Source organism: Tursiops truncatus, chromosome 15, assembly GCF_011762595.2.
Source record: "Tursiops truncatus isolate mTurTru1 chromosome 15, mTurTru1.mat.Y, whole genome shotgun sequence".
Classification (NCBI taxonomy): domain Eukaryota; kingdom Metazoa; phylum Chordata; class Mammalia; order Artiodactyla; family Delphinidae; genus Tursiops; species Tursiops truncatus.
Window position 1 is genome coordinate 2,053,897 of NC_047048.1, and position 136,104 is coordinate 2,190,000.

A 136,104-nucleotide genomic window follows, 5' to 3' on the forward strand; every position below is an offset into this window, starting at 1 on the left:
ACAGCTGGGCCTCTGGAATCATGGCTTCTCCAGACCCAGCACATCCAGCTTGTTTCTGGGGGCCGTTTTGGAGAAAGCATCATCGCTTACTGGCTCTTGGAGGAATTTTTTTTTTATAAATTTATTTATTTTATTATTTTTGGCTGCGTTGGGTCTTCATTGCTACTCCACGTTGCGCTGCATGGGCTTCTCACTGCAGTGCCTTCTCTTGTTGCAGAGCATGGGCTCTAGGCACACGGGCTTCAGTAGTTGTGGCACATGGGCTCAGTAGTTGTGGAGCCCAGGCTTAGATGCTCTGCGGCATGTGGGATCTCGCCGGACCACGGCTCGAACCCGTGTCCCCTGCATTGGCAGGCGGATTCTTAACCACTGCGCCACCAGGGAAGCCCTGGAGGAATTTTTTACTTTTTTAAGGCATCATACTCCCAGGCAGACTCAGACCCTGTGCTGTAGAGATGGATCGTCACAGGGAGGAGAGAACCCGGCCCCCTCCTAGGACCCCCCACCCCCAACTCATACCCCCCAGGGCTCTGTGGTGCTGATCCAATTTCTAAGAGTTGAAATGCTAGAAACTGCTACAGGACACACACTATTGTTTTAGGATGAGGTATTTGTTAAGAGTTCTTTTATTAATAATTCATATCTTCAAGAAAACCTACCAGAGGGTCATCAACTCATGTCCATGGTATCTGAAACCATAAAGCAATTCAAAACTATGTCTGTTAAGAATTGCTCGAGGCTGCAAGTAACTGAGAACCAAAATAACAACCATTTAATACAAGATAAAAATTTATTTCAGTCTCATGTAAAAGAAACCCCAGCGCCAGTCCCGGGCTGCAAAGTGTCATCAGTGACTCTGGCTTTCTGTTCCACCATCCTCCGTGCAGGGTTTCCCTCTTCAAGGGCACCTCAAGATCCAAAATGACTGCAGGAGATCCAGCCATCACGTCTGTATTTTAGGCAGGAAACGGGAGGAAGGGCTGTTTGCTTTGTCTCTACCCTGGACCTTGCCTTCCATTTCTTTGATCACTCTTGCTGCCAGGGAGGCTGGGGACTATGGTCTTTTAGCTGTGCACGTGGTTTCCCAGGAGAAAACCAGGATTCGGTTGGTGAGAAAGGCAGTGTAGACGTGGATTACCAACGAGCAGTTGCTCCCACAACTCCCATGAACACACAGACCTAGGTCTGAACCCCAGCCTGCCACCTACCGGCTGCTGAATGAGTACTCGCCATGGTGCCAGGCTGGAGCTGGCCCGGTTTGGCTGTGCCTGTTGGGTCTGTACTCAGGAAGTTTGCATTGAGAGGGTCAAGAGGAAGAATGGTTCCGGAGCCCATAAAGCCTTTGCTGTCTGCTGTGGAGGCAGTGTGGCTCCTGGGCCGTGGGCAGTAAGCCCACCGGAGGGCCTTGGGCCACGTGCTGCTCCCTGAACTGAAAGATGGAGCGAGGCTGCATCACGTAGGGCGCTACCTGCACAGAGCGCCGGAGCACACGCGCGGCAGCTGGGTCAGGAGGGCCTAGCCTGCGGCTGCGGCCAGGGGATGCAGGGGTGTGGACAGTGAGACCTTCCCGGCAGCCTGTGAAAGGTGGGGGGGGCCCTTCCCAGGGTGACGATACAATTTATCGTCCAAAGCAGGAAGCATCTTAGAGCGGGTGCTGTAAATCAGCTGTAAATCAGGCCTGTCCTGGGAAAACTGGGGTGCACGGTCACCCTACCTTCACCCTGCGTATGACACGGGGCCTGAACTGAGCTCGCTGGGAGGGGTTTGTAGGTGAGGAGGGGTGCAAGAGCTGAGAGCCTCTGCAAACTATTAAACAATTGGTTGAAAACAAGGAATTGGAGAAATTTTAATGCACGAGAAACAACAGCAGGGCACCCCTCCCCCTCTGCCTGGGAATGCGCATATCCTGTGTCCCGAGGGCTGCGGGATGCCTGGCTTTCAGGTCCCCTCCCTACGGGCAGCACACCTATTCCACGCGTGACATTCAACTGCTGTTCCGGCTTCCAGGGACCGCTGGCCTCCGACCTGGCTCTGTGTCCTCCGTGGGGTCCTGTCTCCCGACTCACGCCTGCAGGGCTGGCCGACTCAGCAGGTCAGCCCTCGGTGGAGTGGACAGCTCCCTGCTCCCTCCCGACCAGCATCTGCCCCCGGGGGGCTCCCTGGAGGGTCTCCCTTCTTCCTCCACGGGAGGACTGAGCCCCCAGGCCGTCTAGGCAGCAGGACGCCCCTCGCCCCTCGGCGTGGCCCCGCGGGATTCGGACCCCCCTCCCGAGCCCCGTTGGGACTCAGCGGTGCCCCCGCCTCACAGCTGGTCCTCGTCCACCCAGACGGTCTTGCGCTGCTCGTCCCCGATCTTGTCCTTGATGACGCGGAGCAGCTCCTCCACGCTGCCCCACATGTCCGCCTCCACGCTGGCGTAGAGGCACGGCAGGGCCTCCAGCTCCTTCTCCTTCAGCCGGCACAGGCGCAGGAACTCCTCCTCCGTCTCCGGCCGGGACAGCATCTTCCTGCGGGCGAGGAAGGGCGAGGGAGACGCACAGGGGCGTGGCTTGGCTGGGCGGACCCGTGCTGTGGGGCCACCCCGTGCTGCCGCCCCCGCCCCCACCCGGGCATCCTACCGACGCTGCCTTCCCCGCTTTGTTTCTCCATAGCCTCTACCACTTAGCACCTTACGCACTGTCCCCTTTTATTCTGTTCTTTAGGGAATCCTAAGAGGTGGGGACTTCAGTCTTTTTAATTGTGGTAAAGTACACGTAAAATAAAATTTCCCATCCTGACCACTTGTAAGTGTACATCTCAGCAGTGGTAAGTTATTCGCAGCGAAGTGCATCCATCTATCTCCTTAACTTTCTCGTCTTGCAAAACTGAAACTCGACCCATTAAACGATCACTTCCCCCTGCCTCTCAACCCCTGGCACCCACCCCTCTACTGTCTGTCTCTGTGCATCTGACCCCCCCCCGGGGACCTCGTAGAAGTGGAAGTGCACAGTGTCTGTCCTTCTGTGTCTGGCTTGTTTCACTGAGCATCATGTCCTCAAGGTCCAGCCATGTTTCACCATGTGTCAGTCTCCTTCCTTTTTAAGGCAGAATCATATTCTCCCGTAGGGATGGACCACATTTTGTTTATCCATTTATCTGTCAGTGGACACTTGGGTTGCTTCTGCCTTTCGGCTACTGTGAATGATGCCGCTGTGAACATGGCTGCGCAAACACCTCTTGGAGACCCTGCTTTGAATTCTTTTGAGTAGAGACTGAGAAGTGTGACTTCCGGATCACGTGGTAGTTCTACTTTAATTTTTGAGGAAACTCCTTACAGTTTTCCGCAGCAGCTGCACCCTTTTACGTTCCCAACCAGCAGTGCGCAAGGGCTCCAATTTCTCTCCATCTGGGCCAACAGGTGTGAGTTTCTGCGTTTTGGACAGCAGCCGTCCTAACGTGTGGGAGGTGGTGAGGTGGGGACTCTGCGCTCCTTTGCTCACTCATGGGGTCCCGGGCCTGGCCCTCAATAGGCACTCGGTAAATATTTGCGGAGAGAGTGGAGTGGCCTGACCTCCCTCAGTGTCAGCTGCAGTTGTGTTGCAAGGAAGGGTGGGGATCAGAGATGGTGTCACGTGACAGGCGGGCCACGCCCCTCCCCCACCTCAGCATCACCCTGCTTTCCTCTTCCTAGCAAACCTTACTGCTAACCCTTCAACAATCACACAGGCCCGACCTTGAACACGGATCCAGAATCGGACCTTTCCTCATCGCCCGCCAGACAGGATGTGGTCCCGGCATCACTACCCCTCGTGTGGGTCGTCACGACGCCTGCGTCTCAACGCAGCAGCCAGTGGGGCCTTTACATCTCTTATTAGATTAAGTCACTCCTCAAAACCGTCAGTAGCTCCCGTCTTACTCAGAAGGAGACGTCACATCCTTCCGTGGCCGACACGGCCCGGCGTGGTCTGGACCCCCTTCGGCGCCAGTCACCTCTCACCGCTCTGCCCAGCACACTGGCCTCCTCTGGGCCATCCCCGCCTGGGGGTCTGGGCGCCAGCTGTGCCCTCTGCACCTGCCCGGCCTGGCCTCGCCGTGGTGGGTCCTGCTCCAATGCTGGCTTCCCGGACCACCTGGGTCCCAGGGCGCCCCCATCCCTCCCGGCACCCATCCTCCTGGACGCGTTTTGCGCGCGCGCGTGTGCGTGTGCGTGTTACCGTTTCCATTGCCGGAGGGGTCAGGGCCATGTCCCCCTGGACCGGGGACTGACCTTCGATAAGGGTTCACTAAAGGGATGCTCGGGGGAGGGGTGGGCCCAACACAGCCAGCTGTTCTTGGCGGGAGCCGCAGAGGCTTGGTGAGGTCGGGGAGCGCAGGGGTGCTTTAGGGCCCCTGCGGGGGTCCCGGAGCCCTACCTGAACTTCTTGATGTTCTTCTCCGACACCCGGATGAAGAGCACGATGGGGTAGATGCGGGACTTGATCAGGTCCCTGGCGCAGCTGATCCCGGCCTCCAGCAGACAGTGCTTGTTCTGCAGACACAGTGGCCGGCGGTCGGCGGGGGCCCATTGCCTCCTCGGCCTGTGTGGGTGCCTGGGGCGGGTCTACCGGGCAGGGTGGGCTCCACGGGACAGAGCCGGGGGCGAGGCAGCCCCGCGTGCCCCCCGCTGAACCAGAGAACGAGCCAGGCAGAACCCAACCTCTGAGAGACAAGGCCCCCCGTCCGGACACCTGGCTCTCCCTGCACAGGGATGGGTGCTGGCAGAGCCCCGGCACCCAGCCCGGGGTGAATCAGGCAGTGTGCGTGAGTCTTAATAAAAACCCAAGTCAGTGTGGAGAACACCTGCTCCTCTATTCTGCCTGCGAGGCGCTCTGGGTACTAGGACGGGGTGGGTGGAAAACACAGGGAAGGTGAGGCGGCCGGATGGTCCGGGGAGGACGTAAGGGCTCTCAAGCACGACTCCCCGGGGCCTGAGAACGCGTCGTTTCTGAAGAAGGATGATCCCTGTTTTGCCACTTAAACCTCTGCACTGAACTTGAATATAGAAAAGCACACATGCTCCTAAGCCTGCGGCTCAGTGGGTTTTCACAAAGTGAACGTGCCGGTGGGACCAGCACCCAGGTCCAGCGGCAGAGATGGCCAGCCCAGGCCCCTGCGCCCCCGGTCACCGCTCCTCTGTCTCGCCAGCAGAGCCACTGCTGGATTTCTAACAGCACGGATTCCTGGATGGGAAGCCCTTCGCAGCCGGAATGTTCTCAGCTCCAGCCCTGCCCACTCACTGTCCATCGGCTCCAGCTGTCACGACTCCCTAAGCTTTAACACCCAACAAACGCTTCACGGCGGGCCGACAGCTCTGCCCGTGCTTCGATCCGTGTGACGATGCGGGAGGGGGCGGGAGTGACCATCGGCTGGGCGGCAGGTTCGGAATCTCTGGCTGGACTCCTGCTCTTGCCGTCCCCCAGGTCACCGTCCCAGACTCCGGGGCCGTGACCATCCTCGTGGGCCGAGAGCCCCACCTTCATCCAGCCCTGGAGCGAGGAAGAACTCCACGCTCAGGGCCGCCCAGGGTCTCAAAGCCTGGCTCCAGCAGACTCCAAACTGCGCGCAGATGCCTTTTCTGCGTCACCGCCAAGAAGCCTTCTGATGGTCCACTTCCCCCACCTGGCGAACACGGTGCCTGTCGCCCTCCTGCTCGCTATCTCTGGTCCCTGTCATCACCGCCAGGCGCACACACATCCCTGAATGACGCGGACCAGAGGACCACCACCAGGAAGCCATCAGAAACAGAGGAGGTTCCTCCAACCCCGCAGGACAGGGCTTGGAGACGTGAGCACATGGTCGAGGGAGAGAGGAAGGAGGTTCACCCGCGGCGAGGCGAGAGCATCGCCCTCCCCATGGCGCTGGTGGCTCACAAGCCCCGTCCGCCTCCAGCTGGCCTCACCTTGGCCGCCACAGCCTCGATGTGGGCGGGAACGACACATTCAAAGGAGTTGGGGTTCTTCTCTCGGGAGTAGATGATGGTCTCTGTCTTCTGCTTTCTGAGGAACTCGTCTCTCGTGACAACATCTGCGGGGAGAGGGGCCAGTCCTGAGGACGGCACAGGCGGTCTTGGGCCGACTGTCCCGTCCAGGCCCCGCCCTGCTTCCTGGGCTCGACAGCGCTGCGTGTCTGATCCCTTTCTGGCCACGTGGAAGTGAACCTCGTCTCCTCCACTAGACCCCGTGGCTTCTCAACTGCGGGCAAGGTCAGGGTCCCACTTTACAGTCCCCACGGCAGCCAGCCATCCGCACCCTTCCGTCGGCCCCTGAGGCCCTGATGCAGGCGGCGGGGGAGGGGAAAGGAGGGCGGCCTGCAGCGGGGGGCTCACCCGGCTTGCACATGGTGAACTCCATCGCGCCCCCCGAGTTGAGCAGCTTCTGCACCAGCGCCTTGGCCAGCATGGTGGGCGTGAAGAGGACGGGCCGGCGGCGCTCGCAGTAGAAGGCGCGCACCAGGCTGTAGGGGATCAGGCTGAGGTTCTTGCCCAGCTCGCTCTCGGGGTCCAGCTCTGGGAGGGGACAGGGAAGGGCTGGTACCGCCTGGGGCAGGGGCAGCCCAGGTGCCCTCTCGGCTCCATGGAGCCTTGAAAACCATTTGGGAGTGGGGATGGGACACCAGGGGCTAGTTCTCAAGGCCCACCGCACAAATGGACACCAGCCGGCGGCCTGGACGCCCTTCCGCCGTCCAGGCGAGTTTACGGAGTGACCCGTGGGCCGGGCTCTGTTCTGGCAGCTGGGCCAACAGTGCCGGGCCAGGGAGAGGGCCCTGCTCACAGGCCAGGAGGCGCCGGCAAGAAGCGCGTAACACACTCCAGGTGCTAAGCTGTCCAGGGAGGGCCCGGGCTGGGGCTGGAGTGGAGAGGCGCCCCTGGCCCTCGTCACCATCAGCGCCGGGGCCAGTGTGGCCCTGGGAGGGCTTGCTCGCCGCCGGCAGGGCCTTCCACAGGGGACCGCGCACCGGGAGGCCCCTTGCTGGCTTCACGATAAGTGACGGTCGGTGCCCAGCGGGGAGAGAATCAATAGGTAAACGTTTCCCAGCAAACAGCTCCAAATAACACGGGCGTCTGGGCTCAAACCAAGTACGGCGGGCGTCGGTCGGGGGAACTTGGCAGGATGCGCCCGGCGGCCATCGGTCCCCCCGGCCAGGGCCGGGCAGCTCCTCCCCAGGCGCTACCCTTGCTTTGGAGGAAGCAGACGCCCCAGCCCCACTCTCGGGGCCCCCGCGGCCCGCCCAGACCCGAGGCTGCCGCGCGTGCGTGGGGCGGGGGGGAGGGGCTGGGTGGTCGGCACCACACCTTCCTGCTTCTCGGTCAGGAGCTTCGTGGCGTCCAGCGAGGACCGGGCCAGGCTCCCCCGCGGGCTCCCCGCGACGATGCGCACGCGCTCGTGGCTGTTCATCCTTTTGTACTTGTTCTCCGACCTGCTGACGAACTGCGGACAGAGGGGAGGGGGTGGAGGAAGGCGTAACCCGGGCTCGGGAGACCTCCGTTCAGATCCGGGCTCCGCCCCGGGCGCCTGGGTCAGTCACGCCCCCCCTCAACACAGGGGACACCTAGCAGGTGGCGCAAGTTCTTCAGCTGTCAGGGCGCCGTCAGTAGACGAGTAAGCGAACAAATGCTCACACTCTCTTCCCCGGCTGGGCGTAAGCTGCCAGAGGGCTGGTCCCAAGCAGGCCCTCAACGGAGCCCCCCTGCAATCCCACCCACATCTAGGGGATCCACGGGCACTGTGAGGCCCGGAGCGCTCTGGCTGTGGAAGACCCCTGGCCGCCCCCAAAACGGCCCACCCGGCGGGGGGTGCAGGTGACTTCACCCCCTGCCTCGGCAACCCCGAGTCTTCCGGGGGAGTGCCTGCGCCCTTCTACCATTCAGAGTTGAGCCCTGGAGGGCGGAAGGGGATGCCCAGCGGTGGACACCATACTCCCTGGGCTACTGTGAGACTCTCCACGCCCTCCCTCTGCAGGGAGGAAAGTCCAGGGAGCTGGGATGTCAGCCCTGCTCTGTTGTTAACCGGCCTTCGAGTAAGTCACCCAAAAACTCAGGGTTTTGGGCTCATGCGTGACGTGTGGGCACAAAAAAGTGTGGTCTCACGTGGTCCTGCTGTCAGGGGTGCCTCGGACTTCACCAGGGTTCCCTTCCACCTCCGTAAGTGTCTTTCTGCTACCTGCTTGCCTCTACCTGGGTTTTAGGGTCACACTGTGAACCATTTCTCTGGGTTTCCCATGTTCCAACGTTAGGATGGAGCAGTGGAGTGACACACTAGCTCTGCTGGGGCCTAATTAGCACAGAGCCAACACGGGAACATCCTTGCGGGGCGACATCTTAATAGTACTCTCAGCTTTTGTGAACTGGTGATAGAGAAAAAGGCCGCACGGAATGCTTCTGCGTTTATGTGAAATCACTTCTGAACACGTCACCCACGAGGCTGTTCAATGTTCCTCGTGTAACGATCCGTGCCAAAGAGAAAAAGAAAAAACCCTCTTAGAATCAAGTACAAGGGAAACATTTTTCCTGCTTCCAAAGAGCTAAAACGTTTTGGCACCAGGTAAGATATAAAGACTCTGCTGGGTTTCCCTTTCTTCCCTGGCTGCTAGGATGCTCAGAGAGAAATTTAATGCTCAGTCTGAGGACCTGGATATCTGGAATGTTTGTTTTCCTCTCCTCACTTTTCCATTAATATTTGAGCAACTAAGATGTTTAAGTTTCTTTTAGCCCTAAGTTTGCTCAAATCTTTTATGAAAGTGAGGTTTGCTTCCAACAGGTGCAGACTGTCTAGCGACCTGTCACTGTGAGGATAAAATGGGACGGAAGACGTAAGGTGCCGTGAAAAGCTGCAAGTGGGGGACAAACACAGAGCACTGCCGTTCTGATACAGCCTCCTCTTCTCGGTGGGGAGAGGGCAGGCCTGCGGCAAAACGTGGCTGCAGGTCAGCAGGCGCTCCGAGAGCTTTACCTGAAGGAGCTGGCCGAAAAGGAAGCTCGCTCGTGAGAGGCGGGGGCTGACCCGGGGGTCCGCAGCGGGAAGTGGTTCTTCGGGCTGCAGGGTGTTCTGAAATCAGTTTATCAACCGGTCAGACCCGCCGGCATACTGATGCCGCTGGGCACGGGGGACGGCTCCCAGCCCCGCCCTGTGCTCACGGGGATCCCGTCGTGGATCAGAGCACTCCTGACAGGGGAGCAAGCTCAGGGGGTGAGACGGGCCTCGGGACTTGTTCCAACAACGACCGGAGCCGGCCGAGGGGAGCGTGCACCGCAGCTGGGGAGGGTGCAGAGGTGGGGCTCCTTCTGGAGGGGGAGGCCCTAAGGAGCCCGGTTCCCTGCAATCCACCATCCCACGGAGATGGATGGCTCCCACTCGGGATCCCCTCCAAAAGGGGCTCGGGTGGTGTGAAGCCGGCGGGGTGCTGGGTGACCTACCCGGAGGGCCCGCAGGGTGTGGTGCGCCGTGTCCACCTCCTCCCGGCTGCCCCGGTGCATCAGGCGCTGCAGCTTGACCAGGAGGAGCTGCTGGGCTCTGGGGAGGTGAGAGGGGAAGGCGGAGCCTCAGGGGTTGGAGAGACCCCAGCGCCGAGCCTGGGGAAGCCGGCGGGGGGCCTGGCCCGGGCAGGGGGCTCTACGCAGGGTGTGAGCTCTGAGCCCCAGGGGTACACCAGGGAGGGACTGGGCACTGAGCATCTGGGCTTGAATCCTGCCTCTGGCACTGACTCATCTTGGTACTGGGGCAAAGTCGCTTAACTTCTCTGAGCCTCGGTTTCCTCATCTGTAAATTGGGTCTACTGAGGCTGGCCTTGCAGGGCTGGCCTGGGCAGCAGAGCCAGAGTCTGTGGATGCTTTATAGATGCCCGGGGCGTCTAACCAGGGGCAGGCGGATGCTCAGGCCTCAGCGGCTACTGCTGTATAATTACAGAACGACGCTGGGGAGATGGGCTACGGAAAAGATGACCGTTGAACACAGGAAGCATAAACTCAGGCTCTAAGCTGTCCAGTAATGATGGAAAGATGGCGCTCTGGGATTTAGTGAAGCAACGGGATTTAAGAGAGCAACACTCCTGGGGGGCTTCAAAGAGGAGGAGGGAATGGGGGGAGGTCACTGGTCGGCAGGCAAAGGCTCCCCGCCGTGAGCCCCTCTGCCGAGCTGCACGGCCCCGTCGGCCTCACCGGCTGTAGCTGGGGATGGTGCCCATGTCCAGGTCGTGGTCCGTGAAGGGGTCGACCCGCGCACACAGCCACTCGTGCTTGTCCTGGTACATGGTGTCACGGACGTGCACGACATCATCGCACTTCAGGGACATGGAGCAGGCGTCCAGCTGGCTGGAGATGTTCAGGTTGAGCCGGATGTAAAAGGAGTCCCCCGACGTGATCAGGCCCTCCTCCATGTCCTTCAGCAGCTTCCGGTACCCTGTGGAAGGAGAAGACGCAAAACCCATCGGTGAAGGGCCTCCCACTCCTGGGCTCCCCGCGGATGACACCCCTGTGATGTGGTCCTCCCAGCACGGGGGCGTGGTTAGGGAAACGTCTGTCCTCCCCGATGAGTGAGCAGCTGAGTTACTGATGGCTTTCTCTCTTTGTCTTGGCTGCCAAGAAGCTCAGAGTGAAATTTTGTGCCAAGTTGCAGCAAATCTAGGACCTCTGCTGCGATCTCCATGTCCCTCCCTACCGATACACGGTGCTTGTGTTTTATCATTTTTGTCTTTGATTGATAGGTAACTTACATGCAGTAAACCCCATCACCCTTAAGCATTCCGCACGATGGATGTTCACAAATGTCTAGACCTGGGTAACCTCCACTCAGAACCTTCCCTCATGCCCATGTCAGAACCCTGCAGGGGTAACCTCTGTGCTGACTGCCAGCAGCCCAGGTGAGCGCTGCCTCGCTTCATATGTGTGGAAGCAGACGGTACGTGCTCTTCCGCCAGAACGTGTCTGACATTCACTGCACGTCACGCCTGTGCGCTTCAACCGCGATGCTGCAACGTAGCATCGTGTGTTCTTTTTTTTTTTTGGCGTGGACCGTTTTCAAAGTCCCCATTGTATATTGCCTCTGTTTCATGTTTCCGCTCCTTGGCCACGAGGCATGTGGGATCCTAGCTCCCCAACCAGGGATCGAACCCACACCCCGCCACACTGGAAGGAGAAGTCCCAACCACCGGAAAGTCCGGCGTGTTCTTTTTCCTTGCTGTAGAGTATTCCTTCCACGTGGTGCTGATTTATCCTTTCTCTGGTGTGCACATTTGTCCTGTTTCCAGCTACTATGGACACCTCTGCTACGAACACTCTTACACCTTTGTGGACGTACGTACTCATTTCTCTTGGATGTATTCACAGAAGTGGAATTACTAAGTCACTGTGTATACGGTCAGTTTTAGGAGATACCGCCAAACGGTTTTCCAAGGTGGTAGGACCACGGCACACGTTTTAACCTTAGTTAACACCATTGCCCTTTAGTGTGAGATTTTATGACTCCTTTTGGAAGGAAGCAGGGCATAAAACTATGAACACAATAAACGCAGTAACTTTCAGCAAACGTCTAAGACATAAATCCATAATATAAATCCTGAAATCAGCCCCACGTGCAGACAGCCGTAACACAGTGGAAGCTAAAACAGTCCTCATCGCCAGGCCCAGAAACAGTTCCTCAAATGCTATGTCTCACAGGCGACACCTCGCACACCAGGGAGACTTGAGCCAGCGGGCCTGTCTAAACACGGAGAGACGGGATTCCCGGTTGGGCCCTTCCCACCCACCTGGGCGGGGTTAACACTCATCACCATCTGAGGGCTCCACCACCCGGGAGGAAAGGCCCTACAGACAGGATCCTGCCAGAGGGAACCCTTCTTCCGCTGAATTCCAGACGCAGGGCTGCTGCTACACAAAGCCAGGGGGCTCTGCTCGTACTGGGTTCTACGGCACCGGGGCTGGTGGGCAGGGCAGCACCCGGAGACTTCTTGCTGGGCTGGGATGCCGGCCTGGCAGAGGGGAGGAGCCCTCCTGCAGGAGGAGAAGGCTGGGCCCCGTGTCTGGGGACAGAGCATCCTTACTTCCGCACTGACCGGGCACTGCCGGGAAGGAGCACGGACAAGCAGGCGGCAGCGGGGAACCGCTAGAGAGAGCGGCTATTTATGCTGTGTTGAAACATTCATGAGCCCCTGGTGGTTAAAAATAAGATCCAGCTGCAGAGATAATCATGCAAAAAAAACCCAGAGGTGAGAACGAGAACTCAGAGTTGGGGAGAAGGAAGACACTGCCTAGGAGTCTGGGTCGGGAAAGAGGGGACACCCTGAAAAAGCTGCTGGGAGGCCAGATGAGAAGGGGGTGAGGCCCGGCTGTCCTGCAGCAGATGGCCTGGCCGCGGTGTGGCTCAGTGGGCCCGCGGGTGCAGGGGCGGTCACCCCAGACTCACTGCCTACGTCAGGGCCGGGAAGCCTGAGAGAGAAAAAACTAACCTCAGCCTCGCAGAGAGAGCGGGGAGCTGGCCGGGCAGTCTGCTCGCGGCTGGACATGCTGCCTCCGCCGTGAGTGGGGCAGAGGCCCGAGGCGCGCCAGGGCAGGTGTGTGCCCACGTGTGTCAGCGCGCCTGCCCTTCCCGCCCCACAGCTGCCCCCTCAGTCCTTCTGAAGAGCAGATGAGCAAGGGGAGGGACCGCCCGCCCCGCCTGGGGTCTTCACCTTCCTGGTTGACCTTGTAGTGCAGTGTGACGGGCCCACTGCACCTCTGGACGGTCCAGTGCACCTCCTCCTTCGTGCACGTCTCCAAGGGGACGCTCTGCTTCTCGCCTTTGACGCAGCCTTCTAGCTAGATATCAAAGACACATTGTCCTGCTCGGGCTCCACGGCGAGGCGAGCGGAGCTGCGGGGGTGAGACTGCCCCGCCGGGGAACAAAAGCACCTCTCCTCAACAAAGACCAGCTCAGCGCTGCTGAGGGAAGAAAGCATCCCCTTAAACGGGGTTCACGTGCCTCCCGCCCACCGCCCGGAGCACGTGTGCGCGCGTGTGCGCGTGCACAGGCTCTAGGAACACGAGCGAAGAGTCGTGGAGAGGAGGGCCCGGGGAGGGGCTTCCAGAGAGGAGCTGACAGGCCCGCCCCCTGGCAACCCCTCCTCCTGGCCGGGAATCCGCAGCTTAATGCAGGCTTGGGGGGGGGGTCCCTGCGCCGTCAGCAGCAGATGTGCGGAGGAACCAGAACCGCTGCCTCCCCCAGCCCCCAGCCCCTCACCAGCAGCAGCTGGTGGCCCTCGCGGAGGCCGGCCTTCTCGGCCAGGGAGCCCGGCTTGACCGCGTGGACGAAGCTCCCGCGCGCGTTGCCCCCAAGCAGCGTGAGCTGGGAGATGAGGCTGTCGCCGCTCAGCGTGGTGTGCTGCACCGCGGGCCCGGGGCCCCGCACGTGCCCCAGGGACGTGACAGACGGCCGGAAGGGTCTGCGTCGGGAGATAAGACGGGGGTTAGGCAGCTGTAGCTAGGACTCCCGGCCGGGACGCCCAGAGAGCGGGGCCTGGGCTGCAGCGTCCCCGGGGAGTCACGGCAGCGGCCACCTTAGGAGAGAGCTGGCGACCGGCTCCTGCTGTCACATCACACGCCAGAAGCAGGGGCCCCGGGAGACACTGCCACCGGGAGACGGAGGTCACACACGCCCCGGCTGCTTGCATCGGGTGCAAGGGCTGCCGGCCCCTCCTCGCACCCCGGGAAGGCTGCGTGGACACAGCCCACCGCGCTTCGGGGAGTCACAGGTGGGGTCCGGGGCCGGTCTGACATGAGAGTCCCGTTCCTTGCCTCTGCCGGGCTGTGTGGCCCCGGGCAGGCCCCGTCCTACGTGGGCTTGGCTGGGGGTCAGGGGTAGTGATTTCTGACTTTGGGACACTATGATTCCCAGACTCTGATTCTAGAATACGGGTGCTGTGGACGATCCCCTTTGCAGGGGATCGAGGGGAGAGCAGCCTTCACCTCATCCCTGCCCCTCAGCCCAGCCTCCCCTCTCCCGTGACCTCGGTACCTTTCTAGAGAGAACTTCCTAAACATGAGGTTGACCTGCTCCAGGTCGTAGGCGTCCAGGCCCTCAGACTGGTGCGAGGAAGAGGAGGAATGGGTGGAGGGGGGTCCGAAGGGGAACCGCTCGTGGCTGTCATCTGCGAAGGCAAGGCGTAACGGACGCTTCAGGCCCCCGAGCAGGAGGGAGGGCGGCCCGCGGCCTTCCTGACGTGGCCGAGGCGGCTCCTCCCTTTCTGCCTCCTGGCAACTCCTCCGCCCTCCCCGATGAGGGAGCAGCGTCAGTCAGCGGGTCCCGGAGGCCCTGGGGGTATAGGGCCCAGTCCCGGCATCCTCTCCTTCAGAGCCACTCCCCCGCCTCCACGGGGAACCTGGAAAGGCGCCGCCATTAGCGGGCACTGGCTCTGCTTTGGAATCGGGGTCCAAAGTTTCATCTGGGGACCTCAGGTCTAGCCACCATCTACCGGCCTCTGTGGGTCTGGGGCAGGGCTGCAGGACCAGCGTGTGGACGGAGTAAGGAAGCCCCCACTCCTCCCAACTCGGCGGAACCCTGAGCCCCCCAGGGAAACACGCCCACCCTGCACAGCTCAGGCCGCTGGGATGGGAGATCTGCAAGCCCTGCTCTGGGCTGATAACAAAGGCTTCTCTGCAGAGAGAATTTGTCCCGACACTGCAAAACGCTCTGGACGGCTGCCCAGAATTCTCTTCCCAGCTCTCCCCTTTCCAAACTCCTGGAGCTCTTCCCATCACCCAGCCTCGATTAGGTGCCGACCTCTCTTTAACACTTGAAAGCTGCTGGTGGTCACCAATTAAGGAGAGCCACTAATCTTTCATTTTATCTGCTGGCAGCCTGAGCCGGCGAGGGGTGGAGGCAGGCTGGTGGGAGCCCTGGAACCGAGGGGGCTGGCGGGCCACACCCAGAGGATTCTGAGCCCGGCTCCACGCTGCCAGCTCCTCGGGGCCCGAGGACGCTGCCACCATCCCAAGGCGCCGGGCCATCTCCCGAGAAGCTGGAACCCTTCCTGTTCTTCTCCCCCCTGTCCATCCAGTCAGAAGCTCAGGTCTGGGGACTTCCCTGGTGGACCAGTGGGTATGACCCTACTCTCCCAATGCAGGGGGCCCAGGTTTGATCCCTGGTCTGGGAACTGCATCCCACATGCTGCAACTAAGAGTCTGCGTGCTGCAACTAAAAGATCCCGCATGCCGCAACTAAGGCCCAGCGCGGCCAAAATAAATACATGATAAATAAATAAACAGGGGCTTCCCGGGTGGCGCAGCGGTTGGGAGTCCGCCTGCCGAGGCAGGGGACGCGGGTTCGTGCCCCGGTCCGGGAAGATCCCACGTGCCGCGGAGCGGCTGGGCCCGTGAGCCATGGCCGCTGAGCCTGCGCGTCCGGAGCCTGTGCTCCGCAACGGGAGAGGCCACAGCAGTGAGAGGCCCGCATACCGCCAAACAAACAAAAAGCAGCTCAGGTCTGCAAACCTGCATGGGTCTCCCCACTGGTCCTCAACTATGCCACCACAGTCTCTGCCACAGCAAGAACTCAGGGACACAGGTTCTGTGTCCCACGCAGCTGTGACAGGGCCTGGGAGGTGCAGGAACTCAACGTGTGCTGGGCCTCGCGGCTGCAAGGGGTGGTGGCTGGCGGGTGCTGCGTGCACGCTTACTCCCTGGAGACGCAGCCCTCGTTTCTGGCTCCGCGTGGCAACATGCTGGGCCGAGGGAATACCCCCTCCATCATACCAGCTCTGCCTGTGGGTCGGGTTCAGGGCTACCACAGCCCCTCCAGTCTCCCCAGTGCCTGCCTGCCCCACACCTACAGTTTCAGGGGATGAAAACCGACCTTAATGGCCGCCCCATCTCCATCCCAGGGCCCCAGCCCCATGCCTGCCACTCGTCTCGCCGAGGCTGGTTAACAGCTCAGTTAACACCTGGCTTCCTAAGGGGTCCCCCTGCTTCCAGCCCCTCCTCCACCACACTCCTCCTTAGTCTCCCTAAGACTCTGTTTCTTCATCTGCAAAACAAGGACGACAACAGCATCTCTGAAAACAGCCGCTGAGTCACTGGAACTGGATCACGGCGCTTGGCTACCATCACGAGAGCTATGCTTTCTTAAAAACCCAGACCTGACTGATTCTACACTCAGCATCGGGATGGTTCCTACTGTCTGCGGAACAAAGGACAGGCCCCTCGGGCGCTTCCCGGCCTGAGCCGCTCAACCGGCGAAGGCCTGTCTTCCTTGTGCACAGACAGCCCTCTCGGAATCCACTCTGCACACGTCTCCTGAGGACCTACTGTGTGCCAGGCTTGCCCCAGGCAGGCTCTGCTGGAAGGTCAGGATGGGGCCGACGTGGCTGCCACCCCTGTAATGTCTCTCAGACCTGCTGGGTACCCACCGTCAAGATCTAAGGCATCGAAGCCACCGCTGTCATTGTCGTCTTCAACTGTGCTGCAAGACATAAGGGGGGACAGGAGAGCTCTCCTGACTGTGTGTGCAGGTGGGCAAGGGAGAGCGAGGCTTCCGGAACGTTCTGGCTGTCCGAGAGGCTGTGGCTCTGAGAGGGCAGGATGGGTGGGAGAGGAAGGTCAGCAGGTGGGTGGAGGGCTGTGGGCCACGGGAGGGCTGCACGAGGCTGGGTGCTTTGCTGGGAGGGCAGGGCGGCCCCAGAGCCTGCAGAGGCCGCATTAGCTGGCGTGAGGACGGACAGGAAGAGCTGCTGAGCAGAGTCCCCGACAGCCCCACCTGCTGCTTCCCACTCATTCCTCTCCCCGGACGCAGAGTGCTTAACAGCGTTTATACTCGGACGGGCTGCATTGTGTGACGGGCCCAAACAGACAGGACAGGACGGGAGTGAGGCGCGTGTTCCAAGAGCTGTAAGCTGTCCCTGTGTGGTTCCTGTGATGCAGTAATGAGGCCCAAGCCAGGTGGCTGGCAGGACCCAAGGTGGAGATCCAGCCCCGCCGGCCACTCCTTGGTCTGGCCCTTCTAGGAACCACCACCAATCTCTGACTCTGAACGTACGGTGCTAAATATCTGATGACTGGAAACATCTGGATGCCCAGGCAGATCTCTACTGTGGTCTCCACAATGCGGACACTGATGGCCTCCACGAGGTGAGGAAAGGGGAGAGGCAGTAGCAATGAGGGGGACATTCACAGGGTCTCTCACTCTTTGGCAGAAAAAGCCAAGCTCTGGAACCATGGGATGGAGAAACCTGATTTCTCGGTAGCAGGGGGCAAAGCGACGTCGGTTTCGTCATTTGCTAGCTAGCTGGGGGGCCCTGGGAAAGCCATGTCCCTTCTCTGAGCCTCAGCTTGCTCATCTGTAAAATGGGCACCATCCTGCCTGTATTTCAAGCTTCCCTTAAGGACTGCCGCGTTAGTTAAGTGTCGAGCGGCACAACAAGCACCAGGAAAATGTCCCGCCCCCTCCCTCCCCCTGTCACCCACCTCCGATGAGGCGCATCCTCCTTACAGCGTCTGACGATGGAGTCGTTCCCTGGGGGCTCGGCCGTGATTGACATGATGCTGGAACGGCTTCGATGGGGCTGCTTCAAACACACACACACGTTACGGGGAGCTGCACCTCCGCGGGCACAAATATCATACACACACGGACTAAACTTAAATCAGATGCGGCCCCGCCGGCTACACAGGCAGTGTGCGCCCGCAAGCTGGTTCTCAGCGGCGACCTTGGCCGAGGAAGGCTCGTGCTCAGCCTGGGGCGGCCGAAGCCACCAACCCTGGTGCACGTCTGCTCGCCCCGGGGACAGGAAGCGGGGAGGCGGCTGGCAGCCCGAGAGACGGTCCTCGTTTGTGCCCAGCACAGGCAGAGCTCTCTGTCCCCAGAACTGCCCAGCCTTGGGCACCTGCTCTGCACGAGAGGAAGACCTTTGGGGCTGGTGGATGCCCACGCAGACAGCTCGGCTGCTGGAGGGTGGCCCTCTGAGACAAGGCCCGCTGGCTCCTGGCAAGGGCTGCCTGCACTGAGCGCCTGGGATTTCCCCCCCCAGAGCTGGGCTCAGACAGGGGCCATTCCTTATCGCGTCTCTCTCCTCCAGGGCCTGACGCTGGAGCAGCTGACCAGCTTCCCAGGGCTTCCCCTCGGGCTTAGAATTTCTAATCCCACGCCTCCTGCTGCCTGGCTAGGGGGAGTGACACCGCTCCGCCCAGGTGGGCTGGAGGGAGGCGCGCGGGTGCCGGGCAGGCCTTGCTCTGCCGCTCTGGCCCCCGCCGGCTGCCCCCCTCCAGCTGCCGGAGTCGCCAGAGGCCGAGACGCGGCAGCGTCAGCCGCCTGTGCAACTCGCCGCAGCCCTGCGGAGGCCCGTCTCTTCCGCCCACCGAGGGTTAAATTGGGAAAGGAGGTGGCAAGAAGGTGTAAACACATCGTGAGGCCAGGAGACGTCGAGCAGGGCCTGGGCTGCAGCCCTGGGCGAGGAACGCACGCGGGCTGGGCCCGCGGGGCGGGCGAGGCCGGGGTGGGGGGCCCGGCCCGAGCTCCAAGCCGCAACGGGGAGCGGCGGTGAGGGCCCTGCTCACCATCTTGGAGAAGGAGGTGGTGATGGGCAGCGACCCGGAGGAGCTGGGGCTGGCGTCCGTCACGTCTTCTTCGTGTCCCCTCCCTGTCCTCGGCGAATCGGGCAGGAGGCGCAGACGGAAGGGGCGGGGGAGAACGGGGAGGGCAGGGTCAGTGAGAGCCCCTGGGGCACTGCGCCCCTGCGGCCGTCCTGTGGGGGGGGGGGCCTCCTCTCCCCTCCGCTTGAGGAAGAGCCGGGTCTTTTCCCCACCATGTCCCTCCCCCCACACAGGCCCAGGGCGGCCTCGTCAAGGCTGGACGATGCCCTCCGTCCTGAGGGCCAAGGTGGGCATCCCGGCTGGCACTCTGTGTGTAACAGCGGGAACTGGGGCCGGAACGTCCCCACTAAACAGGCTGACTGGGGACCGGGGCCAATGGGCTGGGTGTGCTGCGTCCCGCGCAGACCCTGGCGCCCCTGTGCTCCTTCGAGGCTGCCTGGGGGCTTCTGCACACTCCTTTCGGCCCTCGTCTTGCTGCAGGGGAGCGGTCAGCTTCCCCATCCACAGCCCCACGCGCTGGTGCGTGTGCGTGCGTGCGTGTACGTGCACAGCCAGCCGCACACGTGCACCCCGGTCCGTGGCGCCCTTGAGGTCCCTGGCCCAGCGCCCCACGTCAGGCAGCCGGCGAGGCTCCGTCTCCGCTGCACCCCTTTCCCTCTGCTGGGCACAAACGCCCTCTCCACTTCTGCTGGCCGCAGGCCCTTTACACCTCCCTTCTGTACAAGGTCCCTGAAACACCTGGTCTGGCCACCAGGGAAGTGGCTCGGCCCCCACCTTAGGGCTCCCCTTCCCCCGGTGTCCCCACCAGGTGCAGCCCAGATCTGGACCCCTGGCTGCCCTGCTCTCCTTGGCAGGATGGAGCCCGTGAACTCGGGCCTGGCTGTCAACCTCTGCGGGCTCGTTCCTGGCGCCGTCCTGCTCTGACCCTAGGAGGCAGCACAGCTTTCTGTATCACACGCTTCCCAGGCTGCACATCCATGTCTCTGCTTCCTGCTCCATCCCGGGGGGCCCTTCCGGAGGCCGTGCCCAGTGGCCTCAATCCTCCCTTTTCTAGACCCCGTCTGCACGTGCCCTTCTTGACAGATCCTTCTCCAGCCTTCTTCCAACTGCTCTCTTAGGTGTCCAGAGCCACATTCCACCTCCTCACCGATGGCCCTGCCCGAGTACCTGGGCTCTGGAAGCATCTACGTGGACCTGCCAGCACCTGGCACACAGTGGGTGCCCGGTGCACCCAGGCAAACCCTCGCTAGCCAGCTGTCGCTCCAGAGTGGCGCTGAGGAGGAGTGAGAGGAATTCTGGGGACAGTGTGTCTCGGAGAACCCGGGGTTGAGGGGTGAACTGGTGGCCTCCCACGCCGGGGACTGCCTGCCCGGAAGTCCGGGAGGGAGGCCAAGTATCGGGGCTCCGGACGGACCCACGGGGAGAGGACCTCAGATGTGACGTTTCCGTGGTCGGGGCTCCCGCCCTCTCTGATGACAGCGAATAGTAATCACCATCTGGACACCCTGCCGCCCCGGGGCCCCAGGGCTCCCGAGACCCCTCCCGGGTTAACCTTGCAGGATCGACGCCTATGATGGGAGAAACAGATGGACCGAGAGTCAGAGTGACAGACAGGAGAGGGATCCGGGCGTCTCACTAACCTTGAAAATCTGACGTTCGCTTCAGGCTGATGGGGGATTTGGCTCTCTGCAGCTGAAAGAGGGGAGGGGAAGCAAGGAGACAGAGGACACAAATCAAACAAGGCCTGAGACACACGTCACCGGCGCTAAGGCAAGAAAGAAACTGAGGCGAGCCCACGCCGCCCTCGTCACGTGGCCGCAGGAACCACGGAGGGCACAGGATACCCCACGGCCGTGGCCCCCCGGCCCAGCGCAGGCAGCCGCTGGTACAGACACGCTCGCCCCACGGGAGGCGCTGCCACGTGGCTCGGATGGTACAAGGGCCGAGAGTGGAGGTGGGGTGGTGCTGTGCCGCTGAGCAGAACTGGCTACACGGCACGGGGGAGCCTTCAGGAACAGACGAGGCTTTGGGGCAGCTGCCCCGGCCACCCCGGCATTAGGTGCTGGCGGGTCCAGGCCGGCCTCCGAGGTGCTGCCCTAGGCCTTCCCGCCCCCTGTGTGCGAGGGCGGGGAGAGCAGAGGCCCCGCCAGGCCCCGCGCGTGAGCCCGTCTCATTCACTCAGTCACATTCATTCTTTCCTCAGCTGATGGAGCGCGCTAGAGACAGAGCAAAGCAGATAGGATGAGTGCTGCAACTCCAGCTCCATCACGAGCCACCGACGTCGGGAAACACGCGACAGGCGCTCAATACCTATTCGCTGATAAACAAGTGAATTTGGAGATCGTGCTTATATCATTCTCTCTCCTCTCTCTTAACTTGTACTCCATTCGTAGGAGATGAAAGAATTCGCCGGAACAAACAAGCGAGAAGCACAAAGCTGGCACGGTTTCCCTTCACAGGGCTGACGGCGGTCAAGTCGCATCCGGGGTCTGAGACCCGCCCCAGGACCACGTGAGGCCCTGCTGCCTCCTCCCCCGCGTGCAGGGGGCCCCCAGCGCCCCGGTCCCCACCCCCGGCGCCTCCCGGGCTGCGTGCGAGCACCTGGATGCCCTTCAGGTTCATCCTGCGCTTGGGCGGGTGGTAGGGCAGGAAGTAGCGGCTGTCCTCTGGCGAATCCTCTGAGGTTGAAGAATCGTCAGCCTCCTGACCGTTGGTCCTGGGGCTGGTGTCCCCAAAGTTCTGAGAGATGATGGTCACTGGCAGGTTCCTGGGCAAACTCTGGAGACAAGGGGAGGCCGTGTCCGTGACGGGGCACGGAGGAGCTGCCGCCACGCGCAGGAACAAGCTCTAATGGAGCTATCGCTCCCTCGGGCCCCAGGCTTGAAGCTCGGACGGCCTCCTCCTCTTTCCTGACCCCCGCGTCCACCCCGATGCCAAGACCTACCACGCTAGCTCCACTCTCCTCCTCACAAGACCCCCGCCCCCACCTCCCTCCCGCCGGGGCCCTGGCGCAGACCCTCGCACTGTGCTCTTTACAGTAGAGGGACTGCCTCTCAGATGGCCTTGGCCCCTTATCTGATACACCACCATCAGATCCACAATTTCAGGCCCTAGGCCTAAGCTACAAATGTAAGAAATGTTGCCGAATGACTGGATAATGATAACAACAGTGCCAGGTACTGTCCTAAGTAATTTATAGCCATTATCTGAAGCTGAGGTGCAAGGATATTACGTAACTTCCGGTTGGTCCCCTCAAAGCCACGTAACACCCTCATGCTACGTTGCCTCCAAACCCAAAGCTTTTGGCCTTACTTCCCGCACAAAATCCTTCACGTCCAAGAATAACTCACGACCGAGCTCCTTAGACGACGGGCCCACTCGGCTCCCTCCTGCTACCCGCTCCAGCCCACCTCCTGCCTGTCCCCGCCTCCCGCTCCATGGATGCCAGACCTGCCAAGCGCGGCCTGCCGACGGCATGCCATGGGTGTCACGCCTCCAGGCCTTTGCTCGTGGTGTCCCTGTGGGCTGGAATACAGCCCCATCTTTCCTCACCTAGCCAGGCGCCGTCACAGCTTTCGTTCATAAATTCAGCAGATGCTCCCCGAGGGTCCACCCTGTGCCTGGCCCTATGCTACATGCTGGACAAACAGAGGGGCCTACACGGAGCTGCTGCGTCATTACAAACTGTGGGGAATGCGCAAAAGTTGAGGGCATAACACAGAGGCTCCTGGTTTCCATCAGGAACCGGTGAAGGCCTAGCTGAGGAAGCTGACACTTCAGCCAACCCCAGAAGGGGGTCAGAACTTGGCCAGGTGAAGTCCGGGGACAGCATTCCAAATGGAGGTCCCGAGGCTGGCTTCTCCTGTAGGGAGTCTTTCCCGGAACCCTGACAGAATGGAGGCCTCCTCCCCTGGGCGCCTACAGCGCCCCTCCAACGCGTAATTTGCAACACTTGGTTGAAATGTCACGCTCCTGGATCTGCGTCCAGCACTAGATCTGAGTCCTCTGGGCGAGGGGCTGGGAGGGTGGGTCCAATCCTGGTTTCCCTGGGTGACTGACTAGCGATGCCCTCGGGGAAGTTACGCAGCTGCTTGTGTCTGGATTCTACCCTTGGCCAAGGAAGACAGCGATCTTACTGTCCTGGCGGGCAGTCCTGCGGCACAGAGGGCACTTAGCACGGTACCTGCAGACACAGGCACCCAAGCCCACAGCTACGAGAGTGATAGTATCATCTACCTGCCTGCATCACGGCATCGCTCACTTCGGAGCGCCTGGGGCCCCGCGGTGACACGTGCCTGAACTTCAGATCGAGATAAACGACGGTTTCCTTACAGGCCCTACTGACTTTAACGGGAGCAGGGCGTCTTACACCCGATGACCATCCAGAGGGGTTTAAGGACACCTAGTGGCAGGCTAACGGCCGACAGAGGTCCCCTGAGGAGGAGCTGCGGTTCTAACGCGGGAGTGACTTGCCCGAGATCACCCGGCCAGCAAGCGGCCCGGCCAGGCTTTCGTCCTGCCTCTTCTAGCTTCAAAATGAGCGGCTTCTACTCATGACGACCCAGACACACGGCGGCTCAGGGGCACGGCTGCTCTGGGCGTGGGAGGGAAGGGTGTGCTTCCTCGCGGGAGCGCGCGCGCCCGGCAGCCCCACCTGCTCGAGGCCGCCACTGTCCCTGGAGAGGCGCCGGAGTTTGCTCTCCAGGTTCACGATGCAGGCTTCCCGCCGGACCATCTCAATCCTCATCTCGTCGTTCTTCTCCTCCAGCTCGCGGATCTGTTTCCTGTACTTGTCCTTTTCGATTAAGCACTGGGAGTACTGGGTCTGCGCCTCGTCCCGGGAATGGAAGGCCTGCCCGGAGGAGGAGAGGGACGAGGCTGATTGGCCTTTGCCCCGACGCTCCCAAGTCAGACCCAGACGCCCGCTCCCCAGCCCACGTGTCAGTCCCACGGCCTCTGGCCCTTTTCTGGACCCTGACCCCTGGGCGTTTCAGTCGATACCATCCTGAACAACACGTCACAGCCCCCGTCTATCCAGCCCCGGCTGTGTCTCTTGGAGCCCACCCTCCGCCCTAGCGAGCGGCACCATTATTATTATTCCCACTTCACAGACGAGGCCTCCAGGGAGTGGCAGCTCGCCTGCAGCCACGCGTCTGAAGAGTGACGGGGTCTGGACCTGGCCATCTTACTCTAAAGCCCGGGCCGCCGGGCTCCAGCTCAGGCCCCCATGCTATTCAAACGAACTGGGATAGAATTCATTTTGGGAACGGAAGCAGGAAAGATGGATTCACGAGTGATTCCGGCGGAGTTAATGACACTGCCCCGGACAAAACCTCCTGCTGGACCCCACGGCCCGGAGCCCGCAGGCCTGCTGCGCAGCCGCCCCGGGCAGCCCGTACCTGGTCGCGCTCCCGCTCCACCTCCTCCAGCTGCAGCATGAGGGTGTTCATGCGGTGCTTGTACATCTCGCAGTCCTTCCCCAGGGTCGAGCACTTCAGCTGCAGGTCCTCCTTCTCCTCCAGGTACTGCGAGCACAGGGGGAGATCAACACACGCGTCAAGCGGTCATCAATCGGGGCCGAGAGCCGTTTTCTGGCTGCGTCTTCCCAGAGCCGGCCTGCCCCTCCCCACGGGCCTGACCTCGTGAGAGTCAGCTCTCTGACCAGAGGGGACCAAGGTAAAAGGCCAGTCCACCAACGGAGATTTGCTGTGGACCTACTACGTGCCAGGGAATGAGCGGGAGACAGGGTGGACGCCACGTGCGCCCTCCCGTGGCCTTCAGCCAGGGGGGAGACAGGTGCCGTGCTAACGCTCAGTAATTCACGAGCAACTGACGCACAGGGAATTGACACCAGGGGCCAGACCCGGTCCCTGGAAGAGAGTGTGGGCTCTGGAGGTTCCACTAACACACATCCGTGCTGTACAGGGGCTCCCGGCCCGAGGGTGCCAGCTGGGTGGGTGCTGCCCCGACCGCCCATGGGGCCCACCTTGTCCCTCAGCTCCTCCGCCTGGCGGACCTCCTCCTGCAGGTTGTAGATCTTGTTGACGAGCTCCTGCCGGTCCTCCAGGGCCTCCTTGCGGTCATGCTCCAGGATGTCCAGGATGGCCTTGTCCGAGTCCGGCAGGCTGCGCTTCCCGGCCTGGGCGGGCGGGGAGTGCGGAAGGGGGGGACGTTTAACGGGGCTGGGGGCAGGGGCCCGGGAAGGCGGCAGACAAAAGTGCCGGCGACACACTGGGCAAGCAGAAGGTTTTGTGCCAGGGAAGCAGAGAGAGGCAAGGGTCGCTGTCTCTCGGGGTCCCTAAGCAGCTTATCATTTACGAATTTTATCACCTGGAAAGCAGCATAAAGCCCACTTCCGCGCAGAAACATCCCGATGCCTGTCGTTCTGCCCCGGCTCTTATCAGAGCTCAGAGGAGCACTCGCTGCTGCTCCACACACTTCACAGGTGACAACAAAGAGAGGGCTGATCTGCCTTCCAGATGCCTCCCCCGAAATACCAATTAATCTCTCCGACTAAACCGGGACGCATCCTCTGCTCTGAACGAGAGCCTTCCACGCCAGGCAGCCAGTCCTGGGGGGCGGGGGGAATCATTCCGGAGGAAGGGGCGGGTGCCTTTTTTCTTCCCTGCGTATGTATTTGGGGCTATTATTCCTCCGTACCTACAGATGACTCTGTGATGGCGGGGGGGGAGGCTCTTGAAGTTTTAACAAATCACACAGAGCTGAGAGTTGAGTTTCTTGGAATCTTTAAGGCAAGAAGATTTCTCGGATGTACTTTTCTCACAGCGCCCAGGGCAGTGATTTTGTGTGAATGGCGATTTTCACGGAGTGGTTCAGCCAGGGGAACATCGCCACAAGTTTTATCTCACATAATGTCGTGCCTCTGAGAAGTGGGTGGTGTGGTCACCCCCGCTGACAGAGGAGGGACTAAGGTGCCCGAGGATGACATGAACTCTCTGTGGTCCTGCGGTCAGCAGGTGGTGGCTTTGGGACTCACACCCAGGCAGGCATGTCCGTCCCCGACCCTCCTCCTCCCTTGCGCCCACTGTGCCCGCACTGGCCCTCACCTGGATGATGGACTGCAGCTCCTGGATTTTGGTCTTCAGCATTTCATTCTCCCGCTCCAGCTCCAGAACTTGCTCCTTCTTGGGCCGGTTCTCGATGTCGTTCTTTAGTTTCAGCGACTGATTCCTCTCCAGCTTGCATTCCTCCTCCATCTTATTCAATCGATGCTTGAGCTGGTCGATCTGAAACACCCACCGGGTGCCGAGGGGAGAACGCAGTTGACAGGAGACATTCAGAAAAGGCAGTGCCTCCCAGATCCTACTGGACTTCCAGCACGAGCTGTGCTCTGCCCCCCTCTCTCCTTCCTCCAGCTGGTGACAGAGAAGGCCTCAAAGAAACCTCTTCCAGTGAAACAAACCACCCCCTCCTTGTTGAGGAAGAGGGTCCTGATCCATTAATTTAGAACAGTTCTAAAGCAGTTACGTCCCCTGGAAGACTTCCTCAGGCAACTTTTGTGGAGCAGAACAGATTACAGACTAGGATAAAAGGCACCCAACCTGGCGTTTCCCTGAGGTATGTTATCCATTTTAAAGGTCTTTTAGGATGGGTTTCAAACTCTGATCCTCAGAAGTCAAGATTCCCTCAAGAACCCTCGTGTTATCGCAGGGAGCAAAGAGATGGGGAGGGGGGGGATCCGGGCCCCACCCTGACTTCACACCCCACAGTAGTTCTGCATATGCACAGGTTTTGGCCTCTTGTGTTTCACACAAGATTTTAGTTGAACAAATGGCATTGCTGCCACTGACAGGATCTCTGGCCTAAAGGACCTGCCCAGACCTAGTGTGTAAGAAAGAGTGGCTTCCTGGAGGAGGAGGCAGTTACTACCCCTGGAAATGGGACAACTTCTCCAGCTGTGCTGAGCTTCACCCAGGAGGCGAGTGTGAGGAACTGAGACCGGGAGGAAGCTTCTTAAACCTCTGTGACTTAGCCTGGCTGCTTCCCCAAACTGATCCGCCTTGGCCAAACACCTAGAAGAGGAAGATTGTTTTCAAGGTCTGCAAGGAGGAGGGTACCAAATGGGTGAGCGTCCTTTTTCAATTCTAGGCTTATGGGGGGAACATCTCAAGACATCTGGCAGGTGGAGGGTGACGGCTTCAGCAAGGAAGGACCTCGGCTGTACGTCCGTGGTCTGAGGGAAGGAACAAAGAGGCATGCAGGGAAGCAGCCTGGGCCTGAGAAATGGCCTAGGACTCAGCTGGCCAGATGTTCTTTCAAGTTCTAGATATGGTTTCTCACTGTTACTATATGGCCAGAAAAACATAAAACAGGAGAAAGTTCTAGGAGAGAAAGTTTTAAACCTCCGCCACAGGTTAACACCTCCAAATCCTAGATGAGACAGCACAGAAACCTTGCTTCCTGGTCACACACACACACACACACACACACACACACGCACACAGTCCTCCTTAGAGTCTTGGAAGATGAACCCAAGTGACCTGTTCTGGGTCTAGATCCCCAGTCCCAACCAAGTGGACACAAAGTGTGTGCTTACTAGGTCAGCCATCTTGCCAAAGACATATTTCAGCATCTCAGCCATCCTAGGGCGTAGGTATCATTTTCATTTCCATGTAACTGGCATTTACGAATGAGGAAACGGAGGCCAAGAACCCACTAAGTGGTAAAGCCAGAAGTCAGATTTGAAGTCAAAGCCAAAGGGTTTCAAAGCTCTTGCGTTTTGCCTGCTATGCCACCGACTCAATCCACCTGAATTCTAGTGGACTGTTTACTGATCTGTCTGGTTCAACTAAATTGTAAGTGACCTGGGCACAAATCAGGTTATTTATGCCTATGTCCCCCGCAGTGCTTAGCACCGTGCCTTCCACATGGCAGGGGCTTCCTAAATGTTCTGAGGGTCTATTTTCCACCCAGCAGCCAGAGTGATCTTTCTAGATATAAATCATTTGTCGCTCGCAGCTCTCAATCCCTCAGTGGCTTCCGTCACTACTGGAATAAATTCCAAGGTTCTTACCAAGCCCCCAGGATCTGGACCCTGGCCGGCTCCCATTTGCTCATTTGCCTCCAGCCCCACTGGCTCTCCTGCTGTTTGTCGAAAACACCAAGCATGGCCGCTACCTGGGGCCTTTGCACTTGCTCCTTGCTCTTCCCCTGAGGCTTGCAGGGCTGGCTCCTCCCTCTCCTCAGATCTCTGCTCCTGTGTCTCCTTGTCAGGAACGCTTCCTGACCATCCTATTTAAAACAGCACCCCTCACTCACTATCCCTAAACTCTTTTCTCCCTCTTCTTAATAGCACTTATTACTACCAGCGATTGATGCATTTCTTTTCTGATTAGAATGTGAGCTCCATGACAGCAGGGCTTTGGTTTTGAGTTATGTATCCCTGGAAAAGAGGCTGGTGCAAGGCGGTGCACAATAAAAGGAATGAATGAGTTAAGCAATTCCCTTCTCCATCTCCCTTTTGGAAGTAAACTCATTAATGACATCTACCATTTGGCTGCTGGACTGTTCACTGATAAGTGACTCTTCCACTGTGTCATGCTGCGCTTTGTGGATACAGCTGTGAAGGGCAGAGTCCTGGCCTCAAGGATCTCATGAATCCACGGGACAGGTGCTGTGCCCATCTCCTTGGGATTTTCCCGAGGGCCATAGAGCTGGGCAGGCCCCTGAATCCTCCATCTTCCCCCTCACCCAGCACGGGTGCAGTGCCCACGAGCTGGGCCCATGTGCGCATCTCTGGTTCACGTGCCTAGTGGGTCCTCACTCCGGAGCAAGTGGGAAGCTCCACCGGGCCCAGGTGCGCAAGTCTGCACGTCCTGAGCAGGACGTCAAGCTCACTGGGTCTGTGCGCATGTGCACACATGCGCAGTGGATCTGGGCGCTAAACCGGCACCGAGCCTCGCTGGGTTGGCGTGCGCGTGCGCACAGTTGATCTAGGCTGCCGGAACTCCCGCGTCTTCCTTTCTCCCTCACCTGGCCAGGTGTTAAACCCTGCCCCTGCCTGCCCGGTGGCCTTCGCTTCCCGCTCACTCACTTTGGCCCAGCAGCTCCCGCCACGTGCCCCTCACCTCGAGCTGGAGGTCCCGGCTCCGCATGACCGCCATGTTTTTCTCTTCGCTGAGCTGGGCGTAGCGCATGGCCAAGTTGTAGTTGTCATCCTTCACCTTGACCAGCTCGTCGTTGTAGCTGTCCCGCTCCTCCTTCATCTTGTAGTACCGGTCCCGGAAGGTCAGCAGCTCCACCTGTGTCAGCGTCAGCTGCTTCCTGTCGTCCTCCAGCTGTCGTGACTTGGCCAGCAGCTCACACCGCTGCAGGTCCTTGGCCTTCATCTGCTGCTGCAACTTGATGACCTCGTTCATCAGGAAGTGCGTGAGGCCCTCGTGGCCCTCCTCCACTGTGGAGAGGGGGGCACCCAGTCAGGCCTGAGGACTGGGGAGGGGAAGAAGGGGGTTCCAGACGTGGGGCAGGTGTCATTCGTTCACTCATTCACTCACCAACATTTTACTGAGCTCTTACTACCCATCAGGCACCGGGGATTCAGGGTGCGCAAGACAGCCTTGGTCCCGGTAGAGCTTATGTCTGGTAAGGGAGACAGACATCAAAAAAGCAAGTGATCACATGCAAATATAACTACAGAGTGAGAGGACTGTACAAAGTAAAGGTATGGGGGACTGTGAGAGTGTGTAACGGGGTGGGGGGGACCAGATCCAGCTGAGTGGACAGAGGCATTAGAGAAGGCTCCTGATGGATGGGCTCAGGTATTGAGGAGAGAAAACACATTCTAGGAAGGTGGAACAACATTGCCAAGGTCCTATGGGAAGGGAAGAGGAACCTGGCACATTTCAGAAACTGAAGGAAGACCAAAGTGGCTGGAGCTCAGAGAGAGGGAGAGGCAGAAAGGTGAGGCTGGGAGTATGATCAGGGGCTGGACCATGTAGGGTCCTTGTGGGCTGCACTAGGGTCTTCAGATGGCAACAATGGAAAGCCACTGAAAGGTTTTAAGTAGGGGAGGGTGACATGAGGAGTGGAGAACTCATTGGATCAGAGCAGGAATGGATATAAAGAGCTGATAGGGTTGCATGGGTCTTGACTAGGATAGGGGTGTATATGGAGAAAAGACAGATTTAAGAATATTTAGGAAGGAAAATTAAGATGTCAAGATGACCACGGGCTCTGGTTCATGGGATACTGGCAGGAGGGTAGGCAAAGGAAAGGACAAGATGAAGAGGGTAGGGGGAGTTCCACCCCCCCAACACTCATGGGGGATGTTCAGTAAACACCCACTTCTCTTGATTCAGTTTGTTCCTCTGTGACCTACATTTCATCATCAGGCAGAAATAAGTGGTTGACAGTTCCTAAGTGCCACCGGGGCACTGTCCTGACGTCACAGATCCATAAGCTTAGAGCTGTCCCACCACTGGACACACACACACACACACACACACACCCCTCCCATCACAGTCCGAATGCTGCTGGTAAAGCCACTTACCCACAATGGTGGAGAATCTACGAGTGGGTTCCTTTCCTGTCACCAGTTTGTACAGTTCTGGGTAGTAAAATTCCAGACTCTCCAAGAAGGCCACGTAGCCCCTCTGCCCCTTCGTATGTAGGATGTCCAGCAGTCGGCCTAGAGGAAAGGCCAAATCACTCGGTGGGCAGCAGCGTCCATGTCTCCAAATCCAGTCTTACGCTGGGCTCACATCCAGACAGTACACTCTTAAGAAGAGAGTCTCACCACATCCTGTCACTCCTGAGTTTTATCTTACAGTCCAGCTAATGTAAATCGAAGTGCTAGGCCCTCGGCAGGGACTGTGAGTGTTAGTTTCCTTTCTCCCAAAGACTGGTGGAACCAGAAGCAGCCATAGGAAACCAACAGTCTTAAAGAGCTTCCCAACTGGCCAGGGCTAAAATTAACCACACAGGGTCTGTGATTGAAGGAGGACGGATGTACAGCAGTGGTTACGGAATAATACATGGTTCTCTGGGATTCAGACCAGGAAGATAAGTATTTGGGTGGGGAGCTAGGAAAAGTCCTAGGAAGCAGGAATAGCTCCATGTTCTTCAGTGGGATTAACACATAGTCTGGGAACGTTTTTACTCTAAGTGTAATTTCCTTGGCAGTTTTCAGTTTTTATCCTACCAGTTCCACTTATTGTCTACATTTCTCGCCCCTTCCTTAAACATTTTGTTTTCAGCTGTTTCTTCCCTTGAGGTCCTAAAACTCAATCCTTCCCCTAGGGTAGACATAATAAATAAATTTCATCCTGTGTCACCTGCCTGTTTGTCACAGCCGCCCGAATTCTAAAGTTACATCCAGGCTCAGTAGGAAAACATGCTGGGATTAGTGATGTTGGTCAGGTATGCAAAAGAGAGTCATAGCATATGAGCTACCTATCACCAGTCATACTGTGGGCAAGTGAGTTTCAGCCCTCTTCAACTGTGAACCACAGAAAGAGATGCATTTTACATTGTGACCGCATGCTTACACACAAAACATATTTTGCTACAAACATATATGTGAATACACACACAGATGTATATAAAACCAAAACAGTTCACAAAGCACACTTACTACCTACCTTTAATGCATGTGGTAAAGTGTCATGGACCCCTAGGCGGTCTGCAAAAGCCTATGGACCCTTTACCAGAATAACATTTTCACACAGATAAAATGCATTGGATGACAAAGGGAATCAATCATAATAAGATACGTGAACAAATATTAAATTTGCGACTCAGTAATAAATGGGCTTCTTTATCAATGCATCAAATAAGCCAATCTCTTGGCAGGTCTAATAACTACTATCATTTCAAGGGAAAGATGAGTATAAATGATATTTTGAAATCTGTAATAGCTGTAACGTGATAAGAAGATATCTGTAATGTTTACTGTTGACAAGGACACAAGTGTTGCTAATCACTGTGATTTGTTGCCTACCTGCGTCCATAATTGAAGGGAACGCTAAGCCTTAGGTGGGTAAAATAAGGATGTAATTTCCCCCCGGCCGAGTTAATAGACCCTCTCTACCCATGGACAGTTTGGTGGGGGACCAGGGGTGGGGAGAGGTCTGTGGACTCTAGTGAAACATCCCTGACTGAGAGAAACGTCCTTTTGCTACAGCTAACTGTAAGTTATCTCCTGAGGTTACCTGCCCGGTTGATCTTGGACGGCAGCATGGGAGCATTAAGCACTTCATCTTCATCTTGTTCATCAATGACCTTGCACTGGCGCAGGTAGGGGGTGAGCTTGGCCGGGTTGATGTAGCGACTCAGCATGTGCCGGTTGCACTCCACATTCTCCCACAGGGCATCCTCTTCATCCTTCAGTGTCTGCATATAGTCATCCATCTCTGGCGCCCCTCCTTTTAGACATAAACCCCAACAAGGTTAATAAAAGAGCCTCACTGGAATAGCTCTATAAACTTTGGAGAGCTCTCCAGTATCCACTGTTAGGTGAAAAAACAGTAGAGAAAAGCATATATATTCTACCTTTTTTTTTTTTTTTTTTGCGGTACGCGGGCCTCTCACTGCTGTGGCCTCTCCCGTTGTGGAGCACAGGCTCCGGACGCGCAGGCTCAGCGGCCATGGCATCATACTATATGCTTTCCTGTTTCCTTTTTCAACTTGCTTTTTTCCCTCTGCATTTACTGAGATTTATCTAGGTTGATACATACAGACCTAATTCATTCATTTTTAAAAACAGCTTTGTTGAGATATAATTCACGTACCATACAATTCACCTTTTAAAAGTGTACAATTCAATGCTTCTTAGTATAGTCACAGAGTTGTACAACCATCAGCACAATTAACTTTAGAACATTTTCATCACTCCCCAAAGAAACTTCATACCCTTCAGTAGTCACTCCCCTCCAATACCTGCTCCTCCAGCCTTAGGCAACCACTAATCTATCTTCTGTCTCTGTAGACTTGCCTGTTCTGGACGTTTCACTTAAATGGGATCGTACAACATGTGGTCTTCGGTGCCTGGCTTCTTTCCAGGTTCATCCATGTTGTATGCAGCATGTTTCAGTACTTTTTACTGAGGAATACTTTCTCATTGTATGGGTACATCACACCTTGTTTATTCACCCATTGATGACTTTGGGTTGTTTGCTAATTACAAATTATGCTACTATGAAGATTCATGTACACGTTTTTTTGTCAATGCATGTTTTCATTTCCTTTGAGCAGATATGCAGAAATGGAACTGATGAGCCATAAGGTAACTCTATGTTTAACATTTTGAGGAACAGCTAAACTGTTTCCCAAAGTGGCTGCACCATTTTACATTCCTGCTAGCAATGTATGAGGTCCTAATCTATCCCTGCTAGCAATGTATGAGGTCCTAATCTATTCCTGCTAGCGATGTATGAGGTCCTCATCTATTCCTGCTAGCGATGTATGAGGTCCTAATCTATTCCTGCTAGCGATGTGTGAGGTCCTAATCTAGTCCTGCTAGCGATGTGTGAGGTCCTAATCTATCCCTGCTAGCGATGTATGAGGTCCTAATCTATTCCTGCTAGCGATGTATGAGGTCCTCATCTATCCCTGCTAGCGATGTATGAGGTCCTAATCTATTCCTGCTAGCGATGTATGAGGTCCTAATCTAGTCCTGCTAGCGATGTATGAGGTCCTCATCTATTCCTGCTAGCGATGTATGAGGTCCTCATCTATTCCTGCTAGCGATGTGTGAGGTCCTAATCTAGTCCTGCTAGCGATGTGTGAGGTCCTAATCTATCCCTGCTAGCGATGTATGAGGTCCTAATCTATTCCTGCTAGCGATGTATGAGGTCCTCATCTATCCCTGCTAGCGATGTATGAGGTCCTAATCTATTCCTGCTAGCGATGTATGAGGTCCTAATCTAGTCCTGCTAGCAATGTATGAGGTTCTCATTGTCAACAATTATTCTTGTCCATCGTGTTTAGTACAGCCATCTGAATGGCTGGGAAGTGGTATTTCACTGTGGTTTCGATTTGTATTTCCCTATGAACTAATGACATTGAGCATCTTTTCATGTGCACATTGGCCATCTGTGCATGAGAAATGCCTCTTCAGATCCTCTGCCCATTTTTAAATTGGACCTTTGTCTTTAATATGGAATTTTTATGTGTTCTGGATACAAGTCAGATGTATGATTGGCACATATTTTCTCCTATTCCGTTGGTTACCTTTTCACTTTCTTAAAGGTATTATTTGTAGCACAAAAGTTTTTAATTTTGATGTAGTCCAATTTCTTTTTTCACTTGTGCATTTGGTGTGTATCTAAGAAACCATTACTTAATTCAAGGTTATAAAAATTTACTTCTATTTATTTTTCTAAGAGTTTTATACTTTTAACTCTCACAATTAGGCCTATGATGCATTTTGAATGAATTTTTGTGTATGGTGTGAGGTAAGGGTCCAGCTGTTTTTTACATGTGGAGATTGAGTTGTTCCAGCACAATTTGTTGAAAAGATTCTTCTTTCCCTATTGAACGGTCTTGGCACCTTTGTCAAAACTCAATTTACCATAAACGTGAGTGTTCATTTCTGGACTCTCAATTCTATTCCATTGACCTATATGTCTATCCTTATGCCAGTACCACACTGTCTTCATTACTGTCAATGTGCAGTCAGTTTTGAAATTGGGAAGTATGAGTCTTCCAACCTTGCTCTTCCCATTTCAGATTGTTTTGGCTATTCCGGTCCCCTTGCAATTCCATATGAATTTTAGGGATCAACTAGTCAATACTTGCAAAAAAGAGTAGTTGGGATTTTGATAGTGAATCTGCTGCATATGTAGATCAATTTGAACGTATTACTATCTAGCAATTAAGTGTCATACTCCAAGAATATGGGATGTGTTTCTATTAATTTAGATCTTCTTTAATTTCTTTCAGCAATGTGTTGTAGTTTTCAGTGTACACTTCTTTTGCTAAATTTATTCCTAAGTATTTAAATTCTTTTTGATGGCATTGTAAATGTGAACTGTATTCTTAATTTTATTTGTTGAATAAAATTCATTGTTAACATATGGCTATGCAATAAATGACTTCTGTATATTGCTCTTCCATCCAGCAGATTTACTGAAATCATTTACTAGTTCTAACAGTTTGTTAGTGGATTCCTTATGATAGGATGTTTTCTATATGACTTTCCTATGTATAAGATAATGTCATCTGCAATTACACTGTTTTACTTCTGTCTTTTCAATCTGGATGGCTTTTCTTTTCTTTTCTTCTCTTTTTTTTCCCCTCTAATTTCCCAGGCTAGAACTTCTAACACAATGTTACACAGAAGAGGCAAGAATGCACATCCTTTTCTTGTTCTTTTTTTTTTTTTTTGCGGTACGCGGGCCTCTAACTGTTGTGGCCTCTCCCGTTGCGGAGCACAGGCTCCGGACGCGCAGGCTCAGCGGCCATGGCTCACGGGCCCAGCCGCTCCGCGGCACGTGGGATCTTCATGGACCGGGGCACGAACCCGTGTCCCCTGCATCGGCAGGCGGACTCTCAACCACTGCGCCACCAGGGAAGCCCCCTTTTCTTGTTCTTGATCACAGGGGAAAAGCATTCAGTTTTCACTGTTAAGTGTGATGTTACCTGGTTAAGTGTGTGTGTGTTTCAGACGTTCTTTATCAGGCTGAGGAAATTCCCTGAGTATTTTTGTCACAAAAGGATGTTTGATTTTGTCAAATGCTTTTCTGCATCCAACTACCATATAGTTTTTAGTTTTGATTCTATTAATATATTACATTGATTTTCAGGTATTAAACAAACGTTGCATTCTTGCTGTGAATCCCAGCTAGTTATGGACGTGTTGGATTTGGTTTGCTAGTATATTTTTGAGCATTTTGGCATCCATACCTTATGGGAGATGTTAGTCAGTAGTTTTCTTTCCTCGTGATGTCTGACTGGTTTTGACATCAGGGTAAAATTTGCCTCATAGAATAAATTGGGAAATGTTTCTTCCTCTTCTACTTTTTTGGAGAGTTTACGAAGAATTGGCATACTTTTGTCTTTTGTTTGGTAGAGGTCACCAAGGAAGGCTTTTCTTGGTAGGTAGGTTTTTTTTTTGGTACGCGGGCCTCTCACTGTTGTGGCCTCTCCCGTCGCGGAGCACAGGCTCCGGACGCGCAGGCTCAGCGGCCATGACTCACGGGCCCAGCCGCTCCGCGGCATGTGGGATCCTCCCGGACCGGGGCACGAAACCATGTCCCCTGCATCGGCAGGCGGACTCTCAACCAATGCACCACCAGGGAAGCCCCAGTAGGTAGGTTTTTGATTACTAATTCTTTACTTGTTGTAGGTTCCTGTTTTTCTTGAGTAAGTTTCAGTAATTTGTGTCTTTCTAGGAATTTGTCCATTTCATGTAAGTAACCGAATTTATTAGAAACAACTGTTCATATTATTCCTTTATCTTTATTTTGCCTCTTATTTCTGTAAGGTTGGTAGTAATGCCCCTTCTTTTATTTCTGATTCTAGTAATTTGGATCATCTCTCTTTTTCTCTTGGTCAGTCTAGCTAAGGGTTTGTCAATTTTGTTGAAATTTCAAAGAAACAACTTTTGGTTTCATTCATTTTCTCGATTGCTCTTCTCTCCTCTAACTCGTTTATTTTCGTCCTAATAGTATTACTTCCTTTCTTATCCTTGCTTCAGTTTTCGTTTGCTCTTCTTTTTCTAGTTTCATAAAGTGGAAGGTTAGGTTACCGATTTGAGATCTTCTAAAAGTATTAACACTGATAGCTATAAATTCCCTTCTGAGCACTGGTTTAGTGACACCACTGAAGTTTCAGTATGTTGCATTTTCATTTCCGTTTGTCTCAAAGTAAATACTCTATTTTCTTGTGTGATTTCCTTGACCTATTGGTTATTTAGAAGTGTGATGTTTAATTTCCCATATTTGTTAACTTCCCAAATTACTCTCTGTTATTGATTTTTAATTTCATTCCATTGTGATTGGTAAACATACTTTGGATCACTTCAATCCTTTTAAACTTACTGAAGATTGTTGTATGGACCAGCATATGAAGAACATTCCAGGTGGGGGCTTGAGAAGAGTACGTATTCTGCTGTTAGGTGGCACGTACTATAGACAAGTCCAAGTTCAAGTCTCCTAGTTCCTTGTTGATCTTCTGTCTATTGTTCTATCCATTATTGAAAGTAGAGTATTAAAAATCTCCATCCAGCTATTATTGTTGAATTTTACATTTCTCCCTTCAATTCTGTCAGGTTTTTTTTTTTTTTTTTTTTTGCAGCATGCGGGCCTCTCACTGTTGTGGCCTCTCCGGTTGCGGAGCATAGGTTCCGGACGTGCAGCCCAGCGGCCATGGCTCACGGGCCCAGCCGCTCCATGGCATGTGGGATCCTCCTGGACCGGGGCACGAACCCGTGTCCCCTGCGTCGGCAGGTGGACTCTCAACCACTGCACCACCAGGGAAGCCCCAATTCTGTCAGTTTTTGCTTCATGTATTTTGAGGCTCTGTTGTTTGGGTTAGGTTATATTTATAACTGTTATAACTTCCTGGTGGTTGACACTTTTATCATTATGAAATCCCTTCTTTATTTCTAGTAACACTTTTGTTTTAACGTCTATTTTGTCTGATATAAGCCACTCTAGCTCTTTTATGATTCTTTTTAGCATAGTCTATATTTCTATCCTTTTACTTTCAACCTCCTTGTACCTTTGGATGCAAGGTTTTTCTCCTGTAGATAGTACACACGTGATCTCGTTGTTTCAATCTAATCTGGCAGTCCCTTAATTTTTATTGGTTTATTCATTTTTAACTGTTGGATGTATTATTCCATTGCAAGAATATACCATAATTTATTTCTTCATTTTCCTATAACGGAGATTTAATTTCCCCCCCGTTTTTTACTTGAAAATTTAGCACTATTTATAATAGGAAAAAAACGTAGACAATCCAAATTCTTCAGCAGATACTCCATGACCCTCTTGCATATAGAATAACATTTTGAAAGTATGTGGTGACATAAAAAGATCCCAAGACATCGTTTATTTAAAAAACTAAAGGGAGGGAGGGAGACGCAAGAGGGAAGAGATACGGGGACATATGTATATGGATAGCTGATTCACTCTGTTATAAAGCAGAAACGAACACAACATTGAAAACCAATTATACTCCAATAAAGATGTTAAAAAAATGAAAGTAAATACGTACACACATACATGTGGTATAATTAAAAAATATATTTGGTCTTTGCCCCTGGTTCCCAGCACAGAGTGACAAGAGTGTGAATGCTTTTTGTATGGTAACAAGATAACTCTTGGGTAAGGGGCCCCTAGTAGCTTTAGGATGGGAGCTGAATGCCAGAAGAACCAGGCAAGTGATTAGAAGGTTGTAACTTTCAGCCCCACATTCCTGCCTCAGGGGAGGTGAGAGAGGCTAGAGATTGAACTCAGTCACCAACAGAGAATGATTTAATCCATCACACACGTAACAGCACCTTGATGAAAATCCCTCAGTGATGGGGGGCAAAGAGCTTCCAAGTTTCTGAATTCAAGCACACGCTGGGCGAGTGGCTCATCTCAGCTCCATGGGAACAGAGGCTCCTGTGCTCGGGACCCTTCCGGACCTCTTCATGTGTGTTTTCATTTGTATCCTTTAAAATCAACTGTTATAATAAGTATAGTGTTTTCCTGAGTTCTGTGAGCCATTCCAGCAAATTATTGCACCTGGCGAGGAGGCTGTGGGAGACCCTGATTTAGAGCTGCTCAGGCAGAGGGCAGGTGGCCCTGGGTTTGGGGCCACCATCCTGGGGGGGCCAGGCTTGTGGGATTGAGCCCTTAGCCTGTGGCATCTTTGCTGCCTCTGGACAGTTAGTGTCAGAACTGAACTGGATTGCTGGACACCCAGGTGGTGTCAGAGAACTGGTGGATGTGAAACAATGACACGTATTTGGTGTCAAGAAAACACTGTACATTTGGGGTCAGAAAAAATATCACAACACAGTAGAAACTCATTCATGTAATGCAATACCTATAATTATATAGGTAGGGGTGTGTGTGTGTAGGGGTGTGTGTGTGTGTGTGTGTGTGTGAAAGAGAAGGGGAGAGAGAAATAGGGAGAGGGGAGGGGAGGGGAAGAAGGAGGGAGGGGAAAAGTTTGAGAGGATCTGATTATACTGATTCTATCTAAGAAGAGGGAGGAATTCGGAGGTTACTGGCCAGGAGGACTTGGACGTTACCTATACTGTTTTAGCGTTTACAACACACACACCTATCAGTGTATTATGTGTATAGTTTGAAAAAGGAGAAAAAGAAAAATGAACAAAGATGACAGCCAAGTCTAGGGAAACAGATACGCCGGTATGTAACATCTGCCTTCCTGCCCACGCCCTCAGGTGGCCACAGCCCTGACATCCTGTTTGTACCAAGTAAACCCTCCAGCCACAGCCGACCGACCTGCTCCAAGAGGACCAGCCCTGAGGCTGGGTGCACTCGTCCAATCCCTTGACCTGGGAATTTCCTATGGGCCAAAGAGGCAGCGGGGCGGGTGAATGTGCTGTGGGGAGTTAGCTAGAAGGTGGCATCAGGGCGGCCACAGTGGAGGCTAGAACTTGGCCACAGTAAAGCAGCTCCCCAGGCAGGTCGAGGCTACGGAGGCGGAGGGAGCTGGTCTGCCAGGTGGAGCTGCAGCGAGAGACCCCGAGGGCCCCTGAGAAGTGGCCAGAGTCCTCTCTCTGGGTGTGTGCCTCTACTTCCCAGCCCGGTAAGCCTTGGCCACATGTGATGTCTGGTCCTTGCTACAGACCTTCAGGAATCTCCCCATTAATTTCAGCTGGAGACTCGTGCATGAATATTCAACAGAGGCATCGTGTATCCAAAAAACCTGGACACCCTACAGACGTCCCGACACAAGTAGAGGGCGTCAATAATGTGCGTATTCAACGACGGCATACCCTACAGCAGGGCAGGGGAAAAGAACTCCGGCTTACGCGTCAACACGGACGGACCTCGGGGAGGTGACGCTGAGTGTAAAGGCAAGTCGCGAAAGATTACGTGCGATAGGGGAGCGCCCACGAAATTTCCCAAACATACGCAACTCAGCTATGTGGTTGAGGACATACTGCAAAACTATACCGAAGAGCAGGGGTCTGATAAACGTCAGAAGGGTGAGGGCAGCAGGACGGCTGTGACGTGGTGGGACACATAGGTGACACGGCTGATCCTGGGAAATACTGCTTCAGCTGGGACACGCGTGTCCATTTTACTGTTCTTTGTTTCACTGATACACGTACACATTTTTATGTGTGCGTGTGTGTGTGTATAAAAACGTATGAAATATTTCATGGGCAGAAACTTTGGAGAGTGTAGCTAGGCTCAAAAGAAAAAAACCCCACCTTGACCACAATTTCAAAGGTATTTCTCTTCTCAAACGCTTCCCTGTAACTCAGCCTGACTCGGCCCCGTCACCTGGAGGAACCTGGATGAAGCATCTGCTCGGAAACACACTCTTAGACACCGAGGCCCTGAGCTTTAACAGCCTATCGGGCTGGACGGTCCTCCCTCCCCTCAACTGTGGCCAGAGTTGATGGCAACTCGGACAGTACCCTCAGCAGGGTCTGGCTTGGTCTTGAGTCAAACCCTAGACCACATCTGTCTTTCTACACACAGCCAGAAAAAGCAGGTTCAAGCCTCCTGGGCCACATTCTGCAGGAAGGGCTATTTTGCTCAAGTTCTTACAGGCTCGAGGAGACTACCTGCCGGTGGACAAACTCCACGGCAGCCGCTGGTCTCACGTCCCTCCGCCATTCATTGGAAACATGGACCGTGTGGCCCCAGCTGCTGCTATGATACAATTCAGCATCTCTGTCTTGACCTTCGAGCTGAGGGTGGCCCCCCAGCAGCCCCCACGGTCGCACCTCGCCTGACGGTCTCTGATTCTCCACCAGGTGCCCGCTCGCTCAGAACCTGCTTCCTGCACCTCCCTCGGCCTGGAACCCTCCCCTCCCTGCTCCCCTGGCAAGTCTCAGGTAACCTCGCTTTCTATTTATTTTACATAAAGGAGACACACGTGAAGTACCTGGCATAGAGTCGGCGCCCAAAGGACAGGAGGTGACTTTTACTCCTTTTACTCCTTCTGGCTGGGGCTGGTCCTTCCCTGAGCCAGTTTCCTTCCGGATGTGGAGGTCTGATGGGCAGGATCTGTAAGAGGAAAGATAATATGACTTGAAACAAGGCCACAGGTTGGAGACAGAACCATTCAAGCAGCAAAGGGGCCCGCTGCTTTGGAAGCAAAGGCCACACAATCCCAGGGCCTGCATCTCTTCAGGTGACAGGGACGCGGTGGACTGTGGCCTGGAGCTGCTGGGGGAGAAGAGCTTTTGTTCCCACCGATGGACAGCCGGGAAAGGCCACTGGCCCCAGGTCCCAAGACTCTGGGAGTGGAGAGAAGGCCACCTGTGGGGCTGCTCATGGCCGGGTGGAAGCTCGTTAGAAGCCTTTGACAGAAGCATTTGCAGAGTGTAGAGGTTCTAATCAGCTAGTAATTCATCAGGTCAGAAGCAGCAAACCACACTCCTGAGTCCAGAAACGTTCCCTTCACTGTGAGTGACGTCTCAGCTCTGCTCGCCGTGGTTTTGGGCAGGAACACGCCGTCACTTCCCCAGGGCGGCGTTCCTTACGGTGACTGGCAAGGCCGTCATGCCCAGCCAGTCCCTCCAGAAGCCCAGCTGGGACTGTGGGTTTTGAGGGAAAGGGCCGGCTCTCCTTCTGGAGAAAGGGCGGTAGAGGAGGGGGCGGTGAGGGGGGGCGGTGGGGGGGAGGTGCAGACCCTGAGAAGGTCAGGAGGAGCTGACGCCGGTCTTCTTTTTTTTTTTTTAACTTTTATTTTTTTAGTGGTTTGACAGATGGCAATTTTATTTAATTATTTATTATTTTTGGCTGTGTTGGGTCTTCGTTGCTGTGCGGGGCTTTCTGTAGTTGCGGCGAGCGGGGGCTACTCTTCGTTGCGGTGCGCGGGCTTCTCATCGTGGCGGCTTCTCTTGTTGCGGAGCACGGGTTCCAGGCGCGCGGGCTTCAGTAGTCATGGCTCGGGGGCTCAGTAGTTGCAGCTCACGGGCTCTGGAGCACAGGCTCGGTAGTTGTGGCGCACGGGCTTAGTTGCTCTGTGGCATGTGGGATCTTCCCGGACCAGGGCTTGAACCCATGTGCCCTGCGTTGGCAGGCGGATTCTTAACCACTGTGCCACCAGGGAAGCCCCCGACACCTGTCTTGACAGCTGCCAGGGTACCCTTGGCAGGAGCTCCAGACGGCTGCTCCAAACCCACAGCTCCACTCAGGGGGTGACAGGGACCCTGGGATGCCATCGTTTAATCAGAAACTGGTTGGGTTTTGGCTTTGAGGCTTAATCATAGATGACACAAGCTCTCCCAGGGCTGACAGCAGCTCTTCCCGTTGGGTGTCAGCTTGGATCGGAGTCAGCTGCTGTCTCAGCCCCTCAGCCCCGGGGAGGTGGCGGCGACATGCTTCTATGGAGGGCACTGTCTCCTTGGTCTCCTCGGCTGGGGGGCCCCGGGCGAGGGCTGGGGGAGCAGGAGATCTATGGGCAGGGCCGTCCTCAGCCCAACAAACCAAGGCCCAGGGAGGCCCAGGGAAATGATACTTCTCTGTATTTGCATTAAACAAAGAGGTTTGCTTTTTTCCTCTTTTGTAATCAGAAGAAAAACCTTTAAGAAAATTCATAGTAGGAGAGGTTTTAATTGCAGGAAAGGGAAAGCAGGTTTGTACTATCCGATGATGTGTCAATGTAGTTTGGGGAAACTGAGGCACAAGACACCCAGTAATGAGGCTGAACTTTCCATTTCTGCCCTTTGAATTTTGAGTTCACCCTCGAAGACTTGGTCCTGAGGTCGGGGAAAATGTATCGGCTACATCTCCTGAGCGATTAACTCATAGGTATGACATTTAACTGCTGGAAACATCATCCCTGTGTTTATAGACGACTTAGTCTGCCAGGCACTCGGCTAAGCCTAACTGCTCAAGAACTCTTTGAGACAGGTGGCTTTATCACCACCACCACCACCACCATCATCACCGTTATCACCGTCATCACCACAGTATAGCCAAGAAAGTCAAACCTGGGAGAGGTTCCAAGTCATATGATTAGCATGGAAGGCTGGATGTGGACTTAATCACTACCATACAGCCCCTAGAATTGCCTTTTTTAAAAAAGTTTACCTTTTAAATGACTCAAACCAGAAAGTGTATGTACAAAATCTCCCTGAAATATCACTTTAACACACAAACTTAAGACAGAACTAAAACCAAGTTGTAAGATGCCAGATATTGGCTCAGGGTTCAAAAGAATAATGCCTGCTTCTCAAAAGAGGAGTCAATTGCTTGGTGAGGTATGAGCTCCCCGTCATTGGTGTTATTCAAGCACAGTCAGCCAGTGATTATTCACGCTCCAGGGAAGCCCATTGTGCAAGCAGAACTTGCATGCACAGTTTTTGTTCCCTCCCACATAAGGATAAACAGAGAGGCAAGGGGCACTTAAGGCTTAAGCAAAGTCCCCACATGAAAGGAAGAGATCGAAACAGACAAACTGATACAGGGAACCGGCAGAAGGCAGACAGTGCGTTAAGAGAAAACGGAAAAAACACAATCCAATAATTAAAATCCATTAAGAGAGTAGATAAGATATTGCAGTCATAAAACAATAGGGTGCTTTGACAAGGGAGCAAAGGACAAGAAAGAGTTCTTCATGATTAAAATAAAGTAGCGGAAGTTTATAATCGATAGAAAGTTTGGAAGATAAAGTTGAGGAAATCGCCCCAAAAGTTAACAAAAAGTTAAGAGAAGGAAAATAAGAAAGGAGGAAAATGAAGTCAATTTAGAAGGTCTAATATCCAATAAATAGAAATCATGCAGAAATTATGCTTCCTTTCCTGTATATCTTGTGGGGATACAATATCAATTACAGGATGAAATTATCAGAGGAAATAGTATTAGAGGATTCTCCAAATGTAAAAACATGGGTCTTCAGTTTTATTTATTTTTTATTTATTATTATTATTTTTAAAAATATTTATTTAGTTGCACCAGGTCTTAGTTGCAGCAGGCGGGCTCCTAAGTTGCAGCACGTGGGCTCCTTAGTTGTGGCATGTGAACTTTTAGTTGTGGCATGCATGTGGGATCTAGTTCCCTGACCAGGGATCGAAACCAGGCCCCCTGCACTGGGAGTGCGGAGTCTTATCCACTGCGTCACCAGGCAAAGTCCTGAGTCTTCAGTTTTAAAGGGTCCTTTAAGTGCTCAGTACACTCAGTGGAAAATAGCCTTCTCAGAATATCATTCTGAAATTTCGGGGCACCAGGGAATAAGAGAAGACCCTAAAATCCTCCTGGGAGAAAGCATTAGGTCATGTGCAAAGGACTAGAAGTTAGTTTGGCATCAGATCTTTCGACAGTAATGCTGGAAGCTGGGTGATGCCTTCACATTTCCAATGGAATATACTTCTAAACCTAGGATCCTATACCTACCCAAACTATTACGTGTGAAAAGAGAATGATGCTATTTTCAGAAAGGTGAGGACTCTAAACATTTCTATCCCATGCACCCTTTCTTAGGAAGCTACTGCAGGCTATGCTCCAGTAAAACGAGGGAATAAAACGATAAAGAAGAAGAAGGTATGAAGGCCAGGAAACAGAGCAGCAAGGAAAGTTGCAGGATGAGAGGGATGCAGTAAAAAGTAGCTGGCCAAGATCCTGGCAGGATCATGGAGGGCCCACTAGATGCAGACTGCCAAGGGGAAAATAATGAACCATGATCTGATATATTTCATAATTTAGGAAATATTATTATTAGGCAAATGACAGGTCTGAGAGTCAGAAAGAAAAAATTGAGGATAGGTACATTAAAAAAACCTCAGCAAGTGAAAAAAAAAAGAGAGGCGATATTAACTTTGGAAAAAACAAAAAGATAGGAAAGGAAACATAGTCTCAGCATACAACTTGCTTCAACACGAACAATATTTACCTGGTCACGATAATGTAACACGTAAAACTGATCTAAATGTACCGAGATGATGGCGGGGGTGGGGGGAGGCAGAGTGCATGGAGTGGGGAACTACTCCATGTGGGGAGCTAAATTATCATCCACCTACAGGCGTGTCAATAAATAATGTCTTAAAACCGACATATCGATAAATAGCAACATAAGCATGTTATTTAGAAATAAGGAGGTGGGTAACAGAAGAAAACGACATGGAGAAAAAGAGAAGTAGCTGCCTCTGGGGATCAGGGCTGGGGATGGACGTTTTTCATGACAAGCCTACTTTACTTTTTATCTCTGCATGACGTATGTATTACCATGGTAAAAAAAAAATTACCTATGTCAATAGTTGGAACCATTTAAGGCATTTCAGTATAAAGAATCAGTCAGTTACCTCCATTCTCTGAACACGTACTCTATTCTACTTTTTGTAAAACTTGTCAGACAGCTCACCCCTTCCCAAACCAGAAGCGCTGACTGTGTGCTGGGCACGTCACAGATGCCGCCTCGCTTAACACTCACGGGAGCCTGATAAGGTCGGTGTTAGGATTCCCACTTTATGACGAGGAGGTCAGATCAGAGCGTTAAATAACAGGGTGAGATCCCACAGCCACTAAGTGGCAGAGCAGAGATTCCAACTCAACCCTCACCAACTCAGCATCACCTGGTCTAAAACTCACCATCATCACAGCTAACACTGACGAGGCACAGCATCTAACCTAACTAATCAGATTCCCTGCTTCCTGGGCTCCATAGCTTTCTCTTTTTTTGCTTTATTCCCTCATTTTGCAGGAGCATATCCTCTAATAGCTGTCTAGGAAAAGGGACATGGTAGTTGCTACAAGCAGACACTGGGCTAAATGTTCCATGTGGATTATCTCGTTTACCACAACAACCCTATGAGGTAGATACCACTACAATCCCCAACGTATGGAAGAGGAAATGGGTTCAGAGGGGCTCAGCTACCTGTCACATGTCTGCTTCATCTTTCCATCCCCCCTTCACTTCCGCCTTCCCGGTAAAATTCAGCACGGGGCCTGACTCTTGGGAGGTGCTCATTATATATTTGTTGGGTGAATAAATAAAAAGTCAGAACCTGAATGAAATAAACAAGGAGGCTGCAATGACTTCAGATCCAGGGAGTGCCAAGCCCTTTGGAAATGAGCTGTCTCCGTGGGACAGACATCTCTCCTCTCCGCGGGCTGCCCCAGCACAAAAGCTCCGGAATGAGAAGGGGGTCAACCATCAGTTAGATAAATGCGTCTCTGGTTCATTGATCTGCCTGGATGATTGGAGCGAGAGGCTTGAGATGGAGGGTTTAATTATTCCAGTGAAACCTCCGCTTAATTGAAAGGACTTCTGGCATAAAAACGGGTGAAAGATTATTAATAGAGAAGGATGTGGAGACACCGGTAAACACCAGCAATGTTTACTGTGTTTACAGCTCTGAAACGAAAGCTTAGTGGGAAAGAACCAGATGCAGCCCTTCCTGTGTGTCTCCTGCCTTACAACCTGTTTCATTCCTACAAAAAGGGCACTTAGAGAAGCAGCTAGAAAATTCCTCCTGCAAAATTCTTCTCTGGCATCCCAGTTAACTTTTTAACCTCTGTCTATCTCAGCTCATTCAACTGAAATATTGAGATGATAATATTTTCCATGAATTAACATGTGTATAGCAATCAGGAGAGCTTCGCTGATACATATTTTGAAAGCAGCAATTATCACTTTAAATTCACAGTGTAGTGGCAGACACTGCCAGCTGCCGACCCAATATCCTTTCTCTCTTACTTATCAACAGAGCCCCAATTCTGTTTGGAGCATTACTATATCCACCTTAAAAAAAAAAAAAACAACAACTGTATTTCTAGCCTCCCTTGCAGCTAGAATTGTGGGTGTGTGACACAATTCTGGCCAGTGAGATGTAAGTGGAAGTTTCTGGGTGAGACATCTAGGAAGGGTCTGTAGAGGAGGAGGAATCGGGTGAGAAGCACCTTTAGTTTGTCCCTGTCTTCCTACGTGGAATGTGGATGCAATGCCTGGAAGAAGAGCAGCACTCTTGTGAGCATGAAGACAAAGTCCGCACTCTAAGAACGGCTGCATAGGATGCTTCACGGACTTTGGGTCCAAGCTAGCCTTTGAGTTCTTGGTTCATGAGAAGAATAAAAACCCTAGTGCGTATAAAACTGTGATTCTGTTTCTATAACTTGCAGCCAAAAATCATCCCAGCAGATACACATTACAAACAAGATCTAAGCCTTCTGAGAAAATCACACTGGTCCCAGCCACACATTCTTAAGCCCTGCAATCTGAGAAACTTCCTTATCTATTTGTTCCTGTTCCTTTTTTTCTAGATACAAAACCAGAGTAAGCAATCAATAAGGACTAAGTACTGCCCATGTACAGAGGCCTGCAGGGGATAGAAACAAACAGCATGACCCCGAGGGAGATGGGGCGCTGCCCAGGAAGTGCTAACTAACACCACGCCGTTGTCCAACGCATATGCCGCATGATTTATCCCGCCCGCTGGGTCCGGCCTCAAATCCGGAGCCGTGCCCCTCACTTTTCAGCCAATCTCTGGTCACGTCTCCGGCCTCCATCACATCCACTGGAATCCATCTCTTCTCTTCACTTCTCTTTATTCCACACGCAACCCTCCCCCCAACTCGAGTTACAGCCAAACTTCTCAGCCGTCATCCGAGGCATGTCCTGCCCTTCAGCCTAGGGCACTGCCCACCACCCCCGGGGCATCTCCTTGGGCACCAAGCCACCTGACACTCCTCAAGGTGCTCCCCCCATCCACTTCCAGGTGACCCGGGCAAAGGGCCAATGGCTTCTGTGGCATGAAAATGTCTCAACTTGATAGCTTTTGGGAAAAGAGGAAGCATCTATGGGTAGTCAGGATTTGGGGGTGGTTGGGGGACATGGCAAACACCGGCCCTCCCCCTCCCCAGGCCCTGCCGCATATCCGGACATCTCCTGTAGTGGCTTCCGACTTGCACCCATCAGGGCAGAGGTTGGGAAGGGCGTACACCTATTGCATGACCCAAGGTTATTGCTCTGCCGTCTACCCCCTCCAGCTCTCATTTTCCTACCACTACTGCAGAGCAGCTTTTGTGAAAAGCAGAATTAGGAATGACAGACTTAAATTGTCCTGAAATGTGTATCAATTTATCACATTGGCTCTTTAAAGCATTCGCTCCATCTAGATTCCAGAGCTGCGCACACAGCAGACCGACAGCTCCGATGGTCTCCGTGAGCCGTGGCTGGACACCCCTTGGCCAAACCCAAAGCCCAGCGTGAGGTCACCCGCTCTCACTCCTGAAGGGCAGCCTTGCTCCGGGCCAGCCCTGATGGGAATGAAACACTGTTTTCTCCGGCAGGTGCCTTCCAGGCCTGGTCAGCAAGCCCGCCTGGGCCACGGGGGCTGAGTCACCGAGACCACCAGCTGGTTCCAATTCTGGAGCCTCTGTGCTTTCAGAGAGAGACGTTGGCTTCATCTAAGCAAAATTCTAGCACAGGAGAGGTGCGTGGAAACCAGGAGTTGCTTTCTGGGTTGGGGTCTGGGTGAGGCGGTTTGGAAGGGACAAAACTGGACACGGGGCAGGCACAGCCCTAAACGTGAGCGCTGACAAGCAAAGTCCTGCTCCTGGGAGGCTGGGGGCTGGCACGTGAGTGTGGGCTGAGCCCAGCGGCCCCGAGCATCTGCTAAGTGAAAAGGCTGGGTCCTTGCATTTTGTAGGAAAGGTCACCAGCGTTATCAAATAAGAAGCCCACTCTTAGAGCAGCCAAGAATGAGAGCTGGAAGTTTCTGTGGGAGCCATGTGCAGACTTAAACCTCCCCCTTTATCTCCTGCTTGTCTTGCCTGGCTGCACAGGAACCCCACGGGAGCCTGGGACAAGGTTAAAAAAGGAAACCAGGCGGGGGCCCAAGGCCTTTGGACGTCTATGGGGGCATGTCTGCAGAGTCTGGTAACGAGGACACGTCAGAGTAAACTTGAAGCAGGAGAGTGGGAGCCTCACTCATTCGGCCATCCATCCACTCATCCATCCATCCATCCATCCACCCATCCATCCATCCATCCACCCATCCATCCACACACCCACCAATCCACCCATCCACCCATCCACACACCCACCCATCCACCCATCCACCCATCCACACACCCACCCATCCACCCATCCATCCACCCACCCACCCATCCACCCATCCATCCACCCACCCACCCATCCATCCATCCATCCATCCACACATCCATCCATCCACCCATCCACCCACCCATCCATCCACACACCCATCCATCCATCCATCCACCCATCCATCCACCCATCCATCCACCCATCCATCCACCCACCCATCCATCCACCCACCCATCCATCCATCCACCCATCCACCCACCCACCCACCCATCCATCCATCCACCCACCCATCCATCCACACACCCATCCACCCATCCACGCATCCACCCATCCATCCACTGAATTCAACAAGCATTACTAGCAGAGAATGACAGAAGTGTAAGAAAAAGAAAGAGACTATGAGAAGGTTCAGGAGAAAAAAAAAGAAAAGGACAAGTGAGGATAAGACACAAGTGACACATTTAGGGATGTTCAGAGCAGAGCAAAGGAGGCAGAGAAAGAAACTTGAAGGAACAAAGGTAAGAGAGCCTCGCAGATTCATCGGAAGAAGAGGTGAGAGAAAGGTGGGAGCAGTGACTGGTGGAGAAGGGAAAAAAGGATGAGGGGCCTGGACCACAGCCGGGCGTGGCGCTTATTTTAAAGGTGAGCGTTAGCTCTGAGAATGCAAATGAGAGGCACAGTGCAGCGCGTTGGGGGAGGGCTGGGGAACGCAGGTCAGTCGAGTTACCCCCCGCAGCTCAGACGGAGTTATCTCCAGGGCCCAGAGCTGCGTCCTTTGAGGCCTCGGGGCGAGCAGGCTGAACACAGAACAAGCACAGCTCTCTCCCTTCTGCGTTTATAAGACACACTGAAAATCTACTTAGGACCGATATGGCGATCAATTTAAAATGCATTTCTAGTCGTGGGGCCGTCTATTTTTTGAAATGTCATGAGGACAGGTAAACGCAGTAATACTCCTAAACACATTTCCATGTGTTTGAACACAATGCTGCCAATGACTTCAATCAACTAGGCTAATATCTAGAAAAAGGCACATTCCAGGTCTTCTTATATGGGCACAGGGTGGTCGTTGGAGGGTGGGGTGTTTCTGATTCTCCCATCACCATCCGGGCACAGTACCAACTGCTGAAATCAGGGAGGTCACCCCGGCCGCAGCAGGGAAGCCAAGGAGGAGGCCTGAGGCTCTGGCTTTCCCGGGCTGCACGGGGGCTGCCAGGGCCTCTTTCTAGAAAGGCCTTTGGGGCCAGTCAAAACGCCAGCGCAGGAAGCAGCAGACCAGGCTTTTATGTAGATCTCAGACTTCCGTGAACACCTAGAGGTGTGCAAGGCTTGAGGTCAGAACTGTACTTTCTCAGACCACAGTCCCCGGGGCAGATTTCCAGGCAGCAGAAGAAAAGAAAGCAGGAGGTGGTGAAGGCTGGGGGAGAGTGATTCTAGAAAGACCCCTGCCGCTGTCGGCTTAGAGAGCTGGGGGACTGGGGTTCCAAGTGAAGCAACCCCCCGCCCCCCCTCCAACAAGATGTAACTCCTGCCCTCCAGAGGTTAAAATACATTGTGTTTGTGGGTGGGAAGTGACATGGATTTCCCCACTTCCCCGTGAAAAAAAAAAGATGGGGGCCGTGGGAGAATGACTGTAGGAATTCTACTCTAATCAAACAAAAAGAATCACACCAAAAAATCTTTGCCTCAAGAGAGAAAACCAGCAGCTTCTGCCTCCCTGTGTTCTAGAGGAAAGGATATGGTCCTGGACTCTGCCCTTTTTCAGCTGTGTGGCCTCGAGCACGTTGCTTAACCTCTCTGAGCCCCCACTTATCGTTCTGTAAAGTTGGATACGGAGCACCTACATCTTAGGGTTGCTGCAGCGCACACAGGGAGGCACTTAATCAATTATCACTTGGTCCACCCTCTCGGAAGCCCGTGGCAAACTCAAGATGGAGAGAAGTCTCTGTATAATTATCTCCACACCAAACAGATTTTAGAGAAAAACTTTATAAAGGTCTGTCCTCAACCCTTCTGTCTGGGCTTCTGATTTGCGACTCTCCCACCTGGTGCTGTGAGCATCTGTCTACCATGTTGCTTGCGATACTGTGGGCAGCACCATCTCCTGCTTCCCTGTACACCCTGTGGTCTAGCAAGTATCTTGCACAAATAGGCGCTTCATATCCATAAAGTGATTGATTTCCAGTGGATAAGTGCTGGCTCTCTTGTTATAGTTTCCTCTCTTCAGTGGATGAGACCTTTCTCTCGGCGGCCGTGGGGAGGGTTTTCACACGACAGCTGGCCGACAGGATCGTATGACCTTCAGTCGTACCGAACTGGTTTTGCTGTGCCTGCAATTCAGATCTAAGTGCCAATCTATCTTGTAGTGTCAGTCAGTGGTGGACTTGGAAAGTCTAGAAGACCCATCCCTCAGACAGAGAAAGACAAATACCATATGATATCGCTTACACGGGGAATCTAAAAAAAAGGGTACAAATGAACTTACTTACAAAACAGAAATAGAGTTACAGATGTAGAAAACAAACTCATGGTTACCAGGGGTTGGGAGGGGAGGGATAAACTGGGAGACTGGGATTGACAGGTACACACTACTATACACAAAACAGATAACTAATAAGGACCTACTGTACAGCACAGGGAACTCTACTCAATACCCTATAACGGCCTGTACAGGAAAAGAACCTAAAAAAGAGTGGATACACGTATGTGTATGACTGATTCACTCTGCTGTACGCCTGAAATTAACACAACATTGTAAAGCAACTACACTCCAGTAAAATAATAAGTAAATAAAATAGAATACCCATCCCTCCAGCTTCTGACCTACAGGGACAGAGCCATCTTGTCACGAACCATCTCCACCGGGTGAATCGCAGAAACGCCCGCGCAGATCCTCCATTCTGTTGGGGAGAACCCTCCACCTGCCTTCACTCTCCCCAACACGTCGCGTCAGCGTTATGGCAACCACCGGTTTTTGCAACGTGCTCCTTCCGTGGGCCACTCCTGGGGTCTGAAGCACCTGCCGCATTTTCAAGGAGACCCAGTTCTAGCCACTGGGGCGCTGGGGTTCCGTTTGTGGAACCCTAATTCTTTGAAAACGGATAACCCGACACCAGCCGGCATTTCGGGGCGTAGGCCTCACGCGTCACCCCTCACTGTGGGAGGTGACAGGAAGTACAGAAACTGTGTCCCCAGCGGACCTTCAGAAGAAACACTGCTGGACCTCAGGCACAAGGCCTGCTCTGCCACGGGTGCCTGACCCCCAGTGGGCGCCGGCTCCAGGTCTGAGGAGGGTACAGAGGCTCAGCAACAAAACCCCCGGCGGACGGAGCCGGCGGATCTAAGATGAGGCTGCTGTAGGGTGAAGAGCTGGCGGGCCTGCCCTCCGGGAGATCGCGGGGTGCGCTGGCACCTGACCTAGGACGACTCCAGACGGCGGGGGCCTGCTTCCCGGCAGGAAAGGGACAATCAAGACGCCGGTGATGGAAAACTGCAGGACACAGCGGCGAGTTCTAGTTTGTAACTGGGCAGGAAAACAAGAGAGGCGCCTCACTACCCAGCACGTCCGCTGGTTCGGAAAAGGACTCAGAGGCAAGCTCCGAATAGCGACAACGACCGTCTCCCGATCCTTCCGGGGCCGATGGCCAGCCTGGGGCGGCTCCGGACGCCCGAGTTTTTCTATTTCCCCTTCGTCTCTGCGTCCTGCGGCGGCATCCTCACTTACTGGAGGCATTTTTAGAAGAGTAACAGCGCTCTCTCTGCCACTTCTATTACAACAGTAAGCGTTTCCCTGCGAGGGAAGTGAAATCCAAACCAGATTTTCTGTCCTGAGATGCTCTGCTAAAGAGATGGCAAGGGAGTAGGCTAGTTCAGACGCATTCGTGGAGCATCCTCTACACTGGGAGAGAAACAGGCTTGCGTATTGGAAAAAGCGTCGGCGGGGGGGGGAGGGGGAGGGGCAGGGGAGGGGGAGGGAGGAGGTGGAAGAGAGACTCAGAAAGGGTCTCCTTACTCAAAATTAACTCTGAAATACACGGCTCTCTCACGGAACGGGGCCCCCTTCCTTGCTTCCACCCGTGCGGCCCCACATTTTAATGAGCTACCCCTTCGGACAATCAAGGGCTGGCTGTAATTAACCGTTACATGGCCTCAGGAGCAGAGCAGAACCGCAGCTCGGGAAGGCTGGCCAGAGCTGCACCTTCCTGCCCCGTGCCCCTCAAAAGGGGTGGCTCGGAGCTGTCACGGCCACAGGATGCAACCGCCCTGGGGGTGGGCGGGGGCCACGGGCCAAGTTCCCGCTTCTCCCACCTACCTCTGCCCAGCACCCCTTCCAGTCCTGCCAGCCGCGAACCCAGCACCAGAGACCCTAAGCACAAAGCCATCTTCCACACACACAGTGGAAGACTATTAGGCCGCAAAAAAGGAACGAAGTACTGACCCACGCTGCAACGCGGACGAAAACATCGAAAGCATTATGCTGGGCCAGAGAAGCCGGACTCCAAAGGCCATGTACTGTAGGATTCCGCCGACATGAAATGTGCCGAACAGGGAACCGCACGCAGACACAACTCCACCGACTGGCGGTGGCCAGGGGCTGCGGTGGAGGAACGGAGGGGGTGACCGCTGACGGGTATGGGGTTTTATTTGGGGGTGACGAGAATGGTCTGGAGCTAGACAGAAGTCGCGGTTGCACGACACTGTGAACGTGCTAAATACCAAGGAACTGTTCACTTTAAAACGGTGTATTTTGTTATGCAAATGTCACCTCAAATCAAATCACATCGCGTCAATAAAAACAGCTACGATGGGTCGCCAACCAAGACTAACCCGAACCCTTCAAACCATCAGTTCTGATGAACAAGTCAGGAAATCGCGGCCGGGGGAGGGGACACCCCGGGGGGGGGAGGGGAGGGGAGTCACGTGCTCGTCGAGTCTTTCTCCCTCCGGTTCCGGAAGACTGGGAATCCTGCGAGGGGCTCCTGAGGGCCTCGGTGTCCAGGAAACGGCGAGAGAGAAGAGGGGGCAGCAGAGGGAGGCTTAGAGGTTGGGGCCAGAGAAAAGGGAACCGGAACTCAGACCTTTATTTAGTACCCGCAGGTGCGGGGCCGAGAAGAGGGCAGAGAAACATAGCAAGACGCCGCAGTGAACGGAGGAGTGTTGGGGGCCGGGCGCCGGGAGGGCTGCGGAAAGGGGGAGCCAGGAAGGACTGCCCCTGTCTCTGCATCCGTGTCAGTCACATCCCTCCTCTGGAAGCTGCCCGGCGCCGCGCACGTGAAGAGCAATTTCCTGTAATCGGCTCACCTGTTATGAAGCCACACGCGAGCTCGAAACATACAAATACCGAGACTCACATTTTCCACGTAGCTGTGCGCGATCAGGGGAGTCAGGAAGAGAAGGCAACGTCGCAAAACGTCTCCAAACACGCTGACTTTCCTTCCGAGGAGGGCTGGTGTCGCCCGCCTCTCTCTGAATGGTCTGCTGTGACAAGGTGTCTTTGATTGAACTTGGTCGGGGTTGGAGGCTGGTGGGCGTTTCTCTGTCACTTTCTCTGCCACCAGGCACCAGCAAACATGAACCGTGTTTTTCTGACGTTGCATCCTTCCCACACAGTGGGGGTGCAAATAACTTGACCAGTCTCTGAAAGTAACAGTGATGGGAATGCGGGAACCTTTACGCTCAGACGTCACCTCTGGCTTCTTGCCATGTGAGCGAAAGCTGATGGATCAAGGTGCAAACTGGAAAGACTTTTTTTTGGCATGTGGCAAATGACACAATCACCAGGAACTAAGGCACCCATCAAAGCGGCACCCATACGCTGTAGACGGTTACTGACTTGAGGCCGTTAGAGATGCTGCGTAGCAAGGGGGTCGGGGGACCCCGCTGCTTTTGTGATCGTTGAACGAGTCCACGCAGGAAGCCAGGCTTGTGAGCCGGCCCCGGTTTCACCCGGCAGGCGGTGACACGTCTGCACAGGACGCTTCCACGACCCAGCTGACTTCTTCAAACCAGTGACGTCAGTTTGATCCCCCCCCCCCAAAAAACTAGACTCCGGTCTCTGATAAGCAAAAGACCCCCAGGGGCTGCTGCGAAAGTTTCTTCAGCCTCCCAGGACTCACTGGATTCCTGAAGCATGTCGTTAGGAAATGAGGAACCTTCTCAGACGCCTCCAAGAGGTACTGCGGGGGCGACGTCCCCCTGGGGGCCTGGTCCTTCTGCCTGCTTGGTAAGCCGCTCGCCCCGCACTGCGCCCTTCCTCCCCGGATTCTGGATCAAACGTCTCCTGCCTGGCCTGGCTCTGCAGTCTCTCTCTCACGCCATTCGGCTTGTGGGCAGGGCCTGGGCCTGCGTTAGCTGTTGGACAACGCTTAGCAACAGGCTCGTTTCTCTGCGTACGGAACCTCAATAAACCTCGGAGGAACTGATTGAAAGGTGCTCCCCGGGGAGGGCAGGAACCCCAGCGAGGGCAAAGCTGTGAGGCTGCGAGCTGCCGATAAAGGCAAGGGCCCCAGCTTCTGGGAACAGATGCACACACACTTCCCCTCCACCCAGCTGGGCTGCGGGCATCTCACTCCTTCAACAGGAACACACGCCGGGCACCCGCCCCCACTCCTTGGCCCTCTGCACCGTCCTCCCTCAGAAGAAAGTTAAAAAAAAACCCAGCACGTAAAAATGAGAGCGTTCTGGTCCAAATCGGTCATCAGGCATTGACTGAAAGGCTTCTCTGGGCTCAAGTCCACGCTCTGTGCAGTCAAAGCTACAGCATAAAGTAACTGCCCCAGCGCCCACTGTCGAGCCTCCCGTGTTGTTGAGGAAATTAAGATGGAAAAAGAACACGCGGGAGCCACGAGAGCTCATGCTTCGGAGAGCACGACCGATCGGCGAGGGGGCTGGCGGGCTCCACGGCAGCCCCCAGACCTGCCACAGAAGACGCTCCCTGACCGAGGATGTGGATTTGCCAGCTGGGCACACAGGTGTCAGAGTAGAGGACCGGCCGGTTGGAAAGTATACTCACGTGCTTGCAAACTAGCTCGGCCCCAGGTCTGGCTACGGGGGTCTCTCCGTGGTCCTCTCAAATTCCCTCTCCTCCAGCACAGTGGCTGCCAGGCCCCCAGAAAGCGCTGATGCTGCAGGGAGCAGTGCCCCCCCCGGAAGCTGGCGCAACACCCCACTCACAGGCTGCCTCTGTTTTTAGCAGGGGCCGAGGTGTGGGCTGGGGTGGGCTGCCATACTTCCCTTTTTATTTTTGTTCTGAGCAGAGGCTGTGGGTGACTTTCTGCAGAGGGGGAGGCTGGGAGAAGAGGAGGAGACTGTGTTCTCTCCGGCAGGGGGCGCGCTGCGGAGAGCGGGAGCCGTGGCTGCCCTGCGGGAAGGTGAGGATGGGAGGGCAGCTCAGCCCCGCCCTTCCTGCTGCCCCCGCGGCTGTGCAGGCCCTCACCCCGGAGACCACGCTCCTGGCTTTGAACTGCACCGAGGAGGAAGGCCAGCTGATGGGAAGTGCGGGGCCTAGAACATTCCAGGGAGGATGCTCCTGTGGGCCTCACGCGGGGCTTCCCAGAGCCAAATACACCATCACCCTCTTTTCTCCTCCAACATCTCGTCCTCCCCTGCCCGCATCCGCCTTGGCCACTGACCCAGCTCCTCTGACAACCGTGTCTTCTCTCTGCCCAATCCAGCTGGACCTCCACCGCGGGCTACAGCAGGGCTGGGACCCCCACCCCCCCGCCAACCCCGGGCAGGCCCTGCAGTATAGATGCCTGGAGGAGCACGGGTTGGCAAACTCTCAGCGAGAGTGCAAGTTAGATTGCGGTGACGGGTGACAGTCGCCCGCCTGCCTGGCCTGTCCGAGCATCCTGCACAAGTAGGTGATTAAAGGTTGGCCCTCCCCCTTTCCTAGAAGCCTGCGGGGCCCCGCTGGTCCCACAGCTAGACAGGAGCCTCTCACCCTGTTCTCCGCGGCCCTACACAACAGAGCCCAGACCTACCAGTTCTGCCTAATTCCTCTTATTTTCCAGTCTGTAGCCTTTCTGTTCCTAAAAATTGCAATATGGCCAGTAAGCTGCATGCATCTTAAATTTAATGAGTTTTGCAAAGAAGACACCCGTCACCAAGACCCCGATCAAGAAACAGGGCACGGCCACCACCTGATCAAGTGCCTTCACGGCCCTTCATCCTATTCCCCACGCCCACCCCAGAGGCAGCCACGACTGTGCTTTCCGTTTTACCTTTTTCTGGAACTCAGGAAAATGGATCAGCACGGCCAGCTCTCTCTAGGGTCTGGCTTGTCCCTTTCTGTCCACTGATGTGTGGATCACGGTTTATCCATTTATCTGCTGACGGACATTTAGGCTGTTGGCCCGATTTGTCTATTGGGACATTCCTGTTTGCATCTTCGCGGGGGCACATGTTGTCATGTCTTCTGACGGGTCGTCTGGGAGGTGCACGCTGAACTCTGTAAGAAGTCCCCACTCTGTTTCCCGAAAAAGTGGCCCTGTCACCCTGCCTTCCCACCAGCGGTCGCTGGCAGGTGGGTGTCTGGTGAGAGACCCCTTCCTGGTTCACAGGCGGCCGCCTTCTCGCTCTGTCCTCACGTTTCCTGAGATCGTGGAGGGCAGGGGAGCTCTGCTGTCTCTTCTGCTTCTAAGATCACTAATCCCATCACGAGAGTCCCCCCCAGACCTCATCTAACCCTCATCCCTCCCGAAGGCCCCGCCCCCAAGTACCATCCCGTTGTGGGTTTGGGCTTCGACATGTGAACTCGGGGGCCCAGCGTGCAGCCCACAGCCCGTGAGAAGCGGCGGGAAGTGCTGCCGGTTTGGCTCCGCACGGGACGAGGGGGGACTCGCTGTACCTCCCGTGGGCTCAGGGCCCCCTCGTTACCTGCTGTGCTGTGAGCATCATTGGGTCTTCGTCAACGGAGTGACGACTCCCTGAGCCAATCAGGGGGAGGTAAGCACAGCGTGAAGATTCAGTCTTACATGGTCAGAGCCCACGCTAACGGAGTTTCAGAGCTGGCAGGGTTCTCGGGGGCCGTTTCAGGCACCAGCACGGCCTCGCACGCTCCAGGGGCCGAAGGAGCCAAGGTGAGCTGAAGGACCGTCTGAGTTACAGCCCTGCGAGAACGGCTCCGTGCCTGGTGGGCCCTCCGTCCGTGTTCTCTCCTGCCGCCCACCCCAGTGGGACAGGGCCCTCTGCCCTCCGTGTTGCAGAAGACGGTCCGCAGGTGGAGGCGTCGAACGCCGGGCCTGGGACCCCCAAAGGGGTGAAGGGAGGAGCAGGGACTGACGGTGGTCTTCCACTGACCTTCCATCACCCCCCCGCCCCCCCTTCTCCCCTTGGAAAGGGTGATCCTTCCAAGCTCGGGCAGGACAGGCAGCAAGGATGACGTCGCCAAAGGCAAGCGGAGAGAAGCTGCCCCGTCTTGGGGGAGATTTCAGGGGAAAGGACGTTCACCCATGTTCCCGGGGGGGGACCAGATGCCCTCGAAGTCCCTTCCAACTCTAGGATTCTGAAACATGCCCCGTCGGAGAGACCAAACGTAGATGGCAGAATTTTTCCACGACTGGGTGAGGAGATTCTCGCTGGGCTCTTCAAAGGCCCACAAAAGGGATGTAGCCAACATCCAAGGGCCCAAGGAGCTGAATTCTTCCAGGAAGAGGGGTTACTCAAGGCCACGGTGGACAGGGTGCCCAGAGACCCCTCAGAGAAGCAGCAGTAACCAAGTGACCCATGAAAGGAAGTGGCACTGAGAGTTTCCTGCACACACACCTGGGGAGGTTCGAGTCTGAGCTTGTGGGTGATGATTTTTCTAGTATGGCGAGAACAGAAAAGAACAAAAAACAGCTGGCTCTGCAATAGAAAACCGCCTCATGGGAGCTCGGTGACCCCGGAGACGAAACAGCCGACGTGGACTGGCGGCTTCGGTGTAGGAACCTCGTCCCATCTTTCCCACCGGCGGTCCCGCTGAGGCCCAGTTCTGCCCAAGGACTTGGGTTCAGCCTCCTCCCCGCGCTGTTTGCTTATTTATCTCCGCCTTGAAACCGTGGTCCTGAACAGCACAGGCCCTTCACTGCTGACTCAGTTGCTGGAGCCCAAACTCATAAAATCCTATTTCGGAAAGGTCCAATGATTTTATTTTCCGATCATAAATATGAACTTTAATTAGCAGCTTGCTAATTAGCAGTTGCCGTGGAAACAGAGAGGGGAAGAGAGCATATCCTCGAAAAACAGAGCCGGCCTCCCGTTAACTCTCGCCTCTCCCTCTGCCCCTCACCCCCTGCAAGGCCTGGAGAGCAGAGAGGTCGTCTCAGCCAGAAAGGACGGGGGCCAGGAGCTCACTCAGGCAGAGAACTGGATGTGGCCGTGGGCTCAGATGGAGCCAAGGAGCCCATGTGAGCCCATTAAAACTTTGTTTTAACCAACAAAGTTTAAAAGTAAGTCTCCTCTTTGGGTTGGTGAGAAGTTCCCGGGCACGCTGGCCCGGTCAGAGGCCCGGCTCTGTCTGCCCGGCAGAACGAAGGGGCTGGGAAGAAAGTGGAGTCTTTGCCAAGAAGCTGAAGGAAAAGCCACTAGAGCTTCGAAAGAGCTCAGTGACTCTCCTTGACGCTGAACACGGGTGGGTGAGTGACTTCATGGTGCCCACACTTTACACAACACGCCAGACCCGACACCCACCCCGTTCCTCCAACTGCCCCTCCTCGGTTCCTCTATAAATAGGAGCCCATAAATAACATATAAACAGTTTATCTATAAAACGGGAATAATAATGCCCAGAGCTGGCAGAATTTTAGTGATGATTAAACACGTTTCTAAAGCAACTGCCTGGAATATAATAGATACTCAATTAATGGGAGCTTTCATCATTATCAACCGTGTACGAGTTCATTAGTTAAACCCAAAGTCGAGAACTTACTAACATCTGACGTCCTATTAAGAAGAAATGGACTATTGCAAGCATTATCCAAAAAGCTGAGGTTAAAACGTGATTGTTAATTTCCTAAACATGATGGGGAAAAAACCCAGTCCGTATGGTTGGTGGTGAAATGATGCTAACGTCAACAAGAGTGTGTGCTGCATTACAGTGTCTAAAATCCAAGCATGTGTGGATGGTGTGACACGTGTCCTTTACAGGACACGGGAGCAGGTGCACGGACTACCAAACACGAGCACCTGTTGGATGTGAGAAAGGGCCACACCCTCTCCTGATGGAGTCTGCAGCGGCAAACCTTAGACCTCCTCTGTACTCAAGGCACGTGAGATTACACTCCAGAAAAGAGTTCATGGCAGAAGGTAAGAGAGTTTGAAGGTTGTTTACTTGCTTACTTTTTTCTTTCTTTTTTTTAAAAATGGAAGATTATTGCCGTTCTGCGGGCATTGGGGCTCCTGAACAAGTAAGAAGAGCACATGTTTTGGCTCCTCGTGGCTCTGTGGGGAGTTCTCCTGGGGTCACGGCTGAGATTTCTGGGACGCATGACGCTCCTCCCATATCACTGTCAGCCCCAGCAGGTGCAGGCCATTTCAAGGGTGACATGTTACAGATAAAGTAGTTTCTGTAAATCCAACCCTCCTCTCTCCACTTAACTGGGTTTAGCACCGGGGTCTTCCCTGTGCCATCAGCTGGTTCCTCAGGGAGGAGCTGTCCCGGGTGAGCCCTGGCTCACAGATTCAAAGTGCTCACTCACGGGAGTGTTGTCTGCGGGCCCACAGCCTCAGCACCACCTGGAGCCTGTTGGACCTGCAGTATTCCAGGCCTCACCTTGGACCTTCTCAGTCAGAGCGTGCATCTCAACAACCTCTCCCGGTGGCTGACCACACACGCAGAAGCACTGCTCTCATGCCTCACTGTTGGCAGAGACATCGGCTGTTGACTTAGATGCTCACCCCCTTCTCAGCTCCTAGAACCTTCTAGACACATGCGGCCTCTCCTGGCTCACACCCGCCTGGTCTTTGATGGTGTTTCCCATTTGGGCTCTACACACTTGGGGGCAACCGGCCCCAAGTTGGACCAGGTCTTCATACTTCATCCCGCAGTGCCCCTCACTTTGTTTTGGCCTTGCTAGTGGGCCCCAGATCCCTGGACACACTGACACTTCAATGGTACGTTAACTCCACTCCTGACTGACAGCTCCACCTGGGACAGGCTTGAGGGCTCTGCTGCCCATCACCTAGCTTTGCTTTCAACAGTCATTTTCCAATCTCTTAACTGGGCTAAAGAAGAACACTGTTTACTTGCAGCTAGCCCTTCTGTAAAGTGAAGGCTTCTGCAAAGTAAGAATTATGCCCCACAATTATTTCTTCTAAAAATCTAATATTTCACACAACGAGACCTACTTCATTGCCAGTCTCTTATGATAGCCTCTTATCTGGCCTGGAGAATTCAGATCAGTTGTGAGGTTTGTGGAAAGTAACATGTCATGAACAACAGTGAAAACACTGAACGATTATAAAACGGAACAACATACTTGAAACAACTGCCTGTAGACATTGAACAGCAGGGGGCTCAGGATAACCCTGATGGAAGGTAAACTGATGACGTAAGCCTCGTGATCACCGGCTTCTTGCCTGGATACACTTTACATACCACGGGGCAGGGGGGCGGAGCCCAAACTGAGGTGACAGTCCAGAATACAGGGCTGCTGAGGTCTGCAATTTGGGAGGAGAGGTACCAAGAGGAGGGAGGTACACGGAGAAATAGTGTTTGGCTAAATACTAAACTGCACGTGCACAAGGAAGACTCCATGAGCTGAACAGAGAACAAGTACCAAGAGGCTGGGAACCGAGAGATTCCATATGACACAAGACAGACAAATGCTGGGGTTCCAATTAGCCAGATTTGGAAGACCTCACTGGGTCCCCTGAGAATTCAGAGACCTAGAAAAGTCCATGCCTGACGAGCAGGGCTACTCTAACTCCAGAATGTGGACCACTCTAGAGGTAACCAACAAAGTTTAAAAGTAAGTTCCAAAAGAATCAAGCCTATTCACACATAACTATTTTCCAGATCAAAACTCATCACAACTTATGGGCAACAAAATCCAGAAACTTGGCATCCACAATGACCAGAATTCAATAAAAAATTTTTGCTATACATGTGCGTAAGCCAACAAATTACAAGGAGAAAAACCAGTCAATAGAAATGGACCCAGAAATTACAGAAATGTTGAACTTTGCATACAAAGACCTTAAAACAGCTATTATAAGTATGCCGAAGATTTAAAGGAAATATGAATGGAATAAGGAAAAAGATGTGAAACAAGAAATAACCAAATGGAAATTCTATATCTAAAAGTTAGAATATATGCATTACAAATTCAATAGATGGGCTTAACAACCATTTGGACATTGCAGAAGAAAAAAATCAGTGAAATTGAAAAAAGGGCGATAGAAACTACACACCTAAGCCATGGAGGGGGAAGAAAAGACTAAAAAGGATGAGCAGAAAATCAGTGAATTGAGGAATAATATCAAGTGGTCTAACATTCACGTAGTTAGAGTCCTAGAAGGAGAGGAAAAAGAGAAATCGTGGAAGAAAAATCACTTTGATTTTTCTCCCAAATTTAATGAAAACTATCGACCCACAGATCCAAGAAATTCAATGAACTCTAAGCAAAATAAACATGAAATCATACATAAGCATATCGTAAACTGGTGAAAATTAAATATAAAAAGAAAATCTTAAAAGCAGACAGAGAAAAAAAGATACATTACATACAGTGAAATAGGGATAAAAATACTGGTCACTCCTCATAATGAACAATGTCAGAAAGAAGACAATGGAACCACATCTTTAAACTGCTGAAACAAAAGGCCAACTTGGAATTCTTTATCCAGCGAAACACCTTGCAAAAATAAGATGACATAAAGGCTCTTTGTTTGACAGATCAGAAGCTGAAAGAAATCCAACATCAGCAGACCTGCAGTATAAGGAATGTTAAATGATATTTTTCAGACTGAAGAAATACGAAGCCAGATAGAAACCTGGATCTGCACAAAGGACTGAAGAGTGCCAAAATGATAAATACGTGAGTAAAGATAAAATTTCTTCCATTTGCAATTTCTTAAAAACATAGTTAGTGGCTTAAAGCAAAACTAACAACAATCTATTGTGCAGTTTGTAACATATGTAGAAATAAAATACATGACAATCAATAATCACACAAGGGATGAGAGAGGGTTACGTGAACATATACTGCCGTAAGTCTTGACACTATAGGCGAAGTGATGTAATATTAATACAAGGTAGGCGGTGGTAAGTTAAAGGTGCATTGTATAAGCCGTAGCACAACTGCACATGTACACAAATAAAACAAAGAAATAGGCTAACAAGTCAACAGAGGAGATAAAATGAAATATCAAAAAAGACCTTGATTCATCCAAAGGAAGGCAGAAAAGGAGGAACAAATAAAACAAAGAATGGACGCATCAAAAAGAAAACAGTTAGATGGTAAATGTAAATGGATTAAACACTTCAATTAAAAGGCAGAGATGATCAGAGTGGATTAAAACATTATTCAACTGCATGCTGTTTATAAGAGACTCACTTTAAATATAAAGACACAGATAAAGTAAGATAAGGAAGCACTATTCATAAAAACTGGAATGGATACGTTAATACCAGAAAAGCAGACTTCAGGAAAAAGAGTATTATCAGAGATAAAGAGGGACATTTTATAATGATAATGGAGTCAATTCATCAAGAAAATATAACAATTCTGAATGCACCTAATTACAGAGCTTCAAAACACATGGGGCAAAAATGGATAAAATGGAAAGAATTAGATAAATCCATAATTACAGTTGTAGATTTCATCATTCTTAGTAATTGTTAGGACAGGTAGATAAAAATTAAGAATACAGAAGATTTGAACAACACTAGCAACCAACTTGAACTAACTGACAGTTATAAAACACTCCAGCTAACAACTGCAGGATACCGGCAGAATACACATGCTTTTCGAGTGAATATGGGACAGTCACCAAGACTTTTGGTTGGGCCATAAAATGAGTTTCAGTAACTTTAAAAGGATAAAAATTGTATAAAATGTGTTCTCTGACAAAAGGGAGTTAAATCAGAAATTCATAATTAAATGTCAGTATCTGGAAAATCCTTGGATATTTGGAGATTAAATGATGCAGTCCTAAATAACCCATTGATCAAAGAAACCAAAAGGAAACGTTGAATATTGTTTGAACTGAATACAAATAAAAACAAAATATCAAACTTTCTAACATGCAGCTAAAGCAATGCTTTTAGGGAAATTTATAATTTTAAATACTAATCTTAGAAAAGAAGAATGATTTAAAATGAATCATCTAAGTTTCTACATTAAGAGGCCTGAAAAGCCAAAGTAAATAGAGAAAAGAGATAATAAAGATAAGAGTGGAAAACAATAAAATAGAAAATATAAGAGCAATGTGGAAAAACCAGTGAAATCAAAAGCTTTGAAAAGATCAACAGAACTGATAAACCTCTAGCTAGTCTGATTAAAAAACAGAGAAAACAAAATCACCAATATCAGAAATGAGAGATGAGCTATAACTACAGATCCACCAGGGATTGAGAGGATATTATGGAAATATCATGAAAAACCTTATGACCATAAATTCTACAACACTGACGATAAGCACAAAAATTACTCAAAAGACACAAATTCTCAAAACTGACCTAAGAAGAAACAGAAAAATCTGAGTTAGCCCTTTTTCTGTTAAAGAATTTGAAGTTATTATCAGAAACCCTTCCACAAAGAAAGCTCTAGACTCATATGGCTTCATTGGTGAATTCTATCAAACATTTAAGGAAGAAATAAGACCAATTTTACATGAACTCTTACATAAAATAGAGGGAGAAGAACTACTTCCCATTTCATTTTTTTTCCCATCTCATTTTATGTGGCCAACATTATGCTGATTCCAAAGCCAAACAAAGGCATTATAGGAAAAGAGAAGTATTACAAGTACCCCTCATAAAGATAGATGCAAAAAAATCCTTAACATAATTTCAGCACAAAATTTCAGAAGTATAGGGAAAAGATTATACATCATGACCAAGTGGGACTGATTCCAGGAATGCAAGACTGGTTCAACATTCGAAAATCAACCAATATAATTCATCATATTAAGAGAACAAAGGAGAAAACAACATATGATTATTTCAATAGATGCAGAAATCATTTGGCAAAATTCAACATCTATTCATATTTAAAAACTCTCAGCAAACTGGAATAGATTGCCCTCAACCTGTTAACAACTATCCTCATACTTTGTGATGAAAGGCTAAATGCTTTTCCTCTAAGATTTGGAATGAAGCAAGGATATTCACGCCAAGCACTTATACTCAACACTGTCCTAGGGTTTCTAGATAGTGCAATAAGGCAAGAAAAAGAATTAAAGGGAACAAAGATTGGAAAGCAAGACGTAAAACTGTCATTTTTGTAGACAACATGATTGTGTAAAGCAAGACGTAAAACTGTCATGTTTGTAGACAACATGATTGTGTATAGAAAAGCAATCCAAAGGAATCTATAAAAAAAGAAACCTACTATCAGAATCGGTAATAATAACTACTAATTATCATACAATAATTTAGCAAGGACACAGGATACAAGGTCAATATACAAAACTTTTTAAAAACCTAATATCAAAAAAAAATACTTAGGATTTAAGTATAATGAAAGAGGTGTAAAATATCTACCTTGAAAACTACAAAGAATTGCTAAAAAAAGTTAAAGAAGCCCTAAATCAAATGGAGGGGTATATCATGTTCATGGATTGGAAGGCTCCTAAATATTACTGCCAGATAGGTCCAAATTGACCTAGAAATTCAATAAATTCCAATCAAATATCAACAAGCTTTTTTAGTATAGTATAAATAAACTAATTCCAATATTTATATAGAAAGGAAAGGGGCTTTGATAGCTAGAACAATTTTGAGAAAAGAATTGGAGGAATACATATTAATATATTTATTAATTATATATATTTATATATTATATATTATATTATTTATATATTATAAATATTTTATAGATAAATATAAGTACCCAATTTCAAGGTTCACTGTAAAACTACAATCATCAAGACACTGTGGTTTTTGTGTAAAGATAAGTAATAAATCAATGAAACAGAAGAGTGAGTCCAGAAATACATCTACAGCTACAGAGTCAATTAATTTTTGACAAAGTCACCAAAACAATTCAAAGGTGCCAGGAAAGTCTTTTCAATAGTTGGTGCTGTAACAACTGGATATCCATTTCATGGGAAAAAATAAACCTCAACTCCTGTGTCACACGGGACACTAACATTAATTCAAAGTAGGTCACAGATTTAAACATAAAATCCAAAATTACAATGTTTCTAGAAGAAGAAAGAAGACTACTTTTACAACCTTGAGGTAGGCAAAGATTTCCTAGACAAGAGCCAGAAAGTACTAAATACAAAACTGAAAAAAAAAAAAAAAAGAATAAATTGGACTTCATCAAAACAAAAAAATGAAAAACTGCTCATCAAAAACACCAGTAAGAAAATGAACAGGTCAGTCGTAGAAGAACTATTCACAATATAAATGTTTGATAAAGGACTTGTACCCACAACATATAAAGAACATAAATAAAAACTAAAAGCAACAAGTTAATAAAAAGAGGACAAAAGACTTGAATGAGCATTTCAGAAGGGAAGAAATACAAATAGCTAATAAGCACATGAAGAAGAGCTCAAGATCATTAGTCATCAGGGAAGTGCAAATTAGAATGAGATACCCCCAAACAACCAGCGGAATGGCTAAAATTTTTAAACTGATGACATCAAACGTGGTGAGGACGTGGAGCAACCGGAACTCTCAAACACAGCTGGTGGGGCTTTAAAATAGTACAGCCGGGCTTCCCTGGTGGCGCAGTGGTTGGGGGTCCGCCTGCCGATGCAGGGGACGCGGGTTCGTGCCCCGGTCCGGGAAGATCCCACATGCCGCGGAGCGGCTGGGCCCGTGAGCCATGGCCGCTGAGCCTGCTCGTGCGGAGCCCTGTGCTCCGCAATGGGAGAGGCCACAACAGTGAGAGGCCCGTGTACCGCAAAAAAAATAAAAATAAAAATAAATTAAAAAAATAAAATAGTACAGCCACTTTAGAACATAATTTGGCAGTTCTCATAAAATCAAACATACATATGTTAAGTCTGAAGGAAAGAGGAGTGGGCTGTGCTGGGGAGAAGCTTCCATCCACAGAGAGAGCCAATGGCTGGGCCTTTTGCTCTGGTCAGAGTTGCCTTTACCTTTTCTCTTTGAAGGCGTTAAGGCCATTTGCTTTCGCCACAGAGGAATTAACCTTTGCAGGGTGAATAATTGATCCTCAGCTGGGGAACCTCCTGCAGGTTTGCCTGCAGGGCTGGTTCTCAGTAGACCTGCCCTGACACACCCCAACACCCCACCCCTCTTCCTTCTCCAGGCAGGAGGGCCCCCGTTCTATCCACCAAGTACTCTAGAGTCCTTATGTCTCTTTAATCTTGTCCCATCAAGACCCTCTCTCAGGAAAGGCATGGAGAGGGGACACTTAGAGCCACCAGGTGCCTTCTCCAGGTGGAGCGGGCTCACACCCCCCGCCCCGGGATGCACAGATTCCTGTGCACATTAATTCACGTGAATTCCCCGCCCAGGTAACATAGTGGGCACTGGCCAGGCCCCATCCCCGCTCAGGTACGTCTGGCTCAGCAGCTGGTCATCTCTTTTACGAACACCTGTTCCGGAACCAGGAAAATAGCTATGTCTGACTGAGGGTTTTCAAACATCAGGGATCTGAGTGTGTGTGTTGGTGGGGGAGGGGCAGAACTTTTCCAGACAAGGAGGGGCCTCAAAAACATAACACTGTACACAGGAGAAAACGTTATGTGTAACGGGTTGAGCTGCAATGGTGTCCACACATGAATGCCAGACAGAGCTCAGAAGTCTGCAAGAATGTTTCAAGATGCCCACCTTAAAAATGCTGAGTTCTCTGTTGGTAACTGTGTTGGTCAGCTCACCCTGGACTGGGCAGCTTAGACAACAGATACTGATTTTCTTACAGTTCTGGAGGCTGGAAGTCCAAGGTCAAGGTGCCAGCAGGGCTGTTTTCTGGGGAGGCCTCTCTTAGCTTGCAGACGGCTGTTCCCACTGTGTCCTCACCTGGGCTTTCCTCTGGGTGCATTCACCCCTGGTGTCTTTTCCTCTTCTCATAAGGATGCCAGCCCTACTGGATGAGGGTCCCGCCATTATGACCTCATTTAACGCTAACTGCCTCCTCAAAGGCCCCGTCTCCACATACAGTCACGTTGGAGCTTAGGGCATGAACGTATGAATTTAGGGAGGGCCACAATTCAGTCCCTAAGCAGTAACTAAACATCCCTCCTCTTCCCCCAACATGACGGGATGTATGAACCAAAATAGACGTTTTTAAACAAAGGAGACTTCACTGATGACACCCAAATGAACACAGTCCTTTAAGACAGTCTTTCCAACAACGCTGCAACTGCTCAACAAGTTTGATGGAAACTCCTTTGAAACGCTCTCAGTGAGAGAGCTACAGTGAGAGAGCTACAGAGAGCTACAAGCTACAGTCCCAAAGCTTGAAAAACAGTTGCAAAAGGAGAGGACTCCAATCATTTTGTGTGTGTGACATCATCCCTGGAAAAGGTATAGAGCCCACACAGCAGCTGTACCAAAGTATTTTAGCCATGCCTCTGCTGTGTCCACTTGGCAGACTCCTACACACCCGTCAGGGCCCAGAGCCACCACTGCCTGAACCCCGCCCCCCCCCGCCACCCCGCAGCAGCAGTGTGGCTCCCTGCCTCGTGTCTCCCAAAACCCGACTTTCAGAACAGCGTTTGTCACATCGGGTTGTACTCTGCCCACGTGCCTTCTCCGTTCAAGGATCTGCCCTCGAGGCAGGAGACCCTTCTTTTCACCAGTGGAACCAAGGCCTTCATCGATCAGCTGCCTTCCCTTCCCCGTCCCACTTCCCTGCTCTGTGATCGCAGTTCAAGAGAGCAAATCCCTGACTCACAGACCACTTTGAAGGATCCCAGACGATGTCATGGTCTGGAACGGTAGACAGAGCTGTGGGCAGGTGAAGCTGAGCTCAAATCCCAGCTCCAACAAAGGCTCATTGGATTCAAACCAAACAACACACACAAAGCCCCGCCCCCAAACCTTAAACCAGGCAGATGGACACGCACCATTTCTCAGGGAGAACCAAGTCGGGGAGCCCAGAAGCTCCCTGCAGCCCAACCCGCGTGGGACGGAGGAGCGAGGCCCTGGGCTGGTGCAGGCGGGCAGAACTGGCCGAAGCTTGATGCCGCGCCTAACTGGGGGCTTGTGTTAACTCAGTCAGTCCTGAGCCCAGCAGGCCCCTGGCAGGGAAGGCAGCTGCCGCCGCCTCCCTGTGCTGTGAGAAACAAGCTTCCCAGAGCGGAGACCTCCCCCATGGCCGCTCCTGGGGGCTCTGTCTAGGAACAGGATGATGGTCTAGGCCCTGGGCTCTGAGCTCACACTGTAAAGGGAAAGGATGGAGTTATTTTTATTTCCGTGCAAAATCAAGCTGACAGGGTCTGCTTTTCCCCAAGGAAAGGTCAGGAGGGAAGTTGGAACTTGGAACTGTAGAAAGAGCTCCGTGCTGGATCCCAGTTCTGTTAACGGCTACTCGTGACCCCCAATTCTCTGCCGTTCTTCCCGTCAACAGGTGGGGCCTACGTCTCCTCTCTTGGATGTGGGTTCTGCAACCCCTTGACCCATACAAAAACGTGGAGTGACGCACAGCCAGGGCCCGGACCCAGGCGATAGGAAACGGGCAGCTCCCACGGCCTGTGTCTTGGGACACCCGCTCTGCACACCCAGCCACCATGCTATGAGGGGGCTGAAGCAGCCGGGGAGAGGCCCCCGTGGAGAGGAAGGGAGGTTCCCAGCCCTCAGACCCAGCTCCCAGCCCACGGCCATGGACTGCGCTATCTTGGTTCCCCAAACGTTTGGCACATGGAGCAGACACGCTTTTCCAGCCAAGCTCAGCCCACGCTGCAGATTCGTGAGCGAAGTAGATGATCACTGCGGTTTCAAGTCATTCAGTTTTGGAGTGGTTCTCATGCAACAGCACTTAACCAGAACACCAACGCGGTGGCCTCGGACAGATGCTTCACTTCTCCAGACCTCAGAGTCCTCAGCGGTAAAGGGAGGAGGATTCAAAGCCTTCCAGCGTACCTTTCAGCTCAGTCAATGCATTCTCTGAACGTGAATAAGCTTTTTCCTGGTTTTATCATAAAACAGAACACCCTTTCTCCAGTTCACTAAAAAATTCCTTATATGTACAAGAACACTCGTGTCAGTGCTTCTCAAACATTAAGGTCTAACTGTCTCGCCCAGGGATCTCGTCGGATGCAGACTCCAATACAGGAGGCCAGGGGCGGGGCCTGGGAATCTGCATTTTAATGCAACGCTGGACCACTGATAGCATCTTGAGTTGGCAAGGCCTTTGTCTCTCTGTCACCAACAGCAGTCATTAGACACGGGACTAAACACATAAAGGCAGGATCTCATTTAATCCCTATGACAGCGCTATGAGGAAGGGTCTAGAACCATTTGCACTTGACAGACTGGAGACCCAACGTCTGGAGAGGTCAGGTGACTTGTCCGAGGCCACAGTTAGTGAGCAGTGTGGCCACGGTCTGAATCTAGGTCAGCTCACAGACGCACATTCCCCCGGCCGCCCTCTTCTAAACACCAGGTGACACGAGATTAACCATTTTGGGGGGTTTAATCTCCCCTCTTCCTGCCTGCAGCTAGCCAGCTGGGATGAAAATCTATCAGGGAAGGACAGAAGTGGGGACACATCAAGAATAACAAAACAGAGTTAACAAAGATAGAGGTGACGTTTTCAGGTTTCCTATCCCCAGCTGTGATTAATTTACAGCTTTTTCCATGCTAATGTCTTCCTGCCTTCTGCTAGTAATAAATAACCAATATGCTTTAATACCTAGTTGTTATTCATCCCTGTCAGATATTTGGATTTTGATTCTTCGCTGCAGTTCAATCACATTGGATTTCTTTAACCAGGACTGCTCCATTAAGAGTCCCCTCCAAGGACATCCTGGCAGGGCAGTGGCAGTAATGGATAACGGTGACAAGGGACAGTGGGGACCCGAGACAGGAGATGTTAGTGGCCGCGAGGAAAAGAAGGGGAGACCGTACTAAAAAACACCCCCAAATGACGTGTAAGTAACGTTAAGGTTATGCCGCGGACCAATAAAACCAAGAAACTCAGAGTTATGGCTGACGCGCCATTCACAATGCACCCTCCTTGCCTTTGCCGTTCCTGCAACAGAAACGTGGGACCGCTTCATCACCGTCCTGAAGCGGAGGCTCCCCTCTTACACTGGAGTAAGTGTAAGGGCCAACCCTGACTGTGTGTCTCAGGAAGCTCCTTGGGGCTTTCTCCATCTACACTTCCTCAAAGTGCTTTTCAAGCAACAAAGGCCAAACCCTACAACCCAAGGCTGGTTAGAAGAAGAATCTCCTTCTGAAGAAGTTGTCCTTTGTCCGAGGACCCCAGAACTCTCCGGCCATCTTGCCCTTTGTCAACACACAACAACTCACATTCTTTGGGGCCCACTGAGGACCAGACATGACAAGCTCCATTCTGCCCTGCAGCCACTTGTAGAATGCAAGCATCACTCCTCTGGGCCCTGGTGTGGCCACCTGGGCCCTCATGTGTCAGTCCTCTGCCTCTTCAGGCCTGCTCATTACAGAACAAGGAGGCTGTCCCTGAGGGGCAGCGCTTCTGAACTTTCTGAAATCCATTTGGTATTTGGAACCACTTCCAGAATAATGTTCTTAAATACATGAAATTACATACAGAGGATTAGAAATTAGTACATTGAAACAGAGTTAGCCAATACTTTAAGAACTGTGAATTTTGAATGTGTGTGCCTCTTCTTAATGTATGAAATAATATCTAGCACTGAGGCCTAACAACTGCCCCGATTTTGAAACAGGGATAGACAGACAATATCCTGAGGTATCTGCAGAAACCGTAATGGGATATGAAAGAAAACGTCTGTGATTTCTGTTGGCGACAAAGTTAAAAGTGCCTCTGATACTACGATGGCTTGTCACCTGAATTCATAATTGAAGGAAATGGCATATTTTCGTTAGAGTTAGAGAAAATAAAGATGTAATTTCTTCCATCCAAGTTCACGGGCCTCCTGAATTCTATCCGTGGATCCCTAGGGGGGCCTTTGAGCTCCAGGTTAAGAAACCCTGCCCCAGGGGTCGCACTCCTCCCATTCCCTTGTAAGCACTCATAGAACCACCTGTCTTCCCTGCAGGAGCCCAAAGGTCAGGAACCCCATCTGTCTTATTCGAAGTGGGCACACGATGCCTGGCAAAGTGCCCGGCATCTCTGCAGATGCAGGAGAAATACCCATGAGTAGTGACTTGGGTACAACTTTTCTTTGCATCTGTGCAGCCTCCTGGTGGCTCCATGAGAAAGGTGATGAACCCTGGGTTTTCCCATTTGCCTCTGAGGATTCATCAAATCGACACACGATTTATATATTTGTTTATTTTAATTGCGCTCTAATTCACACGTCATAATTCACCGTTTCAAGTGTATAATTCAGTGCGTTTTAATCTATTCCCAAGGCTGTGCGACCGTCACTGCCACCTGATTCCAGAACACTGTCACCACCCCCAAAGGGAACCCCATACCCATTAGTAGTCGCTCCCCATTCCTTCTCTCCTCCAGCCCCTGGCAACTGCTAATCTGCTTTCTGTCTCTACGGACTCCCTCTGTGGACATCTCACATCAGTGCAATCCTACAGTACGTGGCCTTTGGTGTCTGGCTTCTTTGACTTAGTGTAATGTTTTCGAAGCCCATCCATACCGCAGCACACATCAGCACCGCATCCTTGTTCTGGCTGAATAGTATTCCATCGTGTGAACGGACCACAGTGTGCCTGTCCGTCCATCTGTTGTTGGACATTTGGATTGTTAACAAACACTTATTTTGCACAACATGTACCAGATGGGAACTCAAGAGAGGCGGGGTCCCTGCCCTCGCTGGGTCAGAACAGCAGGCTCTGAGGCCAGACCCCTGGGTGGGGATCCCTCAGTTTCCTCATCTGTAAAATGGGTGGTGGTGAGTGAATACATGCGAAAGACCTAGAACACTGCTTGGCACATGGTGGGTTTGGGGGAACAGACACGATAAATTGCGACAGTTCGTGTGATTAATGCCAGGAAAGAAACAGGTGCTGACAGAGGTGCAGGCACTTAGATGAGGTCAGGGAGGCCGTGTCCGTCTTAATTCAAGACCCAGATGGTGAGGAGGAACCAACTAAATGAAACATCAGGGGGCCAGAGATCCTGGCACAAAGATAAAGAATAAAAGGGCCTGCAGTGGTCCAGGACAGCGTCCAATAGGGAGACGTCGGCCAGGGATGCAAGCCACAGGTGTCATCTTAAATTTTCTTATCAGCCACGTTAAAGAAAGTAAAAAAAAAATAGGTAAAATTAATTTTAAATAACATTGTATTTTACCTAATGTAACCAAAATAGGATCATTTGGACATGTGATCAGTGTAAAAAGCATTGAGGAGACCTTCTGCCTCCTTTTCCTTTTTCATCCTAAGACTTTGAAACCCGGAGAGTATTCACACGTACGGCGCATCTCGGTTTGGACAGAACATATTCAGGTGCCCAACAGCCTCGCTGGGGAGCAGCCCCCGTGCTGGATGGCGAAGAGGGAGGGCCTGTCGGAGGGTGAGTGGGGCTGGAGTGCCGGGACCACACGGAGAGGAGGCGTGATGTGTCATCAAAACGGGCGGCAGGGCCAGGTCGGGGGGCCCTGAGGGTCCTGGGAAGGAACCTGGAGAAGCTATTGGAGGGTTTCGGGTCTGAGACTGACAGGATGTGGTTGGCATATGAAACAGATTGAAGAGGCTTAGGTGGGGAACAGACTCTGGGGAGATAAGAATAGAGGAGGGGGCGCAGCCTGGGAGGCAGAGGATGACAGTTACCTTGGACGTCGGATGTTGGCAGTGGAAATGGAAGGGCTGACCGTTTCCATGGAGGAGAAGGACCTTATTAAGGTACCGGATGGTGTGCGCACACAAGATGTGACTGCTGTTGCCACCCCGGAGGTTTCCTGATACTGGAGACCACATCCGTTTCACTCACCTCTGTCTCCCTAGTGCCTGGCCCAGACCTCATTAAACAGTCACCGAGTGCTGGCAGAGTCCTACCTGGTTCTGAGCCCCCAGTCATTTGGAGGCCGTATGCACAGCAGCAGGTTGCACGAGCTTCCCCAGGCGGTCTGCCTAACTAATCATCGCAGCCTGGACTATTAATAATGAATCTTTGCCTGAAGGGCCTCTCACTAGCCATAATCCAGTGTCACATCAGCTCCATGGTGCGTTTTTGGTAAGAACGCAAAGTCAGGAAGGGCACAGGAAAGGATGCCTCCAATCTGCCCCAGAAGGCACTGGGACCTCCTCTTCCCCACTCCCCAAATCACTTCTTCTCCACCTGGGGTCCCTGTGGGGAGAGGCCACGTCCAAGGACTCCAGGTCCCAGGCCATCACGAGCTTTCTGCAGGCTACTGTGGAGATGGGATGTCTGGTCCCCACGGGGACAGGACATTCACAGAGTTGCCGGGTGAATGAGTGTTATGGGTTAAGGGGCTGCGAGACCCGGGACCAGCTAGAGTGGAGACTTCAAAGCTCCAAATGGTCTGGGAAAGAAAGTGCAAGAGAGGCCAAAAGAGGAGAAACAGCTGAGATCACCTGCTGGGGGCGCGGCCAGCCGAGGGCAGCATCCTTGGGCGTTTTGAGGATAACCGACGGCCAAACTCCAACAAGCTAAAGAAATCAGACACTGACTGTAGAGCACAACTATGGGCTGGGAGAGAGGTGAGCAGCTCCCTCCAAGTCCCAGCCTGCCACGAAGCCCCCACAGGCCTTCCCACATAAGGACTCGTGCCAGCTGATCTCCACTGCTGCTTCTGCAGCCGTCTACGGTGTGCTTTAACACGCCTAGTGCCATGCTAGGTCTCTTTAGGCAGGAAAATTTGACCACAGAGAGGAAAGTGGAATCTCCAGAAAGGGACCAGGAAGCTGGTGATGCTTTCGTGGGGTCACCTTCCCCTTGGAGTGTAGGGCTCAGTTTTGAGGAATTTAATACCTTCCTCTTCGTTCTGGGTCATCTGGGCTCTTACGGGGCCGACGCATACACCAGAACACGAATTTATTTTTATTATCATTGTACGTGGTCATTTTCCCCTAGGGGAGCACAACGCAGTGGACTCTGGAGTGAGGCAGGCCTGGGTCTGAACCTGGCTCTGCTGCTTGTTAGCTGAGTGAGTGGGGAAAAGCGCTTCAACTCCCCAAGCCTCGAAGGTGCTGCCTGTAAAACGGGAGTGAGGACAGTGTCTAAGCTTCACAGGACGGCTGCAAGGAGTGAACGGGTAACGTGTAGGAAGAGCTTAGCGCAGGTCCTGCCGCGTGGCAACTCAGCAACACGTTTATTCTGTCAACACGTCCTTCTGAGGACCTACTATGTGCCGGCACTCTGCTTGGCACTAAGTTTACAGTGGTGAGTAAAATAGTGTGATTCTTGCCTTCATGGAGCTGACGGTCCAGGGGTGGTGCACTAGCATGAAAGAAATAAGCCCATCTGAAGAAACTGTGATAAGAGATCAGAAGGAAGTGAACTGAATGTTATGCCAGAGAGAGGATAAAGGAGGGGGGTACCTGCCCAACGGACAAGTTCAAATGAGAGTAAATAAAGGAAGGTTTCAGGGTGAGGACGTCCCTCAAAGTGTGTTTAGCCAAAAAAAAAAAAAAAGGCGAGGAGTCCGGTACGTGATACGGTCAAACTGATCGGAAACCTGGGTTACTGCAGGACTTTTCAAAGCCTTTGCGTGTGAGTCTCCCTAAGGGAGGCGCGGCATTCAGCCTTCCCCAAGCTGTCTGACCACGGAAACTCTGTCTCATGAGCCGACTCGCAGGGCCAGTGTGGTGTGGCACACACCTCGAGAAACACCATCTCGGGACACGCATCGATCAACCTGGAGAAGCCTGATGAACTCAGGTCCTCCCCAGGCCTTCCTGCGTCTGTTTGGGAAGTGGGAACTTGTCAGTAGCCTCAGGCCGTGGCCTCCCCAGGGCAGCTCAGGTACAAAGCACGTGGCCAATCCTTACTCTTAGGCAAGAGTGCCCCTCTTCTGTTATGGCGCTGTACTGATAACGGACAGGCTCAGCGAATGGCATCACCTTGCATTCAGTTACAACTTGGCTTGGTGCTCGTTGGTGAGGTGGGGGAAGGAGCCAGTCACGCCAGCAAGCCAGCTCAATTGACCTTTCAGGTGGGCGACCCCCGCTGGGGATCGCCTCATTCATTTTACCTCAATTCTTGTCAGGTGGAATTTCCGAGGATGGGATTTTCTGAACCTCCTCCCAAATCGTGAGGAAGCATGTGCAATGCAGAGGCCAGGGCTTGGAGACAGACAGTCAAACAAACTCCACTATACCCAGCTGGGTAACTTACGCAAGGTATTTCCCCATCTATAAAATCGAAATCATAACATCTCCAGGACCGCGGTGTGGTGAATTAGATAAGTAATTAATACTAATATGAATACTCAGAAAGCGTAGGCTGCCATGGCTTCCACGTCAGAATGAGTGTGTGTGCGTAACCGTACATCCCCCCACCGCAGGAAACGACATCAATACCCTTCCCCACGAAACGCATTCTCCACCTGGGAAGGCAAACCGATACACCAGAGCAACCGGGAGAAAGCAAGACAGTTACATGCTAATCTGCTACGATTAACAACCAGTACAGTCCAATGGTAGCTTCTGACTAATTTTGCACGATAACCTTGAGGGTAAGATAATAGAATTTGGATCGACTGTTTTTCCTGATAGGTGAACTCACGAGTTGTTGAACAGCATTACTTAAAGGGTACTGACAACAGCTCTGTCTTTATAAATGTTTGTTGAATAAATAAATAAACCTTGGGCAAGGTCTCAAGCAGTGACACCAAAGAGCTCATTTCTAGCCCACTGTGTTCAACATTTTTGGCAATGATGGGAGTGGACACATAAAGGAGAATCTTACCAGTTCTGCAGGTCACACAGAGTTGGAAGAGATAGTTAATATGATAAATTATATAAATATGATAAATCAATATTCCAAGAGATTTGACAGGCAGGACTATAAGGCCCAAACCACAAGATGGAATTCAACAGAAATAGATGTACAGTGCTGAATTTCGCCCTGAAAAAGTGTACAAGGACAGGATAAGGGAGATTTGGCATGGCAGAGACTTGTGGAAAAAAAAGAAAAAAAGAAACAAAAAACATCCTGGGTTCTTTTGATTAACTTAATGTTCAAAGTGACACAATAATGTAAAACGGGTACTTAAAAAATAATGTAAGATTGTATGACAAAGGAAAATTCTGTATATGATGGAATGTCTCCCTTTCCTCCCATCCCTAACCCAGTGGATGAGAAATTACGAAGAATCTCTTATACTAGAAGACTGAACGAGAAAACGGAAGTCCAAATGGCAGCAGAAAAGGTCACGTCCAAGCTTGAAAGTGCCAGATACAGCAGTGGCCCTAGGGTGACGTGTTAGAGCCAAGCCCAGGGCAGGAGCGTCCGGGCTGGCTGACCCCCTGCAAACCCCTCCACCTTCCATGGCCCGGCAGCGAACCTTGGGGCCATCTTCCCGCAGGTGAGAGCTGTGACTATGGGCTTGGGGGTCAGAGAGGCAAGGCAGTATCTGGGGTAAGGGATAGGGTGTGCAGGTAAAACCCAGGAGGAACAGGCGGTCTCGGAGCCAAGAAAAGGGGTTCTTGAAGCATCTCTCCCCACAACACACCTGGGATCATGTCTCACACAAAGGCTGCAGTGAACAGATGCAGGCATGGCAGACAGCTTATAGAGAACAAGTGTCCAAAGTAAATGTAATCCCCTCACCAAGAAACACCAGACATTCAGGGCAACACCACGACAGAGGAACCACCACGTGCAACAAACAGCCTGCCCCAGGGGAGTGGTTCACAGAGCCAGCACAACAAACCACTAGACCACGCACACTTAATGTCCCCAGAAAGATGCAAGCGATATGGGCTCAGCCAATGGAGATTTAAAAGAACACGAACAAAAACCAGCAGGTGGACTGAATTTGCAGAAAAAAAAAAAAAAAAAAAAGGCTGGACAGAATGAAAGAAAAGTCAAGAGAATGGAATCCCAGACGTTCCAACATTTCTCCTGTAGGTGATTCAGAAGGGGAAAGTGAAAAGAATGGAGAAGATAAACTCAAAGACGTTCTAAGAAAAAAAATTGACAGAATTGAAAAAAGACAGAATTGAAAAAAGCTTAAAAGGACACACAGAAGCGCAGGGAAGATGCCAAGAGAGAGACCACGTCTATTCACACTGATGAAGTTTCAGAACACAAGGCTCACGAGGAAAAGTCCTAAAAGCTGGAAGAGGGCTTCCCTGGTGGCGCAGTGGTTGAGTCCGCCTGCCGATGCAGGGGACACAGGTTCGTGCCCCGGTCCGGGAAGATCCCACATGCCGCGGAGCGGCTGGGCCCGTGAGCCATGGCCGCTGAGGCTGTGCGTCCGGAGCCTGTGCTCCGCAACGGGAGAGGCTGCAACAGTGAGAGGCCCACGTACCGAAAAAAAAAAAAAAAGTTATGCTGACACTATACTACAATGTACTATTAGGTGTACAATGGCATTATGCCTACAAAATGCATATACCTTAATTACAACAAAGCCGGAAGAGATACACTGCCTACAAAGAAATAGAGTAAGATCGACTAACTGGCAATACCAGATACAAGAAGATGATGGGGGCATTATCCTTAAAGTTCCAAGGAAAAATGATTTTTAAACTAGAATCTATATTCAGTTAAACAATGACTCAAGTATAAGATAGGGAAAAAACGTATTTTTCACATATGCAAGGACTCAAAATATTTACCATCCACATACCTTTAATTAAACAATCACCAAATGATGCACATTAGTAAGGAGGAAAGAAATTCCAAGGGGAAAAAATAGGATATAAGAAACAATGGTAGCTGCCCAATATGATGTGAATTGTGTCCCCCAAATTTACATGCTGACAGCCAAATCCCTTGTACCTCAGGATGTAAGTGTATTTGAAGATAAGGTCTTTAAAGAGGTGATTAAGTTAAAATGAGGCCATTAGGATGGGGTCCTAATAAGGATGGCAAAAGACATTCCATCCAAATAGTAACCAGAGAGCTGGGGTGACTATACTAATATCAAACTAAATAGATTCTAAGTTAAAAATGTTACAAGAGACAAAGAAGGATTTTATATATTGATAAATGGGTCAATCAATCGATTAAATACGTTATAAACACATACGCATCTAACAACAGAGCCCCCAAAATACATGAAGCCAAAATTGACAGAATTAAGGGGAGAAACAGTAATAGCTGGAGACTTCAGTAACCCACTTTTAATAATGAACAGAACCACCAGACAGATGATCAGTAAGAAACAATGATGAGCAAACAGTTACAGGAAAAAGCAGAACAAAGAGAACTTGATTTATTCTGCAAAACGCAAGGAGCTTAAAAAACCTTTGAGAAAAAAAATCACAAGTTAAGGAGGGACAAAGGAGATTTTTTTTTTTTTCGCGGTCCGCGGGCCTCTCCCTGTTGTGGCCTCTCCCGTTGCGGAGCACAGGCTCCGGACGCACAGGCTCAGCGGCCATGGCTCACGGGCCCAGCCGCTCCGCGGCACGTGGGATCTTCCCGGACCGGGGCACGAACGCGTGTCCCCTGCATCGGCAGGCCGACTCTCAACCACTGCGCCACCAGGGAAGCCCCAACAAAGGAGATTTTATGTTACTAGGAGGAACTATCAACTATCATGAATGTTTATGTGCCTCACAACATGGCTTTGAAGCACATAAAGCAAAACAGAGAGAAATACAAGAAGAAATTGGCAAAGACACTGTCACAGTAAGAGAATTCATAAAGCCCCTAAGAAGGGGACCAATAAGCACGGTTATGGAGGATTCAAAATAATTAACATGTTTGCTCCTAATGGACCTACAGAACTCTGTACCCAACAAGCAGGGAAGACAAATTCTTCTCAAATACGTGTGGAAATTTTACAAAAATTCACCATGTATTAGCCACAAAAAATTCAAGCAATAATGAAAAGCAGAAATAACATGTGGTATATTTGTTGATGAAAATATAAATTTTTTAAAAAATTCCAGAAGAATACCATCTCCAATCTATACACCAAAGAAACATTAAAAACATAAATTAAAAGTTATTTTTAAAGGAACAATAAGGAGATCATAAACTGCTAGAATATAAGAGTTCAGTAAGATGGCTAAATACATTAACTTGTATCTCTCCAGATATTAAAACATACTGAGAAACAACAGGCTATAGTGGTACAGAAACAGATAATTAGATCGATGAACAAAAGCCTGGTAAGCAACTCACCTCTGTGGAGAAATTTACTGCATGATTAGGGTAACATTTCAAATCAACACAGAGATAAAAGGAGTATTCGATAACTGCTGGGCTAATCTGCTAACAATTTGGAGAAAATTAAATTCCTACTTTGACTCTTTGCAGGAGTAATTTGCAGATAGATTAATGACTTAAAAATTAAATAATGAATTCCAAAAGTTTTACAGGAAGCAAAATTTCAAATATGCTTATAACCTTGGGATAAGAAAGGCCTTCCTAAACAAGGCATAATATGCTGATGTCATCTGGGAAAAGATGGAGGAATGTGAGCACAGCATAATTTAAAACTTCTGTGTGATGGAAAATGGTGCAACAAAGTTAAAGTGTAAGCTGTGTTCTAGGAAGATATCTGTAATATGTGAAATAAAGATTAATGTGCAGAATGACCATAAGAAAAAGACAAGGAATATGGTAGAAAAGGAGATTAGGAAGATGAACCAGCAAGTTACAGAGTTTTATGTGATCAATAAACACGAAGCAGCAATACTTTGCCTCCGTAATAATCGAGGAAAAATTTCAAACAGTAAGATTTCATTCTGCACCTGAGTTTTGTCAGCTATAAAACAGGAACAATAAAGGACCCCACCTCAAAAGATGGTCATGGGATTAAATGAGTCAATACAGACAAGTAAAGCTCTCGGGGCAGTGCCTGGGACATAATCAACGATCTATAGGCATTAGCTGTGATTACCTTTAGCTATGAGTACCTTTAGCCTGGAACATAATCAACGATCTATAGGCATTAGCTGTGATTACCTTTAGCACACGGCAGCAATCTGGGCAGCAAAAACGTTCAACTTTGGTAAAATAAAGTTTTGGCAAGCGTGTGAGGAAAAAATACTCTCACACTGTCTTGGTGAGAATATAAGTTGGTCCAGCCAATTTTTGTGGGCAATTTGGCAACATCCATTAAGACACACGATGCATGTACCCTATACCTGGCGATTCCGTGTTGGCACCTAAGCTAGAGAAACATTCACCTCTCTGCACAGGAGGCATGTGCAGACGAGGAAGAGCAAAGACTGGAAAAATTCCTAAATGCCCATCAACAGAGGGCTGATTACATTAAACATAATGCTTTTATGCTGCAGAAGACCTTGCAGGTGTCAATAAGAATGAGGTGACACTTACACTAGCATGGAAAGATCTGTAAGACGTATTTTTTTTTAATTAATTAATTAATTTGTGGCTGTGTTGGGTCTCCGCTTCTGTGCGAGGGCTTTCCCTAGTTGCGGCGAGTGGGGGGCCACTCTTCATTGCGGTGCGTGGGCCTCTCACTATCATGGTCTCTCTTGTTGCGGAGCACAGGCTCCAGATGCACAGGCTCAGTAGTTGTGGCTCACGGGCCCAGTTGCTCCGCGGCATGTGGGATCCTCCCAGACCAGGGCTCGAACCCACGTCCCCTGCATTGGCAGGCAGATTCTCAACCACTGCGCCACCAGGGAAGCCCCCTATTAGGCGTATTTTTTTTTTTTTTGCGCTATGCGGGCCTCTCACTGTTGTGGCCTCTCCCGTTGCGGAGCACAGGCTCCGGACGCGCAGGCTCAGTGGCCATGGCTCACGGGCCCAGCTGCTCCGCGGCACGTGGGATCTTCCCAGACCGGGGCACGAACCCGTGTCCCCTGCATCGGCAGGCGGACTCTCAACCACTGCACCGCCGGGGAAACCCAAGACGTATTTTTAAGTGAAGAAAACAAGCTGCAGAACAATAAGTATTGTATGACGCTACTTCGGAAAACAAAACCCACAAAACTAAAACATGTATTTCTGTAGCTACATACACATGCCTAGAGAGAGGTCTGGAAGGTGCCACGCCAGACTGACAGCCCTCCTCAGGCTGCGTACCAGCACCGATGATATGCTGGTAAAGGAAAACCTAAGGGCTTTGTCTACATTACTTGAAAAATTTAAAAGAATATTTTCATGTATGAGTTTTTAGAAGTAAAAATAAAATATAAAACAAACCCAAACAACAATGCAATCTTGGCTACTTCATAATAGTGGGAGTAGAGTGCTCAGGTCCTAAGAAAGAAAAGCCTCACTGTGTGTTGGGAGATCAGAAAACATCTGGAGTTCTGTGTCCAGTCTGAGCATCATGCTCTATCAGAATAATTCCTGATTTGCCCAGGACGACACTGGTTTATGCCTATTGCCCTGGTGTAATTATTAATAGTGCCTCTTCTTAGTCTTAAGAGTAAGTTTGATTTAAAGGAGCTCCAAAAAAACCCCACAAAAAACAAAAAACCCAAAACAACAACAACGAAAAAACAAAACCCAAAATAAAAAACTTCGGTAAAAATCTCCCAAAACAGGAACAGGATCTATTTATTGAACAAACACTGATGAAAGAAATCAAAGAAGGCCTTAATAAAGGGGGAGATATACCATGTTCATGGATTTAAAAACTTGACATGGTCAAGATGTAAATTCTTGCCAAACTGATCGACAGATTTAACCCAATTTCAATAAAAATCACAGCAGGACTTTTTGTAGATAAAGACAAGCTGATTTTAAAAACTTACATGGAAAGGCAAAGAAACTAGAATAATCAAAAAGGTTTTGAAAACCTGATTTTGAAGCTACTATAAAGTTATAGTCATCAACAGAGTATTGGTGAAAGTACAGACACATAGATCAAAGGAACAGAAGAGAGTTCAGAAATTAAACCCACAGAAATATGGCCAAATGATTTTTGACAAAAGTTCAAAAGCTACTCAATAGAGGAAAGACAGTCTTTTCAATAAATGGTGATGGAATAACCGACAGCCCTGTGCAAAACAATTAACTTCAACAGATACCTTACCCCTTATATAAAAATTAACTCAAAACTGATCACATGTTTAACTATAAAACATCCAACTATACAACTTTTAGAAGAAAACAAAAAATATTTGTGACAATGGGTTAGACAAGGAATTCTTAGACAAGACGCCGAAAGCAAAGTACATGGAAGGAAAAATTGACAAATTGGACTTCTTGAAAATTAAAAAGTTTGCTCTGCAAAAGACACTATTAAAAGAATGAAAATACAAGCTACAGATTGGGAGAAAAGTTTTGCATATCACCTTTCAGACAAAGGATTTGATCCAGAACACAGAAGGAACTCTCAGAAGTTACCACTGAGAAAACAACCCAGTTTTAAAATGGTCAAAAGACTTAGACATTTTGTCGCAAAGGATATATGAATGACAAATAAACACATGATAAGACATCAATACTGTTAGCCATTAGGGAACTGCAAGTTAAAACCATGATGAGATATTGATACCACGACACTCCTCTTTGCATCCTTAAAAGAAAAATCACTGACAGTACCAAGTACCTGTGAAGACCTGAAGCAAATCGAACTCTCACACGTTGCTAATGGGACTGAAAACTGGCACATACCAGCCACTCTGGAAAACTGTTTAGCAATCCCACTCTTAGATATTCACCCTAGAAAAGTGAAGACGTATGTTCCCACAAAGTCCTGTCCACAGATGTTTATAATAGCGCTCTATAATTACCAGAATGGAAGCTACCCCAGGATCCGCCCAAGAGTGAACGAACATGGTACATCCACACCATGGACACTACTCAGCAATACAAAGGAACAAACTATTGATACACACGGTAGCACGGATGAATCTCAAAGGCATTAATGCTGAATGAATGAAGTTAGTCTCCAAAGGCTACACACCGAATGATTCCATTTCTACAAGATTCTTAAAAAAGAGAAAACTATGGTGTCAGAACCCGTCAGTGGTTGCCAGGGCTGTGATGAGGGAAGGGTGGATTACCAAGGGGCAGCTTCAGGGAGTTATCTGGGGTGATGGAGCTGTTCTGAATCTGAATTGTGGTGGTGTGGTCGCTTGAATCCATATATGGGCCCCAATTCATAGAACTACACACTGAAGGGAGTCAGTCCTCTATCTGTTAGTGAAGACGAAAAGTGTCCTGGTTTGGACAGTAAGTTATAAGGTCACCCTAACTACCCAGGAGAAGATGGAGTTGGCGATTAATATGAAAACCCAAACAAGGACAGTGGAGGGACTTGGGATCACAGATACCAACGACGACTAACCTTGTTCTCGGGTGCTTTGTGCCAGGCGTGGCCCTGAGCCCCACAGAGCCGACGTCTTACTTAAATGTATCTGATAGATCCCGATGACACCCCCATTTCACAGAAGAGGAACCAGGGCTAAGAGAAGTTGGGAATTTGCCCGCTGTCACAGAGCTCGTATTGGCAGAGGCCGGATTTAAACCGAACCTGTCCAGCCCCAAAGTTGAACAAACACAGCCACTGAATCGTGCTGCTTCTCCGCCTGCCGCTGCTGGGAAACCAAAGGCTAAGATAAGAACTGATAATACTCCACACGGCTGCTGAACAGGGGACGGAAGGAGGGAAAGGGAGAGGGCCACCTTCCCATAATGCTCCACACGGCTGCTGAACAGAGAGGGGAGGAGGGAACGGGGAGAGGGCCACCTTCCCATAATGCTCCACACGGCTGCTGAACAGGGAGGGGAGGAGGGAACGGGGAGAGGGCCACCTTCCCATAATGCTCCACACGGCTGCTGAACAGGGGACGGAAGGAGGGAAAGGGAGAGGGCCACCTTCCCATAATGCTCCACACGGCTGCTGAACAGGGAGGGGAGGAGGGAACGGGGAGAGGGCCACCTTCCCATAATGCTCCACACGGCTGCTGAACAGGGAGGGGAGGAGGGAACGGGGAGAGGGCCACCTTCCCATAATGCTCCACACGGCTGCTGAACAGGGGACGGAAGGAGGGAAAGGGAGAGGGCCACCTTCCCATAATGCTCCACACGGCTGCTGAACAGGGAGGGGAGGAGGGAACGGGGAGAGGGCCACCTTCCCATAATGCTCCACGCGGCTGCTGAACAGGGGAGGGAAGGAGGGAACGGAGGAGAGGGCCACCTTCCCATAATGCTCCACGCGGCTGCTGAACAGGGGAGGGAAGGAGGGAACGGAGGAGAGGGCCACCTTCCCATAATGCTCCACGCGGCTGCTGAACAGGGGAGGGAAGGAGGGAACGGAGGAGAGGGCCACCTTCCCACACCTGAATGCTTGTCCCCTGCCTGGGCCCCTTCTCCTCATTTGGTGTCACCTCTCACACGTCACGGGTCACTAGGTAGGGAGACTGTCGGGGACCCCCGACAGTGTCTTCCTGCATCCCCTACAAGGTTGGACTGGATCAAAGTTCCTTCCAGCCCTAAGAATCCACGGTGTCTTCCTCCTTATGGAGGTGAAATTCACACAACGTAAAATTAACCACTTTCAGGGTACAATTTAGTGGCATTTCATAAATTCACAATGCTGTGCAACCATTATCTTTACCTAATTCCAAACATTTCATCACCCCTAAAGGAGACCCCAAGCCCACGCGGCAGCCAGGTCCTCCCCCCAGCCCTTGCCAGCCTCTAATCTGCTTTCTGTCTCTTTGGAGTTGTCAATTCCAGACATTTCATGAAGTGGGATCCTACAGGAAGGGGCCTTTTGTGTCTGGCTTCTTTCACTGAGTGTAACCGTTTCTCCTCATTGTAGCTGGTGTCACTGCAACATCCCTTTTTATGGTTGAATAACAGCTTTACCACACTTCGCTTATCCATTGATCTGCTAACGTGTATTTAGGTTATTTCCACCTTTTGGCTTCTCCACTATTTTGTGAACAGTGTTGCTATGAACATCCGTGTGCAGGATTTGTTTGAAAACCTGTTTTTGTTTCTTCTGGGTACCTACCTAGGAGTGGAATTGCTGGGTCACATCGTAATTCTGTGTTTAACCAACTGCCGGACTTTTTCACAGCGCCTGCACCATTTTACGTTCCCACCGTGCTTTCTTTTCGAATCACAAAATGCAATGGAAATTCAGAGGAGGTAGGCAGCAGTGCTGAGGAAGGGCCAGAACAGGTTTCACGGGGCTTAAGTGAGACACACGGCAGGTGGGCTCTGCACCGGCTGATGGCAGAGTGGGTGGTACGGGCAGGGAGCACCCTGGGGTGCAGCTGCAGGTGGGAGCAGGTGGGGCCTGCGTCTGGGTGACTAGCTGGGCTGAGTGCATCCACTGAGTCTAGAAAGCTGACCTGACTGGTGGTTTGAGGGCCCTCTAGCAGGGGTGGCCTCGGGCATGTGTCACCAGTGCCCCTTTGCCTCTGAGTGGATAATGGGAAGTCTGCAATAAGAGGCAGACAGGCCTGGAGCGAGGGCGGTGGGCCTCGTAACGAGGTCACTCTTTTGTCCTGACCCCTCCGTGCAGAGAGGCAGGGCACCCAGAGCTGTCATCTGCTTCCAAGTGTCATGAAAGAGCCGTGTCACTCGGGGACGATACCAAACTAGATGTCGCGTGCGACTGAACCAGGGAATTAGGCAGCTCCCGCTTCTTCTCTCTCTGACTTTAAAATGAACTCCCAGAAGCTCCCACGGAGGGTCGGGCGAGCCAATTTGAAACAAATTAGCTCAGCACGATGCCCATCGAGGCGCTCCATAATACCGGGGATGAGGGGATGGCATGAACCTTAAATGCTTCTCCTGCAGCCAACCCTCCTGCTCTGCTCTGGGGACCCGAGGGCTGTAGATAGGTGAGAAAGGTCTCCGCTGAGCCCAGGAGCTGCACTGCGGCCAGCTGCGGTACTTAACGTTGCACCATGATTTCTGGCGCCCAGGGAGGGTGTCTGTGTCCTGACCTCCTCTTTTTATAAGGACACCAGTCCTATTGGATTAGGACCCACCCTAGTGACCTCATTTTACATTAATCACCTCTGTAAAGAGCCATCTCCACCTACAGTCAGAGGTGCTCACCGTCAGAACTTTAACATGAACCTGGGGAGGGGACACAATTCAGCCCACAGCACTCCCCCCGCTCAGGGGCCTTCGGCATGGAGTGGCTCCCAGGCCAGCTCCCTCCTCACCTGGCTGAGTCAGGTGACTCTGCGTGGGCAGCAGGTTCCACACTCTGATTCTAGAGCCCGCCCAGGGAAGTAATTAAGGGCATCGAGACTCTCTTACTTAAAATACCAACATTAGGCACTGACTCACCGGCCGGCTGCATCCAGGAATCTCAAACCACTCTCACAGCACCATTAGTCAAAACTCACAGAATCTCGGTGGAACCTGAGGTGACTCATCCACCTGGCAGATGAGAAAGCAATGGTCCTGGAGAACGGAACTCTGAGAGCGCCCGTCTTCCGCTTAGTAACGTTAGGGCACGTTAAGGCCTGGTTCTTAGAAACAGGTAAAACCAGGATGGTGTTAGAAGGATATGGAATGTCAGGCGGCCAGAGTCTTGTTTTACCTGAGGGGCCGGGGTGACCCAACTCACATCACCTGAGACCTCTGGAAAGGTGGGCCCCTCCGCCTTTGAGATCAAACAAGGCCACCGAGGGCAAGGCCAGAGCGTCTGGGGAGAAAGATCATGAGCGAATGGAGTTCGACGGCACCTTGTCTCGTGTTTCTTCCCAGCCGTCCTGGGTCCCCCTGCGGCTCCTGGATCAAGGGATGGAGTCCAGTGGGGTGACATTATCACCTGAGGCCTGAGTTTGGCCAGCAAAACACTGGGAGCTTCAACTGAATCCCAGATCCCAGGAAAACACAGTTCTGGGGCTTTTAGGACAAGTCCAGGCGTCTGACTCCAAAACAATAAAGGGCTAGTGTAACAACGTGTAATTTACGTTAAATGCGCAGGAAGCTACTCTTGCCCTCCGGGGCTGTTTCTCATTCTCCAGAATGTTCTCCCAGATCCAGGCTGAGAATGTCTTAAGGTCAAGGGCTGTTTCTCACCATCTCTGCCTCTCCTGGGTATGCCTTGGTATCTGCTGTGAAGGTGTTACAGTACTGAGTTCAGAGCCAGCCCCAAATAAGGATGTGATCAGCCCTGGTGTTGCCCAGGCGGGGTCAGCTCGGGAAGCTGCTCCTAACTTCCAGGTGGAGAACGTCTGCACCTAAGCTCCCGGCTTTCTCAGGGACCCAAGGTGGAGAGGGGCAGGGAGCCAGGATGGGAGGAGGTGCAGGAAGGGGGAGGGGCCCAGTGAGACCCTCGGCGCCAACAAGTGCCTCTCAAAGTTCACTGCACGGAGGAATCACCTGGGGCTCTTTTTTTAAAAATTTATTTTATTGACGTATAGTTGACGTGCAATGTTGTGTTAATTTCTACCGTACAGCAAAGTGCTTCAGTTATACATATATACATTCTTTTTCATATTCTTTTCCATTATGGTTTATCCCAGGAAATTGAATATAGTTCCCTCTACTATACAGTAGGACCTTGTTGTTTATCCATTCTATATATAATAGTTTCTTTTTAATTTGCCTTCCCAGTTATTGTTTTCTTTCTTTCATTTTTTTCTATTTGACCGTGCCACGCAGCATGCAGGACCTTAGTTCCCCGACCAGGGATGGAACATGCGCCCCCTGCACTGGAAGCACGGGGTCTTAACCACTGGACCGCCAGAGAAGTCCCTCACCTGGGGCTCTTGAAATGATTCAGAAAGTCTGGGGTGGGGTCTAGGAGCCTGGATTTCTAACGAGAATCCAAGAGACATCAGAGCTGCTGGTCTAATGACCACACTTTTGAGAAGAGAAAGGAGAATCAGAGAAGAGTTATCCGTAAATACAGAGAAAAACATTACTTAAAATGCTTTTAGGACTTCCCTGGTGTCCAGCGGGTAAGACTCCACGCTTCCACTGCAGGGGGAGCGGGTTCCATCCCTGGCTGGGGAACTAAGGTCTTGCATGTTACACGGCACGGCCAAAAAAAAAGAAAAATGCTTTTAGCTGAATTTCCAGTTAAATGCATACACATTCCTCTCTGCTCTCTCCTGAAAATGCACCAGTTCAACAGTAAAGGAAGGTGTGTGTGGGTGTGGGTGTGTATGTTCACATGGTCATAGAGAATGGAGAAGACCGCAGCAGATGAGAGATGTCAGCAAAATTTTGGAAAATGGAAAGCAGAAAGGGACCACTATTTTGGGGAAAATTATGTGGTCTAAAAGCACTTCCACCATAATATATCTAAAATGCCAGATAAAATACTTTAAAATATCTATTAAAGTGCATAACTGACCTGGAAAGACACTAAGAGAAGTCCTCAGGGGCCGCAAGTGAGTCGGCTGCAGAAGTCCAGAGAAGTTAGGGAGGGAACAGGTGCTCAGGCTGCCCCGAAGGCCTCTCCCAAGCCTAGGTGAACCAGTCGGGGCCAGACTGCAATGGGGAGTCAGACCAGAGACGCTGGCCTACAGCACGGGGCCCCTCAAGGGCTGCATTCCTAGAGAAGCAATGAGTTACACAACCCACAGACAGGGAGACAGCGAGGAAACCCATCTGCCTCAGCCTTAGCTGAGTGGAGGGGAACGTCTCCTCTCCACAGCTTTCATGTGGCTTGAGGACCTTAGTTCACTCGACTTCATGGGCCAAAAAGCACCAAGCTGAGGATTTAATTTAAATCACCCTGGGCTTCCCTGGTGGTGCAGTGGTTGAGAGTCCGCCTGCCGATGCAGGGGACGCGGGTTCGTGCCCCGGTCCGGGAAGATCCCACATGCCGCGGAGCGGCTGGGCCCGTGAGCCATGGCCACTGAGCCTGCGCGTCCAGAGCCTGTGCTCCGCAACGGGAGAGGCCACAACAGTGAGAGGCCTGCGTACCGCAAAAAAAAACCAAAAGAAACCAAAAAACTAAATCACCCCATACTCTTGTGCTGCTGGAGGAAATATAAGTTAGTGTGACCATTTTGGATAACTGTGAGTATTAAAGCAGAAGTATGCCCACCACCCTTAGTTCCATTCCTACTATGAATCTGAAAGGAAGTCACGGTATGTTCCCACAACACGTGCACAAGAAGTCTGCAGAAGCACCGTCATCATCCCACACGTGGGAACCCCTCACGTGCTCACCAGCCATAGAAGAGATCACCAAAATGGAAGACGATACAACAGAGCAAAATGAACCCTGCCGCTCGCGCATCACCCTGGATGAACCTCACAGACACACGCTAAGTGAAAGAGGCCAGGTACGAAAAAAGAGCACAGACGGGATGATTCTACTTACACGAAAACTGGCAAAACTATGCTCAGGACAGCGGTGACCTTGGAGGGGAAGAAGTAACTGGAAAGGGTAGGAGGGAATTCTGTAGTTCTGATCATTTTCTGTTTCTTGGTCACAAAAGCTGTTCGCTAATGATTTGTATTTTTTGGTATGTATGTTATAGTTCAATAAAGTGGTCCCATTAAACAAACAGTGATCCCTTCATACTACACCCAGTCATCAGCAGAACAAACCCACGCCACCTTTGGGTGGAGCAAACCCTCAATCGGACTTCAAAATTTTCCTGGAGATAAATTTTCAAAGAACATGAGCTCACAATTTTAAAGAAATCATAAAATGAAACAAAGCCCAATAACCAGTAGTTAGCAGGACAGCAAATGCAGCATCAGATACACAAGGAGTTCAGATATTAGAAGCTGATCAAATACAGAATTATGATATTTAGTATGTTTAAATAAATAAAAAAAGAACCAAAATATAAAAAGTAAATAACCACTCAAAATAAACAGGCAGACCTCTAAAAGAACCAAACAGAATTAGAAATGAAAAACTATAACCATTGAAATTAAAAACTTTATGCCTAAAATGGTTAGAGATGAAATGATGTGGAATTTTAAAGCAATCCTGCGAGGGGAGAAGTGGTGGGGTGTAAAGATATACAGGAAGGGACTTCCCTGGTGGCGCAGTGCATAAGACTCCGTGCTCCCAATGTAGCAGGCCTGGGTTCGGTCCCTGGCTGGGGAACTAGATCCCTCAGGCATGCTGCCAGAGTTCACATGCCACAACCAAGGAGCCCTGGAGCTGCAACTAAGGAGCCTGCCTGCCACAACTAAGACTTGGTGTGACCAAATAAATAAATAAATATTAAAAAAAAAAGATATACAGGAAGAAGGGCCATGTGTGGATAATTACTAAACTTGGACAATGGGAAAAAGGAGGGGGTTCCTTATTTGAATCTCTCTATTTTGTATGTTTGAAATTGTCCTTAGTCATGTGGTTTTTAAAGCCCTCAAAGGATGGTTAAACAGTAGAATAGATACACCTGAGGTGAGAATTAGTCAACAGAAAAACAGATATGGAAATATTACTCGGCCACTAAAAAAATGAAATATTGCCATTTGCAGCAACATGGATGAACATAGAGAATATTACACTTCGTGAAGTAAGTCAGACAGAGGAAGACAAATACTATATGATATCACTTATACGTGAAATCTAAAACATAACACAAATGAATCTATACACAGAACAGAAACAAACTCACAGACATAGAAAACAAACGTACAGTTACCAAAGGGGAGAGGAAGGAGGGCAGGGACAAGTTAGGAGTACGGCATTAACAGATACGAACTACTGTCCAAAAAGAGATAAGCAACAAGGATTTACTTTTATATGCACTGGGAAACGAAAAACCTCATATGACTTGCTTTACTGAGGTGGTCCGGAAGCGAACCTGCAGTATCTCCAAGGTGTGCCTGTGCAGTTGTTTCAGTAAAAAAAAAAAAACACAAAAGTGTAGAAAAAGCACTTGATAAAATTTGACATGCATTCCTGATAAAACATATTGGTGAACTACGAATGGAAAGGAAATAAACGTTATTACCTAATTAAATATATCCACAGAAATCCTCTAGCAAACACAATAGTCAAAGGTGAAGCTTTGAGAGCTTTTCCTTCAAGATTGAGGCCAGAGCATAGAGGCTCACAATTACCACTATTATTCGATGCTTTACTGGGGATGCCAACCAGCACAGTAAAAAAAAGAAACGAAGAAAAGAAAAAGAAACAAAGGATCTAAGAAACGGTAAAAAAGAAAAAACTGGCGTAATTCACAAATGATATTATCTACATAGAAAAATGAAAAAAAGTCTAGTGATTAGTTATCAGAATGTTAAAGAGTTTAGTATAGTTATGAATCCAAGGTTAAATATAAAAAGGATCAACTGTGTTTCTCTACATTAGTAACAACAGAAATGCAAAGTTTTAAAGTTTTAAAAGTTTTAAAGTTTCACATTCTTTATAATAGCAGTAAAAACCAAAAGATATTAGGAATAAGTTGAACAAAAACTAAGCAAGACCTTTATAGAGAAAATTTTAAAGCTTTACTGGAAGACATTATAGAGGATCTTTAAAAATGGGAAGACAAACCAAGTCTGCAGATGAAAAAACTCATTATCATAAAGATGCCAGTCCCCCCTAGATTGATCTACAAATTTAATGCAATTGAAATCCCAACAGAGTGTTTAATAGAACACGAGAAGCTGGATCTCAAGTACATAAGGAGAAGCAAAGGACCAAAAGAGTCGAGACACATCTGACAAAGAACATGGTCAGTAGACTGGTAGAGCTAATGTAAAGCAGTAAGTGGCGAGGACGGTAGCTGTTCCTGAAATTCCATTCTCTTTTCTTCTGGGTGCATGGACTGAGTTCTTCTCAATGCAATGTGAACAAAAGTACTGTGTTTTGCTTCTGGGCCAGGTCCATACTAAACCTCTCATATGTGCACCTTTCTGCCCTATTCTTTCTGCTGCCTGGATGCAAACAGCACTGTAGCCTAGGCATGGTGGGGCACGTGATGGAAAGAGCCTGGGTGCCTGAAGCACTGCATGGAGGAGAGCTACCCTGCTGACCTGAAAGCCACCCTGATTTTACATAAGAAAATATACATATACCTCTTGCTCTTTAAGACCCTGATACTTGGGGGGTCTATTTGTTACGCAGTGTAGCTGACCCTAACTAATATCTTACAGTAATGAAGACAGCTTGGTATTGACCTCTGGTTTCAGCTACAACATGTAAAGAGCTTGAAAGCTATCATTGCCATCCTTACAAGAAAAAGCTGGACAAACTGAAAACCAACAATTTTCTTGGACCCATCAGAGAACAAAGGTCACAGGACAAATGGCACCCTGAAAGCCCGAGAGATGGGGCCATCCAGAGGGATACAGCAAATGAGATCTACCTATAGGGAGAAGAATTTGCTGGAGCCATAAACAGGAAGGAACACTTAAATGGTGATTTTGATGAATTGCTGGAGGCTGAGTGAGGACCAGCGTGAAAGGGAAAAGCTGGAGGGGACATAGGCTTAGGGGGCCACCACACTCTTTTGGGTTTACCCCCAGGAACCCCTCCAGGTTTTCACGGCGAGGATCCCAGAAAGACCCCCTGGTGTCTCTGGCAGAGGGAGGGGAAGACGAACCACTGTGAAGTAGACCCAGAGCCTTAGTCAGAACAAAGGCCTTTTCTCCAGGGGAGAGGACTTGGCCAGATGCAATTCAGAAGCCTTATCCCACCCAGGTGAAGAAGTTCCTCCATTCTCCGGACCCTTCCAGCCTTCCTGTCTCACCAAAGTGGGAGGAGAGACCATAGTCAACAGGACCAGGCTTCGAGGAGACAGACTGGGAATGCTGTGCCTGGGGACGGAGTGGGGGGCAGAGGGGAAAACTACGTCACAGGAGAACCCCTTGTGAACGCCTCAGCCCCGAAACACAGCCCACGAAAGGACTGAAATTTCGTTGTAGATTATAGACCATTCCCCTCCCCCCACAGCAACGGGGCTCCAGTATCACGGTGGTTACAGCCACAAAAGCTGAAAAAACCAGACTCTCTTTAAGGAGGAGAACAGAGGGAAGCCCAGGGTCAAGAAGGGAGACACAAGCAGGGGTACTCGAGGAACTGAAGCTTCTGACACCTACAGCTGCAAAAAATACCGAACGGAGCCCAAAGCCTGGCCTGATTAACAGATACCCTCACACTGAAAGCCCTAACGCCCTCTTTGCCTCAGTTCCTCTTACCCAACACAGCATGTATGTCTCTCAGTAAGAAAGCACAAGGTATGCCAAAAGGCAAGAGAAAATAACATTTTCAAGTGACAGCCAAGAAAAAATACATGTACATGTTGAAGTAACAAAGCAATGATCAGAACCAGACTCAGATATGACACAAATACTGGAATTACTCTAGACAGAGAATTTAAAATAACTATGATTAATAGGTTGAGGGCGCTAATGGAAAAACTGGACACCATGCAGAAGGGGAACGTAAGCAGAGAGAAGGAAGCTCTTAGGGAGAATCAAAAACACAGTGTCAGAAATAAAGTGTCTTTGACAGGCTCGTCGGTAGACTGGATGTGGCCAAGGAAAAAAGTCAGCGAGCTGGACTATAGGTCAATACAACTTGCAAACTGAAATGTAAAGAGAAAACAGAATGAAAAGAAAACGGCAGAATAAGCAAGAGTTATTGGATGATGTCAAAAGTGTAGTATAATGTGATGAGCAGAGGGAGAAGCAAAAGAGAGAAAGCAAAACAGCTGAATTACTAATGGCCAAGAACACTACTAATAGTTGAATGAATACTGGATCTGTAACCAAACCACACAGATGCAGGAAGTTCAGAGAATACCAAGCAGGGTAAATAACAAGAAAAACACACCTGGGCACATTAGATCCAAATTGCAGAAATGCAAAGATGAACAGAAAATCCTGAAAGAAGCCAGAGAGGGGAAAAACACCTTTCCTATGAAAAGTTAAGGATAAGGATCACAGTGGACCCCTTATCACAAACAACGCAAGCAAGAAGGGAGTGGAGTGAAATACCGCAAGTATTAAGAGAGAAAAGGCTACCAGCTCAGAAGTCAATTTCCAGCGAAATCGTCCTCAAACGTGAAGGAGAAATGAAGACTTTCTCAGATAAACAAAAATGGAAGAAATTTAGGGCCAATAGGCTTGCCCTGCAAGACATGTTAAAAGAGTATCTTCGGGCAGAAGAAAAACAACATAAAAAAAGAAAAAAAAAACATAAAGAAAGGAAGGGCACTGGCGCAGGAATAAATAAAAGTCAAATAAGATCTTTTCTTTTTTTGGCCCCGCCCATTGGCTTGCGGGCTCTTAGTTCCCTGACCAGGGATGGAACCCTGGCCACGGCAGTGAAAGCATCGAGTCCTAACCACTGGACTGCCAGGGATTTCCTTATTCTTAATTGATCTACAAGATTACTGTTTTTTTTTTTTTTTCTGCGGTACGCAGGCGTCTCACTGTCGTGGCCTCTCCCGTTGCGGAGCACAGGCTCCGGACGCGCAGGCTCAGCGGCCATGGCTCACGGGCCCAGCCACTCCGCGGCACGTGGGATCTTCCCGGACCGGGGCACGAACCCGTGTCCACTGCATCGGCAGGCGGACCCTCAACCACTGCGCCACCAAGGAAGCCCAAGATTACTGTTCTTTAAAGTAATCACAGTAACAACGTATCACGTAACTGATAGTGGATGCTGAGTGAAATGATGGACAACAATCTCAGAGGGTCGGGAGGGAGGAACTGGGAACACTGGATTATAAGGCGCCTGCTCTACATGTGAAACCATCCAGTGTCATTTCAAGGGGGACGTGGATTAGTTAAAAATGTATTTTCTTAACTACAGGGCAACCACTAACAACAACTTAACAAGAAGTACAATTGATATGCTGGGAGAGGTAAAATGGGAACATGAAATGCTCATTTGAAACCTGAGAAGGCAGAAGACAAAGGGGGAAAAAGACAGCCTGGTATTTTTTTTTGGCAAAAGACAAAGAGATCTAAGGAACAGAATTGTGAGCTCAGACTTAGAGCCAGGGATATAATGCATGAGGAACTCGCCACCGCAGGTCAGAGGGGAAGGGATGGGGCTGGGATAGCCCTTACGGAAATAAATTTAATTTATTAACACATTTAACTGGATTTCAAACCACTCACAAAAATAATTTCCACAGACTGAAATATGAAGCCTTTTTGTTAGTATTTTTTATAATATATGTATATATTCTTTTGTTTGATTTTTTAAAAAGGAAATTTAATTTATAATGTAGAAATGTCTAATGTGAGTAGAGAAGGAGAAAACCTTCTCTTCTCTACTGGTAGAAGAGCTGGAAGGAACAAAAGCCAATCTGCTCTGTGCAGAATCCCAGAAAAGCCCAGAAAATAGAGGTACCTTGGACCACAGAAGGTGGACAACCAGGGTGGGATTAACACCAGGAGGATCGGCTGAAGATATGTAAAAGGGGGCAGTTAACGCCCCAGATTCTCTCCCCAGCTCTGGCAGAAGGAATGTTTACTCACTGGAAAACCGGACTCCGGGTGTGAGGGATAAGGGGTCATCCAAAAAGTAGGTGATTAAAATGTCAGAGGAGTGGGGGAGGGGTGGGCTGGAGAACTGCTCTCTTTTATTATAAGCCATGTGGAAGTATTTGATATTTTAAAGCAGTACATATATTACATGAAGATAAAAATTAAACTTAAAAAAAAAAGAAAAGTAAAAAAAAAACAACAACAAACCCAAAATTATGGTCCTTCTGGACTTGGTCATTAGGATGGCTTTCTCCATGCTGGTCCAGGGCACAGACCAGGAAGCACTGCTCCAGGAGCCCAAGCCTCCCCAATGGCAAATCTTGTCCTTCAGCTTTGCAGGACATCAGCGGGGCCAGGTCTCCAGGAGAGGAAGTGGTCCAGGGAATAGAGGGTGCTCCTGGAATGACTTCAAAATTTCTTTCCAACTTTGTCTTTCTCTTCTCTTTCATTTTTTCCCCAAACTCAATAATCTATCATTTACCTTGCCTTGCTTCAGGCGATGTCATTAATAACAATAGAAAAAGCATTTTTTTCTTGTCACCTTTCTTCAAAGGAACTCAGATTGTCTCCAAACTTTAAAGTGCATACAAAGTACCTAGGAATTTTGTTAAAATGCAGATTCTAATTCGGCCGGCCTGGGGTGGGGCCCGAGAGTCTGCATTTCTAACCAGCTCTCAGGTTAGGCCGATGCTGCTGGTCCATGGACTGCACTCTGAGAAGCAGAAGGACATAAAGCAACTTTATGGGGTGATGGACATCGTTTACATCTTGCCTGTGGTTGTGGTTACATGTGTATATACTCTTATCAAAATTCACTGGACTGTGTACTTAAAATGGGTGTGTTTTACTGTACGTACGTTATCCTTTATTAAAGGAAAAATCCATTCTAGATGGATTATAGATCTAAATGTGAAAGATGAAACAATTAATCTTTTAGGAGGAAACACACACTTTGGGGTAGGCATATCTTTCTTTCTTTTTTGTTTTTTTGAACCACACATATAATTTGAATTTTTAAGGAGCCACATTAAAAAATGTAATGGGGTCTTCCCTGGTGGCACAGTGGTTGAGAGTCCGCCTGCCGACGCAGGGGACATGGGTTTGTGCCCCGGTCCGGGAAGATCCCACATGCCGCGGAGTGGCTGGGCCCGTGAGTCATGGCCGCTGAGCCTGCACGTCTGGAGCCTGTGCTCCGCAACGGGAGAGGCCACAACAGTGAGAGGCCCGCGTACTGAAAAGAAAAAAAAAAAAAGTAATGAAACTGGATAAACTAATAAGGCATATCTTTCTTAGGACTCAAAAAAGAGTGAACCATGATGGAAAAACCCACACGAGCTGGACTACATTAAAATTAAAAACTTCTGTTCATCAGCAGACTCTAATAAGAGAGCAAAAGGGCAAGCTATAAACTGAAGGAAGATATCTGCAATACATTTATCTGACAAAGGACTCCTCATATATGAAGAACTACTCCAATTGAATAAGAAAAAGACATGACGACAGAAAAGTGGGCAGAACTCTAGCAGACACTTCACAGAGGAGGACGGCCAAAATGGCCGATCAATACATGAAAAGGCAGTCGGCTCAGCCACAAGTGAAACGCAAATTAAAACCGCACAGTGCTTTGTTTGGACCGCACACCCACTGGAATGGCTAAATGAAGAGACAGACAATGCCGTGTGAGGAAAGCTGTGGAGCAACTGGAACGCTCTTCCACTGCGGATGGGGTGTCATTTGCAACAACGTTCTTGGAAGACTATTTGGTGGTATTTATTAGAGCCGAATATAAACATCCTCTAAGATCCAGCAGGTCCACTCTTGGGTGGAAATACAAGCCCGTGTCTCCAAAAGGTAAGTGCAAGAGTGCTCAGAGCAGCCTCGTTCATAATGTCCTCAAACTGGAAACAACTCAGTTATCCATCAGCGGGAGTCTCGATAACATGTGCAACAGTCATAAAACAGATTCTCGCTGGCAATAAAAACATGAAGGAACTACTGCCACCCGCAACAATGTGGATGCATCCAGGGTAATCAGATAACATACAGGGCGCTCGGTCAGATTTGCATCTTGAATAACCAAGCATTCTGAAGAACGTGAATGTCCCGTGCAGTATTTGGGACAGACTTATACTAAAAATTACTACGCTATGAAAAGCCATTCTTGTTTTTCATTAAAATATTATTTTTCAGCTGGTCCCATTCTGGTTCCTGATCTGGGTGCTGGGGACACCGTGTGTTCACTTCGCGAAAATCCGTCGTGCTGCACACGTAGGATGTGTGCACGCCTCCTGCATGAATGTTACTTAAAGTTTACTTAAAGACACAGCTCATCCTGGCCCACGTCCCATCAGAGGGGGCCCTCCGTGCCTCTTGCCCCCAGTCTCCCATCTGTTCTCCGCACCGCTGTGTGTGACCTTTCAAACCTGCACATCCATCCTGGCGCGCGGTCACGGCTCAGTCGCGCCAGTATCTGGTAGTCGCCCACAGGAGAGCACCTGCCCCCTCGGCAAGCCATCCGGGGGCTCTTGGGGGCCCCTCCTCCCCCGTCCCCACATCTTCCCGTCTTTTTGACAACACTGACACTCACCACACCTCCATGGCTGGGCACGTGCGGTTTCTCTACCTAGAGGGCCCTTCCCGCGTCTCTGCCTGGCAAAAGCCTCGTTATTTTCCGAGTCTCATTTCAGCTTCTATCGGGCCTGGGGGTCTCTGTCTCCCTGGGCAGACCCGGGTGCCCCTCTCTCTCACACCCGTCTTCAATGCCTGCCTCCTTTATCTTGCAACTGACTATCTCCTCATCTGAGTACAGGCTTATTGGGGTGAGGACCCCGCCCTTACATCTTTTTATCCCTGGCACCTAGCGGAGTGCCCGGGAGTGGCAGGTACTGGGTACTCGTTAAGGGATGAATAAAAGGATAATGGTAGTAAGGGATGTTAACGAACGGGGATCAGGCAAGGGATGTAAGCAAATGGCTCATGCTAGATTACAGGTTTGTCAGGGGCCCTTCTGAACTTTCTCCAGGGCATCCTGTATCACGAGCACGCACCTGTCCCAGCCGTGCCTCCCTGGATGTCCTGCCTGCCTCGTGGCACTTGGGAGGTGGTATCTCATCTAACTTCCTGTGGAAAGGGTGCTGTCTTATCCCCATTTCACCAATGACTTCAGAGACTTGTCCAAGGTCGCCTGCTGGGAGAGGGAGAGCTCACGCTCATTGCACCCATCAGTCTGTGGATAACACCAGGCACTGAATCACCGAAACGCCTCACGGAGCAGAAAAGGCAGGGCAGGAAGTGTCAGTGCCCACTCTGTCTCGGGCAGCTCTGTGACTCAGGTAGCCTTTCTGGTCCCTCTCAAATCAGTCTCCGTGGGTGGCCACCGCCTCTCCCGTAGAATGGCCCATGGGGAAGGGACATCACCCTAAACCCCCAAACACAGCACTCAGCTCTGTCCAGAGACTCTCAACTGCTGCCTGAGATTTTCAGGTTTTAAGCAAAACAAAAATCTGATTCACTGTTTCCAGTCCTACAGGAAACTCAAGTCCTTTATTCTTCTAACACTTAAAGATAAAAAAAGGAAAAAGAAAAACAAACCTTTATGCCTTAGAAGAGTTCTTAATGCTTCTCATTTCACACCGCGCCGAACACTGTTCACGACAAAGGCTGCAGGAGGGAAGAAGGAAACGAGACGCACTCGCCAATAAATAAGAGCCTGAGCAAAGAAACCAACTCAGAATACACCACCGGCAATAAGAAATGCCCCAAAGCTTTGCTTACGCCAAGTAATGTGAGGACAGATCGCTCCCCTGGGTCTCTGGGAAAAGTTCATGCACACAGGAAGCTGCAAACAGACTCTCTTTGGGATTTTGGCAGAAAAGAGGGGCATTAACAACATTCAAGGTGAAAGAGGGGAGAATTGTAGATTGAGGGAAGGGATGCTTTTTTCATCAGGTAACAAAAATAGCTCTAGCTGGGTATCTCCCCTGGATTCCCACAGGCTGCAGGGCAGGTGCCGGCTCCAGAAATTAGCCAGAGCTGCGCTCAGCAGCGCTCAGGGCAGACGCACCGCTCCCAACTGCCCAACCGGAGAATTAATTTAATTCCCGACATTTGGATAATACAGAGGAACCCCTGAGGGAGACAAAAATTTACTTTGGGAAGATTTTTTCCCCACCTGTTGTGCAGAAGTGTCACAAGGTGGCGGGGTGACGGTGGGAGGGTAAGATGGTGCTGAGTAGCTGAAAGGCTCTGGAGAAGGCTTCCTGGTTTCACCTGCCCCGGGGGCTGTGAAAGATGCTGAGATCTTCCAAGCACAGAAAGATCACCTGCACACCCCACATTCATGCTAATCCCCTTTCTCATCGTCACCAGCAAATCCAAATGGCACTCTCTTGCCCGAGGTGGGGGGCAGGGGCAAAAACGAAAGCAAAGGCTTCTTGCCCGGCCCTAGACGACGGCTCAGAGGAAGGCATGACTAACACAAATCATGACCAGGGAGGTCAGTTAGTAACAATGAAACCTTGCATTTATATACCGTCCTGCTATTTTCCAAGCATTTCTCACCCACTATCTCACACGCTCCTCAGAGCAATTCTGCGTGGTAGGAAGGCAGGGATTTATCTCCACCTCGCTTGCGAAGAAACAAAATCTTGGGACAGTGAAGTGATTTGCTCAAGGTCGGGGCGCGATCACAGATTTTTAAAGCTTGAAGGGTTCTTGGTGGTGAGGCGCCAGGGCAAGGGTGACTAATGGGGGGCACCCGGGCTCCAATTGTCAGTTTCACACCCACAGCAGACGTGGGCAATCGATCACAGAACTCTCTTCCGCGGAGCTGGCCCTCAAGGTGAAACCCATTTGCCATCCCCGGCCCCGGCTCCTGCCTCACTTCACATACGAGGAAACTGAGCCCAGAGCAGAGAAAGAACTTGGCCAAGACGGCCCAATGGGTTAGTGACCCAGAACCCGAATCTCACCCCTGCCTTCCCCAGGTTCTCTCCAGCACGTCATGCTGTGCCCCATCTGTTAGGGGTACAAGTCCCCTGAACGATGCACTAACGAGGCATGGGAGTGACATCCTTCGTGACCGAGCCAGAGCACTTGGGTTTTCTGTGCTGAGCAAGTGGACACATTCCTATTTCTAAGCGAGGAATCACAGACCACCCCAAGGTTTCAAAGCCTGAGCACCTGGCAGGATGGAAGCGAGCACTTAGGGATGGGAAAATCAGGAGTTTGGTTTTGGATCAACTCCATGTCTAGGCAGTCAAGACCACTGGCTACTGAAGTGCACAGTTCAGGAGGGGAGGCCTGGCAGGAGGTATAAACTTGGGAGTCAAGAGTACAGAGACGGCTTTGAGGCTGTGAGACTAGATGAGACCATCCAGGAAGGAGTGCAGAGGAGTGCAGAAGGAGTGCAGAGGGAGACCACCCAAGAAGGAGTGCAGAGGGCTCCGAGGCCCTTTGACCTCAGAGGTCAGGGGACACAGAAGAATCAGAAAAGAGAGACTAGGAAGGAGTGGCCGGGAAGGTGGGAGAAACCAAGAGAGGGAACCCACGCCACATTCCGAGGAGGAGAGGTAGATAGACTGAGCTAATGCCCCCGAGGGCTAAGAGTGGACCTGGACTTGGGGACTCGGGGGGGCAGAAGTCTGACTGAAGTGGGTCCAGGACAGAATGCGGGGACAGGAAATGGGGACAGTGTAGACAACGCTTTCAAAGAGACCATCTGTAAAGGTGTGACGGCTGAGTTGCATCCCCCCAAATTCACATGCTGAAGCCCTAGCCCCACTACCTGTAGTTGGAGACAAAGCCTTTAAGGAGTGACTGAGTTAAGGTGAGACCGTTAGGGTGAGCCCTAATCCAGCGGGGCTGGTGTCCTTGTAAGAAGAGGAGGTTGGACACACAGAGAGACATCAGGGGTGCATGCAGACAGCGGGCTGACCACGTGAGGACACAGCTAGAAGGCGGCCACCTACAAGCCACGGAGAGAAGCCTCAGGGGACACCAGCCCTGCCCACACCTTGATCTCGTACTTGCAGCCTCCAGAACTGGGAGAATAAACTTCCATCGCTTAACCCCCCTTCCCCCCCGCCGCCGCTCCCCGGTCTGCAGTACTCTGTTACAGCAGCCCTGACAGACTAACAGAAGAGGGGTACACAGCAAGGCAGTGACAGCTACAAGGGAATATGGAATCAAGGCAGGTTTGGGCTTTTTCTTTAAAGATGGGGGGAACTGCAGCATATTTGTACTCTGGTCGGAATGATCCTTGGAGAGAAGGAAAAAAGTTGATGATCCTGGAGAAGAAGGAGACAACCGCTACAGAAGCACCTCCGCATGGACAAGGTGGTTCTGGTGCCTGCGTGGAGGCAGGACCAGGCGGGTGGAGCAGGAGGCCAGGGGCCCGGAGAGGCCGGGGGCGGCTGGTGGGTGGACGGACGAAGGACGGTCGTCAGTTTAGGGCAGGGGAGCCTCTTGGGCCCAGGTAGTCCGACATAAATGGCTGGGTTTCAAAAGCACATGTTTTAACCAGTTAAGAAAGATACAGCATTACACAGAATTTCTGTACAAAACTGAGGGGGCAGGAGATTGACCCATTCCTTGGCGACAGCCCTCTCTGCTCTGCTGTAGTCGGGTGGTCTCCCCTGCTCGGAGCAGTTATAGGAAACCACCCTCTCCTTCCTAGGGCCACTTTCCTTTACAGCCTAAAACCTCCCCGAACTCAGAACGCCTGCGTCTCCAGGGCCCCGTGAAAGAACCTCCTCTAAGAGTCCAGGAGACACGATTTTTGAGGCTGGAGAACTCCCAAAGGAACTGGAAATCGCCACGCGTCTCTGCCTCCCACCCGCAAACCGGCCATGCCTGTGGCCTCAGCTCCCCAGGCGCCACGGAGCTTCACAAGTTGATTTTGAAAAGCATCTGAGAACTGAAGCCAGGAGACTCGGAGAGAAGTGCAAGGTATCATTATTATTCAACCGCACACTCCCCCACATCCCCCGAACCGGCTACACTCGAATCCCTTTTTAAAAAGGCCATTTCTTCTTAGAAAAGTTCAGTGAATGACCGAATCCTTACTCAGAGGCAGGGAACGGAGCAGTAATGTCAATAAAAGGCAGTTTTACTTCGTATCAGCATTCTTCCACTGAAATAACCATTGGCTAAACCTCCAGTAATGTTGGCACAAGGTTTCTGTTTGCCCTCAGATTAAAAAAAAGTGGGTCATCGCCACCAAGGCTTCTCTGAGAGTGTTCACAGCAGCTCTCACAATAGTCCCAAACTGCACACACGCGCACGTTCATCGGCGGTAGGAGGGATACACAAACTGCGGTAAACGCTCACAGTGCAACGCTATACGGCAAGGAACAAACCCCAGTGACTGCGACACACATGGATGAATCGAGCTGGAGACACAAGAGCGCGCTCCCTGTGATGCCATTTATGTGACATTCAAGGACAGGCAAATGGGGTGGGGGGCTTAGCAACCGGGAAGGAGCATGAGACCCCTCCCCCCTCGAGGCCCGGAAAGGACCCGTGTCTCGAGCTGGATGATCGGCGACGTGGGTGGGTGTGAAACCTCCCCCATCGTGCACTTCAGATTTGGGACGGATACTGTGTGTGTGTGCTATGCCTTAATTTAAAACAAATCCTTTTTTTTTTTTTTTAACCAATCAGTTTTGCCTTTCCACAGGAGCGCGGAGGCCCTGTGATTTCTCTTACTGGGACACAGCTGAAATCAGAAGTCACTGCAAGAGGAACTCTCTTCCTGCAACCCAGCAGGTTGGGAATCAGGACAGCTAAGACTAAACGGGACAGCAGTTCATGGGGACCACCCTTGCTGTTCTCTTCTGAACCTGGCTTTCCCTTCTTGTTTTCTTAATCAGAATGATAACAGTTGCTCAGGGTTAAAAAACAAACAAAAGAAAAGGACACAAAATGAATGCTAGAGGAGAAGACTCAAATCAATAGAATTAGAAATGAAAAAGGAGAAGTAACAACTGACACTGCAGAAATACAAAGGATCATGAGCGATTACTACAAGCAGCTATATGCCAATAAAACGGACAACCTGGAAGAAATGGACAAATTCTTAGAAATGCACAACTTTCCGAGACTGAACCAGGAAGAAATAGAAAATATAAACAGACCAATCACAAGCACTGAAATTGAAACTGTGATTAAAAATCTTCCAACAGACTAACCCGCGCAAGTGCCCCATCTTCCGGTCTTTCGGTTTTCGGCTCGGAGGAGGCTAAGGTGCAACTCTCTTCGGTCGTCCCGAATCCGGGTTCATCCGACACCAGCCGCCTCCACCATGCCGCCTAAGTTCGACCCCAACGAAATCAAAGTCGTGTACCTGAGGTGCACCGGTGGGGAAGTCGGTGCCACGTCTGCCCTGGCCCCCAAGATCGGCCCCCTGGGTCCGTCTCCAAAAAAAGTTGGTGATGACATCGCCAAGGCAACTGGTGATTGGAAGGGTCTGAGGATTACAGTGAAACTGACCATTCAGAACCGACAGGCCCAGATTGAGGTGGTACCTTCTGCCTCTGCCCTGATCATCAAAGCCCTCAAGGAACCGCCAAGAGACAGAAAGAAGCAGAAAAACATTAAGCACAGTGGAAACATCACTTTTGATGAGATTGTCAGCATTGCCCGACAGATGCGGCATCGATCTTTAGCTAGAGAACTCTCTGGAACCATTAAAGAGATCCTGGGGACCGCCCAGTCTATGGGCTGCAATGTTGATGGCCGCCACCCTCACGACATCATAGATGACATCAACAGTGGTGCAGTGGAATGTCCAGCTAGTTAAGAACTGCAAAGAAAAATAATGAAGGGTTATTTGACAAGCAAAAAAAAAAAAAAAAAAAAAAAAAAAATCTTCCAACAAACAAAAGCCCAGGACCAGATGGCTTTACAGGCCAATTCTATCAAACATTTAGAGAAGAGCTAACACCTATCCTTCTCAAACTCTTACAAAATATAGCAGAGGGAGGAACACTCCCAAACTCGTTCTACGAGGCCACCATCACCCTGATACCAAAACCAGACAAGGATATGACAAAGAAAGAAAACTACAGGCCAATATCACTGATGAACATAGATGCAAAAATCCTCAACAAAATACTAGCAAACAGAATCCAACAGCACATTAAAAGGATCATACACCATGATCAAGTGGAGTTTATTCCAGGAATGCAAGGATTCTTCAATATATGCAAATCAATCAAGTGATACACCATATTGACAAACTGAAGGAGAAAAACCATATGGTCATCTCAACAGATGCAGAGAAAGCTTTCAACAAAATTCAACACCCATTTATGATAAAAACCCTCCAGAAAGTAGGCATAGAGGGAACTTTCCTCAACATAATAAAGGCCACATGGGACAAACCCACAGCCAACATTGTCCTCAATGGTGAAAAACTGAAACCGTTTCCACTAAGATCAGGAACAAGACAAGGTTGCCCACTCTCACCACTATTATTCAACATAGTTTTGGAAGTTTTAGCCACAGCAATCAGAGAAGAAAAAGAAAAAAAAGGAATCCAAATTGGGAAAGAAGTAAAGCTGTCACTGTTTGCAGATGACATGATACTATACATAGAGAATCCTAAAGATGCTACCAGAAAACTGCTAGAGCTAATCAATGAATTTGGAAACGTTGCAGGATACAAAATTAATGCACAGAAATCTCTTGCATTCCTATACACTAATGATGAAAAATCTGAAAGTGAAATTAAGAAAACACTCCCATTTACCATTGCAACAAAAAGAATAAAATATCTAGGAATAAACCTACCTAAGGAGACAAAAAACCTGTATGCAGAAAATTACAAGACACTGGTGAAAGAAATTAAAGATGATACAAATAGATGGAGAGATATACCATGTTCTTGGATTGGAAGAATCAACATTGTGAAAATAACTCTACTACCCAAAGCAATCTACAGATTCAATGCAACCCCTATCAAACTACCAATGGCATTTTTCACAGAACTAGAACAAAAACTTTCACAATTTATATGGAAACACAAAAGATCCCGAATAGCCAAAGCAATCTTGAGAAAGAAAAATGGAGCTGGAGGAATCAGGCTCCAAGACTTCAGACTATACTACCAAGCTACAGTAATCAAGACAGTATGGTACAGAAATATAGGTCAATGGAACAGGATAGAAAGCCCAGAGATAAACCCACGCACATATGGTCACCTTATCTTTGATAAAAGAGGCAAGAATATACAAGAGAAAAGACAGCCTCTTCAATAAGTGGTGCTGGGAAAACTGGACAGCTCCATGTAACAGAATGAAATGAGAACACTCCCTAACACCATACACAAAAATAAACTCAAAATGGATTAAAGACCTAAATATAAGGCCAGACACCATCAAACTCTTAGAGGAAAACATAGGCAGAACACTCTATGACATAAATCACAGCAAGATCCTTTTTGATCCACCTCCTAGAGAAATGGAAGTAAAAACAAAAATAAACAAATGGGACCTAATGAAACTGCAAAGCTTTTGCACAGCAAAGGAAACCATAAACAAGACGAAAAGACAACCCTCAGAATGGGAGAAAATATTTGCAAATGAAGCAAGTGACAAAGGATTAATCTCCAAAATTTACAAGCAGCTCATGCAGCTCAATATTAAAAAAACAAACAACCCAATCAAAAAATGGGCAGAAGACCTAAATAGACATTTCTCCAAAGAAGATATACAGACTGCCAACAGACACATGAAAGAATGCTCAACATCATTAATCATTAGAGAAATGCAAATCAAAACTACAATGAGATATCATGTCACACCAGTCAGAATGGCCATCCTCAAAAAATCTAGAAACAATAAATGCTGGAGAGGGTATGGAGAAAAGGGAACACTCTTGCATTGCTGGTGGGAATGTAAATTGGTACAGCCACTATGGAGAACAGTATGGACGTTCCTTAAAAAACTAAAAAAACTTAAAAAACTAAAAACTACCATATGACCCAGCAATCCCACTACTGGGCATATACCCTGAGAAAACCATAATTCAAGAAGAGTCATGTACCAAAATGTTCATTGCAGCTCTATTTACAATAGCCAGGACATGGAAGCAACCGAAGTGCCCATCAACAGATGAATGGATAAAGAAGATGTGGCACATATATACAATGGAATATTACTCAGCCATAAAAAGGAACGAAACTGAGTTATTTGCAGTGAGGTGGATGGACCTAGAGACTGTCTTACAGAGTGAAGTAAGTCAGAAAGAGAAAGACAAATACTGTATGCTAACACATATATGGAATCTAAACAAACAAACAAAGAAAAAATTGTCATGAAGGACCTAGGGGCAAGACGGGAATAAAGACGCAGACCTCCTAGAGAGAATGGACTTGAGGACACAGGGAGGGGGAAGGGTAAGCTGGGACAAAGTGAGAGAGTGGCATGGACATATATACACTACCAAACGTAAAACAGATAGCTAGCGGGAAGCAGCCGCATAGCACAGGGAGGTCAGCTCCGTGCTTTGTGACTACCTAGAGGGGTGGGATGGGGAGGGAGATGCAAGAGGGAAGAGATATGGGGACATATGTATATGTATAACTGATTCACTTTGTTATAAAGCAGAAACTAACACACCATTGTAAAGCAATTATACTCCAATAAAGATGTTAAAAAAAAAAAAGAATACTAGAATTTTCCCCTTCGTCCACCCAGCCACCATTCCCCAGACGTCCGACTAGAGCAGTTTCTTACACATGCTAGTGCTTTCTTCCAGAAACTCCCTCTATGCCCCTGTCTCAGTAAAGGCCTCACAGAATTCCACTCGATGGAGGGATCTTGCTTTCGAGGAGCATTTGTGTGGTTTCAAGTTTATTCCCATTAAAAACAATGCTACCGTTAACATCAGCGTGCACAGAAAGATGGACAAGTCTGCCTGTGAGATAATTCTTAGAAGTGGAATTCTTGGGTTGATTCACTTATGCTGGTACATATTGTCAAATCCACAGCGTATTAGACTACCTGCTTCCCGTTTCTCTCGCCAATACAACGTTTTATCAAGTGTTTTGATCTCTGCCAGTCTGACAGTGAAAAAAAGGCGTATCTCTGTTGTATTACTTCGCATTCGTTCATTGTAAATTGACTGGTCTGTTCATATTCTGCTTGTTCACATCCTTTAAGCATTTTTCTCTTGGGTCGAGTTCTCTAATTCTGGAGTCAGCAAACTGCAGTGGAGGGCCCACCCCTGCACTGCCCATCCTGCCCCACTGGCCAGATCCGGCCACATGGCAAGAACAGAGCAGAGCCGTTTCCACAGGGACCTTCTGGCTCTCAGAGCCTCAGGTATTTACTATCTGGACCTCTACAGAAGAAGTGTGCCGATTCCTGCACCTCCCTGATTTCCTCTGAGAGTTCTCTGTAAACTAAGGAAATAGCTCTCTCAGATAAATTCAGTTTTGCATCGAATTCGTCACTCTACCCTACCTCCTACCCCCAACTCTGTCCAAAATAACCGAGTCAGAAGTACCTTTAAAAGCAGAGCACTCTCATTTGGAAACACTTTGGTCTATGTTAATGTAGGGGTGGTGCTTTCATTTTACACACGTGGCCATTGAGGCTCAGAGCCACCGGTGACTTTCCCGAGGTCACGCAGCTAGTACGCGGCAGAGCCGGGGCAGACGCCCTTTCTGCCTGGCTCCAGGTCCGTAGATCTTTCCACTTGGAGGAGTCTGCCTCTCAGTGGACGGGTCCAGCACCGGGGGATGGCGCTGACTGTACAAAGCAGAGTGTGACAGGTGTTGCTGTGGTACCTGCAGGATTTGTGAAGTATGTGGACAGAGCCTGGGGCCCCGCTCTGTCACAGCCACACTCGAGTATGAGGACGTACATTCCAGAGTTGGATTTGGGGTGAGAAGGAAGGTTACACCCCTGACACAGAAACCACCCGGGGAGGATGGAGCCCTTGCTCCGGCTCACCCACTTGTGAGGAGCTGGGAGGACCAGAGGACTGTGACATAAGACATGAGCCTGGGGAGCTTGACTGCGGGACTCGACCAGCGAAGACAGAGCGTCGTTGCCAGAGGCAGGAGCGGGGACCCTTCATTACCCCGCGGCACTGGCCCATTGCACCAATCTGACAGCGACCGTTATATTCTCAGAGCCCTGAACAAAACACAACCAAAAAGGTCACCCCCCTGGAAACAGTCACCCCATTAAAACCATCGACCCACAAGCAGGAGCTGCTCAAGGAGACTTTGGGGGAAGGTGTACGGGGCGTGTTCCTTGCGTGTGAAGCGCACAAGCCGTGTTCTTCCCATGCGCCGTGGCACGGGTGACGAGGCTGGCACCTGGGAATCTGCCAGTCTCATTTTCCTTTAGCAGAAAAGCGGTTTTAAGGGGCTTCCTTGATAGTCCTCTTTTCCTTTTCTTTCTGTTCCCGTATTTAAATCAATCAAAATGCTCCAGACCTCCTGGATAATGCAGTACGTCTACAGGGTAGATTTCCTTCAATCCTCTCGGCTGCCCTGGAAGATCAGGACTGCAGAGCAGGACACTAAGAAAGGAAGTCCACTCGGCGCGGGGTGGGGAAAGCCGCACTCCAGCCCCAGGTCCGGACCCGAGCGTCCATCCTCTTATCCTCCCCGGATCTCAGGAGTAACAGCAACGGGAAGAGTATAGCACATCTCGAGTTTGCTCATTTCATGCTTGGTGTAACTGACAAGACTGAAAAGAATCAGTATTAATATCCTGATTTCACTGGGGAGAGATGACTCCCAGAGAGCTGAAGGGATGACAGGCCGGCCCAGGTGGGCAGTCACGACGGGAAGCCGCGTCTGGGCCATAGCCCGAAGCTCCTTCCCACCCCCCGCCTCAGCCTCCGACCCAGAAGGCGGACCGTGGACCTCCTGAGGCCTTTCCCCCTTGATCTGACCTCTTTTAACCCAAGTTTCACAGATCTGGTCACACTCTGCGTCGGGGTGGTCATCTGGGCATTCCGGCCCTCGCGGGACTTCACCATCGTCCCGATTACCAGGACGCACTCACTGTCTCCAAGGCCAAGTGTGGGGACAAAGCAAGAGAGGACGGAAGGCAGTTTTAAACTCCTGGGAGGAGCTCTGTTTATCAGCATCTGGTGTCCCTTTTCACCATAATCACCTGAGCACTGGGACTCGATCTGGCCCTTCACGCATGAAGTGCTATCATGAGCAAACCAGGCACCGCAAGGTTTCCACTGGAAAGGTGGAGAAACGCACGTCGGAAAGTGGAGAAGTTAGTTGGGATGTTGCCCCACCAGCACAGTCTCAGCCTGGAACCTTCCACTGACTGCTGGACTCTCTGAGTCCCACCATCGCCCACACTCGCCTCCCGCCATCCTTCCTTCCCTCAATCCTTTCCTCTAGTTTGAGTCTCTGCCACCCTCTGGTCATGGCAACACGACTGTAGGGCCTGAACTATTTAGAGGAGGATGTCTGGGTCTCTCGTTCCTTCTGTGTGTCCCCGACGGTACCTGGTACAGTGTCACCCAGACAGTGCCCACTGAGTGATTCAAACAAGGGCCACCACCTTTAGAAGAAGAGTTAGGTTTACAAGTCATTTTAAAAGATCACATAGGGACTTCCCTGGTGGTGCAGTGGATAAGAATCCGCCTGCCAATGCAGGGGACACAGGTTCGAGCCCTGGTCCGGGAGGATCCCACATGTCGTGGAGCAACTAAGCCCGCGCGCCACAACTGCTGAGCCTGCACTCTAGAACTGCGAGCCACAACTACTGAGCCTGCGCTCTAGAGCCCGTGAGCCACAACTACTGAAGCCAGCAGGCTTAGAGTCCAGGCTCCGCAACAAGAGAAGCCACCGCAAGGAGAAGCCCGCGCACTGCAACGAAAACCCAACACAGCCAAAAATAAATAAAATTAGATCTTAAAAAAATGAAAAATAAAAGATCACATAAAGGATTAATGGATAAACAAACTGTGGTCCGTCCACACAATGGAATATTATTCAGCCTTAAAAAGGAAGGAAATTCTGACGCCTGCTACAACATGGGTGAACCTTGAGGAGATCATGCTCAGTGACATAAGCCAGACACAGAAGAACAAATACTGCAGGATGCCACTTACATGGGGTCCTAGAGGAGTCAAATTCATAGAGACAGAAAGTAGAAGGGTGGTTTCTAGGGGCTGGAGAAGGGGATGGGGAGTTGTTTAATGACGACAGAGTTTCAGTTCGGGAGGATGGAAAGTTCTGGAGGTGGATGGTGGAGATGGTTGTACACCAATGTGAATGTACTTAATACCCCTGAACTGTACACTTAAAAGTCGTTAAGATGTAAATTTTATGTCATGTGTATTTTACCACAATTTAAAAAAAAATCACACAAAGGAACATTTGTACACAGAGTCAGGACTGTACGGGCTGGTGGGACTAACAGACTTCCTTTTTGATATGGGTGCTACTGAAATGCACAGCCATCCAAACCATTTTGCTGGGATGTGAGGAGGCTGAGTCAGTCCCAGGCTCCCTTTGCCCTCTGACCAGCCCCGGCCCACAGCGGGGACCATCATTTCTTTACAGCTGCCAGGGGCTTAGAGAGAAGTGGAGACTCAGGGCAAGGACAGAAGTGGAACACTGTAGCTAAATTCCTGTCCTCGCATTAACCTACGGCTCGGGACTTCCGGCACCCAATAACCACAGAGGAGGCACCCAATAATCGTCCAGTGATGGACCAACGTTTCTTTCCTTCCTTGGGAGGCTGGCAGCCTTTTACACTTTGTCAGGAGAAATTCTTTCCTACCACAAATCAAAGGTTTGGGGGCAGGCTGGGCACAGATGGGTTTGGTCCACAGGACCAGGTTTGTGGGGCTGGTCCTCTGCAGACACTCTCCAGACCAGGTGCCAGGAAGCTGGGAGCTCCGACACACGCCCCGTCAAGCAGGCCCTGCTCCCTGCACCGTAACTGTCTCCCTGGGGCCCCTCCAACTGTGCTCTGAACTCTGAAGGGACAGAGAAGCCCTCTCCCTTCCCTGTGCCGAAAGTTCAGGAGACCACGGAGGGCCCTTCCAGCCTGGGCAGTGTGCTGGCGGGGCGGGTCAGGGTCACGGGGGTGGGGACTTCAGGCACGAGGCCACTAGGACCTCATCCTGGCTTTGCGGGGAACCTGGGCCCCTCCTGGTTCCACACTCTCCCCGTGGGAGGGGCTGTCCTTCCCCCTGCCCTCCCCTCTCCTCCCCTCCCCTCCCAGGGGCTCCACCTTCTCGGGAGCCTCCGCGTCAGGCCCGGCTGTGGTCTGGAAACTTCCTGTCCTTTCAGGTCTTAGAAATGTTCTTTTCCTCCTTCTGGGGCAGGGGCACCGAGGGGCGCCCTGCCGGGCCCGCCCCCCCTTTCATCCCTTTCTTCTCTGAGGGGCTGGGGACTTTGCCAGGCGGGGCCACCCAGAGACAGACGGTCCGAGAGGAACTCGGAGGCGGGATACAGGGAGATGGAAAGTGGAGATAAAGTTCTCCAAACGCAGGCGGGGAGAGGGAGATAGAGATGGAGCCAGAGGGGAAAGGGGGAAAGAGATGGTGAGAGAGGGATGGCGGTCCGGTAGCGCTGGACCAGAAAAGCGAGCCCCTCCTGACCCCCGCACGGCGCCGCGACTCCGCGCCGCCCGCCGAGGACCCCGGGCCCCCCGCGTCCCCCCTCCGCACGACCGCGCCGCCCCAGCGCGCCCCCGCCGTCCCCCGTGTCCCCACCCCCGCGTCCGCCGCGCCTACCTGGGCCGCTCAGGCTCCGCGCAGGCCGCCGTCTTCCCCCCGGGGCCGCGGCCCTCGGTCCCCACCGCCCGGACCGTGCGAGGGGCGCAGCCGACCCAGGGGCTGCAGGGCCGGTAGGGGGCCGCGCGCCACACGGGCAGCAGTCCGGAGGCCAAAGGAGGCAAAAGAGAGAAAAAAGGAGAGAAAGTGTGTCACAGGCTGGAAGGGGGGAGGGGAATGCAAAACCCGACAGGAAATGAGACTAAAAAAAAATGCAAAAGGTTAGAAAAAGAGATAAGGAAGAGGGGGAGGGGAGGGGCGGAGCCTGGGTCCCGGCCGCGGGGAGGGCGGCGAGGAGGTGGGGCGGGAGGGCTGGGCCCGGGGCCGCGAGACCCCGGCGGGCCTGGGGAGGCCCCGCCCCGGGTCGCGTGCGGCTGGACCCCTGCCTGGGCCGCAGTCCCCAGCCGGCTCCGACACCAAGAGCCCGGCGCGGCCGCGGGAAGGGACACCCCCTTGAAGGCTCTCCAGGCGCTGCGTGGGAGGGAGGTTGGAGCAGCTGCCCTCTCGGAGGAATTGGCCCCGTTTTGAAGAACTCCCAGAGGCGTCACTGCCATCTGCGGGGGAGGCTTTTCCCACAGAGAAGTGGGAAGCAAGGGATCCTGCAGCCTTGGGCACCCCCAGGGCTCTTCTCTCCCTCAGCCTCTGTTCCGGAAGCTTCCTGGGGCTTGCCTGGCGGTCAGCACACCTCCGAGGGCCGCACACACCCCTCCTGGACCCGTGATGGCGACAGTCTGTCACCCCGCTGCCTCTGGCCCTCCGCACCCCCCCTCCCCCGCGCAGTGCTCTCAGACTCAGCACCTGTAGGGGAAATTGAGACTTTTGGATGTCATCGGTTTAATAATTTGGCCCCAAAGCTGCGGCCCAGGCCCCTGGGTGTGTTACTCTCTCAGGGCTGTAAGGGGGGGAAGGTCCCAAGGGTTTTTCTGAATTATGAACTTAAAAATCTGGGCCAACCAGGCACATCCAGAGAACTTTGGGTTCTGCTCATGTACCGGTTTCCCCAGCCCCTGCACCTCTCCTTCTACTCTGCCTCAGTGACCCTTGACTTCTGTCCCTCCCTCACCTCTTGATTCCCCCCATTACAGCTGGAGAACATTCCCTCCCGTTTCGTGTTGTAAGTTCTTTGAGAAAAGTTCCTTGAGCTCCTGTAGGGAAAGGCGTTCAGTAAATTAAGCAGCTAAGCACGAAGATCCACAAATGATGGTGCTGTGGTCCAAGCACAGGAGACTAAAATCTTGGCGGTTTTGAGGCGTGTAGGTGACGGAGGCACATGGGCCAGGAACTAAAGGAGACATGAGTTTGCTTTCTGCACAGCATGTTCAAAAACTTAATCAGGAACCACAGAGAGAAAGTTCCTAAAATAAATGCCAAGGCCCACAGCATCCAGGTCCTCCATCCCCAGTGACTCGCTGGGGACCTGGGTGGAATCTCGCTTGCACTTGGTGAACCTTTAAATCAGCCCGTGTCGTTTTGGAGGGGAGCTCTGGTTTTCCTCATGCAGGGTACGAAGGGCAGGCAGGCCTTAAGTCAACAACAAAAACTGATAGAAATTCTGCAAAAATGCTTGATGAGTTTTCATGAAGCGAACACACCCAAGTTACCAAGACAGAGAATTTTGCACCCCAGAAGTCCCCCTTACGCACCCCTACTTGTCAGCCCCTCCCCCCCACCAAGGATAAACCACTTTCCGACCTCCAGCAGCATAGGTCAGTTTTGCCAGATGTCTTGTCTCTAAAGTTCAGAAACTTTATATAAATGGAGACATCCATAGATGCCCTTCTGGGTCTAGCTTCTTTCGTTCAATAGTATGTTTTTCAGATCTAGCCATGGGATTACATGCAGGTATGGTTTCTTGAAGACATGTTGTCTCTTTTCCTCCCCAACACCTTATTAGACTTTTTAAGCATTCGGAAGAGTTAGAAGGCTTGTATGGTGAATACCCATATATCCCACCACCTACTTCTACAATGAACATTTTGCTCTATTTGCTTTATCACATGCGTACCCATCTGTCCCCTCTAGCCATCGATCCTTCTTTTTTGTTTTTTTGATGCGTTTCAAAGTTGATGACATCAACATACTTCACCTTTAAATATTTTATCATGCATATCATTAACTAGAGAGATTTTTTTAGGTGAAATTTATCTACAGATTTTAATGATATCATAAAATGAGTTTTGACAAATGTATACACCGTGTAACCCCAATCCCTGTGAAGATATAGAACTGTGTGGTCCAGTACGGCAGCCACTACCCACACTTGAACATGTGGCTAGTGTGAATAAGGAACCGTACTTTAAATTCCATTTAATTTTAATTAAAATCTAAAAACTGCTACTCAATTCTGTTACTGGAAAACTTTTAAGTATGTTGGGAGCATCCTGAGTATATTAATCTGCTTTTTCAACTGTAAATTTTATAAAAGCTAAATACAGGTGAAGTATTTTCAAGGAAAATTGAGGTGCTATAAGTGTAAAAACTGCACCAGGCTTTGAAGACATGGTACGTAAAAAGGAATGCAGGACAGCTCACTCATAGTTTCGATATTGATTGCATGTTGAAATAATAATATTCCGGATATGTTGGATTCAATAAAATATATTATTAAAATGAATTTCATGTTTCTTTTTTAATGTTGCCACTAGAAAATTTTAAATTTTACATTATATTTTTATGGGACAGTATGGATATAATGTAGAACACTACCATCACCCAGGAAGTTCCCTCCTGCCCAGGCATGCCCTTTTAAAACCTGATTCTTCTGTGACCCCAGGGCGAAGGTGATTCGAATGTCTTTGAAGGACCATAGTTCGAGACTACAAACTAAATGCAAACATTCACCTCCTCTTTTGGAAACCTGCTGGAATGACAGCAAAGAACAGTGGGCGATGAGTTAATCCAGGTGCCAGGAGAGTTAGCGAGTGGACAGGTGAATAGAAGGCAGATGAACAGAGGCCGCAGCTCAGAGCGGGCAGGGGGAAAGGCAGCAGCAAAGATGGGAGTGGTTCTCTCACTGGGAACCCCACAGGTCTGTTGGGTTTGAGGGTAGGGCAGGGTGGCATGAGGGGCAGACACTGAATGATGGATGGATGGAATTGCTGAGTGTAGAGTTCCCTGGGCACTCCCCGCCTCTGACCTTCCACCGTGCTCCTTAAGCTTCTCCCCTAGGCGAAGCCAGAGAAGTATTTCTAAGGACACCTGCTCTGAGGGAGGGTCAAGGGCTCTTGGAATGAGGGCAGCGGCCCAAGGAGACCCCTTCCCATGTGACATTTAGCAGAAGGGCAGCCTGCCTAGACCTCTCTCTGCCCGGGCCCCCTAGGGCAGTGCTTTCTGTCTTTCTGTGAAAGACATCCTCCATCCCCCAGCCTTAAGAAAAATTCTGATCTGTTACAGACTGATACTTGTGTAAAATATAATAAAAATGAATTTAGAAAATCGATTTAAAAATAAGATGCTCAAGGTACAGGCCCGCTGATCGCGCTTGGTTATCGTGGCAACGTCAAAACGCTGTAAAGGCTTCTGGGTGCTCAGTCTTGATTTCTGTTCTCATCGCACTCGTCGAGGACTGGCGCGCAGGAGGACACGGGTCCACGGGCCAGATTTTGTGTGGTGCGGCCCTGGAGGGAAGGCAGCCTGCTGGGGCACCACATCCGCCCTGCCCTGAGAGCCCAGCCAGCCTCTCTACGAGGAGGTCGGGAAACGTCAGTCACCCTGGGCCTTCGCAGAGACGGGCAGAAACCAGCAGCTTGAAAGTGAGGGATCTAGATGAACAAATAGGACAACTGTCTCCCAAGGGTGCAGAGGAAATGGGTAGCACTGGGAAGGGAACAGAGTATAATGATCCGAAACACCCTCTAATGAGTGTCCCCGGAGAGAGGCAAGCAGAAATCACACCCGTAAGATAGGAACAGATTGCTATGAAACGGGCTGCTTGAAGAAAGGACAGTTCACGGAAATTAAAAATACAGTTGCCAGGGCTTCCCTGGTGGCGCAGTGGTTGAGAGTCCGCCTGCTGATGCGGGGGACACGCGTTCGTGCCCCGGTCCGGGAGGATCCCGCATGCCGCGGAGCGGCTGGGCCCGTGAGCCATGGCCGCTGAGCCTGCGCATCCGGAGCCTGTGCTCCGCCACGGGAGAGGCCGCAACAGTGAAAGGCCCGCGTACCAACAACAACAACAACAAAAAACAGTTGCCAAAATAATAGGAAAAATAAATAAAATTTAATAGAAGGGCTGGAAGAAGGTGTCTGTCGAGTGTGTCTGCTAGGCTGGAAGCCAAAACAAATGAAACCCACCAAGACGGAAAAAGTGCGAGAGAAAAGTTGCGACATAAATCATCAACACGAAAAGTTCCTTGTCCACTTAGAAAGCCTTCCAGGCAGGAAAGGAGAAACTAGAGGGAGGAGTTAATCATGAAATGATAATAATATTTACCAGAGCTGCAGACTGACATGATTCTCCACAGTGAGAGGGGCCAGCGAGAAGCAATGCGATAAATTAAAAAAGACCTGCCTCTAGATACATTCTCATGAAATTTCAGGAGAGAAAAGGAGAAGACGGATAATGAGAAGATTCTGAGACCTTGTAGCCGGGCGTGGGAAGAACACTGATGCCGAGGCTCAAATGGGGCTCAGGGTTCTCACCAGCAACACTGCATTGTCTTGCAGCGAGGAGATAATGAAGTCATGCTTCAACGTTCTCACGAAAACTTACTTTAAATGTAGAGCCCTGTATTCAACCAAATTTTTGATCGAGTGTGAGAGCAAAATAAACACGTTCTTAGACACGCAGGGGCTTTGGAAATTTATCCCCCAAGCACTTCTCCAGAAATACAATTACTTTTCTTGTTTTTTAACTTTTAAAAAAGTGTTTGTTATGGGAAATTTCAAACATAAACAAAACTAGAGAACATAACATAATGAAGCCTCATGTACCCCTAAGTCAGTTTCAGCAATTATCAACTCATTACCAATCTTGTCTCTGCTCCAACACACTTCCCTCCATTTCCAGATTATTTTGAGTCACGTCCCAAATATCATATAATTTCATCTGTAAATATATAGGCATATATATGAAAAGAAAAGGATACCTGAAAAACAAAACAGTGACTTCCCTCGTGGTCCAGTGGTAAAGAATCTGCCTTACAATGCAGGGGTTGCGGGTCCCATCCCTGGTCAGGGAACTAAGATCCCACATGCCGCAGGGCAACTAAGCCCGCGTGCCACAACTGCTGAGCTCGCACGCCTCAACTAGAGTGCCCGCGTGCCGAGAACTACAGAGACCACGGACTCTGGAGCCCGCGCCACGACCTGAGAAGAGAAAACGCCGTAACTAGAGAGAAGCCCGCGTGCCACAATGAAAGATCCCACATGCCACAACAAAGATCCCGTGTGCCACAACAGACCAAAGTAAAGTAAATAAATATTAAAAAAATAAAAAGGTTTAAAAAAAAACAACCATGGAATGTATACTACCCACAGAATGTAAGAGTAATGTATACCGTGGACTCTGGGTGACTATGATCTGTGGTTGCAGGTTCATGTACCGCTCTGATGGGGAATGTTGATAAAGTGGGAGGCTGTGCATGTGGCAGGGGCAGGGGCAGGGGAGAAGAACAATTACTTGAGAAGGTACTGCAATGAAATGAAAAAGAAATCTAGGGAAGAGAAAGACATGGGATCCAGGAAAGAGTAAAATAAATCCATGAAAATAATAAAAAGGAATAGCAACCATGCAGGAGGCCTAAAAAAAAAGTCAGGATGTATCTGAGCTTTCAGTCAGATCCTCACCACCCGAAGAACTGGAAAGCACTGTGAAGTTACTGGATTGGACAAAGTATGACATCAGATGGATCTGAAAGGTGTATTTGGTGAAAAATGGTCATTTCTAAGGGATTGAACTAGGAAGGAGCGAGGCGGGTCAAAGGGTCTTCACCGGATGTCCTTCTATACCAGAAACGGTGTATTTCCATACTGTGTAATTCTTTTGTAATAAAAATAAATCACGTCTACAAGAAACGGGTGGGAGAAGCCAGGAGGGAACCGATCAGTTTAGTTCCCATGTCTCCCTGCGTTCAAGTTATGATCTGAGCCCCTGCTGGGGTCGCAGGGTCGCTCACACCACCGGATGTATGTTCAGAGAAAACCTCTATTGTATCTGGAAGTTATCCTGTCTTCCTTCTGGGTCCCCCTCCACATTAGTAGGAGAAATAAAACTTATAGCTCTATCTGCCTTAAAATATAGCCCAATCCAGTAACTTAACAGTCCTTTTAGGTTTTCTGGAATAAAAATGTTTAGTCTCTCCTACGGCTGCCCCTCCCTCTGTGCTCCCCACAAGATGCACCCGAGTGTGAGGGAGGAAAGTGGCTTGGAGGACCTGAGGACCACGAGGAAGACGTCTCTTTCATGCCTGGTTGCCCCTCACCCTGCGGGAATTCAGGGCTGACCTCCAGCTCCAGGAGAGTCCTGGTAGGCTTCCCTCTTGACTTGGGTGAGCATCTGCTGTGGTCTTACCCAGCCCGAAGGCCCCCTGCAGCGTCTGCTCTGGGGTCTCCTCGAGTGCTGTAGCAGGCTCTCACTCGCCATCCGTGCCACCTGTCACGGGGGAGCTTGGGACGAGCTTGGGAAAGCCCAGGCTTCAGGTCTCTCTGCGCAGGACAGGCTGCGGCAATCAGGTGTCGCAAGGGGCAGACCCACAGCCACGCCTGAGAGAGGTCCTTTCAGTATCCTCTCTCTGTCCCCTTTGTGCAACTATTGGGACAGCTCCAGGAGACCCCACTTTCCCAAACGTGGGGTGGGGGGGGGCTGAAGGGGAAGGTGATCCCAGCTGGAGTCTAGCCTGATCCCTCTGCGAGCACTGGCGCTTGGGGTTGGTTAACCACTGCCTGAGGGCTTCCAGGGGGAGGTGTGTGTAACAGGGCTTCTCTCAAGAGGGGGTCACCTTGAACCAGCCTCTCAGATACGTAAAGGACAGAACAGCAGGGAGCCGTGTCACAGCTGCCTAAGTGGAGGCAGGTCATGAAATTAGTTCCGTTCCTGGAATTGTCAGCTCTGTTTGCTGCGCTCCCTTTTCTCACTCTTGGTCCCCTGTAGGTCTCAATAAGTCTGCCAAACGCTCCCCATCTTCAGTTTTCCTCCCCGCTGAAAAATTTCAGCTGTACACCGCAGCTGCAGAGTTTTCTGAGCCCCAACAGGAGATCAGAAACGGGAAAAATGAGAGATGGGTGTTACCCGGAGCCATGTCTTAGCTCCGGTCATAACGCTGTGTTTTGAGATGTTTCTGTGTTGCCTTGAAAGCAAAATGGAATGAGACCAGGAACCCAGGGCAGGAGGTGGTTCTGTGCTCCCCTCTCTTAAATGACCCCTCCTTTGCTGGTACTACCCCTCCGGCCACCCCACCCCTCCAGAGAGCACTCTCTTCCTGCAAAGGCTACCTTCACCGCCCAGAAAATCCTTCCTTATCAGGGGAACAGTCACACGCTTGGGACAGCAAAAAGGTATTTCACAAACTATCGATCTGAGAATATATTGCTTTTTTCCCCGATGCCACCCCTTACTGCCATTCTATGTATTAATACCACCCCCCCCCCGCAACCCACCCCTACCGCAAAGCAGCATCGAGAGCAAAGCAGAGCCTACCAGGCCTTTAATTATGTTTTACGTACTTTGTACTTTATGTTCTTATTGTTTTTGCTGCCCCTTCGAGCTCATTCCTCTTAGTTTCAGATTTTTTTAATGCCATCTCCCTACAGAGAGCTGATTCCAGAAAGGCATCAGTGTATCCGTTACCCCACGCAAATGAAAGGCAACCCACTGAAAGGTCCGCCTTTTGGTGAACACCTTAAATGACCCTTGACTTGTTTTTTATTTTAATTCTTTTTTTGTTGGATGTGCCTCTTCATGTGAGTTTTATTTTTTAAGAACAAAAGAGCAACAAATAACGGTTAACAGCAAAGATCATAGTTCTTTCTAAATTGAGGATCATATTTATTTATTTTTCTTCTTTTAAGCATGGCTTAAATCCAGGAGGAAAACGTCCCCATCTGTAGGCTGGTAATGTACGTTCAGTAGTGTTCAATTGCTTGAGTTATGAACTATGATGAAAGCCATCTAAATATCTCATGGGGAAAGATACCTTGAATTTCACTCTGAAAACAGTACTGGTGGGGAGACATTTCTGCGTGAAATGAGCAAAATGATGGTGGGCCCATTGTTGCAATGAGCTTGGGGCTTTTTGGTCTAAGCCCAGGAGGGCGGGTTCGGGATGGGCCCTGGAGGCGCCATCTTGCGCAGGAGGCCGATGTCGAGAAAATGCAGAACCATCCCAGTCACTGCGCGCTCCTGCATCCTGTCCATTTTTCCTCTCCAAGGCGATGGATGACAGTCTCTGAAACTTGACCGCCATTTTTTTTCTCAGTCAGTCAGCGTTAGGGTAATTGGCACGTTCCATCCATTTTACAGTGTGGTGTACGTGCTGGCGGCGCTCTATAAATAGTGAATAATCTCAGTAATGCCCAGAAACGTGTGTGAGCGATTGCATCGAGCACATACGGGAGGCTTTGTTTGTCTTCAAGGACTGTATTACCAGCATGCAACTTTGAAACGCTCTGGGTTACCTGAGGCCTGAGACGTGCTGCATCAGGTAGGAGGCCGTTCCTCTCGGCACGGACCTCAAGAGCGGCCCAGTATCTGCTTTAGGTCCCCCTGTTTGAAAATGGAAAATATTTAGCTCTGCTCGTCCATCACCATGCCTGCCAATTGCTTTTTTCCCCTTCCCCTTGCTTTTAGAGAAAGCAACTAGAAACACCCAAGCAATATAAGTGGCTCTGAGCATCTAGAAACACCCAAGCACACAACGTTTGAGCAGGAAGTTCAGGGCTCATTAAGAATACGAATGTTGTAACTTATGGAATTGGCCGCTTTAAACACAGTCGTCTACACACCAGTGGTTCTCCAAATGTTTTATAGTAGTCGGGGTGTTTATGAGGCATCTCTCAATATCTATCTGCATATCACACTTCAGTATATTTCCCCAAGGTCCAGCTCGGCACGGCGTTCGCAAGACCACTCCAGCCAATGAGGAGGCAGTCAGCCGTCCATGACTGATGTGAAAAGCACCTGTCCCTTTATCAATGTCGACACCAACGTGTGGCAATTGTGTGACGACTATTTAGAAGAATTATATGCGTTTCTGCCCGTGCATGTATGCTATCCTTTTAGCTTAAGCCCCCGAATTGTTTACATTCTATAAAATTAAGTGCATTGTTACCTACTTGGAACTTAACTGTGCGTAGAGTGTTTGGAAGATTTGTTTCTCTGAACTTTGATTTTCTTAATCAAAGAATTGTGTCCATTGGAAACATTTGTACAGAAATGGCTGAGTTGATTGTGTCAGAGCATGGAGAAACTGTACCACTGCTAATAAAAGGTTAGTTGAGAGAGCAAATAGGATGGGGAGGAAATGTTCCAAGGAGGAAGAAAGAAATTTTCTTTCTTTGAAGGAAGGAAAGAATGACTGGAAGTGAGATCAAGAATGAACCACTCTAGGGTTGATCATACAGAAGCAAACGTTGGGAAGAACCAATAAGGTTCAAAACTATTCAGCCCAAAGGACCGAGGCCACGAGCTAAACACCAAATAAATACACTAACCACTGCCGAGGTGGAAGGGCTTCGTCTCCATACTGTGTGAGCCGCCCATCCTGAGAGCTGTAAGATGGGAAACGCGCAGACCAAAATCAAAACCAAACCAAAAGAGAACAACCAACAACCACACACGTACACACAACATGTGCCAGTTACGTATGCCATACATACACGTTTTTTTTTTGTTTTTTGTTTTCTTTTTTAGCATTGGCTTTTGTACTTGGGGATGCTGAGATTAAATTACGAAATGGTCCATAATGTTAAAGTACGTGTTAAAGTACATGACTAGATACATGAAATATATCAATATCTTATTGATAACTATTAAGATCCATTGGGCCTGCATATATGACTCTGGGTACAGCTAGTTTCTTTAAAGTGTGTCCTTTCAACCATTTATGACATGTCCAGCTCCCAGGAGCACCAGCTTATCTGACACATGGAGCAGATCATTTTTAACAATCTCCTCTATATTTCAGAATTATTTTCAGTAATCATTATACTAGAATCAGTAACAATCATTATTTGTTTGTGTTTTGGTTTTAAAACAATTATCAGTTATAAAAAGAATGAATTTAAATATTAAAGATAGTGTTCAAATTCAGGAAAATATTTCATATATGAACCAAAATTTGTACTTACCCCCCAAAAAATTATAGCTTGTGATCATGCAGACTTTCATATCTGGCTTCTTTCACTCAGCAAATTGTTTTCAAGGTTCACCATGTCGTAGCATGTATCAGTATGCCATTCCTTTTATTCCCCAATATTATTCCCTGCTATAAGTACCCCACATTTTGTTTATCTGTTTATCAGTCGATGGACATTTGGGTTGTTTCCACTTTTTGGCTATTATGAATAATGCTATGAACACTTATGTACAAGTTTTTGTGTTGACATATGTTTTCATTGATCTTGGGTAGATACCTAAGAGTGGAATTTCTGGGTCATATGGTAGTTCCATGTTTAACATTTTGAGGAACTATCAAATTCTTTTCCAAAGCAGCTATACCATTTTGCATTCCCACCAACAGTGTGTGAGGCTTCCAATTTCTCCGTTTCTTTGCCAGCACTTGTTACTGTCTGTCTTTTTTAGTACAGCCATTCTAATGGGTGTGAAGTAGTATCTCATTGTGGTTTTGATTTGCATTTCCTTAATGACTAATGATGTTGAGCATCTTTTTATGTGTTTGTATACTTTCTTTGGAGAAATGTCTACTCAAATCATTTACCCACTTAAAAAGTGAGGTTGTCTTTTTATTATTGATTTGTAAGAGTTCTTTATATATTCTGATCCAAGTCCTTTATCAGATTTGTGATTTGTAAATATTTTCTCCTATTTCTGGGTGGTCATTTCACTTTCCTGATGGTATTGTTTGCAGCACAAAACTTTTAATTTTGATGTAGTTCAATTTATTTTTTTCTTTTGTTACTTGTGTATTTCATGAAATATCTAAGAAATCATCAACTAACCCAAGATCACAAATATTTACTCCCATTTTTTCTTCTAACAGTGTCATATTTTTAGCTCTTACATTTAGGTCTGTGATACATTTTGATGTAATATTTGTATATGGTGTGAGGTAGGGGTTCAAATTTATTCTCTTTCACCTGGATATCTTTTTGTCCCAACACCATAATTAAAAAGATAATTCTTTCCTCATTGAATTGTCTTGACTCCTTTTGTCAAAAATCAATTGACTATAAATTAGGGTTTATTTTTGGACTCTCAATTTTATTTCATTATCCATATGTCTATCCTTATGCTAGTACCACCACTTCTTGGTTATAATAGCTTTGTGGTAAGTTTTGAAACTGGGAGGTATAAGTTTTTCTACTTTGTTTTTCATTTTCAAGAATATTGAAATATTCTTGGATACCCTGGGCCCCTTGGATTTCCATGCAAGTTTTAGGGTCAGCTTGTCAATTTCTGCAAAAAACGGGAGGAGATTTTGTTAGGAATTGTGTTGACTCTATACATCAGTTTGAGAAGTGCGAACATGGGATGTCTTTCCGTTTATTTAGCTCTTGTTTAATTTCTTTCAGTGATGTTTTTATAGTGTTCAGTGTATAAGTTTTCACTTTTTTGTTAAATTTATCCTTAAGTATTTTATTCCTGTTGATGCTATTATAAATGAATTGTTTTCTTAATTTTGTTTCCAAATTGTTTATTGCTAGTGCATAGAATAACAATTGGTTTTTATATTGATCCTGTATCTCTCGATCTTGCTGAACTTGATTATTACTTCTAATGTTTTTTTAGTGGATTCCTTGGGATTTTCTATGTACGAGAGCACGTCATCTACGAATAGAGATAGGTTTGCTCTTTTTTTTTCCAAACTGGATGCCTTTCATTTTTTAATTTCTATTTCTTTTTCTTTTTGCCTAATTGCCTTGGCCAGTCCCTATGATAGAAGTACCCAGGACAAGTATGCATGTCTGGTTCCACAGGAACTTACTTTTAAAATGAGCATGTTGTGTAGCTGGGTTGGTGTGTATTGGGGGCAGGCTGCAGAACTAACTTACCTCTCCAGGAGAGTACAATATTTGTTAAAGTTCAAGTAATAAAAATGTGCTAATCTGAAGCTCACATATATATTACTAAAACTCAACATGGGAATGTAAATTGATGCAGTCAATTTAAGGAGTTTCCTTAAAAAACTAAAAATAGAGCTATCGTATGATCCAGCAATCCCACTCCTGGGCATATATCCAGAGAAACGCATAATTCAAAAAGTACGTGCACTCCAATGTTCATTGTAGCACCATCTACAACAGCCAAGACATGGAGGCAACCTAAATGTCTATTGACAGATGAATGGATAAAGAAGATGTGGTACATATATACAATGAAATACTACTCAGCCCTAAAAAAGAATGAAACAATGCCATTTGCAGCAACATGGTTGGACCTAGAGATTATCATACTAAGTGAAATAAGTCAGATAGAGAAAGACAAATATCATGATATTGTTTATATGTGGGATCTAAAAAAAAATGAAAACAAAAACACACAAATGAACTTATTTCTAAAATAGAAAGAGACTCACAGATGCAGGAAACAAACTTATGGTTACCAAAGGGGAAAGAAGGGTGGAGGGATAACTTAGGAGGCTGGGATTAACATACACACTGCTATGTATAAAATAGATAACCAAAAAGGACCTACTGTATAGCACAGGAAGCTATACTCAATATTATATAATAACCTATAAGGGAAAAGAATCTGTGCTGTACACCTGAAACTTACATGATATTGTAAATCAATTATACTTCAATAAAAAAATTTAAAAAAAAAACCCAAAACCAACAGTAACCACAGCCATTGTTTAGAACTCAGACCAACCAAAGATACTTTTCAGGGGAGAGCAGTTTATCCCTGGTATTGTGTAGAATTACACACAATATAATTGTGGCATTATATTGTGCTGGTGGCACCTTGATAATAGAAACAGACCGACTTTCAGTTGGTTTTCTGTTACTTTACAATTCTCCATGGAGAACATGGCCCCTACTGCCTGCACCCAGGGCGGACGGCTCCCACTGCCCCACCACTGGCGCACCAGTGCCCACCCCACTTAAGGCAGTCTCTGAACTCTGCTTTGACACAGTTCTGTCTCTGAACCCTGCTTTGACACAGTTCTGTCTCCGATGTGCACAGCAGATCACACAGAGGCACGGCTGTGTCTTATCCGTTTGTGTCTCCCTCCCCTCCCTGTGCACAGGAGACCCTTCACACTTGCCTGCTGAGTCGACTGAGATGGTCTGGGGACCGGCTGAGTAGCAGTCTCTGTTCTCCCTCAACACTGCTCTCGGGGGCCTGTGGGCAGAGGCCACAGACACGGGATGACAGTGCTGTAGGGGCTGCAGGGTTGTGTCCGCACCCCCTTGTGGGGAGCAAGGACATGTGAGAACGACGTGGTTCTGCTGTTACTCACCGTGTGACCCTGGGCCCACGGCTGCAGCTCTTTTGGTTTTACTTCTGTGAAATGGGGATCAAAGTGCAATGTTGACCTGCAGCCACCACCTTGGGCCCCTCCCCCTTTCGCTGCCCACCTTGGAATGGAAAGACTGTCAGTGTGGCTAGGATACTGAACCTTTTGAAGGAATGAAGCCTTGTGAATAAAAAGGGGGAGAAACAACCTGCTTTTATCATTCTTGCCCTCTAGGGGCTCACAGCCTTGAGCTTGTCAAAATACATTTTAAAACGTGTTTCATTTTTTTGCACAGATTAGGGAGAAATGAGGAGGGTATCATATCCTTACAGGAACGCACTATTTCTAGGGAGAAAAAGAATTCTTTTGCAAAGAAAGTGCGTGCTCCTGAAGATGCTGTAAAGGAGAGGATGCTAGCAGGGCCCCACTCAAGTCCCCTGGTACTTCGTCACTCCAGGTACAAAGGCCCTGCTGTTGTCAGCTGCAAATGCTGGGGAGCCTCACTGGCCCACAGGAGCAGCCCCCGGAGAGCGCTCAGCTAATAACTGGTGGGGCTGGAGGACAGTTACCCCGGGGCACTCCCTGGCTAGTAGGGTAAGTCCAAGGTGTGATCTGTCTCCGGAGGTCCCAGCAGGACCAGCTCCAGCCGCCCACCGTGCTTACCGGATCAATGGCAGACCGTGTACTCCTTGCCTTCCCTTTCCCATATCATTTCCTCACTGCCCTACTGGCGAGTTTGGGGACCACCTCCCATATAAATGACAAGCCCTCGAATCTTTGTTTCAGGGTCCCATTTTGGGGTCCCCAACCCAAGACAGAATGAAAGGCAAAATGACGAGGGCTGATTGAGGGGCTCTCGGGAACCAGGAGAGGCCAGAGCCGCTTCCTTTTTTTTTTTTTTTTTTTTGCGGTACGCGGGCCTCTCACTGTTGTGGCCTCTCCCGTTGTGGAGCACAGGCTCCGGACGCGCAGGCTCAGCGGCCATGGCTCACGGGCTCAGCCGCTCCGCAGCATGTGGGATCTTCCCGTACCGGGGCACGAACCCGTGTCCCCCGCATCGGCAGGCAGACTCTCAACCACTGCGCCACCAGGGAAGCCCGTCACTTCCATTTTTTTCTTGATAATTCATGATCTGCCAGAGTAGGGGGTCAGCAAACACCAGCCCATGGACCAAATCTGCCCTGCAATCTGTTTTTGTAAAGTCTGTGAGCTAAGAGTTGTCTTTACTTGTTTTGTTATGATCTCATGATAGAAGGATGTTTGCTCTTAGAGACTCTCACTTAAGTTCTTTCCCCTAGAGTTTTATTGAGATATAATTGACCTATCACATGGTATTAGTTTCAGGTGTGCAATGTACCGATTTGCTATGTGAATATATAGCAAAGGGTCACCATAATAAGTTTAGTCAACATTCATCACCTCACATACTTAGAAAAAAATTTATTTCTTGTGATGAGAACTCTAATTGTGCTTCTTCCAAGTTGGTTAGGGGATTTATTTAAAAAGACGTTGGTTCGTTCTGCAGGGTGGTGTGTGGGTTGCTTTATAGATGAATGAAGAATGTTGTCTCCTTTCTAACACGTCGGTGGACTTCACCTGGAGATCTCACAGGTCTGTGTGAGAGGCCCTTTGGGAATGCGTGGTCTGGGTCACGTGTCCTTACCTTGAGAAGCCAGTAAATGTGCTTTGGGAAGCTCTTTTCTGTATCTGTGGAAAGGGGATCGTAAGTCCTACCTCACTGGTCTGTTGTGAGAAGTCGGTGGGGATGGTGAGTAAGCCTGTGATGCGTTTCCCTCCCGAGCCCAGTGCTGGCCTTTGACATGAGGGTGGAGTCAAGCCCCCATTTGTGTGGCTTCTTTAAAGTTTCAGAGCCTTTGGTGAGTGTCAGACAAGTATCAGATGAAAGGCGGTTTATAAATATAACACGTTGCTCTGACGCTAATTAAGCTTTATGCCCTAAGTGATATAAATAACAATAATAATTTTAAAAAAGGAAAAAAGTGCAGTCTAGGTGAAGGAGTCCACCTTTCCTACCTGAACTGTGGGCATGAGAACAATGATAGACCCACGTTTCCACCAGAAGGACAGAGCTGCACAGAACCTGGGCAGCAGGGGCATAGACCCCGCGAAATTAAGTTCATTCCTGCTGAGAATGAGAACTTGAGGAGTATAAAGCTCTCTCTTCCGGGGCGGGTGATGTTGGCCAACCCTTCTACTCTTCTGGCGCCTCTTTCTCCTACCCCTAGGTGGCGCTCTTTCTCCTGCCCCAGCACCACCCTTTGGTGACTCTGTCCACCACCTCCTTTCCACCTGGACCACCTCTTCTGGCGCCTCTTCTACTCTTCTGGCGCCTCTTTCTCCTACCCCTAGGTGGCGCTCTTTCTCCTGCCCCAGCACCACCCTTTGGTGACTCTGTCCACCACCTCCTTTCCACCTGGACCACCTCTTCTGGCGCCTCTTCTACTCTTCTGGCGCCTCTTTCTCCTACCCCTAGGTGGCGCTCTTTCTCCTGCCTCAGCACCACCCTTTGGTGACTCTGTCCACCACCTCCTTTCCACCTGGACCACCTCCAATGCTCTCCATGGCCAATCTCCCCTCCAAATCCCACCCACCCAAAGGTTATGATTACACCTGATATTTACTGCACCTTCCTATGTGTCAGCGCTGTGTGAGCTCTTTATATAGAACCTCAGTTAATCCTCAGGATAACTTTGCCTCTTGGTTTGGGCTTCCCCAGAAGCGGACACTGACATGAGGATTTCTGTGTAAGTGGTTTATTGGGGAGGGGGTCCCAGGGAACACTGGTAGGGGTGAGGGAAAATGAGGCCAGGAAGGGAAGGCAGTGAGCACAGGGTATCTGATGAGCAAGTTACCACTGGGAACGAGAGGATGTCGACACCATGGGGATGACTTCCATGGCATCAGGATAATCTCACCTGGGGACGAAGGAGCTGTTCTTGATGTTTTTATTTTTTGTTATTTTTGGCTTCACCACATGGCTTGTGGGATCTTAGTTCCCCAACCAGGGATTGAACCCGCACAGTTGGCAATAAAAGCGCAGAGTCTTAACCACTGGACCGCTGGGGAATTCCCACTGTTCTTTATATAACAGCTCTTGGAGTGTCTGGAAAACATCCCTTGGGCACAGAGATGCAGGTATAGCTAAGGGGAGCCTGTAGGTGCTCACTAAATCAGTCGGGTCCCAAGGGAGGATGCTGGCTGTGTTTACCCGATTCTCAGAGTGAGTCAGTCCCCATTTGGCAGATCAGGAAGTCAGTGCTGACTGAAAGAGGCTCAGTCGTTAGCCCATGGCCACAGACTCGTAGTAGAACCGGACATTCCCACTGTCCCTCCCACTCCGTGCCCTGTACCCAGCACCAGGAGGAACCGAGTCATATAGGAAAAAGCACAGATAACATCCATGACCAAACTTCTGGCCCCTAGGCCCAGGGCCTTGTCTTTTCATCTTTGGGCTCCCACTGGGCCTAGCTCACACCTTTCCTGCTTGTACCTGAAGGTCGAAGCACAGGCTGAATTTGAACTGGCTCCATTTGTGAGGATGGCATGTGAAAGAGGAAAAGTGCACCATCAGGAGGAGAAAATCTATATGTGCATAAAATCATGATTCATCCCAGGGGGATGAACCTCGCAGCTCAATCTTTGCAGAGAGAAGACATTTAAAAGCACGGGTCCACAGTCAAAAGAAATCCAAATGAATTTCATTCCTACGTCATGTTTCTCCAAACATATTACAGGGAGTCCAACCTAAAACCATCGCGAGCTCTCCTTACAGCCCCTGCCACTGCCCCCAGTCCCCAGCTGCTCCCACCATCCACTCGTCCTCCCCCCAACAACTCTTTCCCAAGCCCTGGCCCTTGGGCCCCTTTTCCCCCCTTCCCAGGCTGTCCTGTAGATCGGATTCCAGCAAGCAAGAATCCCTTCTCTTTAGGTGATGGAAAACGGACCCAGTGACAACAGACTTTTATCAGCTCAAGAGGAGAGAGAATACTTTCTTAATTTGGGCCCCACCAATTGTATTGTGTTGTGTAAGAACAAGTTTGGTTGTCTCCAGTTCCTGGGAGGGGGCTTCTAAACCTTTGGAACCTCCCAAGTGACAGGAGTGTCTGTTGTTCATGGTGGGCCCCTCAGACCACACCTGAGTTTATGCTAGAAAGATGATGCAGGATGGGGACCTGCCACACCAGGAGAACCAACCATGTGATTAGAGGGTTGGGGCACTGAGCCAGCTGGAAATTGAGTTAAATCATGTAACCAATGAATCAAACAATAATGCCTGTGTAGTGAAACTCCAGTAAAAACTCTGGACACTGAAGCTCATTGCCCTATTAGTTGGTAATCAGACATCTCTGTTTGGGGAGTGTGAAGTGTCTGAGGACATAGAATCTTGCCTTTGGGGTTTTCCCAGTCATCATCCTATGGGTCTCTTCTTTTGGTTGGTCCTAATTTGTGTCCTTTATAAAAAAATAGTAATAGTTGGTACAGCACTTTCCTGAGTTCTTGGAGTCATTCTAGTGAATTACCAAACCCGAGGGAACAGTGGGGGCCCTGAATCTGTAGCCAGATGGTCAGAAGTGCAGGTGGCCTGGGGACTCCTGAGCTTGCAGTGCCTACAGTGAGGACTGTCTTAACCTGTAAAATTTGACCCAATTCCCCATAGTTTGTGTCAGAATTGCATTGTCATGTGTTTCCTCCTTGTACTGTGGCTAAGAGGATACAATTTAGATGAGAACTTGACATTTCTGGGTGAAAAAATCACTTTTTAGGGTGTGACTAATTCATTACTCGGGGTCCCAGCTTTTCCCCTTAGAAAATCTTCTGCCCTTCTGTTTTGTTTTCTGTTTTTGATCACAGTGAGGATAAGGGTGGAAAATGATTGCCTGGGGATTGAAAACCAGGCTATAATGAACTGGCAGCCCCAGAGCTGGAAGTCCTGACTGTGTTTCCCTTTTAAGAGAAGATGGGCAGTGAGGGTCAGAGGCCAGATTCTTAAAGAATCCTAACCTCCCTCCACAGTTTGCACTACTTAATGGCTCTGCATAAATACTTCCACAAGCCCCCAAAAATTAATGGCTCATAAGGTCTTTAAAGCCCTGTAAGCAGCAAAGAAATGAGAAAGAAGACCCAGTTTGTTTGGTTCAAAGTTATTGGAATCAAACTGGGTTTGGTTTCTTTTGTTTACTCATTGGTTTCCAAAACTAAATTGCAGGAGGACAGATCATTAAGGATAAAAGATGCTCCAGTGTACCTGAAACTCTTTGAGAACCAGGTAAAAAGGCAATAAAATACAAAGTTGATTGTGGCTGAGGGTTTTTCTAAGGCCAAGGACAACAGCAGTAGACAGAAGCACAAACTATGGACCATTGAACCCGGCCAGATCATGCCCCACCCTCCCGCAACCAGTTTTCCAGGGCAAAAGTCCCCATCAGGTAGACATGAAAGAGAAACGCACTATTTATGTTTAGAATCTGGAATTTGGGGTCCTTTGGGAATATTCATTTCAGTTATGCAACTAATATTGATTGAGCCTGAATGGTGCCTGGTTCACCTCTGGCCAATCTTGCTGGGAACGTTTTCTCAGAGCTTCCCACAGCTCTGCAGCCTCCATATAGAAGATCCAGTGAGACTTCAAGCACTTGATGTCCTAAACACCTGTGCTGAAATCATCCGTGTTCCACACACAAACTCTGTGATCTGAGGCAAACTCAATTCCCTCATTTGTAAAAATGCCACTGCTACAACTACTTATAGTGGGTCAAATGGTGTCCCCCCTAAATTCATGTCCACTGGAACCTCAGAATGCGGCCCTCTTTGGAAATAGGGTCTTTGCGGATGTAGTTAGTTAAGGATCTGGAGATGAGATCATCTGCGTTTGGGGTGGACCCTAAATCCAAGGATGAGTGTCCCTATAAGAAGAGGAGAGGATACAGAGAGGCAGACCCTGGCACCCCGGGGAAGGCCACGTGAAGATGGAAGCAGAGACTGGAGTGCTGTGTCTACAAGCTAAGGAACACCAAGGATCGCCGGCGACCACAGGAGCTGTGGTAGAGGGGCATGGCTTGATCTCAGACCTCTGGTCTCCAGAACTGGGAGACAATATTCTTCTGATGTCTTAGGCCCCCCAGTTTGTGGCAATTTGTTACAGCAGCCTTAGACTGACCTAGTGCTCTATACAGAGTGATGGCCAGTAAGTGGAAAGATGGACACAAGTGTCTGATCAAGGCAAACACTCAACCAGTGTTAGTTCTTCTTGCTATTCCAGGCTGTTTTAATAGGTAACATTGGAGCTATGGGTTGGTATTCAGTGGAAATGTATTCACTGGAAAAGGTCTTAGTGCATGTCCAACACTGTGCCCTAGCTTGGGCTTTCCCTTTTGAGTTTTTTGTTTATTTTCGTACATGTAGTGGACATTGTCGGGGCCTTGCCCACATGCCCTTGACAGTCCTCATTTCTATGCACACTGACCCACCACTGGCTTGTAACTGCAGCAGCTATAGTTCTTTCTGAGAGCTCTCTCTGGCTGCTGACCCCTGCTTGGTTTGCACCTGGGACAGAGAGTGGAGCCTCCCGGAATGCCTTCTAACCAATGACTGATGAGACTGAATCAATTACCCAGTTCCTCATCCCCCGGCTGGGATGGGATCCACAGAGGGTCCCGCTGGCCCTGCAGGACTGAGCCCCAGTTGCCCACAGCAGTGAGCTGCGTGGTGACATGCACAGTATTGGTTTTCTTCCTATATTGGTTTCCTGTGGTTTCCATAACAGATGGCCACAGACTTGATGACTGAAAAACAACAGACACTGTTTTCTCACAGTTCTGGGGGCCAGACGACTGAAATCAGTATCTTGGATTTGAAACCAAGCGTTGGTGGGGCTATGCTCCGTCCAGGGTCTCTAGGAGACACTCAGTTCCTTGCCTCTTCCAGTTTCTGGTGGCTGTCAGCATCCTCGGCATTCCTTGACTTATGGCCACATCACTCCAATCTCTGCCTCTGTCTCCACAAGGCCTTCTCTTCCGTAGTCAGATCTCTACCTCCCTCCTATAAGTGTAATAGAGCGCTGCAGTGCGCGGCCCTTAGCCCTCGGCCATTGCAGCGCGCCCTTACCGCCGCCCCCCACCTCACCCCGTTACCAGGCAACGGTTACCCGGAGACCATTAATGCCTGACGCTTACAGGGAGTCAGAGGTCCTGCTCAGCCATTGGTCGGCCCTGCAGTGGGCCTCGCCCCCAGTGAGCGACTGTCAAGCTGACACCGTCCCAGGGGCACTGAGCCAAAGGTCGGTGGAGTGGTGGTCGTCAGGTGGAGAGTGAGGTAAGAGGAAGACCCTGGTCTTCTCCTCGGGGCCCTCCAGCTCCCCGGCCTCGGGCTGGCAGGTGAGCTGGGGGCCCAGCGAACAGGCTGGGGGTGTGTCCTGCAGAGCTCCAGAGCCCTGACCAGGACCACCCCCTGGCCCGGCCCAGACCCTGAGGCAGCGGTGACCCTCTCCCCCATCCCTGCCTCTGCGACCTAATGGCAGAGTCAGTTTGCGTGGGACACAGTCTGGGAGACCCGGCCCCCACCGTTTAGGCAGCCTGAGGGCCGGCTGGGTCCTGGGTGCCTGGCTCCCTCAGCGAGGACGGCTGGGCAGGGTCTGGGGACCCGGCCCTGAAGGGAGCCACCAACTGAGATCTGCCTCTTCAGCCAGGCCTGGGCACTGGCGGGAGGACCCAGACTGGGTGCTGGACGAACGCTCTGGGGCAGGGTAACCCTCCCCCCCACGCCCCCCCTCCCCCCGCAGGGACCCCCTTCTCTCAGCCAGGCCTGGACCTCAAAGGATGAAAGTTGTGCCTTGGAACCTACCCTTTTCTTGTCAGAACAGAGAATAACATTTATTTTGGTGGAGGGTTACAGGAACATGGTGACCTGACCATGACCTGACCTCAAGAACAGTGGATCCCACACCAAGAAGTTCGCACCAGCGAACCACGCCCCTCCCCCACCGTTCCTATAAAAGGGCTTTGGGGAAAGCTTTCAGGGAGTTTGGGGTTTTTAAGGCATGAGCCACCCATCTCCTTCATGGCTCTGCAATAAACCTTTCTGTGCTCCAAACTCTGGCGTTTTGGCGGTGTTTGGCCTCGCTGTGCGTCCGGTACCATAAGGACACGTGGTTGTATAAGGGCCCACCCACGTGACCCAGGACAATCTCCTTGCGTCAAGAGCCTTAACCACATCTTCAAAGTCCCCTATTGCTGTACCGGTCTCAGGGGTTAGGACTTGGGTGTCTTGTCGGGGCCGTGGACCACACCTCCCTTCCGCAATGCTTCCTGGAATCAGCGTCCCAGGAAACGAGTCTCACCTCATCTCAGGGTGAGGACCCCATCTCTGACCGTGTCGTTTACCAGGGAACGAGATTCACTCTTTCAGGGAACCATTTACCCATGTTGTTCTCACATTCACTAACAATTACACTTGCTGGAGTCTGAACAAAGTTGTTAACGTTCTTTGATGGTTGTCTGTTAACTCACAACCGTCATTCCAAGGTGGAAGGAGTGACTGGCTTGAATAGGTTTTTGGATAGTATTAATCCAAGAGAAAGAAATCGGGGAGAATCTAACAGGGACTCTCACTGCCACTTGAAACACTTCTCAGCTTCACTCTCTTGGTTTAAATTTATAATTTGATATTTCCAGTGGGACAGAAGTTTGGGTGGGAGGGTCATGGGCCAGAGAGAGCCCAAACTCTCATAGCTGTGGATTTTCACTTGCCGTGGGCTGTGGGGATAAGAAGTGAGAGAGGTGAGTGCTTCCTGGCAGGCCCCTCTGGGTGGGCAAGGGTGAGAACACCCCTAGTTCCCCGTGGGTGTGGGTGTTTCCTCGGCACCAAGGCTGAGATCACGAACCCGTGGTCGACACTGCAACTTTCACTGGAGGGGTTGGAGTTACCATACTGTGTTTGGATATGTTTGTTTGCTCACTTACTTGCTCATTCATTCTTTTTTTTTTCAAATTGAAAGATTCTTTAACTTCTATAGAGCTTCACAGTTTTCAAAAGTTTCACACACTATTTCACATAATCCCATAATAACCCTTTTTTCCCCTACCCCTTTCCCTTTTCCCCGGTAACCCCTATTTTGTTCTCTATGTCTGTGAATCTGCTTCTTTTTTGTTTTATTCACTAGTTTTGTATTTTTTAGATTCCACATATAAGCGATATCATACAGTATTTGTCTTTCTCTGTCTGACTTATTTCACTTAGCATAACGCCCTCCAAGTCTACCCCTGTTGCTGTAAATGGCAAAATTTCATTCTTTTTTAGGGCTGAGTAGTATTCCATTGTATATATGTACCACATCTTTATCCATTCA

The 136,104-nt window shown here is 50.2% G+C and overlaps 2 protein-coding genes and 1 long non-coding RNA gene across 11 annotated transcripts in view; 2 read left to right on the forward strand and 1 right to left on the reverse strand.

Annotated features, from left to right (window-relative positions):
• Window positions 1–635: 635 nt before the first annotated feature.
• CARD11 (caspase recruitment domain family member 11) lies at window positions 636–113,482 on the reverse strand. 9 transcript variants are annotated; one of them, XM_073791834.1, is made up of 27 exons: window positions 113,125–113,477; window positions 40,613–40,734; window positions 31,738–31,950; window positions 30,078–30,215; window positions 28,657–28,982; window positions 25,636–25,815; window positions 24,555–24,707; window positions 23,968–24,093; window positions 23,223–23,420; window positions 21,170–21,346; window positions 20,209–20,260; window positions 18,533–18,615; window positions 17,444–17,544; window positions 16,390–16,442; window positions 14,001–14,133; window positions 13,227–13,428; window positions 12,679–12,805; window positions 10,172–10,412; window positions 9,431–9,527; window positions 8,967–9,062; window positions 7,310–7,445; window positions 6,344–6,523; window positions 5,918–6,042; window positions 4,392–4,507; window positions 2,307–2,507; window positions 1,967–2,076; window positions 636–949 (listed from the first exon to the last, which is right to left on the reverse strand). In XM_073791834.1, the coding sequence occupies exons 2-27, from the start codon at window positions 40,617–40,619 to the stop codon at window positions 723–725; spliced, it is 3,798 nt and encodes a 1,265-aa protein (XP_073647935.1). In that variant the 5' UTR covers window positions 40,620–40,734; window positions 113,125–113,477; the 3' UTR covers window positions 636–722. The 9 variants fall into 9 exon arrangements, 7 of the variants coding, with proteins under 7 accessions (XP_073647935.1, XP_033695681.1, XP_033695682.1 ...); XM_033839790.2 differs by having other exon boundaries at window positions 751–2,076; window positions 113,125–113,475; XM_033839791.2 differs by having other exon boundaries at window positions 751–2,076; window positions 17,444–17,541; window positions 113,125–113,474.
• On the forward strand, window positions 104,605–105,209 carry LOC101321996 (large ribosomal subunit protein uL11). The gene has a single exon (XM_019947395.3). It carries the CDS (start codon window positions 104,693–104,695, stop codon window positions 105,188–105,190), a length of 498 nt encoding a protein of 165 aa, XP_019802954.1. The 5' UTR covers window positions 104,605–104,692; the 3' UTR covers window positions 105,191–105,209.
• A 20,550-nt stretch (window positions 113,483–134,032) lies between the features above and the next one.
• The window catches only part of LOC141276585 (uncharacterized), a 10,103-nt gene continuing 8,031 nt past the window's right edge, over window positions 134,033–136,104 (forward strand). Inside the window, exon 1 of the long non-coding RNA XR_012326475.1 lies at window positions 134,033–134,072. This is a non-coding gene — a long non-coding RNA (uncharacterized lncRNA). The remainder of the gene's footprint in view (window positions 134,073–136,104) is intronic.

Bases quoted from the DNA above. Each gene is read 5' to 3' on its own strand.
- LOC101321996 (XM_019947395.3), top strand. From the start codon at position 104,693: ATGCCGCCTAAGTTCGACCCCAACGAAATCAAAGTCGTGTACCTGAGG.
- CARD11 (XM_033839790.2), bottom strand. The intron at 28,983-30,077 runs GTAAGTGGCTTT...CCCTCTCCACAG, and splicing joins TAGATTCTCCACCATTGTGG to TGGAGGAGGGCCACGAGGGC. The intron at 21,347-23,222 runs GTGGGGCTGCCG...CCTTGTCTCCAG, and splicing joins ACAGTGGCGGCCTCGAGCAG to AGTTTGCCCAGGAACCTGCC.